This window comes from Salvelinus namaycush, chromosome 14, assembly GCF_016432855.1.
Source record: "Salvelinus namaycush isolate Seneca chromosome 14, SaNama_1.0, whole genome shotgun sequence".
Taxonomy (NCBI): domain Eukaryota; kingdom Metazoa; phylum Chordata; class Actinopteri; order Salmoniformes; family Salmonidae; genus Salvelinus; species Salvelinus namaycush.
This window is the reverse complement of record NC_052320.1, coordinates 34,606,706-34,750,884: the sequence shown is the minus strand read 5'-3', so window position 1 is coordinate 34,750,884 and position 144,179 is coordinate 34,606,706. Positions and strand designations below refer to the sequence as shown.

The 144,179-nt window shown below is 44.1% G+C and overlaps 3 protein-coding genes and 2 long non-coding RNA genes across 6 annotated transcripts; 3 read left to right on the top strand and 2 right to left on the bottom strand.

The window, feature by feature from the left end:
• The first annotated feature begins 26,573 nt into the window (after window positions 1–26,573).
• Window positions 26,574–78,406, top strand: LOC120058970 (nucleolar protein 4-like). The gene is made up of 7 exons (XM_039007725.1): window positions 26,574–26,712; window positions 71,010–71,368; window positions 72,386–72,568; window positions 72,744–72,932; window positions 75,131–75,250; window positions 75,440–75,644; window positions 75,978–78,406. Exons 1-7 carry the CDS (start codon window positions 26,598–26,600, stop codon window positions 76,199–76,201), a joined length of 1,395 nt encoding a protein of 464 aa, XP_038863653.1. The 5' UTR covers window positions 26,574–26,597; the 3' UTR covers window positions 76,202–78,406.
• A 3,631-nt stretch (window positions 78,407–82,037) lies between these two features.
• On the top strand, window positions 82,038–103,128 carry LOC120058968 (tyrosine-protein kinase SRK3-like). The gene is made up of 9 exons (XM_039007724.1): window positions 82,038–82,841; window positions 91,137–91,258; window positions 96,734–96,900; window positions 99,853–100,000; window positions 100,372–100,530; window positions 100,823–101,004; window positions 101,265–101,421; window positions 101,721–101,940; window positions 102,837–103,128. Exons 1-8 carry the CDS (start codon window positions 82,495–82,497, stop codon window positions 101,918–101,920), a joined length of 1,482 nt encoding a protein of 493 aa, XP_038863652.1. The 5' UTR covers window positions 82,038–82,494; the 3' UTR covers window positions 101,921–101,940; window positions 102,837–103,128.
• A 9,256-nt stretch (window positions 103,129–112,384) lies between these two features.
• LOC120059434 (intermediate filament family orphan 2-like) lies at window positions 112,385–142,647 on the top strand. 2 transcript variants are annotated; one of them, XM_039008478.1, is made up of 9 exons: window positions 112,385–113,355; window positions 126,067–126,127; window positions 127,741–127,839; window positions 138,800–138,985; window positions 139,151–139,314; window positions 139,763–139,919; window positions 141,336–141,434; window positions 141,691–141,827; window positions 141,994–142,647. In XM_039008478.1, exons 1-9 carry the CDS (start codon window positions 112,820–112,822, stop codon window positions 142,097–142,099), a joined length of 1,545 nt encoding a protein of 514 aa, XP_038864406.1. In that variant the 5' UTR covers window positions 112,385–112,819; the 3' UTR covers window positions 142,100–142,647. The 2 variants fall into 2 exon arrangements, with proteins under 2 accessions (XP_038864406.1, XP_038864405.1); XM_039008477.1 differs by having other exon boundaries at window positions 139,730–139,919.
• On the bottom strand, window positions 132,202–133,209 carry LOC120059435. Its single transcript, XR_005478145.1, has 3 exons — window positions 132,679–133,209; window positions 132,481–132,529; window positions 132,202–132,364 (listed from the first exon to the last, which is right to left on the bottom strand). It is a non-coding gene; the product is annotated as an uncharacterized LOC120059435 (long non-coding RNA).
• On the bottom strand, window positions 134,621–137,205 carry LOC120059436. Its single transcript, XR_005478146.1, has 4 exons — window positions 135,971–137,205; window positions 135,607–135,671; window positions 135,082–135,169; window positions 134,621–134,959 (listed from the first exon to the last, which is right to left on the bottom strand). It is a non-coding gene; the product is annotated as an uncharacterized LOC120059436 (long non-coding RNA).
• Window positions 142,648–144,179: the final 1,532 nt, after the last annotated feature.

The following is a 144,179-nucleotide window of genomic DNA, read 5'->3' as shown; positions in this document are numbered from 1 at the left end:
AACAGCAGACGGTATCAATGCGCCATCTGCTGCTTGTTACGACGTTGTTAATACCTTGGTCTCTACCTCTCCGCTACACCCTCATTAGCCAAAATGTCGTTATCCAAACGGAGAAAAGTAGATAAGGAGTGTAGAATTTTCAAAGAAAAATGGACCACGTCCTATTTATTTACAGAGATGCACGGAAAACCTTCGTGCTTGGTGTGTTTGCAACAAGTTTCGGTATTGAAGGAATATAATATTCGACGCCACTACGAGACTCATCACAGCGAAAAATATGACGGCTTGCAAGGACAACTGAGAAGAGATAAGATTAACGAATTGCTGGCGGGTCTGAGGAAACAGCAGTCAACTTTCATCCAGAGCCGAGAAGTCAGTGAAGCAGCGGTAAAAGCCAGCTACCTAATTTAATTATTTATAGCAGAGTATGGTATAATTTTAATGGTCCGGCCCACTTGACATCTCCCTAGGCCGTATGTGGCCCACGATGCGAAATGAGTTTGACACCCCTGGGTTAGACTGTAAACTCTCCTTCCAGACTCACATCAAACATCTCCAATCCAAAGTTAAATCTAGAATTGGCTTCCTATTCCGCAACAAAGCATCCTTTACTCATGCTGCCAAACATACCCTTGTAAAACTGACCATCCTACCAATCCTCGACTTCGGTGATGTCATTTACAAAATAGCCTCCAATACCCTACTCAATAAATTGGATGCAGTCTATCACAGTGCCATCCGTTTTGTCACCAAAGCCCCTTACACTACCCACCACTGCGACCTGTACACTCTCGTTGGCTGGCCCTCGCTTCATACTCGTCGCCAAACCCACTGGCTCCAGGTCATCTACAAGACCCTGCTAGGTAAAGTCCCCCCTTATCTCAGCTCGCTGGTCACCATAGCAGCACCTACCTGTAGCACGCGCTCCAGCAGGTATATCTCTCTGGTCACCCCCAAAACCAATTCTTCCTTTGGCCGCCTCTCATTCCAGTTCTCTGCTGCCAATGACTGGAACGAACTACAAAAATCTCTGAAATTGGAAACACTTATCTCCCTCACTAGCTTTAAGCACCAGCTGTCAGAGCAGCTCATAGATTACTGCACCTGTACATAGCCTATCTATAATTTAGCCCAAACAACTACCTCTTTACCTACTGTATTCATTTATTTATTTTTGCTCCTTTGCACCCCATTATTTCTATCTCTACTTTGCACTTTCTTCCACTGCAAACCAACCATTCCAGTGTTTTTTTTTACTTGCTATATTGTATTTACTTCGCCACCATGGCCTTTTTATATTTTTATTTATTTTTATATATATTTTGTTTGCCTTCACCTCCCTTATCTCACCTCACTTGCTCACATTGTATATAGACTTCTTTTTTCACTGTATTATTGACTGTATGTTTGTTCTACTCCATGTGTAACTATGTGTTGTTGTATGTATCGAACTGCTTTGCTTTATCTTGGCCAGGTCGCAATTGTAAATGAGAACGTGTTCTCAATTTGCCTACCTGGTTAAATAAAGGTGAAATAAATAAAAATAAATAAAATGTGTAGGGTGTCCAATCAAAAACCAATGGTTCAAATAAAGAAAATTGTACAGCATCGCGTCAGTCTGGCTGGATGCTGTGCGAGAATTAACTACCTGACGGGTTTAGGGATGATTCTGTTGGGACTGGCTTCGGAGAGCATGTCTGCAATATGAGTGTTAGCCATATTCCCTTATGTGATACATTAAAAAAAGCGAATTTAAAAGAGAGCTCAAGCTTATTTTTTCGTAACCCTGGTCCGCAAGAGCCACTCTCAGAGGACGGGAGAGTTGCGTCTCACCTCATTCGCCACTCGACCTGTTTGTCTCCGACAGACATTGTGTTGTGATTGGTTCTTCGTAGTGATCGTGCCTCCATCGAGTCCCCATATGTGATACGTCTCACTCATATTATCAGAGAACCAGGGTTATGAAAGTAATGTTGAGTTATGGGAGATTGAGAGTCATAATACATTGTGTGTGTTTAATCTTCACAGAGAATGACAGACCGACATCACTGGTGCCGGATCTCATCGACTACAACATGCCGCTCACCACGACCTATCTGAAGCAGATGAAGCTTCAGTACATGAGTACAAATGAGCAGGTAAGAGCCTGTACATTATGTTGTCCAGAATAGGTGAGGGTTGGATGGAAGTGGCCGTCTTCACAGTCCTTTCTATCAGGCTCTCTGTGTGCCACACACACACACACAACCCCCCTCCCTCGACAGCCCCCTATCTTCCATCCCCAATGCCAGGTTGGCTATCTGTACAAGAGCATAGACATAATCATTCAGGACTGCCAATTAGGCACACATAGGAAAGTGTGTGTGTATGTGTGTGTGCGTGCTTGCGAAAATATGTGTGTGCACCGATGAAAGTGTGTGCATGAATGTAAGTGTGTGTAAGTGCACGTGTATGTGTGTGTGTGTGTGTGTCTGGTATGATAACCAAGGAGGGAATGGGGTTCAGCTCATTCCAATTAACAAAGCCTCTAAGCGGCAGTCTAATTAACTGAGGTGTGAGAAAAGTTTATTGTCATGAATCTTGTCCTGGAGGCACAACTAAGCAATTTCCATTTGATGGGCCAGCTGAAAAGTCAAAATTGTCAATATCGTTAGGGTTAGACATTAGGGTTAGCAGTGTGGTTAAGGTTAGGGTTAGGCCTGTGCCAACTAGTGACCACTCTGCAGAGCTGCCGTGGCTTTTAGCTGGAGATTTTCAGCAGGCCCTGAATTGAGGAACAATGACTCATCTTTGAAAAAAGGGTGCACGGGGCAGGTAGGGCTTGGATTTGGTGGTTGAGGGGTGGACGCAGGAGAGAGCAGGAGCGAAAGAGAGAGAGCGAGCAAGAGAGAGAGCGAGCGAGAGCGAGAGAGATGGAGGGGGTACTACCCCATCAGGACACGCATGTCCAGCCCAATTCAATAAAGAAGGAAATTACCAAGCATCCTTCCTGTAGTCTGTAGACACTGGGCGGTGGCTCTGCCCGCACCATGATGGGAGGGGAAGAGAGGAGGGGGAGGTGTGACAATGGGGAGAGAATTAAAGAGGGATGGTTCATTATCTATTATGGACCCTTTTCCCATTTATTCTGTCTTCTCTTGAGAAAACTCATTTATTTCTTTGGGGTGGGAGGTGGCAGGGGAGACATAGAGGTGGGGGTAGGTAGGCTATAATTACTAGAGGGCTAGAGAAAGACACCACATAAGATACCAGTTAAAGTAAAGACTAGTTTATAGTTTTATGATGCAGACAATTACACTGATGGAAGTGACAAACTATCCGCAATATTAAAGATGATCCACCCCCTAAAAAAATGTTTTATAAAAAAAAAGACTAGTTTATAAAATGAGGAGTAACACGATAATGATGATGAATAAAAAGCAGTCCATTTATAAGATCAAACAGGTGTCATTTGCATATTGAAGAAGACAGGCTGTGGGCTAATATAGATCTTCTCTTTCTAACCTATATGAGTTTTATAGAGGGGAGAACGCAGCTTAGAATCAATGTATTGTCTTGGTCACTATAACAACAGGGATTGGAGATGCTGACCTTTTTTATTTATCCTGTATTTAACTAGGCAAGTCAGTTAAGAACAAATTCTTACTTACAATGACGGCCTAGGAACAGTGGATTAACTGCCTGGTTCAGGGGCAGAACGACAGATCTTTACCTTGGGGATTCGATCTAGCAACCTTTCGGCTACTGGCCCAACGCTCTAACCACTAGGCTACCTGCCGACCTGCTCTAATATATAGTGGTATGGACCATTTCAAAGGACTACACTCATCAATATTTAATGTTTGTGTTACTGGTTCATGTATTATAACAGAACCACATTGGATCCAGACAAATCTCTTGTTCTTCGTGGTGAAATGGTGTTTTGTTTAGACATACACTTTCCAAGTTTCGCCTGTAGGTGGCAGAAGTTCCCTATAAATCTGTCTCAGAGGGGGTAAATCCAGTTTATTGACACACAAAGCATCTGTTGACTCCCTGTAAACGGACTCACGTGGATAGGGTATAAATCTTTTTAAAAGTTAGACTTTTTTTAGACCTTTTTACTCCATTACTAAAAAATCCTTTAGAATGAAAGATTACTATTGTGTGGTCAAACCTTGAGGCATAGACATTAATTTAATAAATGCCTCCTTTGTGTCGTGATCGCTCACTTATTTGTATACAGATTTTGTTATTTTGATATATCAATTACATATTTATGTGGTAATGCTTCATTCAAAAGCAAGTTAAATCATCAAGCCTATTTATTATAACCCTGTATCAGTATATAGAGATTGAGAGAAGATTTCCAAAGATTTAACCAGTTATTCCATTTATTATAGTTTTTTATATACTGCCCAAAGGCTGCCGGACTAACAGGCCTACTCTTTGGCTACGTAAATTATTAATCCACGTTTACATTTTAATTTTACTTTCCTGTCAATGAAAAAGTGAGAGTGAAAAGATAGCATAACAAGTCAGGTATGGGCATTTGTAGAGAAATAAAGCAATGTTCTGGGAATTAACAAAGGGAAGAGGGGAGATGGGAAAGGCAGAGGGACGGTAGTAAAGCCTGTCTAAAGAAGCCAATGACAATTTAAATGGATTTAGTGAACCCACTGTATAGCAGTCCATCTTTTGCACGAGGTGTGACGTCAGTTATCGCCGCCACGCCTCCGTCTTTGGGGCTGGTTGCCAGTGCGAGTCTCGGAGGGTCCTGTACTTGCTCCCATAGCAGGACATTGTCTTTAGAATTAAAAGCGAATAAAGAGACCGGCAAGGGGGAGGCAATTATAGAGGGGTTTGACATTCACACTTGAAAATTCACCATCAGAAGTGAAGGTAAGCATTTCTTTCACATGATATGGTTGTGTTGTTATTTTCATCTGCTGAGCTGTGCGCTATGTAGAAGCTATTTTCGCCTGCTGTGGGAAACAATGTTGTGGCAATTACACCTCCACTTTTCTCTTTATTCTTACGCAAATAGATAATAATTTCAAAACAATTAATAGCTGGAAAAAAAATGCTTTATACATTTAGTTTTCTATAATACCCCTAGGCCTTATAGCCTTTCGATAAGCCCTAGGCTATATTTTCTATCAATGCATTTATTATAGCGAATAGTGTGCTGTAGAAGTGAACAATCTATTCGATTCTCTCACAACTTAACATGTAGTATAATAGCCTACCATTCCAATATAATATAAATATCAAACATTTATTCCAAGAAGGTACTGCACCTGACATCTAACATCGCACATAAATGTGTTATTATCCATCCTTATTATCCAATTAAACAATATGCGCTGATTTATTTGATTAATTAACATAATAGCGTTTTATAAATTGACCTAGTGATAATTCAGCATGTTCTTTAGATGTTCGCTATGCAGCAACAGCACACTGTTAAAGTGCATATTTACGTATAGTGTGTATCTCGCAGGCCATTCTGTATGTCACATTGTTCTCTGTGGGATGCAGAATGACCAAGCACAGTACAATCCCGCACCGCACAGTACAATCGCGTGTCCATCTGCATTAATACAGTAATCACTTCAGAATAATACTGTACAGCAATTTGCTTTGTATATTATATCTTCCTAGTTACCTGGCCGACGAGAAATTTGCAAGCCTGGGCAGGATACATTGTAGCTATTAGAATTTCATCCTGAGAGGTTTGAAATAATGTGACATATAGAAGTTCAATTTCGAGGTTCAATGTTACTATGGTAACACTTTCCCTGGACGGTTCCCCCTGATGGCCAGCGAGCCGTTACCCCAAAAGATCTAGCTAGCTACTTTAAAAAAGGCTAAACATTCAAACGTTAATACCTGTCAGCTTTTGTATTTATATCTGGGGTACGTTTGCAAGCTCTGTCAACATTATTATTGCTTCAAAGTAGCCGAGCCACGGTATTTACGGTAAGTGAATGGAGGTAGGTAGGAGGAGCGTTAGCTTGCCAACAATTAACAGTTAGCCCAACGTTTGCATCTCTGGTAAATTAGCTTGCTGGATAGCTAAATAGATAGCTAGCTATCTGGCTGTCTTATAAGAGGATACTTTGAGATACTGATGAAACGGCATGTTCCCTCAGCACTAATATGTTCCCTCAGCACTATGTTCCCTTAGTCCTACAGTCCCTCAACGCTATGTTCCCTCAGCCCTCTAAGTACTTGTTCACTGAACCAATTTCATTCAAGAATCAGAATCACCTTTATTTGCCAAATAGATTTGCATACAGGAATTGACTTTGTGAAATGGTGCTTCTACAATAAACAGAATATATAGTCAGACAATAAACAGAAAATAATGACAAAATATATGGAAGCAGAATTTACACAATCCAAATACAGTAATGTATAGTATGTACGCTATGAACACAAGCTAAAAACTACGCAATGTGCAGCTCTATTTGGCACAAATGCTTATTATAAGGCAGAAAAGGCTGATTATTTCAGCATTTTCCATATGATTATGTAAGTAATATATGGGACCTACTGAATTATGTTCAATCACTATGAGCTTGAACTTTTGTCAATATACCAATGACCCGAATAGCATTTTCTGAGAAAATAAATAGTATCTCAGCACCTACTATATATACACACTAACACTCACACAAAACCCACACCCCTTCACATGCACTACGTAAGCACACACATAACACACATATGCATACCAACAACACAAACACACATACACACACCAACACAACACAAACACACGCACGCACTTTTACACTAATTGTATGCTGCTGTTACTCTGTTCTTTACTCTTATTATTATATATCCTGATGTTTAGTCACTTTACCCGGCTTTCATGTACATATCTACCTCAAATACCTCCTACCCCTGCACATTGATCTGGTACTGGTACTCCCTGTGTATACAGTGCCTTCGGAAAGTATTCAGACCCCTTGACTTTATCCACATTTTGTTACGTTACATACAGCCTTATTCTAAAATGTATTAAATACAAATAAAAAACTCAGCAATCTACACACAATACCCCATAAAGACAAAGCGTAAACAGGTTTTTAGAAATGTTTGCAAATTTATACAAATTTAAAAATCAAAATACCTTAAGTATTCAGACCCTTTGCGATGAGACTTGAAATTGAGCTTAGGTGTATCCTGTTTCCATTGATCATCCTTGATGTTCTACAACTTGATTGGAGTCCACCTGTGGTAAATTCAATTGATTGGACATGATTTGGAAAGGCACACACCTGTCTATATAAGGTCCCACAGTTGACGGTGCATGTCAGAGCAAAAACCAAGCCATGAGGTCGAAGGAATTGTCCGTAGAGCTCCGAGACAGGATTGTGTCGAGGCACAGATCTGGGGAAGGATACCAAAAAATGTCTGCAGCTTTGAAGGTCCCCAAGAACACAGTGGCTCCATAACCTTCCAGAAGGACAACCATCTCTGCAGTACTCTACCAATCAGGCCTTTATGGTGGAGTGGCCAGACGGAAGCCACTCCTCAGTAAAAAGCACATGGCAGCCCACTCTGAGTTTGCCAAAAGGCATCCAAAGAATCTCAGACCATGAGAAACAAGATTCTCTGCTCTGATGAAACCTAGATTGAACTCTTTGGCCTGAATGGCCAATCGTCACGTTTGGAAGAAGCCTGGAACCATCCCTAGGGTGAAGCATGGTGGTGGCAGCATCATGCTGTGGGGATGTTTTTCAGCGGCAGGGACTGGGAGGCTAGTCAGGATTGAGGCAAAGATGAACAGAGCAAAGTACAGAGAGATTCTTGATGAAAACCTGCTCCAGAGCACTCAGAACCTCAGACTGGGGTGAAGGTTTTTTATTTAATTTATTTCACCTTTATTTAACCAGGTAAGCTAGTTGAGAACAAGTTCTCATTTGCAACTGCGACCTGGCAGTTGCAAACCTGGCAGACCTGGCAGAGAAAGCATAGCAGTTCAACACATACAACAACACAGAGTTACACATGAAATAAACAAAACAGAGTCAATAATACAGTAGAAAAGAATACAGTAGAAAAATAAGAAAAAAAGTCTATATACAGTGAGTGCAAATGAGGTAAGACAAGGGAGTTAAGGCAATAAATAGGCCATGGTGGCAAAGTAACTACAATATAGCAATTAAACACTGGAATGGTAGATGTGCAGAAGATGAATGTGCAAGTAGAGATACTGAGGTGCAAAGGAGCAAGATAAATAAATAAATAAATACAGTATGGGGAAGAGGGTAGTTGGATGGGCTGTTTACAGATGGGCTATGTACAGGTGCAGTGATCTGTGAGCTGCTCTGACAGCTGGTGCTTAAAGCTAGTGAGGGAGATATGAGTCTCCAGCTTCAGTGTTTTTTGCAGTTCGTTCCAGTCATTGGCAGCAGAGAACTGGAAGGAAAGGCGGCCAAAGGATGAATTGGCTTTGGGGATGACCAGTGAGATATACCTGCTGGAGCGTGTGCTACGAGTGGTGCTGCTATGGTGACCAGTGAGCTGAGATAAGGCAGGGCTTTACCTAGCAGAGACTTGTAGATGACCTGGAGCCAGTGGGTTTGGCGACGAGAGTGAAGCGAGGGCCAGCCAACGAGAGCGTACAGGTCGCAGTGGTGGGTAGTATATGGGGCATTGGTGACAAAACGGATGGCACTGTGATAGAATGCATCCAATTTGTTGAGTAGAGTGTTGGAGGCTATTTTATAAATGACATCGCCGAAGTCAAGGATCGGCAGGATGGTCAGTTTTAAGAGGGTATGTTTGGCAGCATGAGTGAAGGATCCTTTGTTGCGAAATAGGAAGCCGATTCTTGATGTAATTTTGGATTGGAGATGCTTAAAACTGCTTATGGCTGCAATCCCGGTAACGGGATCGATATGACAACAGCCAGTGAAAGTGCAGGGCGCCAAATTCAAAAAACAGAAATCTCATAATTAAAATTGCTCAGACATACATGTGTCTTATACCATTTTAAAGATAATCTTGTTGTTAATCCCACCAAAGTGTCTGATTTCAAATATGCTTTTCAGCGAAAGCACCACAAACGATTGTTAGGTCACACCAAACCACAATAAGCACAGCCATTTTTTCCAGCCATTTTTCCAAAGATAGGAGTCACAAAAAGCACAAATAGAGATAAAATGAATCCCTAACCTTTTGATGATCTTCATCAGATGACACTCATAGGACTTCATGTTACACAATACATGTATGTTTTGTTTGATAAAGTTCATATTTATATAAAAAAATCTGAGTTTACATTGGCGCGTTACATTCACTAGTTCCAAAAACATCCAGTGATTTTGCATAGCCACATCGTTTCAACAGAAATACTCATCATAAATGTAGATGATAATACAAGTTATACACATGGAATTATAGATATACCTCTCCTTAATGCAACCGCTGTGTCAGATTTCAAAAAAACTTTACGGAAAAGCAAACCATGCAATAATCTGAGACGGCGCTCAAAACAATAGTCAAATTAGCCGCCATGTTGGAGTCAACAGAAACCAGAAATTACATGATAAATATTCCCTTACCTTTGATGATCTTCATCAGAATGCACTCCCAGGAATCCCAGGTCCACAATAAATGCTTGATTTGTTCGATAATGTACGTTATTTATGTCCAATTAGCTACTTTGGTTAGCGCGTTTGGTAAACAATTCCAAAGTCACGAAGCGCGTTCACTAAAACCTGACGAAATGTCCAAAAGTTCCGTAACAGTCAGTAGAAACATGTCAAACGATGTATTGAATCAATCTTTAGAATGTTGTTAACATAAATCTTGAATAACGTTCCAACCGGAGAATTACATTGACTTCAGATGAGCGATGGAACGGAGCTCCCTCTCATGTGAACACGCATGGTCAAAGAATGGTCACCTCATGGCAGTGGTGACTAATTCTCCTCTCATTCGCCCCCCCTTCACAGTAGAGTCATCAGACAAAGTTCTACAGACTGTTGACATCTAGTGGAAGCCGTAGGAAGTGAATACTCATTCATATCTCGCTGTGATTTCAATGGGATCTTGGTTGAAACTCGACCAGCCTCAGAATTTCCACTTCCTGTTTGGATTTTCTCTCAGGTTTTTGCCTGCCATATGAGTTCTGTTATACTCAGACATAATTCAAACAGTTTTAGAAACTTCAGTGCTTTCTATCCAATACTAATAATAATATGCATATATTAGCAACTATGACTGAGGAGCAGGCCGTTTACTCTGGGCACCTCTGTGCACCTTTCATCCAAGCTACTCAATACTGCCCCTGCAGCCATAAGAAGTTAATGTGAGTCTGGAAGGAGAGTTTACAGTCTAGCCAGACACCTAGGTATTTTTAGTTATCCACATATTCTAAGTCAGAGCCGTCCAGAGTAGTGATGCTGGACGGGCGGGCAGGTGCGGGCAGTGATCGGTTGAAGAGCATGCATTTAGTTTTACTTGCATTTAAGAGCAGTTGGAGGCCACGGAAGGAGAGTTGTATGGCATTGAAGCTCGTCTGGAGGTTAGTTAACACAGTGTCCAACGAAAGGCCAGAAGTATACAGAATGGTGTCATCTGCGTAGAGGTGGATCAGAGAATCACCAGCAGCAAGAGCGACATCATTGATGTATACAGAGAAGAGAGTCGGCCAGAGAATTGAACCCTGTGGCACCCCCATAGAGACTGCTAGAGGTCCGGACAACAGGCCCTCCGATTTGACACACTGAACTCTATCAGAGAAGTAGTTGGTAAACCAGGCGAGGCAATCATTTGAGAAACCAAGGCTGTTGAGTCTGCCAATAAGAATGTGGTGATTGACAGAGTCGAAAGCCTTGGCCAGGTCGATGAACACGGCTGCACAGTAATGTCTCTTATCGATGGCGGTTATGATATCATTTAGGACCTTGAGCGTGGCTGAGGTGCACCCATGACCAGCTCTGAAACCAGATTGCATAGCGGAGAAGGTACGGTGGGATTCGAAATGGTCGGTAATCTGTTTGTTAACTTGGCATTCGAAGACCTTAGAAAGGCAGGGTAGGATAGATATAGGTCTGGCAGTTTGGGTCTAGAGTGTCTCCCCCTTTGAAGAGGGGCTTTCCAATCTTTGGGAATCTCAGACGATACGAAAGAGAGGTTGAACAGGCTAGTTGCAACAATTTCGGCAATTTCGGCAGATCATTTTATAAAGAGAGGTTCCAGATTGTCTAGCCCGGCTGATTTGTAGGGGTCCAGATTTTGCAGCTCTTTCAGAACATCAGCTATCTGGATTTGGGTGAAGGAGACATTTGGGAGGCTTGGGCGAGTTGCTGTGGGGAGTGCAGGGCTGTTGACCGGGGTAGGGGTAGCCAGGTGGAAAGCATGGCCAGCCGTAGAAAAATGCTTATTGAAATTCTCAATTATAGTGGACTTATCGGTGGTGACAGTGTTTCCTAGCCTCAGTGCAGTGGGCAGCTGGGAGGAGGTGCTCTTATTTTCCATGGACTTTACAGTGTCCCAGAACTTTTTTGAGTTTGTGCTACAGGACGCAAATTTCTGCTTGAAAAAGCTAGCCTTAGCTTTCCTAACTGCCTGTGTATATTGGTTCCTAACTTCCCTGAAAAGTTGGTTCACCTTCCAACAGGACAACGACCCTAAGCACACAGCCAAGACAACGCAGGAGTGGCTTTGGGACAAGTCTCTGAATGTCCTTGAGTGGCCCAGCCAGAGCCCGGACTTGAATCCGATCGAGCATCTCTGGAGAGACCTGAAAATAGCTGTGCAGCGAAGCTCCCCATCCAACTTGACAGAGCTTAACTTCTCTAGGGTATGTGGGACACTAGCGTCTCACCTCGTCAACAGCCAGTGAAACTGCAGGGCGCCAAATTCAAAACAACAGAAATCCCATAATTTAAATTCAACAAACATACAAGTATTTTACACCATTTTAAAGATACACTTGTTGTAAATCCAGCCACAGTGTCCGATTTCATAAAGGTTTTACGACGAAAGCACACCAAACGATTATGTTAGGTCAGAGCCAAGTCACAGAAAAAGCCATTTTTCCAGCCAAAGAGAGGAGTAACAAAATCATAAATAGAGATAAAATGAATCACTAACCTTTGATGTTAGTTTGTGAAACGTGACTACAAAGTATCTCAAAGGTTATCTGTAAACTTTGCCAAAACATTTCAAACTACTTTTGTAATACAACTCTAGGTATTTTTTAACGTAAATAATCGATAAAATTGAAGACGGGAGGATCTGTGTTCAATACAGGATTAAAACAAACTGTAGCTAGCTTTCTGGTCATGCACCTCTAACAAACAGGACACTTCGAGTGACCCTCGTTCAAGATGGCCATACTTCTTCATTACACAAAGGAATAACCTCAACCAATTTCTAAAGACTGTTGACATCCAGTGGAAGCGGTAGGAACTGCAAGAAGGTCCCTTAGAAATCTGGATTCCCAATGAAAATCCATTGAAAAGAGAGTGACCTCAAAAAAAAAAATCTGAATGGTTTGTCTTCGGGGTTTCGCCTGCTAAATAAGTTCTGTTATACTCACAGACATGATTCAAACAGTTTTAGAAACTTCAGAGTGTTTTCTATCCAAATCTACTAATGATATGCATATCTTATCTTCTGGGGATGAGTAGCTGGCAGTTTAATTTGGGCATGCTTTTCATCCAAAATCCCGAATGCTGCCCCCTACCCTAGAGAAGTTAAGATTAGGAGAAACTCCCCAAATACAGGTGTGCCAAGTTTGTAGCGTCATACCCAAGAAAACTTTATGCTCTAATCGCTGCCAAAGGTGCTTCAACAAAGTACTCAGTAAAATATCTGAATACTTATGTAAATGTAATATTTTATTTTATTTTTTATTTGATAAATTAGCAAAAATGTCTAACACTTTTTTTGCTTTGTCATCTTGGGGTATTGTGGGTAGGTTGATGAGGGAAAAAAACAATTTCATAAATTTTTGAATAAGGCTGTAACATAACAAAATGTGGAAAAGTTCAAGGGGTCTGAATACTTTCCCAAAGGCACTGTAGCTCCATTCTTGTGTATTTTATTCATTTTGTGTTAATATTTTAACTCTACATCTTTGGGAAGAGCTCGTAAGCAAGCATTTCATGGTAAAGTATACACCCGTTGTATTCGGTGCTGACAAATAATATCGGATTTGATTTGATCTACTCAAGTAATTTGTATAATTGGCTCAAATATGTACAATTATAATGCCTAGGACACACTGAAGTATTGAATCATTGGTGACAGGTGACCGGGGCTGAGGGAACATGGGGCTGAGGGAACATGGGGCTGAGGGAACTGAGGGAACATAGGGTTGAGGGAACATACTGTAGGGCTGAGGGAACATACACATAGTCCCAACAGCAGAAGTTAACTTTAGTTAGTTGGAAACCCACAACTGCAAGTGCTTGTGAAGATGCTCACTGAAGTTGTTTAAATTGTGTTAAAGGCTGTAACTTCACAATACTCCTGTGCACATTATATTTTCGACTCCCTTATGCCCATGCCAATGAATATTATAATGCATTTAATATCTTTGGCCCAGACACGCCACCAACTTGTTGAAGGCACGCCTTGTCATCCCACTTCTAACACCAAGTAGCCCAAGGGTCACACAAATCTGTGAAGTTTTTGCTTCCCAATTACTACACCAAAATGTTGATAAGTCTACAAGTCGAAGGCTTTGGTTGCTACTGTACTGTCAAATAATATGCACAACAGTTGTATCTTACCACTACAGTCGGCAGTCCACTGCTTTCCCAATCAGAACCATGGCAACAGAGTATTTTCTGCTGTCAAATGGTGTTTCTGTGGATGGAGTTGGCAGAAAACATTTGAGGGAAGACAACATAACCTTGCTGGCTGAATCCTAAAGGGACTGTAGCTGGTTTCCAGTAGACTAAGGGTTAAGGGCTTTAAAACCGCCTTTAGCATCCCCTGCCTTCGGCCAGCGCCTCACAAGGATAAAGCCTAGCAACAAAAAACAAAAAAATCTTGACCCCTGTAAGTCAGTAAGTCAGCCAGTTGGAGGGGTAGACTGCCTGCGTCGTCCTTCCCTTGAGTCAAGCTCCAGAACTGTGGCAGTGGGTGTTTCCCTCTCTCCCCACTCCTCCGTTGCCTCTCCCTAATATTTCTCCATTTCATCTGTCGCTTACCTCTCTGTTGTGATGGTATAGCCTATTGTTTTGTGCTTCCCCAAGAGTACCTCTATGAAAGTAGGACATGCTCATTTGGAATGATGTTCTTTTTGGGAAGATGATAATGATGAAAAACGGAGACGTCTGCAGTGTTTATGTACACCTGGCTGACTATGGAGGATGGAGGAAGCACTGTGTTTTGGTACCACATCATAGGCCCCACTGTAGTATCCTGATGTATCCCAGTTTGTTTCCTCTCAGGGCAGACAGTGCAGTGTGTGCAGTTCTCGAGAGGAAGATGTGAGGTGACAGAGGATCGAACCCCAGGCTCCCTGTTGCCCCTGGCTCCCCACAGCTGCTCTCTCTGTGCTCAACCAGTGCTGCCTGCCCTGTCTGCCGTGGGATGTGTGTAAGGCTTCGCTAACGGTGCTGCTGGTGCAAGGCTCTGCTTTACTTACCATTTTACTAAATCACTAACATGCACCTCACTCAGTTTGGCTCAGTTATAGGCTACATCCTTGGTAGTAGGCTATAGCCTAGCCTAACCAGAAGCAAGCACAGTCTGCTTTTCACCTGGAGTGATATACTCCTGCCTCTTTTCGCAGGATTGGTTCCAGAAGGGAAAGGGGTTAATCCTCATACCCGTGGTAGATTTGTGCCTGACTGGATTAAACAGGAATAGGAGTGTTGGACAATACAGTAATCTCTCCAGGTATTTGTTAGAAATCGGGGTCCTCATCACATGGGTTTTTATCACAGCTGTAGATCAACATATGACTCAGGGTTTTCTGAATCATCTGTACAAAACTATACAAGGACACAATGCTCAAATAGCCTTTGTGGTTTAAAATCACCCATGTTGGTTTTGTTTGCCATTGTTAACTATAGTGACCGGTCTTCGTTCTCCTGTCAGTTGAAGCCGACATTTACAAAATAAATAGGTTAACTCATCCTAAACTAGTCCTCACATTGAAATGATTGGAAACCAGACTACCATAGGGCTCACCAGCTTGTAGTCCTAAAACCTGCAAATAAGTTAACTCTGGTTCGTTCAGCCATTCCTTTGGGGAAAATGAATAGGGAAAGAATCTGGTTTTGGGATAAACTTAGAAAATAAGGTCTGAGGTTGACACAGGCTTAGGAGATCTTATACATTTTATTCTATGGGATAATATCAGTCAGTTAACATGCCCTTAATGAATTATGAAACCTTTATTGTGCTTTATGTGCTTTTTTGAATTACATAAATGCCTCAAAATTCACAAAAAGTGACGTTAGCTGATGAAGATGATCTCATAGAACAAAACGTGTCAGATCTCCTGAGCCTGTGTTTACCACAGACCTTATTTCTGGCGTTTAACGAAAAACTCTACCAAAACTCCATTAATTTGCCCATAGGCTTTGTCCAACGAATCATGGCGTAGTTAGTGCCTACAAAAAGACGCCATTACTATTGCTCTCTATTGACAGGTGGATTAAGATAACGCACATGGGGTTGTAGAGGTCATTGAAAGTGTGACTTTTCTCCACTTCTCATGTGAAATCTCTAAAGCTGCTTCTCCCTCTCTGATCCGTCCTCTGGAGGGGTGGTCAGATAGGCTTAGTATATTGACTGAGGTCACCAAGGGCACTGCTTAATTAAATTGGAATGTGCATTCCCTTGGTCTGCACTGCAGTGTACATGTACTCTGTAGAATAGGACAGGGGTTCTCAAACTTTTTGGTGCCGCGGTACCCTTTTGTGATAGCAAATTCAGAACACAACTCAAGTAAAAAAAAATTAAATACATTTAGAAAAAGCATGCAGTAAGTTTTATTATGACTTTGGCAGTCCATGGCTTGACAAACCAAGTCGCAGGCCCTCGGTAGGAACATTTTAAGAGCCTGCCTTTTGGCATTGGAGAGAAAATGTGCATATTTCAAGCTAATTTCCTGCAATTCTACAGATTTCGTCATGGGGCAGAGAATTTTTTTTGATGCAGCTATAAAGCTAATATCCTGCAATTCTTCACATTTTGCCATGAGGCAGAGAGAAAACTTAGCTGTTTTAAAGTTTAAATTATAGTGCATTTATGTTTTTTTTTTTAACTATACAAGAAGTATTGAGTTGAAAAATGTATAATTGGTGGAGGACTGCAGTGGATACCAATCCCTGTGACCAGGCCTATGATGTTGATTCATAATATTACATTGTATTGTATTACACCCTCTAAATTTATTCCACGGATCCCTTGTCCAAAATTAGCTTATTCTGTTGTTAGTAATATTAATTTAAAAAAAAATGTTTTAAATAAAAATACTTTGAGAACCCCTTGAATAGGCGACTTGGCTAATCATGCCATGGCATGGTAATGTCATGTTGGTTTAAGCATGTTCTTTTTTAATTTTTTTATCTTGATTTACTGTTGACAATGTTGACTGGTAACTAAGGCACTTAAACTAATTCAGAGAGTACTCGCTGAGAGAGAAGAGTAGTTGTCACACTTTCCTTTGCGGAAGAGTGTGTTCATATCTCTGTGTTTGAGAGGATGTCAGGTTCCTGAAAGCATCCACCACAACCGAACCCATCACATTCAGTAAACCTTGGTTTGTGGAAGGAGATCAGGGGATTTCCTCCGCTGTAATGAAGTCGCGCATTCATGTATTTGAGAAGGCAAAGTATAAATATGTATGACTGTGATTGTCACTCTGAGAAACATATCTGAATTCACTACATCGGCCGTCTGTTCCTATCAGCATCAAATGAAGCCAGTCGGCTTCTCCGAGGTAGAGCTGAAGCCTTGTTGTGGGGACTGTCAGCTAGTCAGACGGTGCTCATCAAGAGGAACTGTTGACGTGGTGTGTTGCTTTTAACTCCTTCAACCGGAACACTTACTGAATGACAAACTAGCTCTGTGTGGGAAATCTCTAGGACTTGGCTATTTGTTTCTCATTGTGGGTTATTGAAAAGACTTGTGGCTGTCTTGTCTGTCAGTTATGTTTAGCACTATATTAATAGCAAAGACTTTTGCCTCTGTTTATTGTTGTTCAGACATGGCTAACTGAAGGACCTGCCAATCTGAAGTCAGTCAGGAACAGGGACCAACTTGGCTTTTGTCACAGTACTAGGGCTGGCACAATTACTGTATAACCGTGTATCCCCGGGGTCCCCAAAATTTTTCACGCAGGTCCCCCTTCCAGCTTTGAGAAACATCCCGCCCCAATTTCCTGCAATTCTACACATTTTGTCATAGGGTGCAGAGAAAATGTTGCAGTTTTAAAGCACATTTTATTGCAATTCTATACATTTTACAATGCCTAATGTGTATTCATGTGATATTTGATTGACTCAAAAAAATCTATGGGCTAAAAAACCTAGCTACATTTTTTTTGCTAGGTTATCTGGAAATTTGATGATGCATTACCCAATTACAAAATTGCACCTTATGCATTCTACTATTACAACTTTCAAGAGTTGAAAGCCGGACTGAGTTCCTTTTAAAAAAGTTTGGGAACCACTGGTGTAACCGACAGTTATGGATGGAGACTGTCATGAAAATAAAATAACCATATTTTTGGGCGAACTAACACCTGACTGAAGACGGGACAGCCAGGCATTCATGCAGTTGAGTCCATTTCTGCTGTACTTTTGTATACTTTTTAGCCAGTAGTTCTGAAAGTAGCGCTCCTGAGCCAAAAGTGGTCCCCGAAAATTGCGTACTACGTCACATATGTGCCGATATGTGCACCACGTCTCGCTCTGCTGTGTGTGCATCTTGCTAGCTGTCACTCAAATGGCGAGGGGCTGAAGCTCATTGGCTAGAACTCAAATTGCCAGGGGCTGGCCCACGTGGGGGAAAATGTAGGAAAAATGGCACAGCACAGGTTCCAGAAAAAAAACACAGTAATTCTGCTCATAGATTATGCATGTATGAACTACACAGTGACACATCCAGCCCAAAGTGGGAGGTTTCAAAAATACTTAGTAGTCGCCAAAGTTCCGGAGCATGTCTTTAACAACGTGATACATCTTTGTTACCCTTTGCTGAAACAAGCAAGGTGTTGTAGCATATAATGAATAGAATGGACTTGGATCTCTAACCCTGGCAATTTGACTGGAAAACTCATGCGTGCACTCACAATGGCTGCCTGGTATTGTGATGAAATAATTTCCATGGTAATGTAGAATGTTCATTCAAATGATGTTAACTGATGTTGCTCATGCAATGGAATGTATTTTTTGTAATGTCAGTTGAGTTGAATCAACAAATCACAGCGCATATTGATGGGTACACTTCCTGCTTTTACTTCCTGCTTTGCTCCTATGTGTACACTCGCAATGGCCGCCAGTCCACCAATTATGCCGTCATTGACTTGAATGGGGGACGCCCGTCCTATTCATTCTATTTCTATGGCAGCACATGCGGACAGGAGTGGAGGAAAGGAGAAAATGTCAGTCAAAAAACGCTATTCCAATGATTATGATGGAGACTGCTGTCTTTGGCTGGCCAATTACCGTCATTTACAATTCCCTGACCATCACAGCCCTATTGGGTACACCAATGCTTTGAGCTAGCAAGAGGGAGCCTGACCAAGCACAAGGTTACAGGTTGTGTTCACTATGATTCAGGAAGTCCCCCGCACACAAGCTCAGTCTCTTGATGGGGATGGCATTTTTGGTTGGCATTTCATCAGGAGTATGGTCTGGTGTCTCAGAGAACTAAATTAGCTCTGTAGTGAGCTCCTCGTAGCTTATAACCAGACACGAACAGTCATGCGGAGCTCCTACAGCAAAGCAGAGAGGAGATGGACAACTAGCCCAAGACCCTATCTCCATCCATGGTTAATTTAGGAAAGGCCACCGGAGGACAACAACACAACGGGATGCATGAATTTTCTTTCGATGCGATGTGATTGCAGGAAAGCCAAATCTGGCTTCCCTTGACACTTTTCTTTCGTTACGCAAGGACCATTCACACTTGAGCTAACTCAGTTTAGCTCAACGCTGATGGGCTATTATTACATTTTTATTTTTTATCAAGGGAGACCAAATGCTCGCTGGCTTCCCTTGGATTCAATGCTACGGGCGGCAACAATGTCATACTCTTTTGAACCAGACAGCATCAGATAGGCGGCCTACACAACGCTGTTTCAGTCGCTCGGATGCTTTCTCCGGTGAGATACATTCAGCCTCTTGCGAATTGACGGAAAATTATAAAACACAGACAGACAAAAGAGACATTATTTTTAATGTTTATATGGTACATTTTTAGGTGAACCCTGACTTCCCGTGGCATCCATGCATACACGCCACTGGTTCAGGCAGATACTAATTGGAGCGCTCACTGTTAGTAAACGTTTCTAGTATATTTTGTAGTATCTTTGTCTTGTTATAGCACATGATGCACTTCATGTAGGCCTGAGTTAGGGACCAAAGAAAACATGTTTCTGGGTATAAGCCTATCACCCGAAACATGGTTTCTTTGGTCCGTAGCTGCATCATTTTCCTTCTCTATTTAGCATCAGGGGCTCGGGCACCATATCAGCAATGTACTGTAATTAATAGGCTCGGAGGCATGACATTTATGGATTTGCTTTCCTCTTGGTCATCTTGTTTCTTGCTGGCATCTTATTTCTTGCAATCTGCTTTATATACCCATGTGTCTGTCTGTCTCTGTTTGTCTGTCTGTCGCTGGCTGTACATTGTGCAACTAGAGGAGCATCCTGTCTGTCTATGGCCTTGCGGTCAGAAATTATGGGACACCGTTCCAACGTCAGATTCCGCTGAGATTCTGAAACACAAGTCGCGGATCGTTCCGATGCCCTGTAGTCTGTTGCCTTTTTTACCCCTCACGTTCTCTGTTGTCAGACAGCACTGGATAGAGTAACATGCAGGGGCGGTGTAATTGACTGCGGAGATATAGTTTCAGAAGCAGTTTCCCCCCTCCTCAGGCCCAGCCCAATCTCACGGTGTGACTACCAGCCCTGCTCAGTTAGCTTCTCACCAGGCTCGGTGGCTGATCAATTAAGGTCCGTTTGAATCACTGATTATTGTCCATCCTGTCTTCATAGTAATAGAATACTTTTTATTTGCCCTTTGGCGGACAGGCCTAGTGGTTTAATATCGAGCAACAGACATTGATATTCATCTGTCTGTGTGTCCATTACCTTGGCTATCCCAATCCTCATCCACTTTTTTAGCTATCTTCAGTTTGCATCATTTTTGTCTTTCTGCCCCTGTTACACTGTAGGTGCATACAAACGTCTGCTATCTGTGTGTAGTGAATGGGTGTGTGCGTTTCTGAGTGTGTGCACGTGTCAGTGGTGGTATTTTCCTCTCCTCGCGGCTGGTTTTCCGTGCGATCAATACTCTGCAGTGGAGGCTTGTAGTCTGCACTTTGTTAATCCTCCCAGGTCTGCCTGGGACTGCGAGGTGTGTGTGTGTGTGTGTGTGTGTGTGTGTGTGTGTGTGTGTGTGTGTGTGTGTGTGTGTGTGTGTGTGTGTGTGTGTGTATTTACATTGCGCCCCAGCCAACAAACGCCACACACTTATCAATATCCTCACCTCTGTTCAGAAATGATACACTCTTCCTGCTGCTCCCCCAACGTCCTCATTGATGTCTAAGAAAAAGGGGGTTGCCTGTTAAGTTAGCTAACATTCTCTCTTTTGTTAAAAATAGGTCCGTGACGGTTCTAGAATTTTGGATGATGGTATTGGCCAGCCAAATGAAAATGAGGGTGGTCACTGCTCATTTTCTCCCCTCCTCCGCTCCTGACCGCATGTGCCGCCATAGAAATAAAACGGGTGTCCCCATTCAAGTCAATTATAGTATAATGGATGGAGTGTACCCATAGGAGCAAAGCAGGAAGTTAAAGCAGGAAGTGTACCCATCAATATGTGTTGTGATTTGTTGATTCATCTCAACTGACATTACAAAAAATACATTCCATTGCATGAGCCACATCAGTTAACATCATTTGAATGAACATTCTACATTCCAACAAGGAGCAACAAAGTTCCATCACGTTATGAGTCCATGTTACCGCAGAAACGGACTCAACCGCACAAATGTCCTGTCTTCAGTCAGCTGTTCGTTGATGGTTATGACAGTTATTTTATTTACATGACGGTCTTCATCCATAACCGTCGTTTACACGATTATACGGTAATTGTGCCAGCCCTAGTTAAATTTTTTTTATTTATTTTGGAACTTTATTGAATTTATTGCTGTTGACATGAATGTGTAGCTCCATGTTCATTAGGAGACGTTAGAAAGAAAACACCACAATTTGCACGGAAGTCTGTTATGTCAGATTCAGTCTTGTCACATGGCCCCAGGCCTCTCTAATTTGGTCAATCACATCAGTTGGTTAAACTGGGATTTATCCTACTGAACATGTCTGCATTACATTGCCTGGAGTCTGAATCCTCCTTGTATTTTAGCCTTCATCTTCAGCAGTCGTACTGTGCGTAATTTCTCTCCTCTTCAAATTGCTCAGAACAAGAATTGTTCAGAATCAACTTCATTTCCAAGGCTACTGTTCCTGATCAGTTTCCATGGCAGCCAATAAACATGCTCTCCCTTCCTCCCTATTTATAGAGAGAATGCATTGCTGCTACTGCTCCTGTTGAAATACCAGCATCCATGCAGCATGCATCCATGTGATTGGAAGAGGAGGTGGAGGAAAAGTGCAGGATAGGGAGGGGGCAGGTGGAAGAACGCCAATTTCATTAGGGAGGGTTTGTTGCTCACCTGCCTGCTCCACACTTTAACAAAGAGAACAATAGACAGAGTCTAGAGAGCTAGCTGGATATGAGAGCAGAGCAGACACGTCCGCTTGCTAACTGCATTAGCTTGAAAAGTACTTTCTCAGTTCCGGCCTCTGTGATAAAAGCACTTCAAATGGGGTAATTCTGCGTCGTCTGCTTTCTTTACATTGGAGTGTGGTGGGGCTAGGACTAATTGTCTTGGTAAATACATACTGTTTTCTACTGTTGAATTAGAAATAAATGGGATGGAATTTAAAACCTTATACAAGCCTGTGCTTTAGAATATGTTTTTTGTTTGTGTGAATAACGTTCCTTAGGTAGAGTGACAGTATGAAAAGCATAGCCTTTCGACTTTTGTTTGACGGCACATCAATCATTGAACTTACTGCATACGGTCCCATATTTAATGTGGCGCTTAGCAAGATGCCATATCAAAGCAGTGTTTTCATAGAGCTGGCCCTCCTCCATTCTGCTGTGCTTGACACAACTTCATCTCCGCAGTCCACTTTACCTGTGATATGGAAGAATGCACATTGGAAGCTTTTTACTCTTCCACCGTGTTAAAAATAGAAATGGAAGCACTCCCAGTTAATTAATCATTTTTTTTAAATACTTTTTTCTCCTATCTACCTGCACTGTCATTGTAAACTCATTTTGATAGGCGCTTCGGTGGAGGCAGTGGCAAACTGTACCACGATTTAGAAGAAATTCAGAGAGCACCACGGCCAATGGTAGCCTACATGATTTGGTAGTTCATTCAGCTCCTTCAGCTTTGCGACAACTTGCTGATGTAAAACGGGCTTTATAAAATAAATCAGGTTTATTGATTGATTGATTGATTGAAACAGAATGTGCTTGGAGCCAAGTAAGATGGATCTCCATCTCAACGCCCCAGTCGTTTACGAAGCCGGTAAACCGAGTCACTCGTTCACACAATGTGAAGTATTAGGTTGGATCTTAATTAGCCTAGGCTTAGATCTTTAAACATAGGCTATTTGATGTTGTGCAGGAAAGGGAGCGGTGCTGTTGTATTTCATTCAAGCCCAAAGAGATCACACCCGGGCTGTGATTTATCAGGGAGGGATATCTCTCTTCTCTCATCTGCATGTAGATAAGATGAGAGCGTTAGCGAGGGATCATTGATAAAAAAAATCTAAATGAATAAAAGGAAGGGCAGCAGCCAGGATTGAGCCGTGGGGATAAAATGAATGCAGACAGATGGAGTAATACTGTAGGTAAATAGAAAATAAACCGTAGTTATGCACTGGATTCTCTCCCCGACCGACACACAATGACGGACCAGTTCGTGTGGTTTTATATGATTGTAATTGAAATGGCGTTAAGATGCAGATTTAATGAAGGTCGTTTAGGATCCCTCACTTAAAGTTAATTCATGTGCTAACGATATTGGCCAATGTGTTATAGATGTTATACTTAGATCTTCAAGTCTATTTTCTCGTCAAGGCCTGTACTGACTGCCAACCAGTTTATCCACAACGAAGACTAGCCTAGCTTTATGTGCTCGTAAGCCATCAGCGTATTCCCTCAGGATGTCAGGATTGTTGAGCTCAGACGTGTGTGTAAACCTAACTCATTGTAACTGTGGAAGAAGAAGAAGACAAGCCTATAGTGAGACCGTGATGATGTCAGCTAACAAATACTTGCAGCCTCCAGTGTGAGCTATAGGTAGCTGAGAATCCAGCTGGCAGCATCAGAATGCTGATTATGTCCTCCTCTGATCTGCTTGACCTCAATAGGACATACTGCCCCTGACCCCTCCCACTCTCAGTGACTGATGACCCAGTGACCCCTCTATCTCCTCTCCACTGCCTAAGGACATTTGTTCTTTAGGTCCAGTGTGACAGCAGTCACAATCTAATGACAATCTTCCTCTACAGTTTCTTCATATGGCCACCGGTTCTGTACTTAGATCCTGTCCCTTGTCTTGATGCCTTCAACTGTGCCATGCTGTAGTTCTGCACTTGAGTTGACTTAACAGCGGACCCGTCAGTTAGGTAGCCTGTATCTCTCCGTGCACAGCAACGCATCAATAGGTCAATAGGTCAATTTGCAAGTGAAGTAAGTTAACCAATAACGGAGGTGCATAAAGATGGCGGCACCCATGCACTAATCACAATTTCCATTTCGGCGTGTTGTACATTGCTCTTCGTTACTATTTTGTTTGGTATGGGCATTAGCACAGTATATTTGATCCCAAATGTAGCATCAAGACGGCTGCAATTTTGAAAAAACAAAAAAGTAGATTGTGCTGAATTATTGACGTATAGAAACATGTCGCGCGCCGTAGTTTAAAAACTCTGGATAGTGCTAAAACAATGATGTCATATCTGAATTCTGCCATCTTTATGCACGTTTGCCATTGAAGTGCGTGCTGGGGACAGATGGTGACTGACAGGTTCTGTGGGCTATGCATGCAGAGAGGGGGGGGGGGGGGGCTCAAAACCAGCGGGGGACACACAGGCCAAACATTGTCTGAAAAAACTGTTTCATCACTGCCCTTCTTCCAAAGTCAGTACAGGATAGTTTTAGTCTGTTTCACCTTTAGTCCTTTCCCCTAACGTTGCTCAATCAGAAAAAAAAGAATCTGATTAGGCTAGAAGTGATAGTAGGCTAAATGACGTGTGCGGATGTGTGTGTGATATAGTCCTATGACGTGTGTGTGTGAGACTGTAAGCCAGGGTTCCCCAACTGGCGGCCCGTGGGTGGTTTTATTTGCCCCCCCCCCCAGTTTTCAGAAGAAAAAAATGTAAACAAGGTTAGAAATTATGTTTTAGTCAAATGTTATATCTATCTGAGGTTCTTGCCATCAATTTGCAGTTTACAAATGATTTGTAATTATGTTCTGGCCCCCTGACTATCCTGCTGTAGGCTAAGTGCATGTGTGCGCTCATAAGTGTGTGGAACCAAGGGGGTTAGCAAGTGATAAAGAGCAGTGCAATGGATGGGTCTGAGGTTTGAGCTAAAGGCTGTGTCTTGTCAGTCTAGCTGTTGTGTTGCCTGAAAGGCAGCTAGCTTGCTGCAGCACTCTGGACCTCATTACTGGGAGTGGCGGCTCTCAGATCCTCCTCGCTCTTTGCTGCAGCCGGTGGAGCCACACTGACACAAGCAGACATGAAATGAACACCCACCAAATACGGGTAGATTTATGTATTGGCGGGTAATAATGTCTATTTCACCAGCCACGTTGGTGGGTGGTCAATTTGCAGGGCTCTACAGTGCAAGCATTACATTTGCTAATAAAGTCAAGTATGAGCACATGTTAGGGTTAGAAAAATGCTGCAGTAGCTGTTTTCAAAGTATTTCTGATGTTTTATTTCATAGCTGCTAATTGCACAAAGAAATACGAATCCTATACAATATCCAGCCTTGCGCAGCAACACTGCCTGGCAGGAGAGCTGTGTGCAATGAAGTTAAGTGCTGATATAGATTCATTTTTGGAGGCGCTGCGCACAGGCCTAAAAGTTGGTCTAATTTACTCGAAAGTCTACAAAGTCAGACTTTGTCCTTGTGTTTCTTGGCTATTTAAATTGTATTGTTCATAAGCTCGGTTGTTTTTCCACGTTAGTTTAAGTCTGCTGCTTCGATTTTAGAAACATTACAAAGCATGGTCATCTGTTTTTGTGTGTTTTTTATTTAATAATGGTGAAAAAAATCTGAGTGGCGGGTAGATTTTTTAAATCTATTGTACCTGCCACAGTGGCTGGTGGACCAAAAAGTTGTACACAAGTCAAACAAACACCAGTGGAATGAATGTAGAATGAATGTAGAATCAGCTCCGAAATGAAAATGAAGACAGGGGCCTCCATCCTTATGGGGTCATTAGGATGGTTGGTTCTGGGCCTGGGTTTGGTCAGGCAGGGTCATTGTGCCTCAGCTGATCTGCTAATGCTTAAAGACTCTTAATGCTTCTAGACTCTTAATGCTTCTTATGCCTGGTATGGGTATGCTGATAAAGGTTCCTGCTAAATCAAGTTCTTAATGTGTTTCGTATGTAGTCCTAGGGACTTCACAAATTTCAGACAGTTGACAAATCACATTTCACATGTGGTTTTGAAGGCCCAATGATGCTCTGCAGCTCCTTGCTCAATGTGGTGAGTAAAAAGGGAGACATATTGAAATGACTGATGCATCCCACTGGGCACATACCTCAATTCAACATCTATTTCACGTTGGTTCAACATCATTTCATTGAAATGAGGTGAAAACCGCATTTATTCAACCAGTGTGTGCCCAGTGGGATATCACTTTGCTATATTGAAAATGTGCAACGACAGGCTGCCTTTGAGTTTCTTCCATTTTCGCACACTTTCATCATAGTGAATTGTTGCCAGTTATGTCATTTTTATCTATAACAAATAGGCCTAACACTTTGTAGTCCAGACACGCGCCAAGTGTCTAACTGCAAAATGTAATCCCCATTTAGGTCTCCCTGCTGTCACAAACAAGGTAGCCTCCCTCTGCCTCTTTTGGCAACCTCTCTGATGTCGGAGATCTGGTCAGTCATACGTTACGTCTGATATCTTCCCATCTCTTTATTTTCTTCCTCTTCCACCTGTCTAAGCTGTCCACGGAATGACATGACTGACTCTCCATTTCTCTTTCTCTCCCTCTCTCTCTCTCTCCCTCCCTGTCTTTCTCCGACAGGATGAGAGTTCAGTGAGCAGTGAGGACTTTGATATGACCGACCCCACATGGATATCAGCTGATCACGGCCCTGCTTCCGACCTGAGTCCCCCGAACCACGGAGAGAGAATGCACAGCCCTCAGAACTCGCACATTAAGGAGGAGGACGGTAAGAAAGAGCTACTACTGCTGCTTTCTCTCTCTCTTCTCCTCTGATCTCCCTTCTCTCTCCCCTCTCTCTTTGATTGAAATGAAATTCCTCATTGGTATGGTTTGTGGGGGAAACGGGGAGCATTTCCAATGTCACTTCCCACACTCACACTCACACAGTCAGTCAATGTGTAAGTTAGGCTGGGAGAGAGCAGGCTTTTTGGACTGTGATGTGAATGGAGTGGAAGGCCAGGGTGAGGCGAGAGAAGATGTTGGAATACATTTAGATCAAGCGAGCCTCACCCTGCTGCCCTGCTCTCTCTCGCTGCTTCCGGTGTGGGGGAAGGGCTACTGTTCCCACACCAGGGAGGAAGGGTGTGAACGGAGGGGGTTGGATATTATGGATAGAGCTGGGGAAAGAGGGGCAGGGAGCCTGGTCAGGTCCTCTAGACCAGCTAGAGAAGGCCTCAGGAGATGGGGAAAGCCACCACCACCACCTGAATGGTGTTACCCTTGAACTCTGTGTAGAGTCATGACAAAGGGTCGACGTATTCTAATACACACTCTGTAGCATCCAAGTATGAGTGGTACTGAGCAGAGAAACATTTTCCCCTTAATACGAGTACGAGTGTGTTTTACTATGCACCATAATGCCTTTCCATGGCTCCATTTGTCAGTGGGCTGTAGAGATGCTTGGCTGTCGTGGGTGACAAAGCGTTGCCTGCTGCAGCTGCAGCTGCAAGGTAAATGTGCAAAGGTAATCTTCCCGGAGAGAGCCATCATTACATGTCCGCTCGTGGCAAGCAGCAGCAGATGGGCCCTGGGAGCAGCATCGCACCCGGCGGGTGGATGCACCGACGAAAATAAGCTAATAAATCAAATAGTTAACAGAGGAGAACACTGCCAGCCGTGCTCTCTCCTTCTCTAACTCTTTAGCAGACAAATATTGTCGAAATCCTATCGGCTATTCTTATATGCAAAGTCGAAACGTCTATACAGAACTGGTTTGTTGTTATCTAGACATTTGTGTTGTAGCCTATTCGTTTTGTCAGTGCATCAAGCGAAACGTTTTATGGCTGGAGATATGAAGTGTTAACAGACAATCTTGACTTGCTAACAATGTGACTGGGAATGATTTACCGGAGGGAGTAAACCTTGCTCCTCAGCCACACTAGCTGCTTATTTGAATGGACTGGCTCCTCCCTCCATCCATCCCATTTGTCTGCTCTCCGAGGTGGGATTCATGTCTGGGGTGGGGAGGGGAGGGGAGGGTGGACGGGGGGGTCACAATTTGACTCGGAGAGCTGTGCCTTGTTCCAAGAGGTTCCCCAAGAGGTTCTCAGGCCCTGTGGTTAAGCGTGGCTATGATTTCACTGGGGCTCCAAAGGGAAGCAAGAGGGGCTGACTTCCTGAGCCTGAGAAGCTCCTCAGGCAGCTGGCTGAGCTGTGGACTGGCCACTTGAGGCGCTTTTACTGGAGATGTGACTGGAAGGGTCATTGGGCGATTGTCTGTGACAACAATATTTACTACTCTGTAGTACCTTAGGCACTAGGCACTCCGTCCCTCACCAGGGATCATTCATAGTAAAAATGCTTTTCTCCTCCAAGTACTCCCATGGTTCCGCTGCTGCAGAACCAAGAACGTCCATTACAAGTGATTTAGGAAGTTGTCCGTTTGTTTCTGTGTGTGTTTCCTGCTTTAGATTCAGCGCTAAAATAACAGAGCACTACTGTACTTGTTTAGGTAGCTACTGTGATTTCCCACACTGAAGTACAGCACTGTGCCGTATAGGGATTGTGGTGGGAAACACTATGCTATATGAGCACAGGCAACCAGGACTACATGGTCCATGTCTTGTGTGTAGTACTAGGGCTAGCTTTGAGCACACACACATACACACACAATACGAGGCTAAACTGGCTGTAGGAACCATCAGACTGGCTGAGTCATTTCCCTACATTTCTCATGACCGTACAGTGTTTACGTCCCTGCTTCCCCGCCTGGACAAGAGGCAGAGAGAGAGCAGAGCAGAGTACTACCACTACCACTACAATGCTGCAGCCTCTAGGCCAGTGGCACACACGATAACCTAATGTGTTTGAAGTCATGGAAAGTAGGCCAGTTGAAAATGACAAGAGGATTTTGATCCTCCTCCCCCCTGGAGCTAAGCGATCGAGGTCAACTGTTCCAACAAAACACATAGATGAGAATAGCAATGCTGGATTATCTAATAGTCAGCGTAATGAACTGAGGAGGCCCGGTGGCAAAATATTCTTGATGTATGGACGGCTGGAATATGGATAGTGTTGTTAGGTAATGAACCCCCGCTGCGCCAAAACACTCTTAATAGGACAATACCTAATAAGTCCTAGCCAATACTTGTTATAAGCACCACAGACTCCTTTCATCAGTATCGGATAGTGTACCAGAACAACAGTTATCACTGAGAAAATGACATGAGAACATATGTACTGTACTGTGCCAACCAGAGAAATTCCTTGGACAAATTAGCACATTTTGATTGATTGATGAGGTTTTCAAGGTAATGGCTTAATGTTATGTGTAATGAACAGGGATTTGAACTCAAGTATATTGATCTTTTTTGAAAATATAACCCATGGGGGGGGGGAAACTGCCACAGCTGACCTTCAATAACAGAGAAAAACAAAGTGTTAGGCTACAGGCACAATTGGGATTAAAGATGGCCGACCCATTGGAAACGTCAGTGTGTTTTGAGTGACCGCGCCATGAGAAGCCTCATTAGTGTCAGCCGTGTCAGGTCCATTTACGTGGTTTCTCCAAGCCAGGGATTCCTTGAGTACTGTCTGTCCCTGACCGTAGTGTTGTGTTTAAGATGCAAGCTAGGAGGCCATCTGAATAAACCTGCCTCTGTTGAGAAGAAAAGTGGTTACATTCCAACAGGCGCCCTATTCCCTATACAGTGCACAACTTTTGACCAGGGTCATTAGGGTGCCATTTGGGCTCGGGTCAACAGTACTGCATTATATAGGGTGCAATTTGGTACGAAACCAGTATTTCTACTACTGCAAAACGCATACAAGGGGAGGTGATACAAAATCGTGCCGATAATCATGTGATAACCTAATGGAAATACTCTGAAATATTCAGCGCCGTTAACATATGATATGTCACAGTGTGTTCTATTTGATTATGAGTGGGTTTGCCAAGTTCATCTCTGGGAGTTGGGGCTCGAGCAACCGCACGAGCACGAGAGAGAGGCTGCAGAGTGAAGATAAAATCTAAAGGCGTCTTCAGATGAATTATGGGAAAGGAACAGGATAGGAGGACTAGGCTGCTCTTTTGTCCAGCTAAAATATACCCCCACCTACCCCCAATTCCACAGGCTTCTGAGAGATGCCAACTACCCAAAATGTATGCACGCTAGCATACGTGCTGGCGTGTGGTGTGGGAGGATGTCTACCACTAGTTGTGTCCTCATTTGTGCAGGGGAAGGATGCTTTCCACTGAGATAGGGCCAGAAGCCTGTTAATTATTAACTGCACCCCCCTCCACGACACACACAAAAAAATAATAAGGCAAGTAAATTAATTATTACAAGCAAAAGCTCACTCGCAGGGAGAGAGACGGGTAACAATTTGTTTTGTTTACAGGAATGAACACCAGCTGTGATTGAACGTCTGCCTTCCTGTTGGCGTATTTATAATCAGTGTGTGTTTCTCGGGGAAATTGCAATTAGATGCCTGACTTTTAGCAGGAACAGTGTCTCCAACCTGGTCTTAATGAGGCAGTAGCAGCTTTGAGTGACTGGCTGGATGCTGCCTCAGAATGTTGGGACTCTCCCTCCTGGCTGGCTGCCATAGAGGATAGAGAGGTTTAGTGACCTCCATCTGCTTTCTTCCCCCTGCTAGCTAACTGGTAAGCTCTTCCCGGTCTCATTCCCTGGCTGAGTACAAGGTGTGTGCGTGTGCGTGTGCGTGTGCGTGTGCGTGTGTGTGTGTGTGTGCGTGCGTGTATTTTTAAGACCTTGGGATCACTCCCCACCCATGTCTCATATTGTTTTATGGGAGGGTAGAAGGGTGCATTTCAGAGAACCGGCGTAAAGGTTGCCCCATAAATCTCAAAAATCTGGAAGTTTGTACCCGTCCGTATCAGTCACTCTCCTGGTTCACCCCACTCTCAACACCCAATTGGACACCTCAGATAAGATAAGTTGCGACGACGGAGTGTCTGTTTGTCTTTCTAAATTTGAACGTTGGTTCCTCAGCAGCAGCCAGTGACCTGAGGTATTGTGACAGCTCAGCAATATCAACAGAAGGGTTCAGAGCAGTTAAGCAGCACCCTTTCGTTGCTTCACTCTGTTAGTGTGAAATAGCTGCCTGTTTCACACGACTAAGCTTGCTACGTATGCATAGAGTCAGCATGTTAGGCTGCTACCTACATACAGTGGAGTAGAGTGCAGTGTAGTACAGTAAAGTACATTACAATAGTACTGTACAATATAGTGCGGTGCAGTGAGTGACTAGATCTCCCTGCCTAGACTAATGGAAATATTCAGTTCAGTCGAGTACATGCTTAACTGAATGAACGACAAAGACGGAATGCAATATGACATTTTATTAAATAGTTTGGGGAATGGCCTCGGAGCCAGATGATGTGATGGCATGTAGCCCTATGCGGTGCTGCTGGCATGGAAACCCCCCGCTGGGGGAAAGGAGTTCCAATGATGGGCCTTAAGGTTATTATAGCTGGTAGTGGTGGGGAGGTGGATGGCTGTCAAAAACTGTTGCTGGAAAACAGCAACGACGGTAAATTGACATATAAATACGTCCCAAGATTTACGCCCATTGGTTGAGAGAGAGGAAGGTGATAATTGCAGGAGTGAGCCCATAGGCTAAACAGCAAATATGAGGAGTGTCCATTATTGTGCTTATAGACTATAAGGTAAATAGGTGAATGACATTCCACACATGTCTAGTAAGAAAGAGGAGAAGAAATAAGACGCTATGATAATATGTTTGTATTCATTCCCACAATGCCTGTAGAAGAGGAAACAAAGTGAATGATGTTATGCTTACTGGATGACGTTAAGCGAGCATTCAGACCAGCCTTCCTGATTTGAACTTTTGTGAACTAGATCTGTGTTTGTCAGTCTTAACACAGCCCGGTGACGGTGTATGTCCCATCCCTCCACAGTGGGGAATGGGGGCAGAGTAGTTCCAGAGCTTACAAGACGAGAGAGGGATTTGAGATCACCCAGGAACCCAGCTGCCGGATTAAGCCTACTACACCGCCTACTGACGTGGATAGGGCTGTGGCGGTCATGACATTTTGTCAGTCGGTGAAGCAAATAAGCAAATAACTGCCGGTTGCACAGTAATTAACCGTTAATTAACATAAACACTTAACATCTCCAGGCTTCCACACATAGCCTACAAGCCACTGATGCAGACCTTTGGAACATCTACATTTAAACAAGTCGAATAGCCTACACCATCACAATAAATCCATTCTTTATTTTAGACAGGTCTAAAGAAACATGATATGAAGAAAATGTAGTCGATTTCAGAAGAACAGAATAGCATACTCCGAGTTGTCCTTATGTTAGGCCCTGATCTGGCTATGCCATATAGCTGTGGGCTACACTAGTTAATTTAGCAGACAACATTTGTTTAGAATCGCATGTCATTAATTGATATTATTTTATAGTATGAAGAATACAACTGATCAAAGCTGAATAAAATAGAGAGGATGTTTTCTCCAAACGATTTGAGGGAGTGCGCACATGCGGCTATCCTGTGTTGAGCGTTAACAAAGAAACAGGTCCTCCTATATTCTTAATTTAGAGTTATTTATGTAACTTTAGTTTTGATACAAATGTTGGGTTATTTGTTTTGATTTTTAATACATTCTAAGGCTGCATGATGCGACTCTAATGATGATTTTTTTAAAGTCTCATGAAAGGCATGAACTTGTTTTTTTGCACAGGCTGTACACACTTCATTAGTCTCTCATTCACAATTTGACAAGGACTTGATAATGCCTTGAATTTCCTGGCTGCATCCCCTTTGTGTGGCCGTAATGCCCCCTAAAAATGCCTTTTGTGGCCAGTAGCCTTTCGGCCCTTGGGCTGAATATAATAATTATAATTCCCTTTTCCCGGCTGCATCCCGAAGCACCTCTCATCTCACTCACATGGCTCTCAGTCACATGATCGGGTCTTACTCACAGCCTGCAAGTGAAAACAGACACATCGGGGACGCAACTGCGTGCGTCCTTATCCAATTCCAAGGCGCATATTGAAGATATTGGAAGAATTGTCCACATTTACTTTTCGTCAGCCAACAAGATGACTAGGCCTAACGAACAGCAAAAGCACTAGCATATGTCAGTCTACTATCCCCCATAGTACAAAAGTTGACCTATTCTGTGTGAGAAATAAATATTCCAAACATAGTCTGGGACAGTTGTGGGATGCGATAGATCCCAAATTAATACAACCACTAGCATCAAAAAACCTGTTTTAAGCAATGAGCCTGACGCAACAGATGAGAACGTTTAGCTTAAAACGTTGATAAACTATTAGGCTATTTTTTCACATTATAAGCGCAGCAATGCGCATGTGGCAGTATGGCTATATGTGCAAATGTTCCATTAGTGGGAAAACATTATTATCAAAAGTGACCACAAATGCGATTATGCATGTAACGCTTTTATTATGAAGGTACATTCTTATGGTGAAAATGATCTTCCTCAAACTTGTAATGGCTGTCAATGTCGTTCTCCTCCTCAGACGAGGAGGAGCATGGATCGGACCAAGATGCGGAGTAGTAGGAATTCATGTTTTAATGGCAAACCAACAAACACTACAATTTAACAAAACAACAAACGTGACTAACCTGCAACAGTCCTGTGTGGCCCAAACGCTGACACAGGAACAAACACCCACAAACCACCAGTGAAACCCTGGCTGCCTTAGTATGACTCTCAATCAGAGACAAACGATACACACCTGTCTCTGATTGAGAATCATACCAGGCCGAACACAAAACCCCACATAGAAATAGAAACCTAGACCAACCCACCCAATTCACGCCCTGACCAACTAAAACAAATACATAACAAAGGAAAACAGGTCAGGAACGTGACAGAACCCCCCCCTTAAGGTGCGAACTCCGGGCGCACCAGCACAAAGTCTAGGGGAGGGTCTGGGTGGGCGTCTGTCCACGGTGGCGGCTCTGGCGCTGGTCGTGGTCCCCACCCCACCATAGTCAACCCCCGCTTCCGTGGCCTCCTCCCAATATTCACCCTCCATGTCAATCCCGCTATTCCAAAAGGCAGTAACAGACTGAGGGGTAGCAGTTGACTGAGGGGCAGCACCAGGATAAGGGGCAGCACCAGGATAAGGGGCAGCACCAGGATAAGGGGCAGCACCAGGATAAGGGGCAGCACCAGGATAAGGGGCAGCACCAGGATAAGGGGCAGCTCCGGACTGGAGGGCAGCTCATGACTGGAGGGCAGCTCATGACTGGAGGGCAGCTCATGACTGGAGGGCAGCTCATGACTGGAGGGCAGCTCATGACTGGAGGGCAGCTCATGACTGGAGGGCAGCTCATGACTGGAGGGCAGCTCATGACTGAAGGGCAGCTCATGACTGAAGGGCGGATCTGGCAGCTCCTGACTGGCTGGCGTCTCTGGCGGCTCCTGACTGGCTGGCGTCTCTGGCGGCTCCTGACTGGCTGGCGTCTCTGGCGGCTCCTGACTGGCTGGCGTCTCTGGCGGCTCCTGACTGGCTGGCGTCTCTGGCGGCTCCTGACTGGCTGGCGTCTCTGGCGGCTCCTGACTGGCTGGCGTCTCTGGCGGCTCCTGACTGGCTGGCGTCTCTGGCGGCTCCTGACTGGCTGGCGTCTCTGGCGGCTCCTGACTGGCTGGCGTCTCTGGCGGCTCCTGACTGACGGACGGCTCTGGCGGCTCCTGACTGACGGACGGCTCTAATGGCTCGGGACAGACGGGCGGCTCTGAAGGCTCGTGGCAGACGGACGGCTCAGACGGCGCTGGGCAGACGGATGGCTCAGACGGCGCTGGGCAGACGGATGGCTCAGACGGCGCTGGGCAGACGGATGGCTCAGACGGCGCTGGGCAGACGGATGGCTCAGACGGCGCTGGGCAGACGGATGGCTCAGACGGCGCTGGGCAGACGGATGGCTCAGACGGCGCTGGGCAGACGGATGGCTCAGACGGCGCTGGGCAGACGGATGGCTCAGACGGCGCTGGGCAGACGGATGGCTCAGACGGCGCTGGGCAGACGGATGGCTCAGACGGCGCTGGGCAGACGGATGGCTCAGATGGTGCTGGGCAGGCAGGCAGTTCAGACGGCGCTGGACAGACGAGCAGTGCAGGCGGCGTTGGGCAGACGGCCGACTCTGACCTGCTGAGGCGCACAGTAGGCCTGGTGCGTGGTACCGGAACTGGAGGCACTGAGCTGGAGACACGCACCATAGGGAGAGTGCGTGGAGGAGGAACAGGGCTCTGGAAACGCACCGGAAGCCTGGTGCGTGGAGTAGGCACTGGTGGTACTGAGCTGGGGCGGGAAGGTGGCGCCGGATATGCCGGACCGTGAAGGAGGACACGCGCTCTTGAGCACCAAGCCTCCCCAACCTTACCAGGTTGAGTGGTCCCCGTAGCCCTGCCAGTGCGGCGAGGTGGAATAACCCGCACTGGGCTATGCAGGCGAACCGGGGACACCACCTGTAAGGCTGGTGCCATGTACGCCGGCCCGAGGAGACGTACTGGAGGCCAGATACGTTGGGCCGGCTTCATGGCATCCGGCTCGATGCCCAACCTAGCCCTACCAGTGCGGCAAGGTGGAATAGCCCGCACTGGGCTAAGCACGCGTACTGGGGACACCGTGCGCTTTACCGCATAACACGGTGTCTGACCAGTACGACGCCCTCTCACTCTACGGTAAGCCCGGGGAGTTGGCTCAGGTAACCAACCCGGCTTCGCCACACTCCCCTTTTGCCCCCCCCCCAAGAAATTTTTGGGTGAGCCTCTCGGGCTTCCAGCCTCTCTTACGTGCTGCCTCCTCATACCAGCGCTCCTGGGCTGTGGCTGCCTCCTTCTCCTCCCGAGAGCGGCAATTCTCTCCCACCTTAGCCCAGGGTCCTTCTCCGTTGAATATTTGCTCCCATGTCCATTCCTCTTCTCTCCATTGCTTTTGTTCCTGCCGTCCTTCTCCAATCCGCTTGGTCCTGGTTTGGTGGGTGTTTCTGTAATGGCTGTCAATGTCATTCTCCTCCTCAGACGAGGAGGAGCATGGATCGGACCAAGATGCGGAGTAGTAGGAATTCATGTTTTAATGGCAAACCAACAAACACTACAATTTAACAAAACAACAAACGTGACTAACCTGCAACAGTCCTGTGTGGCCCAAACGCTGACACAGGAACAAACACCCACAAACCACCAGTGAAACCCTGGCTGCCTTAGTATGACTCTCAATCAGAGACAAACGATACACACCTGTCTCTGATTGAGAATCATACCAGGCCGAACACAAAACCCCACATAGAAATAGAAACCTAGACCAACCCACCCAATTCACGCCCTGACCAACTAAAACAAATACATAACAAAGGAAAACAGGTCAGGAACGTGACAAAACTTGAAACTCACACGCTGCGTATATATGCCAGTTAGGGTCTACACCCATTGTTGAGTGGATTAATGTGCTTTATTTTAAGAAGTTATTTGGCCACTTTAGTTGTGATACAAACCATATCAAAACATATAGGCCTATGGGCTAGGCTACATGATGTGTGCGACTATGATTTTAAAAAGTTGCACATAACAAAAGCATGCGCAATGTTTGCCTTAAGGTGGGCATCATTCACAAGTGATAATATATCATTAGGGTGGGAGGAGCTCTGGGCCACAACACTGACAAACCCTCCATAGTCTCGAAGGTGAAGATTAGCATGCTCTCGTAGCCATATTTACACTTTGCATACAGTAGGATCTTCATTTGTTCACTTTTTTGTTTGCTGCGGATGTTCCTGCAGGAAATGCGAACTTGTAGTGTGTTTAAGGGTTAAAGGTAGCCTCAGCGAAATGACGTTGCCACGACCAGAACTGCAGATATTGAGATGAGCGAGATGCATGACTTTGCTCTCGCACAGTCACACACTGTTCACAGCGTGGTAGCCAGAGCACCAAAACAGTGGAGAATAGAACAGCCCATCAGTTAGAATAGAACAGCCCATCAGTTAGAATAGAACAGCCCATCAGTTAGAATAGAACAGCCCATCAGTTAGAATAGAACAGCGCATCAGTTAGAATAGAACAGCCCATCAGTTAGAATAGAACAGCCCATCAGTTAGAATAGAACAGCCCATCAGTTAGAATAGAACAGCGCATCAGTTAGAATAGAACAGCCCATCAGTTAGAATAGAACAGCGCATCAGTTAGAATAGAACAGCGCTTCAGTTAGAATAGAACAGCCCATCAGTTAGAATAGAACAGCGCATCAGTTAGAATAGAACAGCGCATCAGTTAGAATAGAACAGCGCATCAGTTAGAATAGAACAGCGCTTCAGTTAGAATAGAACAGCGCTTCAGTTAGAATAGAACAGCACATCAGTTAGAATAGAACAGCCCATCAGTTAGAATAGAACAGCCCATCAGTTAGAATAGAACAGCCCATCAGTTAGAATAGAACAGCCCATCAGTTAGAATAGAACAGCCCATCAGTTAGAATAGAACAGCGCATCAGTTAGAATAGAACAGAGCATCAGTTAGAATAGAACAGCCCATCAGTTAGAATAGAACAGCGCTTCAGTTAGAATAGAACAGCGCATCAGTTAGAATAGAACAGCGCTTCAGTTAGAATAGAACAGCGCTTCAGTTAGAATAGAACAGCCCATCAGTTAGAATAGAACAGCCCATCAGTTAGAATAGAACAGCGCATCAGTTAGAATAGAACAGCGCTTCAGTTAGAATAGAACAGCCCATCAGTTAGAATAGAACAGCCCATCAGTTAGAATAGAACAGCCCATCAGTTAGAATAGAACAGCGCATCAGTTTGAATAGAACAGCGCTTCAGTTTGAATAGAACAGCGCTTCAGTTAGAATAGAACAGCCCATCAGTTAGAATAGAACAGCGCATCAGTTAGAATAGAACAGCGCTCCAGTTAGAATAGAACAGCGCATCAGTTAGAATAGAACAGCGCATCAGTTAGAATAGAACAGCGCTTCAGTTAGAATAGAACAGCGCATCAGTTAGAATAGAACAGCGCATCAGTTAGAATAGAACAGCGCATCAGTTAGAATAGAACAGCGCATCAGTTAGAATAGAACAGCCCCATCAGTTAGAATAGAACAGCGCATCAGTTAGAATAGAACAGCCCCATCAGTTAGAATAGAACAGCCCCATCAGTTAGAATAGAACAGCCCCATCAGTTAGAATAGAACAGCCCATCAGTTAGAATAGAACAGCCCATCAGTTAGAATAGAACAGCCCATCAGTTAGAATAGAACAGCCCATCAGTTAGAATAGAACAGCGCATCAGTTAGAATAGAACAGCGCATCAGTTAGAATAGAACAGCGCATCAGTTAGAATAGAACAGCGTATCAGTTAGAATAGAACAGCCCATCAGTTAGAATAGAACAGCCCATCAGTTAGAATAGAACAGCCCATCAGTTAGAATAGAACAGCCCATCAGTTAGAATAGAACAGCCCATCAGTTAGAATAGAACAGCCCATCAGTTAGAATAGAACAGCGCTTCAGTTAGAATAGAACAGCCCATCAGTTAGAATAGAACAGCACATCAGTTAGAATAGAACAGCACATCAGTTAGAATAGAACAGCACATCATTTAGAATAGAACAGCAGTTCAGTTAGAATAGAACAGCGCTTCAGTTAGAATAGAACAGCGCTTCAGTTAGAATAGAACAGCCCATCAGTTAGAATAGAACAGCACATCAGTTAGAATATTAGTGTTAGGAATCCTTTCATCTATACAATTTTGTAACTAACAGACCAATTATTTTTGCTTTCCCCAATAACATGTAGAGCAGAACAATGCTCACTACATGTAGCGGTTTATCCTATCTTCTTTTCTCTCTTCCCTTTCCCTGTTTGTCTCTTTTAAGGAGCTCTAGTCTGCATATATCCCCTGCCCTCCCGAACCCACCCTTCCCTGTACTCTCCCTCACAGTGCTGCTACTGCCTGCTGCACCCTGTGAGCAGTCTGATTCCCTGCCTTCTGCCTTCCCCCGTGGGGATTGTGTTTTTGCTAGAGGGAAATGAGATCAGATAAAGCTCCCTCCGGCTCTGACTCTTCCCTGGCCCCACAGTATCCTACACTCCAGTCACTCACACAGCCACAGCCTGATACTGCTGTGCTGCACTTGCTGGCCATGGAGGGAGACAAGGCAGACAGGACAGGACACGGCATGGCTGGGCCTGAGGTGGGACTGGGACTGGGCTCTGCTGAGGAGATGCTGCCACATGAATACTTAGTCAACGTCATGCTTACTAGCTAAGCTAACGTCCACGGCCATCAGAAATACGGTATCATTCATATCAGGCACAATATATAAGATAAACAGTGTTATTCTTGTGGCCCATGTTACTCTTATACAGCACATTTCCAAATCCTTTTCTTTTCCCAAGATACTCCCAACATGGCCACTTCCACTTGGCTATTTGTGCATGAGATGGATTAAGGCCAGAAGAGGAAGTGGAAAGTGTTACCTATCTGGGACTTCTAGCTCCCATTCTGAGCAACCCTGAGGTCATCATTTACACTGTACACAGTTTTCTGTTTCTGTACACAGTTTAAATGTTTACATTCACGGGTCAATTTTCTCATTCTCCTAACCTTCAACCCCACTCTTTTATGTCCCTGCTAGCCATGAGGATATTGCCTGGCTGTGTTGTTCTGGCTGATGGAGGAAGGGGGAGTCAGGGCTAGGGGCTTGTGCCGGGGCTGCTGGGGAGTAGGTGAGCTTTAGAGTCTGCCTGCTCCAGGGACAGGCACTCCCTGATGATGAATGGAATTGGCTATGTACAGTACACTATGTACTGCGCTAGGCTAACCCCAGACACTGAGACACAGTCAGACTAGCTATACAGTCTGTATAGCAGTCTGGCTGCACAAACATGGTCCCCTCCCTTTCCTGCTCCGGTCAGACACTTTCTAGGCTAAGTGTTGCTTGTCTCCTGTTATTCCCCTCGTGTAGAGCTCAGTCATAGACATACGGTAGGTCTAACTAAAGTTAGTGGGCAGCGCAATATCAGTATTCTATGTGTGATTTTTGTTTGCTTTTCTATTGTCAATGAAACGACTTTGTAAAGACGTACCCAAGATGATGCCAAACTGACATCCATAGGTAGAGAGAAATGTTCATGGATAATGCAGAGAAAAGTCAAGTATGCCTTGGAAACGTGCATAATGGGCGAGTGTCTGACTGGCACGATGTCAATGTGTCGTGTGAATGGCCAAAAAAAGTAGAATCAGCTCACCTGCTTTTACACTATGATTTGAGTGTTAGATGTGCAATGTTTCTTTTGAATAAAACATATGTACACCTTCCTAATATTGAGTTGCACCCCCCCCCCCCCCCCTCTTTTGCCTCAATTCGTCGAGGCATGGACTCTACAAGGTGTCCAAAGCGTTCCACAGGGATGCTGGCCCATGTTTGGGGTTAACTCCAATGCTTTCCACAGTTGTGGCAAATTGGCTGGATTACCTTTGGGTGGTGGACCATTCTTGATACACATGGGAGACTGTTGAGTGTGAAAAACTCAGCAGCTTTGAAGTTCTTGACAAAAACCAGTGCACATGGCACCTACTACCATACCCTGTTCAAAGGCACTTAAAACTTTTGTCTTTCTCATTCACCCTATGAATGGCACACATACACAACCCATGTCTCATTTGTATCAATATTTAGCCATCCTTCTTTAACCTGTCTCCTCCCCTTCATCTACACTGATTGAAGTGGATTTAAGTGACATCAATAAAGGATCTTTCACCTGGATTCACCAGGTCTGTCCATGTCATGGAAAGAGCTGGTGTTTTTAATGTTTTGTACACTCAGTGTAGTTTCACCATATTAAAAATGAAAGTTCAGTCCACATAACAGGGTTGACCTTAAAAAATAAATATTTTAATTTTTCTTAAAATGTATCACATAATAATAATCTTCAGAGATGTCTTTGTCAAAGCAATAAAATAGCTAGGGCTTTACAATGATGGTGAAAACTTGGGAGAAATGTTGAAATGAAGTGGGTTAAAATCTTAGAAGTCACAGAGAATGCACAGAGGGACATGTCAAAATGCAATATTTGTGCACAATTTCTACTTAAAATATCAAAGGTACGCAAAAAGCACTCATTTCGTGGAATGACCCTCCTCTGCTTATTGTTCAAAAATATTTTGGAGTGTTATTTGTACTGAAAACAAAGCGGCAGAAAAATGAGACAATGCTGGTGGTTGGCTTTGAACTCGGGAGGAGGGGAGTTAGTTGGATGTGGGGTGGGGGAAGATGACGTGTGTTTGTGCACTTGTGTGTGTGCGCGAAATTGTGCATATGTGAGTGTGCATATAGGCTATAGCATTTGTGTGCTGGCTAGTGAGTTTGGGAGGGGGAGGCACAGTCAGAGAGTGCCAGCGCTTAGCTCCAGTGGCTGGTACTGCCTCCATCTTGTGCAAGAGAGCATAAAGTTCAATGAGAACAAAGGTCACACACAGACAGAAACACACAGAAAAAGTTATCTTTGGTGCTGTATGTTCCCATTGTCATCCTCCATGAAACAACACACACAGACAAAAATACACAAACGACACAAGCTACTTTTCTTCTGAATTGAGTGTGCATTAGGACTTTAGCCAGACAGGATCAACATCTTGATTGCAGTTGTGCAGTTTTACAGCAGGCCATAAAGTGTTAATAATCTTTGGTACAGGGACTCGGGGAGGAAGGTACTGGGTGTAAGGCTGTGAAGGTGCTGTCAGAGTGGGCTGCTGTTAATGGACCGTTGAGGCCCAAAATAATGGGCACGACACAGCACCCTGTGGCCACCCCTGTATAACACACGCTGGCTCACACCTCTTTCAAGGGTGAACCCTCGGACATGGGATAATCACACTCACCGATATGCGCTTCACTCTTCGCTTTTATTTAGTAGCCTACATCAGTGCGCTTAAGCAAGGTAGGAAAGGTTTTGTCGGAACAAAATAGGTTATGTTTTTTGTTGTGTTAATTTACTAAAATAAGCTTCAGACACAGAAGTTCTCTGGTTGTCATCCCTTCTGTGGAAAGCAGTGGAGGTTGCTGAGGGGAGGACGGCTAAAAGTATTGTCTGGAATGGAGTAAATGGAATGGTATATAACACGTGTTTAATACTATTCCATTCACTCCATTCCAGCCATTAAACTCCATTCCAGCCATTATTATGAGCCGTCCTACCACCAGCAGCCTCCACTGGTGGAAAGGGCTCTACATGGAACCAAAAGGGTTCTATCTGAAACCTAAAAGGATTATCATATGGGGACAGCCGAAGAGCACTTTTAGGTTCTAGATAACACATTTTCTTCTAAGAATGTAATCATACTTTGTTTCCAGCAGTGTGCATGTATCAGTGCTACCTACCTCTTCCCCCTTCCCATCATCGTTATTCATTAGGCTAGAAAACCCCCATTGGCTATTAGCCAAGAGAAAGTGAGAAGTGTAGAGTCTTTGTGCAGCGCTTCCCGGACAAATAAAAGGCAGCTGCTGACTCCTCCTCCTCCTGCGCCAGTATCGATAACCAGCGGCCCCCCAATCAGCACCTACTCCCCGCATCCAGCAGACAGCCAGCCCAGCCACCCACCCTGCCTCTGCCTGCCCCAGTCTCCCAGAATACAAGTGACAATGCCACAGAGCGCTCAGTCCCATCACCATCCCCACCACAGGCCCACACAACTGGGGCAGCCTCTCCTCTTTTGTCTCTCTCCATCCCCTTTCTGTCCCCTTTTCTTTGTGGCAGGCCTTCAGTTGAACGATTGCATTCTCCAAAATATGATAGAGTAAGCCTACAGTAGGCCCTATGTGTAGGCTACTATGTGTGGATTGTAGCCTAGTGTCAATGTTATTAGTAGGAGATTCGTCCAGTTGTACGAATCATGAGCATCAGGCTTCTTCTCAGAATATGCCTCCTGTTATTGAGGAAGGCTGTTAACACCAGAGATGTGTTCTGTCCTGTTCTGTCCCTTCCTCTAATGTTAGTCGTGGGGGTTGGAGTGAGTGGGAGATGAGGCACTCTTCTGCTCGCTCTATCTCTCCCTACCCCCTATTTAGTACTGCATGAGGGATGCCTGTCATGGTCACCTCCTCTCCTCACCTCCACTATCTATTCCTGGTTGGGTTGAGACTAAGCCTGCTCCTCCTCAGTACCTGCACGCCTGTCGTATTGTACAAGCATGTCATTCTGTGGACACCTCATTTTGTGAATGTGTCACTCCTTGACATAGCTGTCCTGTATCTGAGCCTCCTGTCACTCCCCATCATCACCGGGAGATATGTGAGCACTGAGCGGCAGACAGCCACACGCGCATGCGCGGGCTCACACACACACACACACACACTTTCTCTCTACTTAACGATGAGAGCACTCTCCCAATACTGTTTCCTGGCCCTCCATCCTATGTAGGATGCAAAAATGCCTGAGCTGCCTTCTCTCTCCACCGCTCCCCGAGCTGCCAGACGGAAATGTTTATCCCCTTGTCTTCCTCTGGCTGTGAGGTCAGGTTGGACTACTGATGGTATGTGTGGACTAGGTGGTACGTGTGTTGGTATTGTGTATGCCGGGCTTGGAGGCAGTGGTAGGAGCGGGGCCAGGTGGGGCTCCACAGTCTGGCCCTCTGTGTGGCTGCTGTGTGGGAGGGAGAGCAGGAAGGAGGGGGCTTTCTCTCTCTCTCCTCTCTCTCTCGCTCTCTCTCTGTCCCTGTCTCTCTCTCCTCTCTCTCTCTGTCCCTGTCTCTCTCTCTCCTCTCTCTCTGTTCCTGTCTCTCTCTTCTCCTCAGCACTGTATTTTGCCTCTTAAGGCCAGAGACAACACATGCTGCGGGCAGCACCTCAGACAGTCCGTGCAGCGCCGTGGGAGAGACATGGAGAGGGGGAGGACTGTGCCACTGACAGAGGGAGGAGGGGGGAGACAGTGGGTGAGAGAAAGGGAGGGAGGACTGAAATGATACAGAGAAGGAAGAGGAAGGGGGAGGACGTTAAGGATACAGAGAAGGAAGAGGAAGGGGGAGGACTTTAAGGATACAGAGAAGGAAGAGGAAGGGGGAGGACGTTAATGATACAGAGAAGGAAGAGGAAGGGGGGTGACGTTAATGATACAGAGAAGGAAGAGGAAGGGGGGTGACGTTAATGATACAGAGAAGGAAGAGGAAGGGGGAGGACGTTAATGATACAGAGAAGGAAGAGGAAGGGGGAGGACGTTAATGATACAGAGAAGGAAGAGGAAGGGGGGTGACGTTAAGGATACAGAGAAGGAAGAGGAAGGGGGAGGACGTTAAGGATACAGAGAAGGAAGAGGAAGGGGGGTGACGTTAATGATACAGAGAAGGAAGAGGAAGGGGGGACGTTAAGGATACAGAGAAGGAAGAGGAAGGGGGGGACGTTAATGATACAGAGAAGGAAGAGGAAGGGGAGGACGTTAAGGATACAGAGAAGGAAGAGGAAGGGGGGTGACGTTAAGGATACAGAGAAGGAAGAGGAATGGGGGGGACGTTAAAGATACAGAGAAGGAAGAGGAAGGGGGGTGACGTTAAGGATACAGAGAAGGAAGAGGAATGGGGGGGACGTTAAAGATACAGAGAAGGAAGAGGAAGGGGGGTGACGTTAAGGATACAGAGAAGGAAGAGGAAGGGGGGGACGTTAATGATACAGAGAAGGAAGAGGAAGGGGAGGACGTTAATGATACAGAGAAGGAAGAGGAAGGGGGTGACGTTAAGGATACAGAGAAGGAAGAGGAAGGGGGGGACGTTAAGGATACAGAGAAGGAAGAGGAAGGGGGAGGACTTTAAGGATACAGAGAAGGAAGAGGAAGGGGGGGACGTTAAGGATACAGAGAAGGAAGAGGAAGGGGGGGACGTTAAGGATACAGAGAAGGAAGAGGAAGGGGGGTGACGTTAAGGATACAGAGAAGGAAGAGGAAGGGGGGGGCGTTAAGGATACAGAGAAGGAAGAGGAAGGGGGGGACGTTGAGGAGGAAGGGGGAGGACGTTAAGGATACAGAGGAGGAAGAGGAAGGGGGAGGACGTTAAGGATACAGAGAAGGAAGAGGAAGGGGGGGACGTTGAGGAGGAAGGGGGAGGACGTTAAGGATACAGAGGAGGAAGGGGGGGATGTTAAGGATACAGAGAAGGAAGAGGAAGGGGGAGGACGTTAAGGATACAGAGGAGGAAGGGGAAGGACGTTAAGGATACAGAGAAGGAAGAGGAAGGGGGGGGACGTTAAGGATACAGAGAAGGAAGAGGAAGGGGGGGGACGTTAAGGATACAGAGAAGGAAGAGGAAGGGGGGGGGGGCGTTAAGGATACAGAGAAGGAAGGGGGAGGACTTTAAGGATACACTGAGCGAGGGAGGAGAGAGTATGGGACGACTAAAAGAAGACAGGGCCTAAATGTTAGAAGGGGATGAGCTAGAGGGAGGACTGAAAAGATACTGATACCAAACATAGAAGAGTGTATGTAGGCCTACACTTTTCTATTGGGTTAAGAATGTAAACGAGTGTGTTTGACAACTGCGACTACAGTCTTCTCTTCAATACATGTTTGTATGAAAGGAACTGAAAAGATTGACATTTTTGACATGCACTGTCAATCACTCCATGAACCGTAATAGCTGTGTGTTACACTATGGGCATTATTGAGGAAGAGATTAGGGTCCTGAGGCCTAAAAATCCCTAACTGTCTATCCAGTCAAAAACATTAGCCCAGACCCTAGGTAATAGCCTACCCTAACCCTACATCTCTACTAGCTGTGAAAAGATTTCCTGTTTTGCCTCAAATAAATAATACTACTAATAATAAAGTCAAAAATGGAAATATGTTGCATCGATAGTATGGGAAGTTTTGTTTTCTACGTCTCGTGGTTCTTTGTTAGCCTCCCTGAAGAAACACCCTACGCCTGCTCCCTTCTACACCTCGAATGTACATTTCATCCCCAGGTGTATATGCCTACGCCTAACTGCTGCAACCGGCCCCCAGTGGCTAGCTGTAAATGACTATAGCCCACAGTGATACAGTGGCTGGTATGCCTAGACACTCTTTCTCCAGGCGAGCCCAAGGGTGCAATTTCACACTTCCTGTCGTGGATTGAAAAGTATTAGATTGGTGTGTTAGTATTGCCTGAAGAGGGAGTTTCTACCATTGTTAAATCTTTGACAGTAAGTTTACAAGGGCACACCTCAGGCCAAAAAACATGATTCCCCCTTCCCCTATCTTAGAAAAGACAGTGTGTGGGGGGGGGGGGGGGGGGATATCATGGAGCAAGGGTGTTTTGTGGATTGTAGATTTGATTAAATATTCTGTCGAAATTATTCATCCGATTTGAATCTCAAAATTGTTATTCGAAGACAGCCCTTTATTGAATAGGGTGCCGTTTCAGACACAGCCTGTGTCTTTTGGCCTATCTATTAAAGACAGCCAGGGATCATGGAGGAAGAGCAGAGTGGCTATCTGTAGTATGGATGAAATGAGGCAGACACCTTGGTGTGATGGTGATTAATGGACTCTACAGTATGTAACAGAATATCTGCTGCTGCACTCTGTAATGAGATCATTGTATTAAAGAAACCGCAGTGAACTGAGAGAATAGGACTTTTCCCCCTTGGAATTGGAGCTGAATTCAGCATTTAAGCCCCTAAGTCATTTGATATGGTGTTTCTGGATGCATTGTGTGTGTTCCACTTTGGGACGATGCTTGGTGATTCCAGTAAAGAACCAGTGAATAACCGTAGAGCATTTTGCGGATATCTGTAAGTCTGCAAATTGTCTGACTAGCTAGCCTGCAGTTGTTGTGTACTTTTATTAATTTGTGCGTTTTGTGCAAAGAAAGCCTAAACATCATTCTGTGTGTATAGTAGGTCTCGCCAGTCTTGCCAAAGGTGATGATTGAAAGCTGTAATGAGTTGAGTCATGTATTCTATGGAAATAGCTGGCAGTTCTTTTCACTGAGGATTGTGAGAGAGTGTGTGGTCTCGAGTTTAATGAGAAGGGGTTTGTGGTTACAGCATCACCACTTCCTCCCCTAGCAGACTTCTTTCCCCTGAAGGAAGTCAGTCAGTCAGGGAGAGATGGAGAGATGGAGACACAGTGAGCAGCAGCACTCCTCTTGATAGACAGAGAGAGACAGAGAGAGACAGAGAGAGACAGAGAGAGCGCGAAAGATGAAAAATAGAAGACCTAATTAGTCCAGAAGAGGGATGTGTCTTATGCAGTCCCCCCCCCCCCCCCCAAAAAAACAAAAAAACGCAGAGTGAGTGCAGCAACGGCGAGGCTTAGTGCTAAATCCCACTGCAGGCACGGTGTGCACTGGCCCACCAAGCGTAATGAGCATGAGAGGCTGCATATTAAACATTCTCAAAATCCTAATGACATGCCTTCGAGGAGAGTGACCACGCTATATTTCAGTGACCCAGATTGAGATCATCTTTCTGCTGAATATTTTATGCGGAACTAAAAATGTTAACAAATTCTATTTACCATAGCCAAGAGATGTGTGGTAACGCAATGGGGTCTGTGTGGGTGCGTGCGTGTGTGTGTGTGTGTGGGAGGGTGAGTAGGTGAGGTAGAGATTTGGAGTGTCACAGGGAGAGGATACGATCTCTCGCCGATATGATTTTCACGTTGTCTCTTGGGAATTGTGTCCATGTTAGGTTGACAAGTTGACAAAATTCTGGTCTAGGGAACCCCCCCCCCCCCATACAGCATATTCTGATATGGAAATCCTGCCTATATCAACAAGTGCCTCTACCTTCTCTCATTTTTTCCCCCTGAATCCAATCTGTATCAATATGCAGTGGGAGAGAAAAGCGATATGGACACTCGGCGGTCTGTTCCCAGAAGGCATTGGAGCAGGAAAATATTTACTTTATGCACACAATTAAAGCAGCGGTAAGCGTCTGGGGAATTAGTCTCCGTGCTTTCTGCATTAGGTGTCACTAAGAGTGAGAATCCACCTTTCTGCGTCACAGACTGTGTGATAACACACGTGCACATAGCAGGATAAACAACCGTCTATCAGTGTAGATGTTTAACTACCCCAGCATTCTCCTCAATGGATAGCAGTCAGTAGCTAGGCTTCCATCCGATTGGCGACCAGATTTTCATGCGAATGTTCGAATATGCATGAATAAAATATGCGCGTTTTTCCTACCAGTGTGACTTGTTGCGGATGAAAGAAAAGAACAGCGCGAGATGACGTGGTGCACATCAAATGTACTTTCCCCCTGAAGTTTTCATTTAAAGTGTGTTTCCATCGCATTTTCAACTCTACTGATAGTTTTGTCACATGAACTGTTGAGTTAAATCGCCAACGTGCCCACTCTGGTCTTGACAGATGTGCTCTAGTCAACAGCTGACAGATACAGTGCGGGTATGGCTGTACGAGTAGGCGAGTCTACATGATGAGATTATTATGGATGAGAGCGAGAATATTTGTATTTGTCAAACGCCAGTCATTCATTGATCGTCATGTCACCAGAATAAAACCCTCTGTATTTATTGGAAAGTAGCATCAAGATCACTGTACAATTTCACCACCCTGTGAAGTTCAGAAGTCATTTCACCTGCAGCCTAATTAACTGCATGGTTTCCCAAGTTGTAGTGGGAGGACCACACACCATATCATCACGTGACTCCCAAGTTTACTTTGATATAATGGTTATTATACCAATATTTGCACATAAAGGTGTTTCCACTGCCATTTCTCACATAATACGTTTTACTGACACAAAAAGATCCCGCCATGTTGAACGAACAAATTATCTGGCGGTTTTTATAAAATTGTACCAAAACTTCCTGTTTCCATCACAACTTTCGTCAAAAAATAAATATACGGTATGAATTACTCGCATATAAACTGTAACAGACTACATTTTTGTTTTCCGTTGCAAACCGTTTTGCTACAGTGTGCCCTAATGAACAAGACCCAGAGTGAGGTCCTGAGCAGCAGCAGAAGAAGAGGATAGTCTCTGGAGCTAACGGGATTTTTCTCTCCGTCCTGTCTTACTGTTCAGCCCCTCCTCTCTCTAAAGGGGCGGAGCCCTCTCTCTTCTCATCTCCCCTCCCGGGAAACCACAACAAGTCATCCTCGCAAATAGGTCAGTCAAGTCCTCTGCTTGGCTGGGGCAGACAGCAAATGGCCACGGACAGTCAGGAAGAGCTTCCCTACCTCAGGCTCTTAATAGTAGATCAGTCAGTGCAGTCACAAACAGTCACACAAGTCGGCCCGACAGGGCGTCACCGTTGAAGTCCCAGATCAGCCCCGAGGGATCATCTATCCTTGGACACGCCAGGGCGAGGTTAGGGCTAGGTGCTCTCCAGGGCAGCCAGGGCTTTAGTGAAAAGCCCAGAGGTCGTTGATAAGTGCAGTTTAAAGTAACGCTAGGCTAAGCGGCTTTGAGATCGAGGAATCACCGTCGGAGGATGTTGTCCCCGTAGAGCAGTGTTGAGCGCCAGAACCACACCCACCAGTCCCCCTGCAACCATTTTACTCACATATGCGCATAAATATTTTTGCTGTGCGACCTAGAATTGTAATTTAGGAGCACCAGTGCGCCTAGGGAAAAAATCACCCAGATGATAATTGTTGCAATGATTACTTCACTGTGCCACAGCCCCTGAGTGCCATGGAGAATATACCGAGCGCAGATTTAAAAGCGTCATGCTTGCGCCATTACTACAAAGAAAACGGCTTGTTACCTCCGCCTTTTCTTTGTGTGCTCCTACATTTTTCAACTGTATAAAAGGTCAGCGTGGAGCCCTGCTTTTGTGCCGTCTCACCCTTGCTGCGGTACTTGTGTCTTCTCAGAGAAGTTTATGGAAGTTGTTTTCGAAGGCCTTCCCCGTGGTTCAAATGCATGGTGAAATACCCTACATGCACCAGTGAGCGAGCAGGTACTGCAGTGGAGGTCAACGCTGTACTGACTGAGTCCTCTATCATTCCTAATGATCTTGTCTAGGAGTCTTTAACATGTTTAACCCGTCATTGCAAAACCGCCATGGCTCTGAAAGCAAATGCTTTGCTTCCGTAGCGCTGCAGTAGTGCTCTAGACCTTTGGGAGGAAGCAGACAGCAGAGAGGTGGAAGACTGGGTAGGTGGACAATTCTAATTTAGATATGACTCATCACACGCACACACCTCATTGTGAGGAGGGGGCGGGAATGTGGGCTCTTTAAATAGAGCCACGTTGAGTCATGCGGTAATTGGCCTGGTGGACACTACAGGTTGGTATGTGTGTGTGCACGTGCATGCGCGTGTGTGTGCACGTGCATGCGTGTGTGTGTGTGTGTTATTTTTTTCTGTGTGCATGCTTGTGTGTGTATGATCAGCTCTTTCAGCACAGGCATAGAGAATGTGAAATACTCTGTAGCAGAAATACTCTGTAGCAGAAATACTCTGTAGCAGAAAATACTCTGTAGCAGTATTGAAGGAGTATGTTTACTGTACTCAGGCTCTGTTGTCCAAGGCACTGTTCTCTGTGGAGGTCTCAAGCATTCAAGTGTTCAGTCTCTCTCTCATCCTGACTGCTGTTGACTGAGAAGTCCACATTCCCTCTAGGGTTCTCCTTCCTTCAATAATCCATTCTGTTGAAGGTTTGTGAGGGGAGGGGTGAAATAAGCAAGGGGAAACCCATCGTCAAGCCCATGAACGCTCTAGCGATAATTCTGTCCATCGTATAGTTCAATTGGAGCTTTATCCCCAAACTGAACATTGACTGAGGGGAAGGCCTCGAAGTGCAGTAGGATTTTCTATTTTTCTCAGTTTTGCTGTATTCGAAGTATTCCTCGTTTTACAATACAGTACACCAGTACCAGGCCAGTCAAATCTATTCTGTGTGTGTGTATTCTTTAGCACAGAGATGAGGACGAAAGAGAGGCCTCTTGGGTTCAGGTTGTGAGATAAAAAAATATGGCACTCTGGTATTGAATCTCCTGCATGTGAGTGAATGCTTTTAGCTGGGAAATATTTGGTATCTGCAGGCAGAAAAGGCATTTGCTTGGTTCCCCCAACCCCCTCTCTCTCTCCTTCCCTCCCCCTTCTGCTTGCAATTTGTCTCTCCTCCTTTGTCCAGCCTCTACTCTCTCTCCATCTCCATCTCCCTACCCTCTTTCCCACACTCTTTCCCTTTCTCACTCACTCTCTTCTCCCCATTTGCAAAAGGAAGATGGTTCCTTTAACACCACACATGTTCCTCTCAGGCCCTTCCCCCAGCCCTCTGAGTCCACCCCCATCCTCTGCCTTTCCCTCTCTCTCTCTGCTTTTTTGCTCTCCCTCTCTTTCCCTCTCCTCTGCTTTGAAGCTGCAGTTTTAGTCCAAAAGGAGCGGCCCGTTGTTGCCACCCCACCCTCTCCTGATCTCCTCTCCTCCCTGTGGCCATTCTGTTCTGTTCTGGCCAGATGCCACTCTTCCAGGGCGTGTGCGTCTCGACAAGACGCACACTCTTGTCGAGACTGATACACTTAAGAACACTAACTAGACTGGCTGTCAGCCTCCTACACCCTTTGTGTCCAGTCTTAGTTCGGTCTTGGGCTGCTTCTGACACACTAATGGGTGACCTAACACACTACAGGGAAATGCCTTTATCATGGTGCCTCCCGCCCATTCCTCCTCAGAAAGCTATTTCCTTCCAGATTGTCCCCCTCCATGAATATTGGAAATCATTCAGTCTGGGAAAGATGACAACCAAATGCACCAAATGAATGGCTGTGTGGCTCTAAAGAGAGGGGGGCCTGGGGTACTATTGTAACCTATCTGTGTGTGTGGATTCTTCTCCCCGCTCTCCTTTTTTCAGGCGCATACATGATGCAATATTCATTTGCTTTGGATCAGAGGAAAGAAAGATGTAAAGCACGGTAGCGACTAGTTAGTGTGTTAGATAGTTATGGGCAATCTAGTATTCTTTCTCTTCCTTGCTTCTCTTCTCCTCCCCTCGTCTTCCCTTGGGGAGAGCAACACTACAGATGCAACAGTAGATCAGTGGGCCTGAGTGACGGGAGAGAAGCAGGAGAATGGCTGATGAGTCATTAAACATTGGGGGTTTTCTGTAGATCAGCAGATATCCAGCAGGTTCTTTATAGATAAACTATAGGTGGCTCCCATTTGGTTTAGAAAACCAGCATGTCAATATAAGACACTATAATATACTTGGGGACTCAAACACTACAACAGTTTTTACAGTGGACGTGGTATTTTGCTAGAATAGGCCCAATTGCATAAGCTAATTACTACATCCCTATTTGTCCCATACCCTATACCTCAGAATAGAATATTTAATGTTTCTTATTTTTGTTTGATACATTTTTGCAGATTAGCGTTGATATGGCACTTGGTTTATTAATATGTTTACTTCATCGGCCTGCTCCAGCCCATGTTATTCAACACACTACAATATGAGTAAAGAGATACAGACGTAAACTGTATTGAGCTGAATAAGCTCTCTCTCTTTATCTCTCTCTCTCTCGCCCTCTCTCAGTGAGCGAAGGGAGGGAGGCATGGGACTGCAGAGCGTGTGATTTGTCATCCGCTCCTCCTCTCCCTCCTCTCTTCCTCTGCATTGGCGTCCATTCCTCCTTTCACAAGGCCATTAAATGGGCTTTTTGTCTCTCCCCTTTTAAAGCGTACAATCATATCTATTCAGTAGGGAGACCTAGTCTAGCCTATCCCCCTGTTCTCTTCTGTTTGCTGCTGCCTGCCTGCTCCCCATCCAGGCCCCAACCTAGGCCTGGGACTCTGGTAGCTATCGAGCCTGCCGGCCGTGCTTCCACGCTATTCCCACTGGGGCAGGATCCAGAGAGAGAGAGAGAGAGAGAGAAACACACAGAGAGAGAGAGAGACAAAGAGAGAGACCCAAAGAGAGAGACAGAGAGACCCATAGAGACACAGACAGAGAGAGGCATAGAGACAGAGCGAAAGAGAACAAGAGATACACACAGAGAGAGAGAGACACAGAAAAGGAGAGACAGAGAGAGTGAGACAGAGAGTGAGACAGAGACACAGAGAGAGAGAGAGAGAGAGAGAGAGAGAGAGACAGACAGAGAGACAGACCGAGAGAGAGAGAGACAGACAGAGAGAGACACAGAGAGAGACACAGATTGATGGAAAGCGGTGTTGGGGGAAGGCATATGACATTATAAAATCAAGGAACACAAACCACAAGTGTGCAGTTAAAATTGGCAATAAACACACAGATGTCTTTCCTTGGGGCTATGGGGTGAGGCAGGGATGCAGCTTGAGCCGCACCCTCTTTAACATATATATCAATGAAATGGCGAGGGCACTAGAACAGACTCAGAAATCAAATGTCTACTGTTTGCAGATGGTCTCATGCTTCTGTCCCCAACTGGGGAGGGCCTACAGCAGCACCTAGATCTTCTGCACAGATTCTGTCTGACTTGGGCCCGACAGACTCTGCATGCAGAATTATGCAAAAATATACTTTGTGTACAATTCAAAACCCCAAACAATGCATGCAGAGCAGAATTAAGTCTATAGTTATCAAAGTCCTGAAAAGAGCTGTTAAACTCTACAACCACCTAAAAGGAAGCGATGCCCACACATTCCACCACAAAGCCCTCGCCTACAGAGAGATGAACCTAGAGAAGATTCCCCTCAGCCAGATGGGTCTGGGGCTCAGTTCACAAACAGACCCCACAGACCCACAGGACAGAAACACATTTAGACCCAACATATTGACAAAGCAAAAAGAGAACTATTTGGCACTGGACAGAATCAACCAACTAACAGAGCAAACTAGAATGCTATCTGAGACACATATTTCCCACAGATCACACAAACCCACAAAGAATTTGAAACAAATCAAACATTGATAAACTCCCATATCTGTCAGGCGAAATAACGCAGTGTGCAATCACAGCAGCACGATCTGTGGCCCGTTGCCATGAGAAAAGGGCAACCAGTGGAGCACAAACAACATTGTAAATACAACCTAGATTCATCTGTTTATTTATCTTCCCTTTCTTACTTCAATTATTTGCACATTGTTACAACACTGGACTAAGCCAATAATATAACGTTTGAAATGTCTATATTCTTTTGAAACTTTTGTGAGTGTAATGTTTACTGTTTATTTCCCTTTTGTTTATTGTCTATTCCATTTGCTTTGACAATGTAAACATACGTTTCCCATGCCAATGAAGCCCTTTTGAATTGAATTGAGACACAGAGAGAGACTTAGAGAGAGAAAGAGAGACCTTAACTGGATGAGAAAAATGAAAGTTATTATTAAGAGGAGAAAAGGCCAGCAGAGAGAGTACCCTGCAGTCACTCAGTCAGTCAATTCTCCCTACTGTTTCAGCCTCCCTCCATGCTGCTGGCATCATTGTTTACTACTCAGCGCTCGTCATCGTATCCTATTATGAGTTGACTGGCTGCCCAGATTCCGCATTTGCAGTATTTTGCAAGCAGCTCAACTGTGTAATGCCGTGCAGTGTTTTATGGTATTATTGTCCGGAATCCTAATAATTGTTGTGACTGTAGTGATTATTTCTATCTTTTGTGGTTTCCTGAATAGCCATTGTTGTCCCTTTTTGTCCCTAAGAAGTCATGTTGAGCGTACGTGTGCTGTTGGTGTGGGTGATACTGTAACACTAAAAGGTTGACACTTGGATGTGTCGTGTTCTAAGGCAACCGGGCAGACGGACACACTGTCCTCCCCTGTGGCTTTGTGCCTCTCCGTGATCCGTCCTCCCTCAAAACATGACCCGGCCAATGCTGCCACTGTCTGTGTGTCACCCAGAACAATGAGAGGCTTTCTCCCGACCCGGTCCCTCCGAGGCTCGTTTCACTGACACCCAAAGAACGGGCCATCCACCGCCTGCCAGACCTCCAGGAGAAGAGAGAGGCTGGGCTTTTGTTCTCTCTTTCGAGGAGACTGTTGTTCCCCCCTGCTGAACTGTATTGTAGGTATAGCTCCTGCTAAGTCATGTTCCCTATCGTGGTGGAGGCAGAGCTGAGGCTGAGGCCCCTAGCTGTGGTGGTCCTGAGAGTGAGGTATTAAGGCTATAGGGAGAGGGCTCCACGGTAGAGCTGCACAAGGGGCCCTACTGAGTCTGGAGGGAAAGGGCTTCACAGTGGAGCTGCGCAACGGGACCTACCCCCTGTACTGCAGGATGCCAATTAGGAAGACCCAAGGAGGAGGAAAACTGCGGAGCTTTGCAAGCCCCATTCTTCAAAGACAAGACGCCTCAGTGGTGTGAAGGAGAAGTGAGGAGAAGGGTGTGTGTGTGAGGACTTTCCCTTTATTAAAGATGCTGTTGGGAGATGATGATGAAGAGCCTTCCTCTAATTATGTGTCTCTGTGGCTTTTAACTCCAAACTGATGATGGGCCCTTTAACTTTCAATCAATCTGATTACACTCCCTGTGATCACATTCAGCGGCAAATAGTTAAATAGAATGAACTGTAGTGTTGGTTGTGCTATGATATGGTGGTGTGGTGTGTCCAGCATGTTTGCCTGCATGTGTGTGACTGCGTGCCCGCATGCTTAAGTGTGTGTGTGTGTGTAACATGTGCCGTATCATGTACATGTTAGTGTCCGGTGTGTCTGTGCACACATGGGTCTCTCAGCGCAGTGCGGCTCCTGTTCCCCAGGTGTTACAAGTGAAGATTATTGGCCGTGTCAGGGGGCTGCTGAGACAGTAGAGGACAAACCCTCCTGGTCTGCTCGCCACTCTTCCCCCCTCTTTTCCTCTTTCACTCTTACACTTTCTACCTTACTCCATGTTGTCATCTCTCCCTCTCTCCCTCTTTTCTTTTTTTGTAAGAATATACACTGCTCAAAAAAATAAAGGGAACACTAAAATAACACATCCTAGATCTGAATGAATGAAATATTCTTATTAAATACTTTTTTCTTTACATAGTTGAATGTGCTGACAACAAAATCACACAAAAATGATCAATGGAAATCAAATTTATCAACCCCATGGAGGTCTGGATTTGGAGTCACACTCAAAATTAAAGTGGAAAACCACACTACAGGCTGATCCAACTTTGATGTAATGTCCTTAAAACAAGTCAAAATGAGGCTCAGCAGTGTCTGTGGCCTCCATGTGCCTGTATGACCTCCCTACAACGCCTGGGCATGCTCCTGATGAGGTGGCGGATGGTCTCCTGAGGGATCTCCTCCCAGACCTGGACTAAAGCATCCGCCAACTCCTGGACAGTCTGTGGTGCAACGTGGCGTTGGTGGATGGAGCGAGACATGATGTCCCAGATGTACTCAATTGGATTCAGGTCTGGGGAACGGGCGGGCCAGTCCATACCATCAATGCCTTCCTCTTGCAGGAACTGCTGACACACTCCAGCCACATGAGGTCTAGCATTGTCTTGCATTAGGAGGAACCCAGGGCCAACCGCACCAGCATATGGTCTCACAAGGGGTCTGAGGATCTCATCTCGGTACCTAATGGCAGTCAGGCTACCTCTGGCGAGCACATGGAGGGCTGTGCGGCCCCCCAAAGAAATGCCACCCCACACCATGACTGACCCACCGCCAAACCGGTCATGCTGGAGGATGTTGCAGGCAGCAGAACGTTCTCCACGGCGTCTCCAGACTCTGTCACGTCTGTCACATGTGCTCAGTGTGAACCTGCTTTCATCTGTGAAGAGCACAGGGCGCCAGTGGCGAATTTGCCAATCTTGGTGTTCTCTGGCAAATGCCAAACGCCTGTACGGTGTTGGGCTGTAAGCACAACCCCCACCTGTGGACGTCGGGCCCTCATACCACCCTCATGGAGTCTGTTTCTGACCGTTTGAGCAGACACATGCACATTTGTGGCCTGCTGGAGGTCATTTTGCAGGGCTCTGGCAGTGCTCCTCCTGCTCCTCCTTGCACAAAGGCGGAGGTAGCGGTCCTGCTGCTGGGTTGTTGCCCTCCTACGGCCTCCTCCACGTCTCCTGATGTACTGGCCTGTCTCCTGGTAGCGCCTCCATGCTCTGGACACTACGCTGACAGACACAGCAAACCTTCTTGCCACAGCTCGCATTGATGTGCCATCCTGGATGAGCTGCACTACCTGAGCCACTTGTGTGGGTTGTAGACTCCGTCTCATGCTACCACTAGAGTGAAAGCACCGCCAGCATTCAAAAGTGACCAAAACATCAGCCAGGAAGCATAGGAACTGAGAAATGGTCTGTGGTCACCACCTGCAGAACCACTCCTTTATTGGGGGTGTCTTGCTAATTGCCTATAATTTCCAGCTGTTGTCTATTCCATTTGCACAACAGCATGTGAAATTTATTGTCAATCAGTGTTGCTTCCTAAGTGGACAGTTTGATTTCATAGAAGTGTGATTGACTTGGAGTTACATTGTGTTGTTTAAGTGTTCCCTTTATTTTTTTGAGCAGTGTATAAATAGATATATATATTTTTTTTACAATACAAAACATACACATATAAACGACAAGAAACAGACGCTCACAAACATCTACAACATCACCCCTGCCCAGACCGCCTTGCTCACCCCCCCATCTCTAGCGCCCGCACCACCCTCCGTGACGTGGCCTCAAACGTCACCATTTTGTTTCTCTCCGTCACCCACGCACTTTCAACGTCTAGATAGTAAAGCGTTTGACTTTTCCATTGAGTAAACGATGGCGGATTGGTTGATTTCCCAGTTTCTAAGTAGACGTTTTTTTTCAAGATGATTGACGAGAAAAGTATCGTCCGACTCATATGCCACGTCTTGTAATATGCAGACAGACGGATTCAAAGTACATTTATATTCTAATACTTCTGACAGCCAACTTTCTAACTCCATAACTTTTGGACTTTATAGCGTTCCCAGAAGGCATGGATTATTGAGTCATTGTTAGTTTTACACTTAAGACATGACTCTGCCGTTGTGCTGTAGAATTTGTGAATTTTGTCTCGTGTGTAATAAATTGTATACATTAGTTTATACTGGATGAAGCGTACATTTTCATTAAAGGGACATTTTACGAATATAAACTATTGGAACGAAGACTTAAAAAGAACTGATATTGGCACAAGATGGAGGGAATGTTGGAACATAATTAATTCATTTACAGTTAAAGGGAAATATGAAGTTTAAAAAATGGTGACATTTCCCTTTAACTGTAATTTCGTTAATTATGTTCCAATATTAATATTAATTATGTCATGAAAATACATGTATTTCCTATTACCAAGTCATTTACAGTTTCGAAACCTTTAGTTTTCCATGTGGACCAATTTATCGGTGAATTCTGAAAAGGTATCCAAGGATTGTTCCATGGGGTTGTGTTTTTAGAGAGTGATATTGGTTAATGTAGAAAACATTTCATTTTCTTCCATAATGTTATAGTGTTCTTAACTATGAAGTTGTTATTGTTAGCTTTATCCTTTGAAAATATACACACGTAAAAATGTCCATCTTCAGTCTTCGTCTTTAGTGCATTTCAGATATATGTCACAAGTAAAAGCCCTGGGTGGCGAGTTGATACAATTCCAAGTCTGGAAGGCTAAAACCACCCTCAGAATGTCTTCAGTGGGGTAATTGGTATTACTGAGAATAAATATGAAAACTTTGGGAGCCATGCCATTCTGCAGCGGTTTATTCTGCCTGTAAGATTCATGGGAAGATTGTTCAATTAAATTACTGTAGATCTGCTTACATATTGTTAAGTAATGGGATAAAGTTTTCTCTCTTTCATTCTCTCCCTCCCTTTCTCTCTCTCACACACGTCCTTCTGGTCTTTCTCCCTGGACTCCCTAGTCTCCCTAGTCAGCGTCCCCCTACCTTGTCCTTCTCCCTGTATCGGTGCTCCTTTGTGATGTCCCTCTCCCGCTCTCGCCCCCCTGCTCCCTGCTCCCTGCTCCACACCCTGGGTGGGCCGGGCTTTCAGAGGGGGACAGCTGTCACTGCTGCAGCAAAAGGGGGAGGGGGGCAGAAAAGAGGAGACGATTGCCTGCGCAGGGGAGGGGAAGAGAGATGAGGGGAGGTGGATGGAGGGGGGAGGTGGCAGCAGGGAATGGCTTGTTGCTATGGGGATGCCAGGGCCTTGCGCAAGCATGGGGAGCAGCTCGTGCCACTTCTTAGTGGGATAATCCATTGTAATCCCGCAGAGGGGAGTCAGCGCGCCCCCCTCACCCTCTCTCATCCACCATTCCCCACACCCGCCTCGGGGAGATTGGAGAAGTGGGAGTGAAGGAATTAGCATCTGTTAATGCTCGTGCTCAGGTCAGCTCCGCTGAGGGGAGAGGGAAAAAAAGCCTCAAGCTGTCAGAACGTACTGGAGCCACTAATGAAAAACGACAGGCCGCCCCATTAGAGCACCCACCCTCCTACCTCTCTCTCCCACCCCTCCCCTGCTCCTCTCCATCCAGCACCCACCTCCACACTGGGCCCTCCCATCGGCCACCACCGCACCTGTCTAATCAACACCTCAGCTCTGCTAATGACAGAGAAAATCGATTCGTCCGTATTAAAAACCAAGGGGAAAATTGTATAACAGTAATAGGACGAACTGCGGCAAGTGATATTATTTGTCCGGCCGGGTCACATGTCATTAGCAGTGTCTGAAGGAGAGAAGCAAGTCAGCTGAGGTTTGGCTATGGGATGTTCTTTGGTGTTGTAAACACACAGGCTTGACCTGGCACGGGTACAGATGGCACAGGAACCACAGGAGTTACCACTGCCTGGGTTCCAGCCTCTCCCTCTCTTTGCTGTAGCCGGCCCCTGGGGGCCTGTTGTACACACAGGGGTATATTTTTAACACGCACAAGCATGCATGCACACACATATACACAAACACACACACACACACACACACACAAACAAACAAACACACTGGTTGTATCACTAACTGGTATGGCAACTGCTCGGCATCCGACCGTAAGGCACTACAGAGGGTAGTGCGTACGGCCCAGTACGCACTACATCCGCCACGCTGATCCTCAACACAGGGGCCCCTCAGGGGTGCGTGCTCAGCCCCCTCCTGTACTCCCTGTTCACTCATGACTGCACGGCCAGGCACGACTCCAACACCATCATTAAATTTGCCAATGACACAACAGTGGTAGGCCTGATCACCGACAACGATGAGACAGCCTATAGGGAGGAGGTCAGAGACCTGGCCGTGTGGTGCCAGGACAACAACCTCTCCCTCAACCTGATCAAGACAAAGGAGAGGATTGTGGACAACAGGAAAAAGAGGACCGAGCACACCCCCATTCTCATCAACGGGGCTGCAGTGGAGCAGGTTGAGAGCTTCAAGTTCCTTGGTGTCCACATCACCAACAAACTAACATGGTCCAAGCACACCATGACAGTCATGAAGCGGGCATGACAAAACCTATTCCCCCTCAGGAGACTAAAAAGATTTGGCATGGGTCCTCAGATCCTCAAAAGGTTCTACAGCTGTACCATCGAGAGCATCCTGACTGGTTGCATCACTGCCTGGTATGGCAACTGCTCGGCCTCCGACCGCAAGGCACTACAGAGGGTAGTGCGAACGGCCCTGTACATCGGTGGGCCAAGCTTTCTGCCATCCAGGACCTCTATACCAGGCGGTGTAAGAGGAAGGCCCTAGAAATTGTCAAAGACTCCAGCCACCCTAGCCATGGACTGTTCTCTCTGCTATCACGCGGCAAGCAGTACCGGAGCGCCAAGTCTAGGTCTAAGAGGCTTCTAAACAGCTTCTACCCCCAAGCCGTAAGACACTTGAACATCTAGTCAAATGGCTACCCAGACCCCTCTTTTACGCTGCTGCTACTCTCTGTTTATAATCTATGCATAGTCACTTTAACTACTTTAACTTTACCTACATGTACATATTACCTCAACTAACCTATTTTTTACTTAACACTTATTACAAAAAAACGAATGTTAACTTCTTAAAGCATTGTTGGTTAAAGGCTTGTAAGTAAGCATTTCACTGTAAGGTCTCTACACCTGTTGTATTCGGCGCATGTGACAAATGAAATTAGATTTTATTTTATTTTGATTTGAAAACATATAAGTGTGTACAGTGCATTCGGAAATTATTCAGGCCCTTTGACTTTTTCCACATTTTGTTATGTTACAGACTTTTTTTTTAATGTATTAAATAAATAAAAAATCCTCAACATTCTACACACAATACCCTATAATGACACAGCGAAAAAAGGTTTTAGTCATTTTTGCTAATTTATAAAAGAAAAAACTGAAATACCTTATTTACGTAAGTATTCAGACCCTTTGCTATGAGACTCGATATTGAGCTCAGGTGCATCCTGTTTCCATTGATCATCTTTGAGATGTTTCTTAAACTTGATTGGAGTCCACCTGTGGTAAATTCAATTGATTGGACATGATTTCGAAATGCACACACCTGTGTATTTAAGGTCCCACAGTTGACAGTGCATGTCAGAGCAAAAACCAAGCCACGAGGTCGAAGGAATTGTCTGTAAAGCTCCGAGAGAGGCTTGTGTTGAGGCACAGATCTGGGGAAGGGTACCAAAGAATTTCTGAAGCATTGAAGGTCCCCAAGAACACAGTGGCCTCCATTCTTAAATGGAAGAATTTTGGAACCACCAAGACTGGCCAAACTGAGCAATCGGGGGAGTAGGGTCTAGGTCAGGGAGGTGACCAAGAACCCGATGGTCACTGACAGAGCTCTATAGTTCCTCTTTGGAGATGGGAGAACCTTCCAGAAGAAAAACAGCACTCCACCAATCAGGCCTTTATGGTATAGTGACCAGGCCACTATTGACCAAGCCACTCCTCAGTATAAGGCACATGACAGCACGCTTGGAGTTTGCCAAAAGGCACCTGAAGACTCTCAGACCATGAGAAACAAGATTCTCTGGTCTGTTGAAACCAAGATTGAACACTTTGGCCTGAATGCCAAGCGTCACATCTGGAGGAAACCTGGCACCATCCCTACGGTGAAGCATGGTGGTGGCAGGATCATGTTGTTGGGATGTTTTTCAGCAGCAGGGACTGTGAGACTAGTCAGGATCAAGGCAAAGATGAACAGAGCAAAGTACAGAGAGATCTTTAATGAAAACCTGCTCCAGAGCGCTCAGGACCTCAGATTTGGGCAAAGGTTCAGCTTTCAACAGTACAACGACCCTAAGCACAGAGCCATGACAACACAAGGAGTGGCTTCGGGACAAGTCTCTGAATATCCTTGAGTGGCCCAGTCAGAGCCCGGACTTGATCCCGATCTAACATCTCTGGAGAGACCTGAAAATAGCTGTGCAGCAACGCTCCCCATCCAACCTGACAGAGCTTGAGAGGATCTGCAGAGAAGAACGGGAGAAACTCCTCAAATACAGGTGTACCAAGCTTGTAGCGTCATACCCAAGAAGACTCGATGCTGTAATCGCTGCCAAAGGTGCTTCAACAAAGTACTGCGTAAAGGGTCTGAATACTTCTGTAAATGTGATATTTCAGCTTTTAATTTTTTATAAATTAGCAAAAACTTCTAAAAACCTGTTTTTGCTTTGTCATTATGGAGTATTGTGTGTAGATTGATGACGAAATGTTTTTTTTTAATCAATTTTAGAATAAAGCCATAACCTAACAAAATTTGGAAGAATTCAAGGGGTCTGAATAATTTCTGAAGACACTGTATACATCAAAAACCCAAACTGTCTGCTCGGAGAAGTACCACACGCACACACACAACACAACACATGCATACAAGCTGAAACACACAATGTAGCCCATAGATACATATGTGTGCTTTCCCTGGCCCTGGCTGAATGAAGGCGTTTGTGCGATTGGTCGTGCTTTTGTCACAGGGCTCTACCATGTGACCATCCTCAACCACTGAAGTCACATGGTCCCTTAGGGGCCAGGCAGACCGCTGCTGTGATCCCTGTGCAATAGATTGACCTGACCTTCCTCTTCAGTGACCCCTCCTGCACACGTCTCTACTCTCCTCTCTACACTCTCGTCTCTCTCAATTCAATTCAATTCAAGGGGCTTTATTGGCATGGGAAACGTGTTAACATTGCCAAAGCAAGTGAGGTAGATAATATACAAAAGTGAAATAAACAGTAAAAATTAACAGTAAACATTACACATACAGAAGTTTCAAAACAATAAAGACATTACAAATGTCATATTATATATATATATATATATATACAGTGTTGTAACACTGTACAAATGGTTAAAGTACACAAGGGAAAATAAATAAGCATAAATATGGGTTGTATTTACAATGGTGTTTGTTCTTCACTGGTTGCCCTTTTCTTGTTGCAACAGGTCACAAATCTTGCTGCTGTGATGGCACACTGTGGAATTTCACCCAGTAGATATGGGAGTTTATCAAAATTGGATTTGTTTTCGAATTCTTTGTGGATCTGTGTAATCTGAGGGAAATATGTCTCTCTAATATGGTCATACATTGGGCAGGAGGTTAGGAAGTGCAGCTCAGTTTCCACCTCATTTTGTGGGCAATGAGCACATAGCCTGTCTTCTCTTGAGAGCCATGTCTGCCTACGGCGGCCTTTCTCAATAACAAGGCTATGCTCACTGAGTCTGTACATAGTCAAAGCTTTCCTTAAGTTTGTGTCAGTCACAGTGGTCAGGTATTCTGCCAATGTGTACTCTCTGTTTAGGGCCAAATAGCATTCTAGTTTGCTCTGTTTTTTTTGTTGATTCTTTCCAATGTGTCAAGTAATTATCTTTTTGTTTTCTCATGATTTGGTTGGGTCTAATTGTGCTGTTGTCCTGGGGCTCTGTGGAGTGTGTTTGTGAACAGAGCCCCAGGACCAGCTTGCATAGGGGACTCTTCTCCAGGTTCATCTCTCTGTAGGTGATGGCTTTGTTATGGAAGGTTTGGGAATTGCTTCCTTTTAGGTGGTTGTAGAATTTAACGGCTCTTTTCTGGATTTTGATAATTAGTAGGTATCGGCCTAATTCTGCTCTGCATGCATTATTTGGTGTTCTACGTTGTACACGGAGGATATTTTTGCAGAATTCTGCATGCAGAGTCTCAATTTGGTGTTTGTCCCATTTTGTGAAGTCTTGGTTGGTGAGCGGACCCCAGACCTCACAACCATAAAGGGCAATGGGCTCTATGACTGATTCAAGTATTTTTAGCCAGATCCTAATTGGTATGTTGAAATTTATGTTCCTTTTGATGGCATAGAATGCCCTTCTTGCCTTGTCTCTCAGATCGTTCACAGCTTTGTGGAAGTTACCTGTGGCGCTGATGTTTAGGCCAAGGTATGTTTAGTTTTTTGTGTGCTCTAGGGCAACAGTGTCTAGATGGAATTTGTGGTCTCTCTCTCTCTCTCTCTCTCTCTCTGTACTCAACTATCTGCACTCTCCTTTCTTTCTCTCTCCCTCCCTTTCTTTCACTTCTTCTCTATCTTTCTCCCTCTCTCACTCTCAATTACTCCCTCTCTCTTTCTCTCCACTAGCCTTTACTCTGTGCTCAAACACTTTCTTCTGATGAATCTCTCATAGCTACACAATACCCTGTTCCCACGCTCTCCCTCTGCCTTTATGACAGGCGGCTTAGCCTTTTAACAAATGTCAAACGTTAGGATGCCTTTTTACAAGGGTCTTATCACTGCAGGGCTCTGCGATGCGACCATTTTACTCGCATTTGCACCTAAATATTTTGTTGTGCAACCCGGGATTTTAATTTAGGAGCACTAGTGCGCCTAGAAAACTTAAGGATTCTAGCTTTATTTCCTCAAATATTTTTTGTTGTGCTCCTAAATTTCTTTGTGAGCGACTATGTTAACCTTGTAAAAAAAAAAAAAGGTTAGCATACAGCCCTGCACCGTCTGTGTGAGAATAAAGGGTGTGTAGCGTTGGTTATTATGTAGGCTAGGACTGTGGTGTCGTTGCCATGTCATGCTTCCATCTGTTCATCTCTGAATGTCTTTGCACTTGTACGCCAGCAAATGAATGTGCTTTTGTGTGAGCGCGTTTGTGTCAGTGGCTCGGGACGCTACTCGCCGCCAGTCTGTGTGCTTGTACGTGCACTTTACTGTATGGTTACTGGTTTGTGTGTGTGTGCGCACGCCCATGCGTATGTATGTGTGGATTCTCCTACATGTCTGTTCGTTCGTAGTGTGTGTGCTCTCCCTCATGGTTGAGCAGTATTTCTTTCTCCCTGTAGCTTCATGCTTTAGTTGCGCTGATGCAGTCGAGCTGATTGAATCGTGGACAGACAGTGTTTTTTGAGGCAGCAACGCGGTGAGTGTCTCTCTCCCTCTCTCTGCACAGTGTGGACCGGAGAGCCGCCGCTGCCTGTTTTGTTTCATTTATCACCACATTAAATAAATAATCCCCTTAATTAATGCCAGGTTTTAATCCGCCCGGTTTATTTAAATCAATGTACAAGAGGCCAACTACAATAGAAACATTGATTTACGCACACGGTCCGGGAAAATATAGAATTGTCGCAACAGATTAAATCATATTGATTAAAATGTTTGTCATTTCTGACCAGGTGGGGTTGTGATATATTGCTAACTTTTTGAATAAACAAGTTGTTTCTCTCAGCTCTACCCGCTGTAGGAATGGCGGCATATATCTTCTGTTCAATTAGAAATTGGTAGATTATTGGCAATGAACATTGACCTGATTTAAAAGGCTCACACTGGGATTGTTTGAAGGTGTCCACCTGTCTGAAATGATCAACGCTGCTATAATACTCTCTGGTGTGTGAGAACAGTTGGAGATGAATGTTGTCAGGATGGCTGATGTAGCGTCCTCCTCCTCTTCTCTTCCTGTGTCTGTCTGTCTGTCTGCTGTAGAGCCGCCGTGACTGCCTGCCTCCCAGAGAGGAGCATGGGTAAAACGTTGATTGACTGTCTCACCCCCACCCTCTCCTGCCCCTGCCTTGGTCCCCTGAGCCTGCCTCTGCCCTGGCGGCTTGAAGGCGCAAAGGCTTTTTAAGCGTGTGTGTGTGTGTGTGCAAGCCTGTGCGTGTGTGTGCCAAGCGCTCGGAGACCTTTTCTGCTAGAAGGCGCAAAGCGCTTTTTAGGTGTGTGTGCTCGTGTGTGAGCGAGCACCTGTCCTTGCATGTACGCGGATGAGACCTTGGCGCTCAGAGACCTTTCCTCTCTTAAACACAAACAGTCTCCTTTGTGCCCCTTGGCCTGCTAAACACTCCCATGTATCAAAGTGACATTCAGAATTCACAGGGGCCTGCTGCGCGCCACTGTCACTCCTCAGGAAAGGGAGAGCTGAGGAAAGGGAGAGCTGAGGAAAGGGAGAGCTGAGGAAAGGGAGAGCTGAGCATGGAGGGAAGCAGGGATGGATTTATATTTTTCCAAGCGAGAGAAGCAATGCGATTTTTCATCCCTGCTTTTATCTTCCATTCATATAGAATAGAAACAGATCGATCCCCTAGCCAAAATATGCTGTTCTGATCATATCCCAGAGAGAGAGAGAAATGTAGATATTTCTGAGAAGAGGAAAGACACAGGTAGAGTAGAAGAGCAGTGTTCAAAGCAGGGAGGCATGAGAAAATCAGCCCAGTCTCAATGAAGACACTGGTTCATCAAAGAGTATTGCTGCGGTTGACACTGTTCTCTCCACTATGTACTCTGTCACCCCCCCCCTCTCTCTCTCCCCCTCCCTATCTCTTTCTCTCTCTCACCCTCTCCTTCTCTCTCTAGCTCTCTCGCAAACTTTCAAGGAAATTACCGTAACTTGTTGCTCTGCTGTCCTCTGCTTTTAAAGCCACTTTAGCCTCTGGTGGACAGAAAAGTCAGTGTGTGTTGATACCTAATGGATGGTTAGATTGGAGCGAAACACTATGTGTGTCCCAAATGGAAACCTTTTCCCTACATAGTGCACTACTTTTGACCAAGGTCTGTATGGAATAGTGTACGGTGCCCTTTGGGACGCAACCCAATACCCATATCTTATCTGTTGTCTTTTGCCCAGATACCGTGTGTCCTCTTATAGCCTGCTGAAGCTTCCCATGTTATTTCAAGGGCACTCACCGCACTTGCTGTGTCCAGTGTTTGTGGTCCTAGCTGCCTGGTAGTACAGCACATCGATGTACTGCAGCATTGTGTGGAGACTGGAGAGGTGATCATATGTACCGTGCTGTACCTTCAAACAGTGTACATTTTGCCCATGCTGAAGAAAAAAACAGCATAGACTAACACTGGCTTGTCATGCTGGTGACCAGCCTTCGCTGTGTTTTTGCTGGTGACCAGCCTTCGCTGTGTTTTTGCTGGTGACCAGCCTTCGCTGTGTTTTTGCTGGTGACCAGCCTTCGCTGTGTTTTTGCTGGTGATCAGCCTTCGCTGTGGTTTTTGCTGGTGATCAGCCTTCGCTGTGGTTTTTGCTGGTGATCAGCCTTCGCTGTGGTTTTTGCTGGTGATCAGCCTTCGCTGTGGTTTTTGCTGGTGATCAGCCTTCGCTGTGGTTTTGCTGGTAATCAGCCTTCGCTGTGTTTTTGCTGGTGATCAGCCTTCGCTGTGTTTTTGCTGGTGATCAGCCTTCGCTGTGTTTTTGCTGGTGATCAGCCTTTGCTGTGTTTTGGACCAGCATGGACTAGCTTGGTCACAAGCATACCAGCATCCCCAGCATACGCTGGTCACCAGCATACATGCATTACCAGAATCCCCAGCATACGCTGGTCACCACCATACATGCATTACCAGCATCCCCAGCATAAACTGGTCACCAACATACCAGCATGAGCTTGTCACCAGCCTAACCAGCTAGACCAGGGATGGGCAACACGGCCCGGATCCAGCCCGCGAGCACATTCAATCGGTTCTGGGGAAGTTTGAGTAAAAATACATATATATTATGTTTTGTGTTAAGAAAACACTCCAGGCCACTCTTGAACGTCTAAAACTAGATAGAAAGTAAGTAGGAATTATAATACATTTTCAAATAAATGCCCTTTTTCTGACCCGCAAATTGCTTTTGACGAACAAATCGGGCTGGAAAAAATCTGTGTGGTCTGTGAAGTCCTGATGTGGCCCTCGAGACTAAATTATTGCCCACCCCTGACCATGCTGGTCAGACTAGCTTGATCAGCATAGACCAGAATGGACCGGCTTGAAATTTAGGCTGGTTTACGCTGTATTTCTTTCTGCAGGAACTGGCTAGGCTATATGGTTCAAAATTGCATCCAATTCCCAATATAGTGCACTACTTTTGACCAGGGTCCATATGGCTCTAGTCAAAAGTAGTGCACTATGTAGGGAATTGGGTGCCACGAGACTCAGCCTATGTCATTCGTAGACATTAAAGCTGTGGGTGGGAAAAAGCAGTCCACCCTCTGTCAGTGTCCGCTCAACTTTACTTTAGCTGTCTGTCTGTCTGTCTGTCTGTCTGTCTGTCTGTCTGTCTGTCTGTCTGTCTGCCTGCCTGCCTGCCTGCCTGCATCCGTGGACAACTAATAGCCTCGGCCTAGTGGTAGTCTGCCATAAAGTGGGGAATGAAACAAAACCTGCTGTGTGTTTTCATCTGTAAGCCTATGCGTGTTACTCTGTCCTGTCTGCCCGTCTCAGCAGCTAGATCTTCTGTAGTGCTATAGTAAACTAGCCTACGCGCTTTCCAGTTTGCCATATTTTCACGTATGGTTTCTTTTAATAGGGACAGGTCGCCTACAAATTCATTGACACGTTGAATAAACAGTCATCCGATGTGTTGCGCCTCTAGATCGTTGCTGCTGACAGAACAGTAGAGTAGTAGAGTCCAGTACAGGAAGGACACCGAGGTGTCGTGTGCCTTTAAGAGCAGTAGAGTAGTAGAGTACAGTACAGGGAGGACACCGAGGTGTCGTGTGCCTTTAAGAGCAGTAGAGGAGAGTGGCTCCCTCAGCAGGCGACCACACAGTCTTGATGAGGGGGATTTGTGTTGAGCTGGCAGGAATTAGGCCTTACTCTTCATGCATGAATACTTTTTATACTCTAGTAAATGCACACCGCCTGCCTCCTTTTCTACGCTGCCGAAACCCACCACCACATCCTCTCCACCGCTCTCCCGTTCTCCTCTTCTATCCTCCCTTTCCTGCATTTTTGCTTTCCCCCTTCCTTCTTCTCCCCTCTCTCTCTCCCTCCCCTGTCTTGCCTGTCCGTTTCTCTCAATCTCTCTTCATCCCTCTCAGCCCCTGACTCACGTACCCTCCTCCCACTCTATCCCCCTCCTCCTGCTCTCCCTTGCGTCATCCTCCCTCCTCCTCTTTTGCTCTCTCCCTCTCCCTGACCTGCTCTCTACCCCCCACCCCCCTTTGACCGCTCATCTCCCCCTCTCTATCCCCACACACTGGTCTCTACTCTCTACCCTTACCACCCTCAACCATGGACTAACCCACTCTCTCTCATCCCTCTCTCTCTCTCTTTCTAAATCTCTACCTCTTCGCTCTCCCTGCCCTTGCTTCTGGCCCGCTCTAGCCCCACCTCCCCTCTCCCGCTCTCCTCTCCCTCCCCCCTCATTCACGGTCATTGACCTGCTCTATGGCTCAGGCTCTCCCCCCTTCCCCCTCCCCTCCCTCAGTGGAGGCTTTGGAAAGCTGACCCCAATACTGCCCTTACTGCACACACGCTCTCCACGCGGCACGCAGGCTTTAAGTCCAAATTTACACACACACATGCACTGGGAGAGGCACATCAACCCCTCTCGGTCCCACTCAGAGGGTTATGCATACAGGCCAGGCAGTGTGTCTGTGAGAATGGGGGTCTGTGTGATGAGCACAGGCTCTCCCCACCCCACCACAGCACTGCTCTCAGCTGCACAAGAGACACTACAGTCCCAACTCTTCCTAGTCATAATGGGGCTGTGTGTGTTGTCTTTCGTGTGCCGTGTGTGTGTGTCTAGTGTGTGTGTGTGTGTTTGTCTGCGCGTGTGTGTTTCTGACAGAGACGGGAACGAGGAGGACTGTGGGGGGAAAACAGGCCATCCATCAGCATGTCTCAGTGGCAGAGCCGTGCACTAAACAATCCCTTATTTACTAGCTGCCTCTGGTTGAGTTGAGGATGGGGAGGGGACAACTTTCCCTGGTGTGGAGAGAGGAGAGTGTGTGTGTGTGTGTGTGTGTGTGTGTGTGTGTGTGTGTGTGTGTGTGTGTGTGTGTGTGTGTGTGTGTGTGTGTGTGTGTGTGTGTGTGTGTGTGTGTGTGTGTGTGTGTGTGTGTGTGTGTGTAGAAACAAGTCTACATGCTCGGCTCATGGATGGTCAGACTTGGTATTAGTTTACCCTGGTACTATGATGTGCACCGTTGTACAGTGTAGCTTACAGTGTGTGACTGGGGTACAGGGGAGGTGGAGTGCCATGCTCTCATGAATAAGTATCACTGGCTGCCTACCTGGCCCCAGTCCAGCTCGGATGGCTTTAATTAACTAACAGAGCACAGCACCACATGTCCCTCTCTGCCTCTTTGCCTGCCTGCCTCTTTGCCTGTCTGCCTCTCTGCCTGTCTGCTTCTCTGCCTACCGCTCGGCCTGCCTGCCTCTCTGGCTGTCTGCCTCTCTGCCTGTCTGCCTCTCTGCCTGTCTGCCTGTCTGCCTCTTTGCCTGCCTGCCTGTCCGTGTCTCTGCCTGTCTGCCTCTCTGCCTCTCTGGCTGTCTGCCTCTCTGTCTGTCTGTCTGCCTCTCTGCCTGTCTGCCTCTTTGCCTGCCTGCCTGTCCGTGTCTCTGCCTGTCTGCCTCTCGGCCTCTCTGCCTGTCTGCTTCTTTGCCTACCGCTCGGCCTGCCTGCCTCTCTGCCTGTCTGCCTCTCTCTGTCTCTCTGCCTGTCTGCCTTTCTGGCTGCCTGCCTCTCTGCCTGTCTGCCTCTGCCTGTCTGCCTCACCATGGCTGTAACACTCTGCTGACTGCGAGTGCAAATAGAGCCACACCACACCAACACACTGAGTGTTCCATGTGTATTCTTACTGACTACAACAGCTCGCTCTACTGCTAATCAATGGTACTGACACACTGAGGCCTTGGCTGGGTTGAGAGTGGGATTCACACTCAAGGTGTGATGTAGGCTTCACTTTTGATTTCCCCAACCTCTCATTGACTGAAATATGTGGTTTTACATCTCGAAATACCATCTCTATGTGTTGTGTGTGATGTGATTCTACCAGTCTAACTGGTGTTCCTCCGTATGTGTTTCCACAGACGACTCATCCTCAGAGAGCGGCAGCGGGAACGGCATGCACACCATGACACCTCCGTCTGCGGGTGGGGTGGCCCCGGGGTCGGAGGGGGGAGCGGGCGGACCCCCTTACAGGGAGGTGGTAAACGGCAATGGGCCCCCGGCCCCGCTGGACTTCAGCACCACCTCCTCGTCCTCATCGTCCGAGGACCAACAGGCGCCGGTCAACCTGAGTGAGACCAGGCTGCCCGGGACTGCCCTGATGGGCCCCTTCCAGCCCGACCCCCCAGATGAGCTGCGCAGGAAGTACCCTGTCAAGCCCCTCCCCCATGCCGCTGAGCTGCGCCTGGACAGAGACTCGATCAGGGACTACGGCAACAAGGTGAGGCCTTCTGCTCATACCTGGGTTTGAAATGATTGCAAATACTTTAGCTGAGATTTGATTGAGCTTATACAATACAATACAACTTTCCTGGTACAGTGAACCAATAGAATAGTCACAAAACTGCAAGCGCTGCCCACCTGGCACTCCAGGCAGACTGAAGTAAACACTAAAAGTAGGTCTGACGGTAATATATTACACACAGTGCTGAGCAGTGAGCCCACCAGGACTGTGAATAATAGTCTGAAAGCTCAGCGTGACCATTGTTATAGATGACCACTGTCTTGCTATGAACTATGCACGGTGAGGTATATGCGCAAGAAGGTGAGGTTCATTGGCAGGCCATTGGACAAAGCTGAGAGAGGTTTCCATTGAGATCCTGCCACACTGCAATTACCTGTTCATTCTCGGCTCGGGAATCCAAGACGTTATTCTTGACATGAAACCAGAAAGAGAATGTGCATGAGAGCAGCGAGAGTGGCTGTGCCACGGGAAGTAGTGTGTTGCTGTGCTTGTGATGAGCTGTGGTGAACGTCCGTACAGGAGTCAGTGGAGGACAGTGCCATTGGGCCTGTACGAAAGGAGACTAGGGATAGTCATTCCTTTCTGCTCTCTGGCTATTGAATGGGACACACACTTCACCATGCTCTGACAATGCAGCCTTGTCCTTGAAGGCATCTTCTTTGCCGCATTGTCACAGACGAGCGCCATTGGAAGGATCTGACAAGTAGAAAAGTTTGAGCACAAAAACAGCGAGCAGTTTTTTGTCTCACTGTAATCAGTGTTCCTCACGATTGAGATTTTGCCGGCTGCTTTCAATGTGAAGGGAGCATACAGACGGAATGAAAAGCTTACCCCGCTTTGTATCTCTTCCTTCTATTTATGTGCCTGTTCTCTCTCTCTGTGTGTGTGTGTGTGTGTGTGTGTGTGTTTATGCATGCACCTGTGTATGTACGTGCGCTTCATATGTGTGTTCGTATGCACACATGCACCTATGTATGTGTGTGTGTGTGACAGTCTCCTCAGTACAGCTCAGGAAGCTACGACTCATTGAAGATGGAGACGTGTGCCGAGGACCTGACCGTGACCAGAGGTGCGGCGGCGGCCGAGGACGATGACGATGACCATGAAGATCACGACGACAGTGACAAGATCAACGACACGGAGGGCGTGGACCCCGAGAGATTAAAGGCCTTTAACGTAAGAGCTGCTCTCACCTCAGCTAGACATGACCGGACACACACACACACACACACACACACACTGTACACTACACATATTAGAGCTCCTCTCACCTTTTCATGACCTTCACCTCAGGAACACAGGAAACAGCAAATAGCTAGCAGAGCAGACACACAAAGATTCTTCTTTTCAGATGTTTGTGCGTCTGTTTGTGGATGAGAACCTGGACCGTATGGTGCCCATCTCCAAGCAGCCAAAGGAGAAGATCCAGGCCATCATTGAGTCGTGCAGCCGCCAGTTCCCCGAGTTCCAGGAGCGCGCTCGCAAACGCATCCGCACCTACCTCAAATCCTGCCGCCGCATGAAGAAGAGCGGCATGGAGGTACCTCCCATACCTCATCCTTCTCTTATTCCTACTCTCTTTCATATTCCACCCCTGTCTTTCTTATTCCTCTCTCATTCAGTGTGTCCAGACGTACCACACCTACCGTACTCCCTCTCCTCTCGCTCTCTCATCCCTTTCTCTTTCACCCCTCTCGCATTCATAACCCCTCTATCAAATCAAATTCTATTGGTCGCATACACATATTTAGCAGACGTTATCGCGGGTGTAGCGAAATGCTTGTATTCCTAGCTCCAACAGTGCAGTAATATACAACATTACACAACAACACACATAAATCTAAAAGTTAAAGAATGGATTTAAGAAATATATGTCCGGAGTATAAGTATACTGAACAAAAATATAATCGCAACATGGAACAATTTCAAATATTTTATTTTAGTTACAGTTCATATAAGGAAGTCAATCAATTGAAAAAAAATCATTATGCCCTAATCTATAGATTTCACATGACGGGAATACAGATATGCATGTTGGTCACAGATACACTATATATACAAAAGTATGTGGACACCTCTTCAAATTAGTGGATTCGGCTATTTCAGCCACACTCGTTGCTGACAGGTGTACAAAATCGAGCACAGAGCCATGCAATCTCCATAGACAAACACTGGCAGTAGAATGGCTTTACTGAAGAGCTCAGTGACTTTCAACATGGCACCGTCATAGGATGCCACCTTTCCAACAAGTAAGTTCGTCAAATGTCTGCCCTGCTAGAGCTGCCCCGGTTAACTGTAAGTGCCGTTATTGTGAAGTGAAAACATAGAGGAGCAACAACGGCTCAGCCGCAAAAGTGGTAGGCCACAAAAGCTCACAGAACTGGACCACCGAGTGCTGAAGCGCGTAGTGCATAAAGAAATCATCTGTCCTCGGTTGCAACACTCACTACCGAGTTCAAAACTGCCTCTGAAAGCAATGTCAGCACAAGAACTGTTCGTCGGAAACTTCATGAAATGGGTTTCCATGGCCGAGCAGCCGCACATAAACCTTAAGACGACCATGCGCAATGCCAAAGCGTCTGCTAGAGTGGTGTAAAGTTCCCCGCTATTGGACTCTGAAGCAGTGGAAACTAGTTTTCTGGAGTGATGAATCACACTTCACCATCTGGCAGTCCGACGGACGAATCTGGGTTTGGCGGATGCCAGGAGAACGCTACCTGCCCCAATGCATAGTGCCAACTGTAAAGTTTGGTGGAGGAGGAATAATGGACTGGGGCTGTTTTTCATGGTTCAGGCTAGGCCCCTTAGTTCCAGTGATGGGAAATATTAACACTACAGCATACAATGACATTCTAGACAATTCTGTGCTTCCGGCTTTGTGGCAACAGTTTGGGGAAGACCCGTTCCTGTTTCAGCATGACAATGCCCCCATGCACAAAGCGAGATCCAGACAGAAATGGTTTGTCAAGATCAATGTGGAAGAACTTGAATGTCCTGCACAGAGCCCTGACCTCAACCCCATCAAACACCTTTGGGATGAATTGGAATCTTCACCTCCTTCCTGTAGGCCGTCTAGTCGTTATTGGTAATCAGGCCTACCACTGTTATGTCTTCTGCAAACTTGATGATTGAGTTGGAGGCGTTCGTGGCCACAGAGTCATTGGCAACCATTGCGAGTGTACCCATAGCAGAGACAGAGGCATCCCACTCACATTTTCTTTCTGGTTCATATAAGGTCAATGAACTAAGTAGATCAGGCTCAGGTGCTAATACATTGTGAGAGCCACCCCCTTAAGCAGATAGGAACTGACCATCTTTTATTTTGGGGGGGTAAAAGGACATTTTCATTCATGCACCATTTGCCCATAGGAGAAAAGCAGGAAGTAAAAGCAGGAATTAACTCAACGGACATCACAAAAAATACATTCCATTGTGTGAGCCATAGAAATGTTGTATCACCATTGTTTATTAGATCAGGATATTATACTTTCATTTTGTTCCTTACCTGGTGAAATATTCTGTTGAAAATGTAGTGCTGTTCAGTGCTCATGTATCTGGTTAGGAATGATACTATCTGAAATAGAGGAGTTGGAATAACTTTGTGTAATGAGTAGGTGCAACTGAACATATTATTAGTGAAATATCTTCTGTATTATTAATGTTGAATATGCCCCCTGTGGTCAATGTGGGTACTCTGGCGTGGGGATGAATTTGTGCTGATTGTCTCTCCCCTGCTAGACACGACCCACACCACCTCACCTCACCTCAGCCATGGCTGAGAACATCCTGGCAGCCGCCTGCGAGAGCGAGACACGCAAGGCTGCCAAGAGGATGCGCCTGGATGTCTACCAGGCACATGTGAGTGCTCTGATGGTGTGTGTGTGTGTCTGTGTGCACATCGGGGTGTGTGTGTGTACAGGTGTGTATCTTTTCAGGTGGGTGGATGTACTGTGTATGTGTTCTAATAGCCAATGGCAAAGTCTGTTCTTAACCTTGAGTATATTATATACATGGAAGTGGGACTGAAATCTCTCGTCTCCACCTCAGGAGGAGCAGATAGCACTTGACAAGCCCAGTTCTCGCGAGCCGGCCTCCCTGGCCCACTCTGCCTACTCCCTGGCCGCCTCGGCCTACTCCCAGGACCAGCTCTACACCAACGGTGGGCTCAACAATAGTTACCGTGGTTACGGGGGTCTGGGAGCTAGCATGCAACACCCAGTCTCCCTGACAACCGCCACTGCTCAGAGCAACGGTGAGAGAGCATGCTTCGCCTCTTTATTTGGCCAGAGCATGGCAGCTTAGAGTAGCAGCATACCTTAGCTTACCTGAAGCATGTTGCTCGTACTGTAGCAGCATCACTGGGCGAGTTTAGAACAGACGGACACTTATTGAAACGTATCGAGAAATCCAATTCTTGCCCATATTTGGACGTAGAAAACATTTTTTTTTAAATACAGGTGGAACTCATCTAAAATATATTTCCTACAGTGGATAAGAATGCATATTTATGATTTTTCAATAGTTACAATTATAGTAAAATGTCCCCAGTATGTGTCTTCATTTTAGTGTGTTGTCTTTCCTCCAGGCCCTACTGACCTCAGCATGAAGTCCCTGGGGTCAAACTCTTCATCGGCAAGCTCAAACAGTCACGGGCGGAGTGCTGGTGTCATAGGTGGCGGGGCCTCGGCACAGCTCAGCCCAACAGAGATCACGGCCGTGCGGCAGCTCATCGCCGGCTACCGCGAGTCGGCCGCCTTCTTGCTCCGCTCGGCCGACGAGCTGGAGACCCTGATCCTGCAGCAAAACTGAGCCGGAAACTCCTCCTCCCCGTCTCCCTCCTTCTCCCTCTTTCTCTCTGACTCTCCCACACGACCCCTAACCAACTACTCTCCCACTCACCAGATACATCTGTCTGTGTTTCGTCCTCCACTGACCTGTATATTCTCCCCGTCTCCAGGAGGGAGGCATGCAACAGTACTACCTTCCTCTAGTCTAATATTCTAACCCCCCCCTTGATCGTTTTAACATCAGTGCGTGGAGAGAAAGAGCACTGTCTGCTACGACTTGGGAACAGCGTTTCTCCCCCTCTTGAACCACCTGTAAAGGAACATGCTCCCTCCCAATCATAACAGCTCTCCCTCACTTCCACAGCTCTGTGGAAAGAAGAGGGGTGACAGGGAGAGAGCCGGAAATTAGTCTACCTAGTGATGTGGGGGGGAGTGGTGGGGCTGGAGCACTGGAGAACACTGCAGGGTTATGCTGTGATGAGGAGAGAACAGCGCCCCCTTGTATGAGGAAGAGAAGTGTATCCTTTCGGTGTGCCAGTAAACTCAACGTGTTATAGTACACAGATCACAGATCACCTCAACAAGCTCGCCTTCCCCAATAACAATGAAAGCGAGACTCTCTGAACAGTAGTAACAAAATGTTTGTTAATGACAAATATGTTTGATTTGAGATCTGAATTTGTTTGTTTGACTATAAGAAGACATTTTGAACCACTTTTTGGATGAACAGAGGCTGAAGAAGGCTGGAAAGAAAGAGACAACATGTTGCGCTCGGTGTAAATAAACTCTGTGTCCTAAAGCACTTTCCCATGATTCAGACCTCACCTCCCCATTGAGTAATAAAGAACTCGATGTGCACGGGAGCAACACTTTAACTTATGCATTATGGAGATGCCATCTATTCCACATGGAAATACCTCAGATCTATCAACCAACCGTTCTAGTACTTCATTCCTACTGGGTGGCGACGTCACACAACGCTCATCACACAACACTCACCAGTTACTACCTGATGTGTTCAGTGTTTTCATAGACCTGCAGGAAGCAAAGTCTTAACCATTTCAAGATGTTTCCAGAGTAAATATTGTAACTATAGTTCGAATTTTAAAAAAGTATTGTTTGTCCTGTTATTTGTGTACTGTAAATACTCAGTCCATATTTGATTCTAGAAACACCATGAAGAGAACATGAAAAAGCATCAGTAAAGTAAAGGACTGGGGGCAAGGTAGTATTTTCCGTGGGAGACTGAACCTCTCCGACGATAGCTGGTAGTTTTTTTTTTTTTTTTTTAAGTCCCCCATTTTTTCCAACCCTCTTGTGGCTCATTGCTCTCCCATCAATTCCAGGTTTTGGTTTGTCCCGACTCATCACTCGATGATACCCTGTCTTTTTCTGTGTCCGGTTCTGCATTCCTCTCTCGAACCTATCCCCCTCCTCTGGACCTATACATCCCCCACACCCTTCTCCTCCCTGACCTGAGCCCAGTCCAGCTCGGTTCTGGGAGGGATAACGTATGTGTTTGTCTATTGACTCTTTGAGATGGCCATTAATCCACGCTGCTGCTATATGTACCGGACTTTTGCCACAGACCTGTAACCTCAAGTCAGGACGCCATCCTCCTGCACAACCAGAGCACCTCAAGACAACAACAAAAACGACAAGAAGCTAAAACTACTCAAAACCGATAACAGAGACTAAAATCTAACTTTTAAAAACGACATGCCATCCCAGTCAGTTGTTTCTCTCTGCTACTAGGCACTCTGGTTGATCTTTTTGTTCTTTCATAGGGCTGTGTTGTTTGTACAGTGACCTTTTTCCTTTCTTCATGACTTTGAATCTCTGGAGGCAAATAGGGATCAACTTGCTCCTCTTGCAGCCACTCACAAGGGTGCTCTGGGCATATCTATCTTACTGTGCAATGTGCAGTCAAAGTCTGGGAGGTTTGTACCTTTTAGAATGAGTGTGAGAGAAAAAAAAATGCAAAATGTTTCTTCAAGTGGCAGGCCTGAAGGGGCTGACTGTTGTGTCACTGCAATTTGCTCCCTTTTGCACACTGAAGCAACTGAAATCTGTGACGGAGGCCCTGCTTGTTCAGGGCTCCATCTTGCACTGGCGAGGTGTGTCCTACTAAAGGAAAGAGGAAGAGTATTTGCAATGCAGTTGATAATCATCCTGGCCCTTGACAGCATAGTGTTAACGGGAAAAAAACAGTGTGGGTGCTACGACGTATCACAACCACGACTATTCGGTGGGGTGGGGGGGGGGGGGGGACCTTGTGTAAATGAAAGCCATTGATGTAGATGTGCTAGATCCATGGCCTGAGATTGAACGGAGCACTGTGCTCACTGGTGACACACTCTGAACCACAGAACAACACCTTGATAAAGCCACCCAGCATACATGTGCAATGTCAAATCCAATCTCCATAATGAGTACACATTGATGTACAAATATTTAATTTATGGAAATATTATGGCTAGATAGAAAGTAGAAAATGGACTCCCAAGACGTTCTATTTATCTCTAAGCAAGCTCATGATTAGATCTGCGTGGTGGGTAAAAACGACACAAACACAAGAGAAATATGCAAAATGACCAGTCAAGAGGAAACCCCTCACTGTGTTCTCTCACAACGTGGCTGTGAGGGCTTCAAAATGTGTTTTCTTATTGGTATCACCCTCATTTCTGCGGATCCATCCCTCACTCTGCTCCTGCCCTGAGGTCTTAGGCTACAATGACCCCAGCACATACAACCACAGCAGTGTATCAGTACAGTAACATAGTAGAGGAATTACTGTATCACGGGGGTTTTTTTTAGTGTGGGAGCTAACTTAGTAGGGGGATCTGTCTTATTCACTTCCATCTTAACACTGCCTTTTTTGCCACTGAGTTTTCAAATGATTGCCAGACACGCAGTGCTCTGGCCAAACTGTACATAGGGCTGTAAGTGTTTATGATCTTACAGAGCGGACGCTAGAGCCAGTGTTGTCGTCCTATGTATTTCCCTATTACCCCGGGTCAACACAGAGTGATGGATTGATGGATCGAGCCTCTTTAGAAATGACTGCTGGATATTGTAATGTCACATGCCACAAAACATCTGCTATATGGTTTTGTGAAGAAGAAGATTGTGACAGTTATGCATTTCTAATATAGACAAGGGACAGTTAAATGTATCTGTACAAAGGGAGTACGAGATGAGATGATATAGTAGAGAGGCTCTTGCGAAATACTACTCCCTCCTCTGTTTGAACCCTTTGGGGTTTGCTCTGTAGTTTCTCATAGACAGCTACATACGTTAAGAAAACATACTGTAAAAATAGGCAAAGACAATCTTGGAAAGGTGCAACTTGCTCACGGTTTGATTTCCATTCCTTTTCTGTGTGCAGCTATTGTATACAGTGCGTCTTGGAGATGACGAGTATTTTAGCCATAATCAGAGGATTCTTACTCAAACTTCTGACTCCTCAAGAGCGGTGGAGCACTCATAGTGGCCCACTGTCGATACACATTCTTATCTGATTTCTATTTTTATTATTCATTTTGTTATTATTTTATATATATTTTGTAGTGCAAGTAAGTGGTCTTTTCAAATAATATTTTGTACAAAAACCAACATCTCAAGTCAAGTTACTCTGTATGCCTATACTGTACATTCCAAACAAGGATGTCAACACGTTTAGCAACCGACCTGACCAGCATCACGTTTAGTGATGTGACCTCAGATCAGAGGGAGTGCCCTCTGTTAAGATTAGCATTGTTGACCTTGTGAATAGCGTCAAACATGTTGTTGATTGGAGCCATGATTATTTTCCTGCTTAGGGCCAACAAGACTTTACATGCCAGAGAATGTGCCAACCAAGCACAGACCAAGTCTACACCCTTAACCATGCCCTTCATGAAACTCCAACTCCCAGACTACTGTATGCATCTCTACCCCCGTGAATGCTATGCGGTAGTGTCAGCACTTCAGTGGAGGAGAAGTGTTTTGAGTGACGAGCAGGGGTATTTTGCTGTGGGAAAGGTGTGATTCCCTTTAGCATACCGTTTTTAGCTCCAGCTGACATTGGATTACATTGGAACTCATTGACTTTACAAATGACGCCCCCAACAGAGACGGTTCCACTCGGACAGGTGTGGTGCTGGTCAGGGTACCGTGAATGAATACACACTTTAAAAAAATATATCTGCTTTGGTCAGATGAATAGCTCGACACAAAAAAAACAATAGGGGGAGAAAAAAAAAACATTTATTTTTCTATCAGGGCAGTGTACAGCTACAGTCAAATCAAAATGGTTTTTCCAACCATAGTCTGTTTTATTTAATCATTTGGTGGTGCTTTAGATTCCTTGGTTCTGTTTTAGGTTTTCCTCTTTACCTACTGTACCAGAAGCTGATTGTCTTTTTCTCAGTTTCGATTTGTACCTAATACCAATGTGAAACTGTATTTTCCTCTTGAGTTTGGACTCGGTGGAAGTGTGATGTTTACATGTACAGATTTTTTTTGTCATTTTATTTAATTTGGTCATTTCTCTCCTCCTCCCCACTCTGTTAATCTAATACCTTGTACATTGATGGGAAATGGGACCGTGTCGAAATAAGGTTAATGTCACACATTTAGAAACTGGTTGTTGGGAGAGCTGTGTGCTTGGCTTAAGGAATGCCCTCTCCTTAGCTGACCTGGTACACAAAAACCAGGGGTCACAGTGAACTGACGCTCTGGTGTGATTACTTTACCAATATATGAGAATTTGTTCCACAGTGAATGATAAGCCATTGACATACCCTTTGCAGGGTTTTCTATACTATTAGTATATTTAGCGAGGAAAAAACTAAACTGCAGACAAAAACCTCAGGAAAAGGACATCACTTTTTTAACATGTCTTACTGAAGGGCCCATTTCCCTCTTTGATACCATATAAATTATATAAAAAATAAGTATTCTTTTTTTATATTTATTGTGTTAAATATATAACAGTGGATACCTTTTTTCCAGTACATGTGGCTAAATATTTGAATTCTTTAGAAAAGTGTTGATAATATATATGTAAAGCAACTTAAAGATTGAAAAAAAACGGAGAAAAAAAACCGATTTCTGTTTGTTTAATGCGAAACAGCATGGGTGGTTATTTTACCTAACATATCACTTTGATTAATGAAAAACCAATGATTTCAAATTAAGCTTTCTTCGGTGTGATGTCACTGCTAAGGTAAAATGTTTTCAAATTTAAAAATTAGACTTTTTTTCTCCCAAGCTGTATGTCACAAGTCTAAATATACTAATAAAACAGTGTGCTATCAAACAGAAACCGATGTATTTTGTAATGGTTGTAATAAAGGAAAGGTTGTTCTTGTTCTTACAAAATATATATTATCGGTAAATACCTTTAATGGGTATTTTGTTATTGCATAGTATATGTTTACATTAATAATATTGTGTTAATTGTACATGATGCAATAGATCTAAACCAATGAGGAATTGGTGTAAGCAACACCGATACCATATTTCTATACTATAGCCTACTTCTACATAATACACTGCGATGACCAGCAATATATTATAATTATGTTACCAGCAGCTTTTTTTAAACTATAGCAAAAAAAACATTAATAGTCAATTCATTTGCTAAGGGAAATTATGCATAATTAGATAGGGAATTTAAAACGCTGTTTTGCTTATACGTACTGAGTAGATCCCTTGCACCAGAGTCAAGGGCGTATATATATATATATGGACATATAGGCCTACCCTCTGTGGTGGTGTTGTTGATTTAACCGCCAAGCACGAGCAGTGGGCAGACAGGTTCACGGATGTAGGGACAGCGGGCGCTGTCGAGTGTTCCAAACCAAAACCCTGGGACTGTAAGCATGTCGTGGTCCTGGCTCAGCAAATGCAGTTCAGGTGTTGACCGTATTCCAGAGAGATGCGGTATTTGGTTATCATTCGTTGGAGGTCAAGTATAGATAGGGTATTTCGTTTTTTTTTTTAGGCGTACTTTAAATGAATCAAGGATCAATGTGGGCATGGATATCGTCTCCTCTCCCGACAATATATCGTTTCCGCATTCCCGCAGCCATCGGTATTGTGTCCCTGATTCATCGCAGCACAAAACCGGTTTATCCTGATTGTCAGCCTAACTATCGCTGATGCTGCACTATGTTTGTTGTGAAGGGAGAAAAGGGAGATCGAAGACGTCTCGAAACTGTAGGCTAATAGGCCTCTGGCGTTCCTAAATAGGCACATTTATTTTCGCGTCGTATTTGTCGCGGTTCCCTTCAAAAACCTGGGATACCTCGGCGTTGCTATTGGTTTGGGATGGAAGGTTGTTGTCGTTGTTGCATGCCATGTTGTAGTCGGCTGTGGAACTGGATATGGCCCGAATTCCATTACCCAAATATCACCCGACCAGCCGAAATCCCCACTATTTCAGGTGATATCCGTGCTCCGTCCCCCAAGAAGAAACCGACTCAGCTCTATGCGGCTCTGTTCGATTTCGAAGCCCGGAGCGAGGAGGAGCTGACTATCAAGGAAGGGGACAAGCTGTCGGTAATAGAAAAGAGGGGGGATTATGTGCTTGCCAAGAAACTTACCGGTTCGATGGAGTCCGGACTGGTCCCGGCTACTTATGTGGCCATTTTACAGGACGAGTTTGCTAATCACAAGTGAGTGGCGCTTCTGTGAGCGGGAGCAACCTCAATATTGTTTCATTCATAATATGCTTTTGAGATTTCACCATGTCCAATATATTGTGTAGGACCATGTTTATCAACTATGTCTACCAGGTTTATCAAGAAGGTAGGCTATCTTCAACATAATGTTAATTGAGCCTGCATAAACACGATTTGGCCTTATGATCATTCATTCAAATAGGCCTTGTTCAGATTTAATAAGGACAGTGTTAACAGAAAAGTGGCAATGCAGCACCCATCCCTCCCTTCCTATTCACTACTGCACAGTGCACAACATTGTAGTGTATAACAATCACACTGTATTACGTTTCTGTAGGCCTATCTGGCTATACAAATAGTTCCTGCTTTTGTGGTCAGATTGGTGCAAGTGCAGCCAAGTTGTAGCTTTAAGAACTACACTAGGTACAGCAGACGATACACAACTAGGGTAAGCTTTCCACTCAGCTCACACCCACACCTGACAGTTTCAGGTGAAACCTGACCATGGAAATGTGCATGGCGTTTGCTGAACAGCACAGGCGCACCCATTCTTGATAATAAGTGTGAATAGCCTTCCTTACTATTTGGCTGCAGTCTAGCCTATAAACCACACCTACTTTTCCACTCAAAGCAGCTAGAAGGGTGTTTTCACACACAGACCGCTTTAAAGTGAACTCTGGGGTAAAACAAAAAAGAAGCTAAATAACTCTGTATTCTTTGTGTTCACACTGTCTTTGAATGAGGACTCAACTCTTTTGCCAGTTCATGTCACCTATTTTGTGGTCTGAATCCTCTTTGCATTCACATTGAGAAACTAACCGATATCTTTTTCCAACGTTCACTCAATGCACTCTGGGTTTTTTCAAATCAAATTTCATTGGACGGACACATATTTAGCAGATGTTATTGCGGTTGTAGCGAAATGCTTGTGTTCCTAGCTCCAACAGTGCAGTAATACCTAACAATAAACAACAATACACATCGAAAAAGTAAAATTATGGAATTAAGAAATAGAAATATTAGGACGAGCAATGTTGGAGTCCGGAGTATAAATAAATATTATATACAGGACCAGTCAAAAGTTTGGACACACCTACTCATTCAAGTGTTTTTCTTTATTTTTAATATGTTCTACATTGTAGAATAATATTTGGGTTTGACGGATGCCAGGAGAACGCTACCTGCCTGAATGCATAGTACCAACTGTAAAGTTTGGTGGAGGAGGAATAGTGGACTGGGGCTGTTTTTCATGGTTCAGGCTAGGCCTCTTAGTTCCAGTGATGGGAAATATTAACGCTACAGCATACTATTCCATTCTAGACGATTCTGTGCTTCCAGCTTTGTGGCAATAGTTTGGGGAAGGCCCTTTCCTGTTTCAGCATGACAATGCCCGTGCACAAAGTGAGGTCCATACAGAAATAGTTTGTTGAGATTAGTGTGGAATAACTTGACTGGACTGCACAGAGCCCCTCTCCCAACCCCATTGAACACCTTTGGGATGAATTGGAACGCCAACTGCGAGCCAGACCTAATCGCCCAACATCAGTGCCCGAACTCACTAATGCTCTTGTGGCTGAATGGAAACAATTGCCCGCAGCATCTAGTGAAAATCCTGCCTCCACCATGCTTCACCGTAGGGATGGTGCCAGGCTTCCTCCAGATGTGACGCTTGGCATTCAGGCCAAAGAGTTCAATCTTGGTTTAATCAGACCAGAGAATCTTGTTTCTCATGGCCTGAGAGTCTTTAGGTGCCTTTTGGCAAACTCCGAGTGGGCTGTCATGTGCCTTTAACTGAGGCATGGCTTCCGTCTGGTCCCTCTACCTGGATGGTGGCGTGATTGGTGGAGTGCTGCAGAGATGGTTGTCCTTCTGGAACTCTAGAGCTCTATCAGAGTGACCATCGGGTTCTTTGTCACTTCCCTGACCAAGGCCCTTCTCCCCCGATTGCTCAGTTTGTTCAGGCGGCCAGCTCTAGGTAGTCTTGGTGGTTCCAAACTTCTTCCATTTAAGAATGATGGAGGCCACTGTGTTCTTGGGGACCTTCAATGCTGCAGAAATGTTTTGGTACCCTTCCCCAGATCTGTGCCTTGACACAATCCTGTCTTGGAGCTCTACGGACAATTCCTTCAACCTCATTGCTTGGTTTTTGCTCTGACGTACTGTCAACTGTGGGACCTTATCTAGACCAGTGTGTGCCTTTCCAAATCATGCCCAATCAATTGAATTTACCACAGGTGGATTCCAATCAAGTTGTAGATACATCTCAAAGATGATCAATGGAAACAGGATTAACCTGAGCTCAATTTCGAGTCTCATAGCAAAGGGTCTGAATATTTATGTAAATAAGGTATTCCTGTTTTTAATACATTTCCCCCAAAAATCTAAACTGTTTGCCTTTTTTTTTATGGGCTATTGTGTAGATTCCTGAATTTTATTTCAGCCATTTTAGAATAAGGCTGTAACATAACAAAATGTGAAAAGTCAAGGGGTCTGAATACTTTCCGACGGCACTGTGTATTTATGGTACCACTCAAAAGTTTGAACACCGACTCATTCAAGGGTTTTTCTTTATTTTTACTATTTTCTACATTGTAGAATAATAGTGAAGACATCAAAACTATGAAATAACACACATGGAATCATGTAGTAACCAAAAAAGTGTTAAATGAATCAAAATATATTTTAGATTCTTCAAAGTAACCAACCATTTCCTTGATGACAGCTTTTCACACTCTTGGCATTCTCTCAACCAGCTTCATGAAGTAGTCACCTGGAATGCATTTCAATTAACAGGTGTGCCTTAAGTTTAAGAAGAAATTACACAAAATGATGTGTTTGAGCCAATCAGTTGTGTTGTGACAAGGTAGGGGTGGTATACAGACGATGGCCCTATTTGGTAAAAGACCAAGTCCATATTATGGCAAGAACAGTTAAAATGAGCAAAGAGAAATGACAGTCCATCATTACTTGAAGACATGAAGTTCAGTCAATCTGGAAAATTTTAAGATTTTTGATAGTTTATTCAAGTGCAGTCACAAACAGCAACAAGCGCTATGATGAAACTGGCTCTCGTGAGGATCGCCACAGGAAAGGAAGACCCAGAGTTACCTCTGCTGCAGAGGATAAGTTAATCCCAGAACAACAGCAAAAGACTTTGTGAAGATGCTGGAGGAAACCGGTACAAAAGTATCTATATCCACAGTAAAACGAGTCCTATATCGACATAACCTGAACGGCCGCTGAGCAAGGAAGAAGCCACTGCTCCAAAACCGCCATAAAAAAGCCAGACTGCGGTTTGCAACTGCATATGGGGACAAAGATCGTACTTTTTAGAGAAATGTCCTCGGTTCTATTTTTGTTTCATCAGACCAGTTTGGCCATAATGATCATCGTCATGTTTGGAGGAAAAAGGGGGAGGCTTGCAAGCCAAAGAACACCATCCCAACCGTGAAGCACGGGGGTGGCAGCATCATGTTGTGGGGGTGCTTTGCTGCAGGAGGGACTGGTGCACTTCACAAAATAGATGGCATCATGAGGGAGGAAAATTGTGGATATTTTTTTTTTTTTTTTTTTATTTTATCCCATTTTTCTCCCCAATTTTCGTGGTATCCAATCGCTAGTAATTACTATCTTGTCTCATCGCTACAACTCCCGTACGGGCTCGGGAGAGACGAAGGTCGAAAGCCATGCGTCCTCCGAAGCACAACCCAACCAAGCCGCACTGCTTCTTAACACAGCGCGCCTCCAACCCGGAAGCCAGCCGCACCAATGTGTCGGAGGAAACACCGTGTACCTGGCCCCCTTGGTTAGCTCGCACTGCGCCCGGCCCGCCACAGGAGTCGCTGGAGCGCGATGAGACAAGGATATCCCTACCGGCCAAACCCTCCCTAACCCGGACGACGCTATGCCAATTGTGCGTCGCCCCACGGACCTCCCGGTCGCGGCCGGCTGCGACAGAGCCTGGGCGCGAACCCAGAGACTCTGGTGGCGCAGTTAGCACTGCGATGCAGTGCCCTAGACCACTGCGCCACCCGGGAGGCTTTATGTGGATATTTTGAAGCAACATCTCAAGACATCAGTCAGGAAGTTAAAGCTTGGTTGCAAATGGGTCTTCCAAATGGACAATGACCCCAAGCATACTTCCCAAGTTGTGGCAAAATGGCTTAAGGACAACAAAGTCAAGGTATTGGAGTGGCCATCACAAAGCCCTGACCTCAATCCTATAGAAAATCTGTTGGCAGAACTGAAAAAGCGTGTTCAAGCAAGGAGGTCTACAAACCTGACTGTTACACCAGCTCTGTCAGGAGGAATGGGCCTAAATTCACCCAACTTATTGTGGGAAGCTTGTGGAACGCTACCCAAAACGTTTGACCCAAGTTAAACAATTTTCAAAGGCAATGCTACCAAATACTAATTGAGTGTTTGTAAACTTCTGACCCACTGGGTGTGTGACGAAAGAAACAAAAGCTGAAATAAATCCTTCTCTCTACTATTATTCTGACATTTCACATTCTTAAAATAAAGTGGTGATCCTAACTGACCTAAGACAGGGAATTTTTACTAGGATTAAATGTCAGGAATTGTGAAAAACGGAGTTTAAATGTATTTGGCTGAGGTGTATGTAAACTTCCGACTTCAACTGTAAGTGGGTAAAACGGTATGTAAACATTATTTAAAGTGACCAAAGTACCATTATTAAAGTGACCACTGTTCCATGACTATGTACATAGAGGCTGCTGCCCTAAGGTGCATGGGAGAGTAACTGGGTGGTAGCCGTCTAGTGACTAAAGTTCAGTGCAGGGTACTGGGGGGCAGCTAGTGGTGACTATTTAACAGTCTGATGGCTTTGCAATAGAAACCCCAAAGTGCAGGACAAGCCATTCCATCAGAATGTGTTATTGGAATGCTACAGTAGATATACCTACTTACATTTTGGACGCTAATAGATTGCATTTAGTTAAAAGATGAGACATAATATTTGTAATCAGAAGATCCAGTACTATTAACATGTAAATATTATTGGTAACAGAATAAATAGCAGAATAATAACTCCAGATTAAATAACGCTGTAATTGAAAATTGTACACACAATTTAGGCTATTGCCCCTTTACGAGCTAGAATTGATTTTGTACTTTTGATTGAAATTCTCACCAAACATCTTAAACTATCCAAACCCCACAATTGAATAAGAAGCTTTCTTAGCCTATAGATGACATATTGCAAACAAATAATCTGAACTAAAAACTCCTTGACAATCGCTAATCAATATCCCAAAAACGGCTCAGGTTTCTTTTCTCCGAACCGTCACATCATCCTCCTCTTTTGTGGCATTAATGTGAGGGGTTATGGCAGGGGAAACGGTGTTGCTCTTTTTGAGGGGTCGGAGTTCATTTGGAGTGTTCACACTGCACAAAAAAATAAGTCCCCATGAATGACAGAACACTGAGCCAATTACGGCACAACGCTCCATATTTTCTGCTGGCTTGCCCCACCACAGAAAGCACTGAGCTAGGCTGAAACACCTGCATTTTGGAGCTGCCTTACTCCAGAAAACAAAAAAGAGACAATGTTTGTATGTGGCTTTATTAACTCAATCAATTGTTTGCAAACTGATGTGACACGTATTAGTTTTTTTACATTGCTAACATGCATTGGTCAAAACTCTTCACACAGTCAGCGAAACAGAAGTGTATGTGAACCAAACTGTGAATCATTTTTCATTGCATTCACACAAAATGCATTCAATGACCACATTCTCCGATATCCATGAACTCAAAACCATATTTGCAGCACGTTTTCAAATGATGACACACTGTTTCCAAAACTGTTAAAAACACATTCAAAACAGAATGATGGCAAATGTCGTACATTTCTGCAGTAACCAGATTGAAACGGAGAATCTCACGAGAATATTTAAACATTCCAAACACAGCTGATTGCAATTTCAGCTGAAAGCCTACCCAAGTGTCCTGTTTTTAGTCTCGTTACCAAACAGACAAAGGAGGACGGCTTCGGAATGACTTAGTTTGGAAACATGGATCAAGGAAGACCGGTTGGTGGAGAAAGAAGTGGCAGGGAGAGGGAGACTGCGTGGCGGACCAAGGAGAGGAAGACCAAGAGCGGTGGTCTCTGAGATAAGGGCAACAATTATTGACCATGGTCTCTCTTTGAGAGAGGCCAGTTTAAGGGTGCAACCAAATCTGCAGCGTTCAACAGTTGCAGCAATGGTACGAATTTTCCGGCAAAACAACAGGTGACGTGCGTCCTTCAATGATAATTGAACTACATATTACAGTACAATACAGTATGTTCACATTTTTACATGTACTGACATTTTGAAATATATTGCCTTGTTTTGTATGTTTCAGTATGATCCAAAGGTTGCCTCCCACAGGAGGGAGAGGCAGAATATTATTATATGAGCAGGAAATTGCCATTGTTGACATGGTAGTTGGTAAACCAATGTAATAAAACTGTGGGAAATTTGGGACAGAGTGCTGGCAGACAATATCACTTTTGGGAATGTGAATACGGTCAGCACAACGACAGTTGCCAGAGTCCTAGAGAAACCTCAAATAAGGATGAAGCAGTCCATGTAAGACGTCTGTTCAATAACCAAACAGGGTACATGCACAGCTATGCATACTGTAAAGTACTGTAAAACTGTATTTTAGAGAGTAATGGAGATGGAAGCCAGGCAAACTGCACATTCATCTTTGTGGATGAAGCTGGATTCAACCTGGCAAAAACACGCCGCAGGGGAAGAAATGTGATTGGACAGAGAGCAACCGTACATGTCCCAGGCCAAAGAGGAGCTAACATCACAATGTGTGCAGCACTGTCCAATGATGGTTTGCTGTTACACAAACCACCCCATAGAAAGGCTCATTTTTATTTTCTGGATGACCTGCATAATCGACTTGTGCCAGCGGAGGAGAGGGGCAAGAAACTCCCCTACCTTCGTTGTTGTGTGGGATAATGTGGCATTCCACCACTCTGCTGCAGTCAGACTGGTTTGCTGCACATCCCAGGATGTCAGTCCTATTCCTGCCTCCATACTCCCCATTCCTAAACTCCTCTATGGGGTTTTTCTCTGCATGGAGGTGGAAGGTTTATGACCACCATCCAGATGTCCTTACTGGATGCGATGGATGTGGGGTGTGGAGACACTTCTCCTGAAGACTGCCAGGTTGTGGAGACACATCTCCTGAAGACTGCCAGGGTTGGATTAGACATTCCAGAAGATACTTTCCAGAGAAGACATCAGATGTGATGTTGATGAGAACTTGTGGCCAAATGCAGCAGAGAGCGAGAACTAGATCTATCACAGTACTGTATAGTATGAGTGATTTATACTATACATGTTGATGTAATTATTATTGCAGCCCTGGAATTTTAGGAATTTGCTTTTTGTTTCAAACTCTTTATTTTTCACAAGTAAATTACTATATGCAAAGATATAGAACAAATAAAGGCTATTGAAGCAAATTGATGCATTTCTGATTCATTCATTCTTGTTACATATACTTCAGTACAGTCAAAGTGAAAAGGTGTTATTCTTATTTTATAATGAAATACTGATTTATGTGAAAAATCATTCAAACTTCAAAGAAAAAAGTTAATTTATGTAATGCTCCCTATTAGTGTTTTGAGGTCAGTGTTTTTATGAGTGACAATGTATGCTTTCTGAGTGAGAACTGTTGCCAGTGTGAACGAGCTTATTTTGAGACATGTATGAAGTGGTTTGAGTGAGTTTTGGAGGTGAGATTAACTGTTTGGCCAAGATGCATGTTGGTAACGGAGACTGTGTGAAGAGTTTTGAAAAAGTGGCTTCAGTATTGACCGAAGCTTGTTAGCAATTGCATGCCAAAATAACATGTAAAACAGACAAGCTAAAAATGTAGGGCTCAAAACAGGTGGTGCTCTGCCCCAACTGCCCTGAATGACAGTTCGCCACAAGACTTGAGGCTGTAATTCCTTAGTAAAGGGTCTGAATACTTATGTAAATGTGAAATGTATTATTTATTTAATTAAAAAAATAATAATAAACAACTTCGTGAACTGCACCGAGTTCACGCACATTGTCTGAAAGGGACCAAGTGTGAGAACACCTTAGCCTACCTCATCATGTTCATCCAATCTCACCAGCGTGTCGTGTGTTTGTGTGTTGCTGTCGGGGGGTGTGTGCTCTTGTCTGCTTGTGTGCAATTGTGCATGTCTCTTTTTTTTCCTGTGACTGACTGTCTGCCTCTTTCCCTGTCTGTTCATCCATCTGTCTGTCTGTTGAGGTGGTACTATGGGAACATTAACCGGGTGAAGGCTGAGAAACTGCTCCTGGCCTCTCAGAATAAGGATGGCTCGTTCCTGGTGCGGATCAGCGAGAGCCACAGCGATGAATACACCATCTCAGGTAAGCCAATATTGCATGGCAACGTTATAATTACTTTATGTTAACCTATTAAGTACATTGTTAATGAATTCCAAAGAAACTAACAAGTGCCATAGGTTCCATATGGTAGCCTACCCACTCTGTTGAATTCATTGTAGTAAATACCAGAAAGAGCCCATTGTTACCCATAGAGATCCTATTCCATTGATAATGCCCTAGAAGCCGGTGTTTGTTGAATATATTGGCACGGGTGTTCCGGCCACTATATCCAACACCGGCTTTGAGGGCATTATCACTTTTATACAACGGGTTACCAGCATATTCAAATAATGATCAACATATTTTCATTAAACGTTATTTTGATTTCATTTATTCGTACTATTTCATCCTTCCACAAGATATAGTCCCGACACAAATCTAGGGTTGCTAGAGACGCGACCCAGTCGTTCGTTCTGTTTGTTCTGTATCTATGGACGCAACCCAGTCGTTCGTTCTGTTTGTTCTGTATCTATGGACGCGACCCGGTCGTTCGTTCTGTTTGTTCTGTATCTATGGACGCGACCCGGTCGTTCGTTCTGTTTGTTCTGTATCTATGGACGCGACCCGGTCGTTCGTTCTGTTTGTTCTGTATCTATGGACGCGACCCGGTCGTTCGTTCTGTTTGTTCTGTATCTATGGACGCGACCCGGTCGTTCGTTCTTTTTGTTCTGTATCTATGGACGCGACCCAGTCGTTCGTTCTTTTTGTTCTGTATCTATGGGCGCGACCCAGTCGTTCGTTCTGTTTGTTCTGTATCTATGGACGCGACCCAGTCGTTCGTTCTTTTTGTTCTGTATCTATGGGCGCGACCCAGTCGTTCGTTCTTTTTGTTCTGTATCTATGGGCGCGACCCAGTCGTTCGTTCTTTTTGTTCTGTATCTATGGACGCGACCCAGTCGTTCGTTCTTTTTGTTCTGTATCTATGGACGCGACCCAGTCGTTCGTTCTGTTTGTTCTGTATCTATGGACGCGACCCAGTCGTTCGTTCTGTTTGTTCTGTATCTATGGACGCGACCCAGTCGTTCGTTCTGTTTGTTCTGTATCTATGGACGCGACCCAGTCGTTCGTTCTGTTTGTTCTGTATCTATGGACGCGACCCAGTCGTTCGTTCTGTTTGTTCTGTATCTATGGACGCGACCCAGTCGTTCGTTCTGTTTGTTCTGTATCTATGGACGCGACCCAGTCGTTCGCTCTGTTTGTTCTGTATCTATGGACGCGACCCAGTCGTTCGCTCTGTTTGTTCTGTATCTATGGACGCGACCCAGTCGTTCGCTCTGTTTGTTCTGTATCTATGGACGCGACCCAGTCGTTCGTTCTGTTTGTTCTGTATCTATGGACGCGACCCAGTCGTTCGTTCTTTTTGTTCTGTATCTACGGACGCGACCCAGTCGTTAGTTCTTTTTGTTCTGTATCTACGGACGCGACCCAGTCGTTAGTTCTTTTTGTTCTGTATCTACGGACGCGACCCAGTCGTTCGTTCTTTTTGTTCTGTATCTATGGACGCGACCCAGTCGTTCGTTCTTTTTGTTCTGTATCTATGGACGCGACCCAGTCGTTCGTTCTTTTTGTTCTGTATCTATGGACGCGACCCAGTCGTTCGTTCTTTTTGTTCTGTATCTACGGACGCGACCCAGTCGTTAGTTCTTTTTGTTCTGTATCTACGGACGCGACCCAGTCGTTAGTTCTTTTTGTTCTGTATCTACGGACGCGACCCAGTCGTTCGTTCTTTTTGTTCTGTATCTATGGACGCGACCCAGTCGTTCGTTCTGTTTGTTCTGTATCTATGGACGCGACCCAGTCGTTCGTTCTGTTTGTTCTGTATCTATGGACGCGACCCAGTCGTTCGTTCTGTTTGTTCTGTATCTATGGACGCGACCCAGTCGTTCGTTCTGTTTGTTCTGTATCTATGGACGCGACCCAGTCGTTCGTTCTAAATGTTCCATTGCCATACTGACTGGCAACGTTCTTATCCCTGGCTTGCTTTTACAGTCACGTCAAAAAGTGTAGCCAGAATAAAAGCAAAGTAGCTGCATTTGCATTTGTTGAAGCTGTTTTCTAGTTAAGATTTACTTGGATACATCCATAACAAGGAACTTATGATGCGTGACTTTGCCTGGCAGGAACAAAATTGCTCTCTTGTCAAGACACTAGTCAGACAAAAGAAAGACAATCCATGACATTCATTTGAGCTGATTTTAATAAATTAAACATTCTCTTTGTTATCCACCACAGCTGACATAGCTACTTATTGTATGTCACATTTATCTGTCGGAGTCTGCTACTACTTCTGCTGACTTGCTTCAGCCTTTTAGGTGTTGATGGTGCTACAGTGTTCTCTTTGTTTTCGGCCAGGATGTTGCCCCAGCGTTTTCTGTCAGTATTTTATTTTTTATTTAACCTTTATTTAACCAGGTAGGCTAGTTGAGAACAAGTTCTCATTTACAACTGCGACCTGGCCAAGATAAAGCATAGCAATTCAACACATACAACAACACAGAGTTACACATGGAATAAACAAAACATACATTCAATAATACAGTAGAAAAATAAGTCTATATACAATGTGAGCAAATGAGGTGAGATAAGGGCAAAAAAGGCCATGGTGGCGAGGTAAATACAATATAGCAAGTAAAACACTGGAATGGTAGATTTGCAGTGGAAGAATGTGCAAAGTAGAAATAGAAATAATGGGGTGCAAAGGAGCTAAATAAATACAGTAGTGGAAGCTTCAGAGATTTTTGCAGTTCGTTCCAGTCATTGGCAGCAGAGAACTGGAAGGAAAGACGACCAAAGTAGGAATTGGCTTTGGGGGTGACCAGTGAGATATACCTGCTGGAGCGCGTGCTACGAGTGGGTGCTGCTATGGTGACCAGTAAGCTGAGATAAGGCGGGGCTTTACCTAGCAGAGACTTGTAGATAACCTGTAGCCAGTGGGTTTGGTGACGAGTATGAAGCGAGGGCCAACCAACGAGAGCGGACGCCAGTAGCTATGGAGCGAACCTTCGCACGATGCCCACTGACTGACAATCTCCCTCGCTTCTAAACCAGCATTGGCCAGTTTCTGGACTGTCGTGGTCCTGATGCTGTGATTTGTGTATGTAGTTGTTTCCGCTGCCCTGCAGATCTTGGGTAGAAGTGCTGCCAGATAGTTCACGCCCATCGGCTCTGACGTGTACCAGATCGAGTCCCGGATACACTCTCCTCTCCTTGGATGGAGATAAAAATGCAAGGGCGTTCTCCGGGCATTTCGATCGATATTTCCCCAGTGATGACACCGGACATAGTGGGTTCCCTGGCTGCTCGAACATGAATCCCCTCTTGGACTCCCTGCCCCTCTCCCTTGGGTCCAGATTCTTTGTGTGGCCTTGTTATATGCGAGAGTGGCTTATCTGAGAGAATGTGTTATATTGTTTTCCAGTAGCCTAATTACGAGTGCAACTTAGAAATAACACAAACAGGCTATGAACAACATACCTTAGACCGTTCTCGTCTTGTTTTTACGAGGAATGAGTTGGGCTTTTGTCTGTTCCCCTCTTTTCCTCTTCGACCCAGATGTAACTGGAGGTCGAGCCACACTTTCTGGACCAGACCCCTTGGTGTACCGGTATTCACACTTTCTGGACCAGACCCCTTGGTGTACCGGGATTCACACTTTCTGGACCAGACCCCTTGGTGTACCGGGATTCACACTTTCTGGACCAGACCCCTTGGTGTACCGGGATTCACACTTTCTGGACCAGACCCCTTGGTGTACCGGGATTCACACTTTCTGGACCAGACCCCTTGGTGTACCGGGATTCACACTTTCTGAACCAGACCCCTTGGTGTACCGGGATTCACACTTTCTGGACCAGACCCCTTGGTGTACCGGGATTCACACTTTCTGGACCAGACCCCTTGGTGTACCGGGATTCACACTTTCTGAATCAGACCCCTTGGTGTACCGGGATTCACACTTTCTGGACCAGACCCCTTGGTGTACCGGGATTCACACTTTCTGGACCAGACCCCTTGGTGTACCGGGATTCACACTTTCTGGACCAGACCCCTTGGTGTACCGGGATTCACACTTTCTGAACCAGACCCCTTGGTGTACCGGGATTCACACTTTCTGGACCAGACCCCTTGGTGTACCGGGATTCACACTTTCTGGACCAGTCCCCTTGGTGTACCGGGATTCAGAGCCTGGGAGTTTTGGAGCTGGGCCATGTCTTTATCAGTGATGGGAGGGTGGCTGATGGATATAAATTCCTTGCCTTCTTAGCTGTTTGATGTTGCCCAGAAATACATGATTGGAGGTGGTAAATTCAGTGTCCTTCATAAGGCACAAGTTGCGACCGATGGGTGGGTCATTTAGAAACTGGTTGAGCCCACTACGGAGTGCCAGGTAACTACTTATGCTGTACGGCTCTCCTTCCCATGTCATACATTTCCATAAAACTGTCGGAGGATGTTCAACTCTTCCTTAGTGACAGTTTTGAAGTCAACTTTTTTTTAATTGTCTGCTATCCAGCCATCGAAGCAACACACAGCCCATTTTGTATTCTTAACTGTGTTTTTTCCGTTCCGGCTTTTCTCTCGGACATTCAATGCAGTATCCTCCAAATCTGCATGCCTGGGTATTATTGCCATCTAATTTTCCCATTTATCCATAGTCACGCCGCCGAAAAGATCAAAAGAAATGTTCTGCAGTTTTCGCAAAGTATCGATTTAGGCAGTCAACTGAAAAGTTTTGTATGCTGCTATGACAACCAGCTCAATTTGCTGTCAGTGTCGTTCGGACACATTCACTTTATATGGGACGGTGGAGATCGCAATTCAATATTGAAAAGGTCGGAGAGACAGAGCAAGGTTTACCAAATGCCAGTCTAAAAGAAATGGGAGGAGATGTCTAGATGCTTTTTATAGTGGAGATCAAGTCCATACATTTCCTGGCAGGGTTGATGAGACCGTGGATTGCGCAGTCAGATGGAACAGAGTAAATAGGCATTTCAACTTCATAGATTTAGCCGGTGGTAACTTGTGAAATAGACACCGGTTGGAATGCGGTTTTAACCAATCAGCATTCAGGATTAGACCCACCCGTTGTATAATACATTACATTAAACAGAGTTCTAATATGTAATTCTATGCTGTTATCCCACCATTCCTTATTAAATAATCTGAAAATACCAGTGGAAACAATGGTGTAAAAGGACGTGCTACCGTTCATTCACCAGTGGGTGGCAATGAAATACTTCTTTAGTTGCAAACCTCCTACATCTCATCACCCACTGTACTGTAAACCGAGAGAGCAATCTCTAAGTCAATGCTTGTATGTCAAGTTGTGATTCATTTGGTCAAGTGTGTGTGAGACATGTACAATTTAAAAAATAAATGCTTTTGGAGTTTGTCACCACTGTCTTTGAAATGTTTTTTTTTTTTTTAAAGGTCTAATCATGTTTGCCTTGTCCATAGGCAGAAACAGTGGGAAAGTCTTCCATTTCCGAATCCAGCGTTCATTGATTGGGGCATACTTTGTGTCGGACAAGATTTCCTTTGCCACTCTGGAGGAGTTGATCCGATACTACCAGAACAACTCCAGGAGTCTAGGAGTGCCTCTGGATGAGCCATGTGCACAGCAGGTGTGTGTGTACCAACCAACTCTCTCACACACACACTTACACTTTGTGGATACCATTCACAATCCAGTTATTTTAATTTTATTTTGGATGGTGAATATGTTAGTTTTTGGGCCACATATTCCCTCGAAATCAAATCATATTTGTTAGAAATATGTGTTTTACTTTGACATCATTAGGGAATCAAGAAAATGTAGTGTAGAGGCAGGGATCAGGCTGTTTTTACTGGAGGCCTCTCCGTGATTCCAGTCTCTTCTCTCTTCCTTTCGAGTGGAGACGATGAGACTGAATCCGAGGCCAAGGAAAGCCACACAGACACACACGCTTGCCCTTCACTCCAGGCCCGTTTTAGTTCACCATTTTGTTATTTCAAAATGTTCTACTTTTCAATTAATTAATTTAAATTTTTATAGTGTTAGCATTTATCTTTCTTAGCTGTTAGACTGATACTGTTGCCATTTCATACACAATTTGATTGTAGATGTAGTTTTATTGTATCCAAAATCATTTCTGTCCTACATGTTCAATTTGACCAACTCGGTGGCCTTGTGGTTAGTGTCCGCCCTGAGATTGGAAGGTTGAGAGTTCGATCCCCGTCCGATTCATACCAAAGACTCTAAATAATCTCTGCTTAGCACTCCGCATTAAGGAGATAGATTGGAGGTAAGGCCCTGCATTAGACTAGCATCCTGTCCAAAGGGTGTACTTGTACATGAAGCTGCCCCACGCTACAGAAACAGGAGATGGGCTCCTGCTCCTATGAGCTGTTCTGGCTTGCACAAGCCAAGGCTCGTGCAAGGCTACTTTTTATTTTTATGTTCAATTTGACTAAAGAGAAGAGTACATGAGAAGCTCATACCAAGACTGTTTGACCTCTTCATGAGATTGAAATTAGCTTTTTTTTTCAATTCTATTTGTCTTTTCTTCATTTAATTGTGTTGTGTAGTTAGATTTTCCAAGACCATCACAATGTTAATTCCACAATAATTAAAGTATATAAAGATCAGGGATCATCAACGAGATTCAGCCGTAGGACGTTTTTTCTTCTCCTGAGTGGATGGTCGGGCGGCCCCGCAAGAAGCCCAAACTAAATAATATTTGACTAAAACATAATATTTTCAAACCTTGCTTACATTTGTATATGATCACTATTATGTGTGAGAATAGTTTGGAACAGATTTCCAAAATTACAATCCCTTGCACCTGATTTTTTTGGTGTTACAGTATTTTATGTACAACAAGGAAAACGCAAAAAAATATATACAGTACCAGTCAAAAGTTTGGACCCACCATTCAAGGGTTTTTATTTATTTTTACTATTTTCTACATTGTAGAATAGTAGTGAAGACATAAACTATGAAATAACACATGGAATCATGTAGTAACTAAAAGTGTTAAACAAATCTAAATATATTTTAGATTCTTCAAAGTAGCCACCCTTTGTCTTGATGACAGCTTTGCACACTCTTGGCATTCTCTCAACAAGATTCACCTGTAATGCTTTTCCAACATTCTTGAAGGAGTTCCCACATATGCTGAGCACTTGTTGGCTGCTTTTCCTTCACTCTGCGGTCCAACTCATCCCAAACCATCTCAATTGGGTTGAGGTCGGGTGATTGTGGAGGCCAGGTCATCTGATGCAGCACTCTGTCACACTCCTTTTTGGTCAAATAGCCCTTACACAGCCTGGAGGTGTGTTGGGTCATTGTCCTGTTGAAAAACAAATGATGATCCCACTAAGCGCAAACCAGATGGGATGGTGTATCGCTGCTTAATGCTGTGGTAGCCATACTGGTTAAGTGTGCCTTGAATTCTAAATAAATCACTGACAGTGTTACCAGCAAAGCACCCCCACATCATCACACTTCCTCCTCCATGCTTCACGTTGGGAACCACACACGGAGATCATCCGTTCACCTACTCTGCGTCCCACAAAGACACGTCTGGTTGGAACCAAAAATCTCAAATTTGGACTCATCAGACCAAAGGACAGATTTCCACTGGTCTAATGTCCATTGCTTGTGTTTCTTGGCCCAAGCAAGTATTTTCTTCTTATTGGTGTCCTTTTAGTAGTGGTTTCTTTGCAGCAATTCGACCATGAAATCCTGATTTCATACAGTCTCCTCTGAACAGTTGATGTTGAGATGTCTGTTACTTGAACTCAAAGCATTTATTTGGGCTGCAATTTCTGAAGCTGGTAACTCTAATGAACTTATCCGCTGCAACTTTCAAAGTTTTTGAAATTTTCCAGATTGACTGACCTTCATGTCTTAAAGTAATGATGGGACTGTTGTTTCTCTTTGCTTATTTGAGCTGTTCTTGCCATAATATGGACTTGGTCTTTTACCAAATATAGCTATCTTCTGTATACCACCCCTACCTTGTCACAACACAACTGATTTGGCACAAACGTATTAAGAAGGAAAGGATTTTTTTAAACTTTTATTTGGTTACTACATGATTTCATAGTTTTGATGCCTTCACTATTATTCTACATTGTGGAAAATAGTAAAAATAAAGAAAACCCCGTAAATGAGTTGGTGTCAACTTTTGACTGGTACTGTATCTTTTTTTGTTCTGAAAATAAAACCACCCTGCCACCAGTTGGGGAACCCTGATGTAGATTATTTATTGATCATTTCTTGATTGACACATTTCTTTTGTAGCAGTTAATGATCAATGATAAATGTGTATTTTTAAAAGAGCCTGTGTTAGGGATATCTTTGAATGTACTAAAGCTATCTGAGCATCACACATGCTTAATTAAGCTTGGAGTTTGCAATTTCGGGACTACTTAATTGGTTCCATTGTATTGGGCAAACAAAATGCAGCGCAGCTCAAGTATTTGAAAGTATTCGCCATACTCGGTAGCTGTGAGTTCTGTGTGGCTGTAACAGTGTTGTGGTGTCCATTTGTATGATGCTGGTTGTAACAATGGTGTTGTGGTGTCCTCAGAGAGAGCTGTTTGACATGGAGCCTTGGGAGTGTCCTCGGGAGGAGTTTAAACTGCACGTGAAGCTGGGGGAGGGCCACTTTGGAGAGGTGTGGGAGGCCCTGTGGACCAGCCAGAAAAAAAGGGTGGCCATCAAGATGCTTAAACAAGGTAAGCATGCTAGCTCTCTACTATCATATTAACTACAGTGTTATACATTATTCCGCACACTACAAGCAGAATGTTGGCGTAGTCTTTCTGGGCATGATCACTGATCAAATTCAACTTGACGAGTTGATGAGGGAATTATTTTCAACAACATACTGCAGATGGGCAAATGCTGCAATGGTAAAACGTTATTGCAGGCCAACACAATTACACACTCGCTCACCAAGTCAGTCCATTCAGGTCAGGGCCCTCGCCTTGTTCATAAAGTGATTTATAATGCATCATATGGTCAGTCCTAAGCTCCTTATCTCACACACTCCAACCTGAAGAGCACTGTTCTCAGCCTCACTCTGTCTTTAATGTCTCTCCTGCAGAGGACACTAAGCTGGATGAGTTCGTGAAGGAGATCCAGGCCCTGAAGAACCTCCACCACCCCAAGCTCATCCAGCTGTTGGCCCTGTGTTCCAGAGGAGAGCCTGTCTACATAGTCACTGAGCTCATGACCAAGGGCAGCCTCAAGTCCTATCTGGGCAGTGAGTCACACACCCACATGTTCGGCTGCATGCAGTGTATGTTATTGATCAACATAATCATCTGTGAACACATAATACTTGTAGTCAACACACACACAACTTTTCATAGGGTGATAAGATGGAGAAAAAAATAATGTATAGAGCTCAGGGCTTGATTGCTCCAACAGTGACCGAACCAAGATAATTTTGGTATCGAAAACCAGTAAAGGTATGTGTTGGTGCAATTGAGTAACTATTCAGACCCTACAATGCTTGATCGATCCTAACCAGTCTGCTCCCTGTGCTGTTCCAGCGCCGGAGGGTCAGGTGCTAACCTCTGCCCACCTCATCTACATGGGCAGCCAGGTTGGTGAGGGCATGGCCTACCTGGAGGACCGACACATTGTGCACCGGGACCTGGCGGCCAGGAACATCCTGGTGGGAGATGACCTGGTCTGTAAGGTGGCTGACTTTGGCCTGGCACGGATCATTAAGGTAAGGATGGAATGGATGTGAAATGGATGTGAAATGTATGGGGAAATGAAGAGCGAGAACAGCCAATAAGTAAAGTTTTTAAAAATGCTGTAGAGAAATATACTGTATGTTGGGCTGACCTATCTGGGTAAAGGAAAAAATGTTCACTCAGATGAAGCAAGGAAAGTTCTTGCTTAAAAAGCAATTTTTTTCTGGACATTTCCAGAAAAGGGAATATGGGAAAAAATGATATGTAAACACGTGTGTGTGTGTGTGTGTAGGACAGTGTGTACACGGCCAGTAGAACCACTAAGATCCCAGTGAGATGGACAGCCCCTGAGGCTGCTCTCTATCAGCGCTTCTCCGTCAAGTCTGACGTCTGGTCCTTCGGTGTGCTGCTCTACGAGATGATGTCACGAGGAAAGATGCCATACGACGGTGTGTCAAACCTTTTCAGGACCATATTCTCTGGACTCTATTTTTTTTTTTTACAATTATACACCACGTTATCACAAGAGGAACCGTCAATCCTCATGACAGTTAATCTATTACCTCTATCTGTAAAAATGCTTTTCAAGATTTCCCTCTGAAGGATATTTCTTCCTCTGATTAATATTTTTCTTCTCCCTCTTTCTTTCTTTCTTTCTCTCTCTTCTCACACACACACACACACACACACACACACACACACACACACACACACACACACACACACACACACACACACACACACACAGGGAAGAGCAATACGGAGGTGCTGGAGCTCCTGTCGACAGGCTACAGGTTGCCCTCTCCCAGTAGGTGTCCCCCCAACATCTATCGCATCATGTTGGATTGCTGGAATGCCGAGGCCTCCAAGCGGCCCTCCTTCCACGCCCTGCACAGCCAGCTAGACACCATCTACACCCGCATCTACTTCAAGACCATTGAGGTCTAGAGCTGAAGGAGGAGGCCAAGGTGTGACTGCACTGACATAGACACTACAAAGCAGAGGGGACTGCAAGACATTGTCTGAAATGGTGATCCTTTTTTTAACAGGCTGTAGTCTATTTTGCTGGTTCTCTTGGTGGTTTTTAAATCAAGGTTATGTGCAATATAAAGCTCTTCCTGGAGGAGGGCAGGAGAAGTGGGGCCACTGTTAAAGCCCACGGATGCCCTATGCTACAGTATGCCCCACTGCACACAGGCCAAACGACCAGTCCTACAGAGAGTGCCTATACACTGACTATACAAAACATTAGGAACTCCAGCTCTTTCCATGACATCGACTGACCAGGTGAAAGCTATGATCCCTGATATCACCTGTTTAAAGCTACTTCAATCAGTGTAGATAAAGGGGAGGACACAGTTTTAAGAATGTTTTTTACGCCTTGAGACAATTGAGACATGGATTGTGTATGTGGGATTAAGGCAGCCCTTCGCTCCTTTCTGATTTAGGGAGGTTGGGTTAAATGCGGAAGACACATTTCATTTGAATGCATTCATTTGTACAACTGACTAGGTATCCCCCTTTCCCAATCAGAGGATGAATGGGCAAGACAAAATATTTTAAGTGCCTTTGAACGGGATAGGGTAGTAGGGGCCAGGCACACTGGTTTGTGTGTCAAGAACTGCAATGCTGCTGGGTTTTTCACCCTCAACAGTTTCCTGGGTGTATCAAGAATGGTCCACCACCCAAAGGACATTCAGCCAAGCTGACACAACAGTGGGAAGCATTCCAATGGAACGCTTTCTACACCTTGTAGTACATGCACTGACGAATTGAGGCTGTTCTGAGGGGAAAAGGGGGTGCAACTCAATATTAGGAAGATGTTCCTAATGTTTAGTACACTCTGTGTATGTTTACACTACAGAGACATGGCTCATAGAGACTTCGCTCACACAGTACACAGTGATGGAGGACATGGCCATTGAGACTGGAGAGTGATGAGCCATAGAGGACATCTTCTGGAATTTACTGCTCTACCAATGGAAGACAACTTTTTGAACTGTCAACGCATGATATTTAGAGATGTACTAATACAGTTTTGGAAATATGAGCCATAAATGTCATTTATTCTTCCTTGATTTGAGTTTCTTCCATATTTGAGAAGGTGTCCTCTCGATTATGCCATTGGGTATTTAACAGAAATGATGATAATAAAATATTTTTGGGATAACTGCCCTGTTTCATTGTGTGTGACCAACCAATATATTTTTCAATCCTCCATACGATAAGGGGAAAGCCACACCAAACTTAGCTGTCCATTGTTGCTGACCTCATATGAATAGGCCTATACGGTTAATCTTTTAGTGATAAGCTACTTGCTGAAACCAGCTGTATAAACTAACAATAATTAACAGTTTACAATTTAGGCTACCTATACGCCTGTATGAATATTTTATGGTAAAATTCCCATAATTGTATGCACAAATGTGGTTATTACATACTGTAGGTAAGATTAATGATTTATACATACACTAGATGACTACCAGTGGGTGCTGTTTTGAAGCCACTGGGCTTTCATCTTGGCACTCCCCCACCATTGTAAAAACATTTTGGAACTATAGAAATACATGTAATATCTACATTTATTTTTGCCACGTTTATTCTATTACAGACACCTTAAAGTTGAAATATGCATAAATCTTTCCGCCATTTCCTGGTTGCTAAAATTGTAATAGTTTGCCTAATTTCAGTTTGCGACAAAACAAACAGTGTAGAGAATCATTGTATCATCTAAACCGCTGTGAAATATCTTAAATCTTAAACATAAAAATGAATACATATATATTTTATTTCACCTTTATTTAACCAGGTAGGCTAGTTGAGAAAAAGTTCTGCGACCTGGCCAAGATAAAGCAAAGCAGTGCGACACAAACAACAACACAGAGTTACACATGGAATAAACAAACATACCGTCAATAACACAATAGAAAAAGTCTATATACAGTGTGTGCAAATGAGGTAAGATAAAGGAGGTAAGGCAAAACATAGGCCATAGTGGCGAAATAATTACAATTTAGCAATTAAACACTGGAGTGATAGATGTGCAGAATATGAATGTGCAAGTAGAGATACTGGGGTGCAAAGGAGCAAAAATAAATAACAGTATGGGCATGAGGTAATTGGATGGGCTATGTGCTGGTGCTTAAAGTTAGTGAGGGAGATATGAGTCTCCAGCGTCAGTGATTTTTGCCATTCGTTCCAGTCATTGGCAGCAGAGAACTGGAAGAAAGGCGGCCAAAGGAAGAATTGGCTTTGGGGGTGACCAGTGAAATATACCTGCTGGAGCGCATACTACGGGTGGGTGCTGCTATGATGACCAGTGAGCTGAGATAAGATGGGGCTTTACCTAGCAAAGACTTATAGATGACCTGGAGCCAGTGGGTTTGGCGATGAATATGAAGCGAGGGCCAGCCAACGAGAGCATACAGGTCGCAGTGGTAGGTAGTATATGGGGCTTTGGTGACAAAACGTATGGCACTGTGATAGACTGCATCCAATTTGCTGAGTAGCGTGTTAAAGGCTATTTTGTAAATGACTTCGCCGAAGTCAAGGATTGGCAGGATAGTCAGTTTTACGAGGGTATGTTAGGCAGCATTAGTGAAGGATGCTTTGTTACGAAATAGGAAGCCGATTCTAGATACTATTTTGCATTGGAGATGCTTAATGTGAGTCTGGGAAAAGAAAATATATATAAAAAGTATCCTTAAAGTATAATGTTTTGAAAGTTCTGAAGTTATTGTCCACACTGCAACAAAAAAAAACTTAAATACATGTCATTTTGTCCTTGAAACATTTAATTGAGCACCACAGTGGAAATGTCATAATACTCTTAAAACCGAGTGGTCAAACATGGAAATGCTTCCAATCATTTGTCCACTATTCATTTTACCCATAGGGGATTTTAGAAACACTTCAAATGAAGTATGTGTTTGGTGTAGGCTTACCTTGGCATGAAGTTTGGATAACTGCGTAATTCTCTCTCGGACAAAGTGAATTTTATCAATATATTCGCCTCAATTTACTCTCAAAAATTCTAAGATGCTAAATAGCAACAGAGAAGACCTCATGCAAAACTACAAATTCCTGTAAGAAGCTCCTGCACATCATCTCTAGCTGACACTGTCAGCTACAGTTCACCAGCACAATCAGAAACCTTCTGCGTCCAGTCCATGCTGAATCCATGTACTGTATTGAGATGAATTGAATAAAGTGTTGGACTTCTTCTGTCCCCTTTCTCTCTGTCTTAGTTAGCCACTGACTACACTTTAGCTAGCTCATTAGCAGAGCAGTAGATCGGTAGGCTAGATTAAAAAAATATATATATATATGTTTTACTTAGCCTAGATAATTGTTTGTACAGTATGTCCACGTTGATGTCTATTTCAGACCTTATGGCATTTTTCAAGGATGAGCACTAAAAGGGGAGAATACCACTATGTCTGGTCATGTGGAGAAGACCACTAGAAGTCTGGTCATGTGGAGAAGACCACTAGAAGTCTGGGCATGTGGAGAAGACCACTAGAAGTCTGGTCATGTGGAGAAGACCACTAGAAGTCTGGCCATGTGGAGAAGACCACTAGAAGTCTGGTCATGTGGAGAAGACCACTAGAAGTCTGGCCATGTGGAGAAGACCACTATGTCTGGTCATGTGGAGAAGACCACTAGAAGTCTGGTCATGTGGAGAAGACCACTAGAAGTCTGGTCATGTGGAGAAGACCACTAGAAGTCTGGCCATGTGGAGAAGACCACTAGAAGTCTGGTCATGTGGAGAAGACCACTAGAAGTCTGGCCATGTGGAGATGACCACTAGAAGTCTGGCCATGTGGAGAAGACCACTAGAAGTCTGGCCATGTGGAGAAGACCACTAGAAGTCTGGCCATGTGGAGAAGACCACTAGAAGTCTGGCCATGTGGAGAAGACCACTATGTCTGGTCATGTGGAGAAGACCACTAGAAGTCTGGTCATGTGGAGAAGACCACTAGAAGTCTGGTCATGTGGAGAAGACCACTAGAGGTCTGGCCATGTGGAGAAGACCACTAGAAGTCTGGTCATGTGGAGAAGACCACTAGAAGTCTGGCCATGTGGAGATGACCACTAGAAGTCTGGCCATGTGGAGAAGACCACTAGAAGTCTGGCCATGTGGAGAAGACCACTAGAATTCTGACCATGTGGAGAAGACCACTAGAAGTCTGGCCATGTGGAGAAGACCACCAGAAGTCTGACCATGTGGAGAAGACCACTAGAAGTCTGGCCATGTGGAGAAGACCACTAGAAGTCTGGCAATGTGGAGAAGATCACTAGAAGTCTGGCCATGTGGAGATGACCACTAGAAGTCTGGCCATGTGGAGAAGACCACTAGAAGTCTGGCCATGTGGAGAAGACCACTAGAAGTCTGGCCATGTGGAGAAGACCACTAGAAGTCTGGTCATGTGGAGAAGACCACTAGAAGTCTGGCCACGTGGAGAAGACCACTAGAAGTCTGGCCATGTGGAGAAGACCACTAGAAGTCTGACCATGTGGAGAAGACCACTAGAAGTCTGGCCATGTGGAGAAGACCACCAGAAGTCTGACCATGTGGAGAAGACCACTAGAAGTCTGGCCATGTGGAGAAGACCACTAGAAGTCTGGCAATGTGGAGAAGATCACTAGAAGTCTGGCCATGTGGAGATGACCACTAGAAGTCTGGCCATGTGGAGAAGACCACTAGAAGTCTGGCCATGTGGAGAAGACCACTAGAAGTCTGGCCATGTGGAGAAGTGCACCTATAGTGAGGGGCAATTTCCTGGTTGGTCAGGGCCAGCATTAGGGATAATCCTGTGTTGGTGTGTACATTCTCACTCAAAATCAACATTTATTTGGCATATTCACAAGATACAGTGGGGTGTATAAGGGAATATGACATTGCATTGTACTGTGTACTATTTAAGTAACAAATTGTTTTATGCTTTCCCACAGTGCCAACAACCCCCACAGAGCCCTCGTGTCCCACTACCAACCAAGCAATAGTTTTTACAGGAACATCAGTGCAAAGGGCTTGGTAGGAAACTTTTGTTCATATAGAATGGCAGACATTACGCTCGTTACGAGTATTTTGAGTATACTTGAGAAATGAATATACAATTACATTGAGTTCGAATATTTACCTACCTCCTCTCTCTCAGGTGAGACCATGGCCAGTATGTTACCAAGCATCAATTCATTGATGGTTAAATTCATAAATGGTACGTACATTCTCACTATAATTGACTCATATTCCATCAATATTATGTTATCTAAAATCAAAATCTAGGTTTATTTGGCAAATTCACAGGATACACTGGTGTGTGTATACTGGAATATGACATTGCATTGTTCCATGTACTACGGAAGTAACAATTTGTTTTATGTTTTCACACAGTGCCAACAACCCCCAAAGACTCAGACTCGTCCCTCCTGTCCCACTACCAACCAAGCAAGCGTTTCTCCAGGAACACCAGCGCAAAGGACTTTTGTTCATACAGAATGGCAGATATGCTCGTTACAAGTATTTTACCTTTTCCTGATGAAACTTGAAAAATTAATATAAAAGTTCATTGACATTTGCGCAAATAAGTGAGTTCAATACATTTCAGTGATATGATTTTTTTTCTCCCAACAGCTTCCAAACCGCTGTGAAATATATTTTCCTTAACTAAACATATTGTATTTCAGCTGTTTGAAGCTGGTGTACAAAACCCAAAAGTAAAAGAAGCAAAAACTAAACTTAAGAACGGGAAGCATATTGCAGCTTTAACCGAGGCAGTATTGTTCAGTACTATTTGGTGACGGATTCGGCCATAACTAGCTAGTTCCACTACAAGCTAAGTTTAGCTAGCAAGTTGTGTTTGCTATACCTAAAATGTACTGTAGTCTAACATTATAGCAAGCTATCTAACTAGCCTCAGTGCCTTTCATTAGGTGCAAAACTGTAGAAATGTTTTGACAATAATGGCGGAGAGTAAAGTAAAGACTTTGGCTTGATGACTCGTATTAGTCTTGGAGTAACTATATCTGTATGCTGTAGCTAGCTAGCTAGCTAACATGTGTCTGTGAGATGTCACATATTCTACACTATGCCACTACAGTAGGAATACAGAGAACACCACTTGTGGCAAAGGTTTTCTTAAGAATGCTGAGCTGAAGAAAAGAAATCACTATGTGGATGGGACATTTCTGCTGGGATGGAGTGAGAACATTCTATAACTGTCTGTGCCATGCTGAGAGAGAGAGAGACAGAGACAGCCCTCCCTCGGCCTAAACATCAGCACCACAGGTAACCTCCACAAAGTTGTGAACGATCTGAGAGACAATGCCTTCTATGCCATCAAAAGGAACATAAAATTCGACATACCAATTATGTCGAATCAGTTATAGAAACCATTGCCCTTCATGGTTGTGAGGTATGGTGTCCGCTCACCAACCAAGAATTCACAAAATGGGAAAAACACCAAATTGAGACTGCATGCAGAATTCTGCAAAAATATTCTCGGTGTATAACGTAAAACACCAAATAATGCATGCAGAGCAGAATTAGGCCGATACCGGCTAATTATCAAAATCCAGAATAGAGCTGTTAAATTCTACAACCACCTAAAAGGAAGCGATTCCAAAACCTTCTATAACAATGCCATCACCTACAGAGAGATGAACCTGGAGAAGAGTCCCCTAAGCAAGCTGGTCCTGGGGCTCTGTTCACAAACACAAACAGACCCCATAGAGCCCCAGGACAGCAACACAATAAGACCCAACTAAATCATGAGAAAACAAAAAGATAATTACTTGACACATTGGAAAGAATTAACAAAAAAACAGAGCAAACTAGAAAGCTATTTTTGGCCCTAAACAGAGTGTACACAATGGTACACCTGACCACTTTAACTTAAGGAAAGCTTTGACTATGTACAGACTCAGTGAGCATAGCCTTGCTATTGAGAAAGGCCACCGTAGGCAGACCTGGCTCAAGATAAGACAGGCTATGTGCACACTGCCCACAGAATTAGGTGGAAACAGCTGCACTTCCTAACCTCCTGCCAAATGTATGACCATATTAGAGACGCATTTTCCTCAGATTTCAGACCCACAAATAATTTGAAAAGAATCCCAATTTTGATAAACTCCACAAGAAAAGGGCAACCAGTGAACAAACACCATTGCAAATACAACTCATATGTATTGGTTGTATTTTCCCTTTTTTACTTTAACTATTTGCACTTTGTTACAACACTGTATATAGACATAATACGACATTTGAAATTTCTTTTTTATTTTTGAACTTTTGTGAGTGTAATGTTTACTGTTCATTTATTGTTTATTCCACTTTTGTTAATTATCTATTTCACTTGCTTTGGCAATGTAAACGTATGTTTCCCATGCCAATAAAGCCCCTTGAATTGAATTAAGAGAGAGCATCTAAGGATGGGAGAGCCATCACTTCTGACAGATCTCCTTGCTGATGGTGGCGTTAAACATCATGCAGCCATTGCTTTTCCTTTACTTTTTCCTTTACCTTTTAAATATTGGAAGTTAGTAATTCCACTAAAACTGTTTGGCTAGCTAGCTGACAAACAAACTGCAGATATATCTTCAAATTCATTGTTGTAAACTATTGTATCATATTTGATGGGTTACTGACCTGTCCGTCCTCAGGCTCGATCTGCTGTAGTCTCTACAACTGGACGGTCACCCTCGGATCACACTGGCACAGGATGTCCATGCACCGGATGGCCTGAGGGATGCACTCCTGTTGGACTGGAAAACAAAGAGACATTTGGTCAGTGGTTGTTTTTTTCAATGCTTTATAACCATCTTTATCTGTACAGGAAATGCATTGTTTATCATAACACAAACACACCTTGGACAATGAGACAAGTGGTCCCTCAACACCCAATCCTCGTGTCTCATTGTTTGTTCTTGTTTTCCCAATCAACAGCTACTTCACTGATGAGTGGGTCTTGGAGGTTTACAAGTCTGCACCAGCACATTACTATAACGACGCAGATAAGGTGCGATGAATCTCATGATTTTGAAATCTTTTCGTCGAGCATTTGCCATCTCAACATGGATCCTGTTTCTCTATATGTCTTTTGTGAGATGTATCTCACTCTATGTTAACATGCCAGGGTTCAGAAATGGAGGAATGTTCATAGTGACTCCTGCAGGCATTAAGCTCTGGATCAAGAAACCTTTGTATGCCAAAATCATGTCTCCAGATGTGAAGATCTTCTCAAACCCTGACTTCTGAACAATGGCTTTGTCCGACACTGGTCCTGAATACAGATCGCTGCAGTATGTTATCACCGAATTAGGTGCAACTCCCAGGAGTAGCTTGAAGGAGTGCATTGAACGGTACACAGAGTAGGTTTGCATCTGCACGTCCATATGACCTGGAGTAGCAACTTCTATGTCAGTACAGTCAATGACCATCCTCCAGTTTTTGCTGGACCGCTGAAAAGAAGCAGACAAGTACGTTTGGTTCTTCTCCTGACTTGTAACAGTCGTCATGATGCTAATGAAAAAAAGTATTGTGGATCACATGAATAAAAGTGATGGTAACATTGCTGACTGCTTGCACTTCAACAGAATAGTTGAGCCAGGTACAAGTTGGTGTAGCTGTGACCCAACTTCATAAACTCCATGAACACTTACTCCTCAAATGACAGCACCTCAACCCTCCACTTGGCAAAGTAGACGACACAGTCCTTGTAATGTTCCAAGTAGTCAACAAATATTTCTCAGATGCCGGAGCTTGTGAATTTAAATAGACTTTATTACAAAAAGTAACAAAGTCGAGCAATTCCATGGAAGAATTGACTCTCTATTCTTAGTACTTTGCTTTTATACAGTCTTACCCTTACATTCGCTAGCAAAAAAACGTTATCTTGGCCAGGTCGCAGTTGTAAATGAGAACTTGTTCTCAACTAGCCTACCTGGTTAAATAAAGGTGAAATAAATAATAAATAAAACATAACATTGTCACCTCACTTTCATGTAAATTATTGATACCTTCTAGCCTTGGCCACGCTAATCTTGCTGCCTTTCTTATTAGGGCATAAATTATATTGGTGGCATGACACACAGACATGCACACTCCTACTGCAGGTCTAATAGTGCCTATAACTGATTAGCTAATGTTCCTGTCCAAAGGTCTTCACAAGTTCAGGCCGATGTTGCCTTCACACGACCAGATATGGCCCAGACCAGTCACATCTTGTTGGTCTACCTTGCCTCATCCACATGGATTCTGCTTATGTTTGGTTTTTTACATGTCTAATATTTAAACTTATATCGATTCTTCTTTCTACTTCAAAGAGAACAGTATAGGTACTGAAAATCACCAGATGACTGGAAATTCTCTAACAGCGGCAAGTAACTACAGTTGGTGGTTACCTAGCTAATTTTCATAAGCACCTAGCTAGCTAACCACAGATATTTTACCCACCCAAAATAGCTTGTTAGCAGCTAGAAAACAGGACTTACCTTATTACACGACTCCAGTGATGTCTCTCGCTTACAGAGGTCGGGAAATTATAAAATACACGTGTGCTTATTAGAATAGTGGTTACAATCCGGTACATAGCACTGAACCATACCTGCTTCTGATCGACGGAGATGCCTAAGGTTAACTAGTTAGCTACAAAGGCCAGGGTCATGCAAAAAGTTATAGTAATTAAAAAATGCTAAGATAGGTAATTTGAAAAATGCTAAACGAGAAATAAACAATATAAATTATTTAAATGAGAAACTACAAAAACGCTATAATATCTACTAGTTATTCTACTTGCTAGGTTACTTTCTACTTGTCGATGAGAGTTTTCATGGAGAAATGTGGACTTTTTTCCTAGTTATGATGTCAAAGCTTGCAGAGGATGTGTAGTTCTGTATGATAGCCACATTAGCGGCTAATTATCATTTCATTTCGGAGGTAAATACAGGCAAATATATTGATAAAAGTGAGAGATTTACACTGTTCTCAAAACATCACGTCAGGGTAAGCCTACATGAAAGACAGACCTTATTTGAAGTGGTTTTAAAATCCCCTATGGGAAAAATGAATGGTGGAAAAACAATTGGAAACATTTCCGTGTTTGACTGCTAGCCTAGGTTTTATGTGTATTATGACTCATACTGTGGTACTCTACTGAAATACTGTAGAATTCCATTCATTCTTATGGAGGACTGCACTTTTTGGGAAGTGCCAATATGGCCGACTGGTGGCTTCAGAGCCTCTCACTTACCAATACATCAGCAATCCAGGATGTATCAGGGGAGATTGTAGAAGAGAGTGTGGGGCGTAGCGGCGGAGAGGGTGTTTTCGTTTGGCTGTAACATGATACCAGTAACGGGAACACAGCTATGGGACAGTAGACATATCCTTGATTTCATGCATTTCGGCGGTAACGCTATCTGGCTCACTGCTAGGACGACTATCAAAAAAGGATGGGTGGCGCAGAATAAATGAATGAAGGCGAATGATTTTGGAAAAACTAGCAGCAGCAATTGACAGAGAAGTTGCGCAGGCTACATAGCCCAGGGCTATCATAATAGCCTCGTAAACCGTTTTGCATGGAGATGCATTCACGTCAACAGCATCATGAAGAAGGTGACATATGGCGTTTGTGTTGTGTCTACGTTCCTACATTGTCTTAGATAACACAGTGACACGGCGTTCACAGCAAGATTTGTAGCCGCATAAGATCATTTCAAAGAATCACTTCATCGCGGATCTCAGTTTGGAGGATTGGCCTATTTTTACGGTAGGGCGGGGGTGAAAAATCCAGTAGTACGCTAGTTGAAGTGACCCGTCAGAATACCGGGAACATTTTCAGTTGAATGTATCGCCCATTTAACTCAAACAAAATGATGAATTCGATGGTCTTTGCTGAGGCTTTGTCATCTTCGGGTGCCGCTAGGTTCCCAGTAGGAGCGCCAGCCTCTGGTGCTAGGGTGTCTAGTGCCCTACGGAACGATTTGGGTTCCAACATTCATGCCTTGAAAACCCTTAACCTGCGATTTCGATGTTTCCTAGCTAAAGTTCATGAATTGGAGCGTAGAAACAAGTTGTTAGAAAATCAACTACAGGACGCTTTAGAGCAATCCCGCTACAGAGCCTACTTTAGCCGAGAACAAGCCACCCAAACGGGACATTTGGACTTTTTTCTGGCTCGGCCACGGGTACCCGGTACGATATGGAGCTTTACCCAAACAAGGAGGTTTGGGGACCGAATCGAGACTTTCCACAGCCCCGGGGTGTCATGGATGCAGCCGGATGGTGTTGGAGTTCAAGTCGACACCGTCACCCCTGAACTGCGAGCCCTTTACAATGTGTTGGCTAAAGTCAAACGAGATAGAGATGAGTACAGAAAAAAGTAAGTGATGTCACTTTCTTTTAGCACTTTAAATTGTTAAATTGTCATTCAAGCCATTGTCCACGTGTCTGATATGTTGTTTTTACTTAGACTATTTCACAGGTTGTTGAGAAACTTGTTGAACTTGGTTACAAGTTGTTGACAAGGTGTCGCTTACGTTATTACATGTACATAGCAATAGACCTTCGGTTCAGAGGTTTGAGCTTCTTGGTGTAATGCCTTAGTCTTTGGCTGATGGTCCCAGGTTCAACTGTTTTTGAATAGATTATTTTTTTAACCTTTATTTAACTAGGCAAGTCAGTTAAGAACAAATTCTGGTTGGACTACTCCCTGATATGCTACATTAGTGTCAGAAGTGGGATGGCAATGTTGGGAGGCCAATGTAAGCATGCCTCATTGTTATGAGGCGAAAGGGTTTTTTGTAATAGTGAAGCGCAGGATGTGCTCTCAGAAATTTGACTGGTAGTTAAACGTACAACACGGCGAACTTCGTTAAGAGGTTTGAGCCCCGTGGTATACTGGCTGCGGTGTTGGTCTGACAGTTAGGACACAATCCCTAAACCCTGAATTCACTATGTGCACCAAATAATAGCATTCCTATTGTTTACCCCACTACTATGCAATTACAATGCAATTACACAATTACTATGGTACATGTTAACACAATGTCTTAACTAGTGTAATTACAATGTTATTACACAAGTCTGAATGTCAGTTAGTACCTCAAAAGGTTGACTCTGTATCTTCTACCCATGCCATATTTTGTGTATTGTTTTTTTTTTTAAACATCAGCAAGTGTACAAAATGTTTGTCATAAAGAAAGACTGAAAAATATTGTAATTAGGTAAGAAAGTGTGTGTGTGTGGGGGGGGGGGGGGGGGGTACCCAAATATACACTGTTCTAGAGGAACTATAGTGTGCCTTATCAGTTTTCACAGTTAATCCTAAGGAAATTTAACAGCGAACATTCTCATCTCTGAGGAATTCCGTCCTCATTGTGAGAGGTACCTCCCATTATAATCAGAGGATGTGAGTCATGCTATTTTTACGCTTGAAAAGTTGAGGAATGCTTCTTTAACAGTATGAGGCAGTTTGCCTTGAGGATGTTACCCATTTGTTCTTGTCTGAATTGGGAATGAAAAGGCAGCATGCCATCAGACACTCCTCAGCTCAAAAACTCACCCGACCACCCACCCAAAACTCTCTCTCTCTCTCTCTCGTGCTCCCTCTCTCGTGCTCCCTCTCTCAAGGGATTTGTGGGTTCGATTACAGGCTCAAAATACCCAGAAACAAAGAACTTTCTTCTGAAACTCGTCAGTCTATTCTTGTTTGGAGAAATTAAGGTTATTCCATGCGAGAAATTGCCAACAAACGGAAGATATCGTACAACGCTGTGTACTACTCCCTTCACAGAACAGCGCAAACTGGCTCTAACCAGAATAGAAAGAGGAGTGGGAGACCCCGGTGCACAACTTACATAATGCAAAAACACATTGTTGGAGAAGAACGTAAAAGTGCAATATGTGCCATGTAAAGAAGCTAACGTTTAAGTTCCTTGCTCAGAACATGAGAACATATGAAAGCTGGTGGTTCCTTTTAACATGAGTCTTCAATATTCCCAGTTAAGAAGTTTTAGGTTGTAGTTATTATCAGAATTATAGGAGTATTTCTCTCTATACCATTTGTATTTCATATACCTTTGACTATTGGATGTTCTTATAGGCTCTATAGTATTGCCAGCCTAATCTCGGGAGTTGATAGGCTTGAAGTCATAAACAGTGCTGTGCTTCAAGCATTGTGAAGAGCTGCTGGCAAACGCAGGAAAGTGCTGTTTGAATGAATGCTTACGAGCCTGCTGCTGCCTACCATCGCTCAGTCAGACTGCTCTATCAAATATCAAATCATAGACTTAATTATAATATAATAAACACACAGAAATACGAGCCTTAGGTCATTAATATGGTCAAGTCCGGAAACTATCCTTTCGGAAACAAAACTTTTATTCTTTCAGTGAAATACGGAACCGTTCCGTACTTTATCGAACGGGTGGCATCCATAAGTCTAAGTATTGCTGTTACATTGCACAACCTTCAATGTTATGTGATAATTATGTAAAATTCTGGCAAATTAATTACTGTCTTTGTTTGGAAGAAATGGTCTTCACACCGTTCGCAACGAGCCAGGCGGCCCAAACTGCTGCATATACCCTGACGCGAATGCGCTTCTGTTAAATCATCACCCGTTTGGCGAAGTAGGCTGTGATTCGATGATAAATTAGCAGGCACCGCATTGATTATATGCAACGTGGGACAAGCTAGTTAAACTAGTAATATCATCAACCATGTGTAGTTAACTAGTGATTATGTAAAGATTGATTGTTTTTTATAAGATAAGTTTAATGCTAGCTAGCAACTTACCTTGGCTCCTTGCTGCACTCGCGTAACAGGTGGTCAGCCTGCCACGCAGTCTCCTCGTGGATTGCAATGTAATCGGCCATAATCGGCGTCCAAAAATGCAGATTACCGATTGTTATGAAAACTTGAAATCGGCCCCAATTAATCGGCCATGCCGGTCGACCTCTAATGTCGTTCGACCTCTGTCTACGCTGTATTTCTGATCAATTTGATGTTATTTTAAATGACATTTCTAAGTGACCCCAAACTTTTGAACGGGAGTGTAGGTTCAGATCTGCCAGTGTTTAGTTCATTCTAATGTCGTGATTACAGGTCTTTGTCTTTCACTCTCATACAGGTTTAGTCGCAGGTCATTTCACTCCACACTGACCGATGCTTCCTCTGATAGGTCTGGAATAATACAGTAGGTCAGAGGAGTAGAAGTATCTCATTGCCTCTCTGCTGGGCTCAAGTGCTCCTTGCCCTGTCATTCTCCAGTGGAATGCATTCTCAGTGTTATTTATCCCTGGGTCGGAATTCCAGTGCCAATGTCATTCACATGTTTTTATTCATAATAGAGGCCATTTATTAAAGCATTAAGGACACACACACATAAACACACTGAGGTGTATTAATCAGATATAATGAAAGAGGGGTCTCTTGTTTTCCCTCTCTGTGCCGCTGATGACTCAAAGCTAATTGACCAATGGGTGTTCATGGTCGATTTCTCTCAAAGTGCCCGTCAATAGGAATAACCAGGATACAGGTCCTATTTATAAACCTGGATTGTGGAATACTAGCTGTTATGCAATTCATGGGCATTCATCAATGTAGTTTCTGACGTAACTGTATGGGCTAACAAACCATTGGCATATGACGTGCCAAACTGAACATGGCGGTGTGGCTCAGTTGGTAGAGCATGGTGTTTGCAATGCCAGGTTCACGGTTTCAATTCCTATTGGACTCAACAATACAAAAATGTATGCACACACTACTGTAAGGTGATTTGGATAAAAATATCTGCTAAATGGCCTATATTTGGGCTTAATTTGTGTTTGAAGGTTTGGAGCCATATGTACTTCAGAGTTGTGGTGTGTTCCACTCATTAACTTTGAGAAGCTTTAACAGGGGCCCATTGTTTCAACAAACAGAGAAGCCTGTGTTTTAAAAATACAGAGTGCTGAGAGAATGAGCTGACTTGGATGACAAAGTGTTATTGTGAGTGCAACCAATTAGGTTTATTTGACAAAGAGGGCATTGGAGTGGCATTGTTGACCTGTGGACAGTGAATTTCAGGTTCAAAGTGCAAACACGATTTTGTTTGGACACTTGATGTTGTACCCTTGAAATGTTTTTGTTGTTGTTTGAAGCCTGTTGATATTCATTAGGATTAAAATGGGCTCGATACTTTCAGGCAACTGAATTGTAATGTTCAGGTAGTACCGCCCACCATGATAGTGGTGCGAGGGTGAGCTGTTTGTTCACCTGCACCCGCCTGCAATTGCTAATAACCAATCCATAACCACCCAACTATATGGATAAAGTGAAAACCTGACCCTAACCCGCTAATATACAACATGCGCTGTAGGCTACAGTCAGAGACGGCAGAATGATTTTTGGACAGGGTGTGCAGGATTTTTTTGTTGCCTAATTTAGATTTTTTTCTGTTTATAATTTCTGACATTTTGGTAGGGCATTTTTTATTCAACGTGTCTATAATTAGACACAGTTGAAGTCGGAAATTTACATACACTTAGGTTGGAGTCATTAAAACTCGTTTTCAACCACTCCACACATTTCTTGTTAACAAACTATAGTTTTGGCAAGTTGGTTAGGACATCTACTTTGTGCTTGACACAAGTCATTTTTCCAACAATTGTTTTCAGACAGATTATTTCACTTATAATTCACTGTATCACAATTCCAGTGGGTCAGAAGTATACATACACTAAGTTGACTGTGCCTTTAAACAGCTTGGAAAATTCCAGAAAATGTCATGGCTTTAGAAGCTTCTGATGGGCTAATTGACATAATTTGAGTAAATTGGATGTGTACCTGTGGATGTATTTCAAGGCCTACCTTCAAACTCAGTGCCTCTTTGCTTGACATCATGAGAAAATCAAAAGAAATTAGCCAAGACCCCAGAAAAACAAATTGTAGACCTCCACAAGTCTGGTTCACCCTTGGGAGCAATTTCCAAAGGCCTGAAGGTACCACGTTCATCTGTACAAACAATAGTACGCAAGTATAAACACCATGGCACCACGCAGCCGTCATACCGCTCAGGAAGGAGACGCGTTCTTTCTCCTAGAGATGAAGGACCCTGTGAAGATGCTGGAGGAAACAGGTACAAAAGTATCTATATCCACAGTAAAACGAGTCCTATATCGACATAATCTGAAAGGCCGCTCAGCAAGGAAGAAGACACTGCTCCAAAACCACCATAAAAAAGCCAGACTACGGTTTGCAACTGCAAATGGGGACAAAGATCATACTTTTTGGAGAAATGTCCTCTGGTCTGATGAAACAAAAACAGAACTGTTTGGCCATAATGACCATCGTTATGTTTGGAAGAAAAAGGGGGAGGCTTGCAAGCAGAAGAACACCATCCCAAACGTGAAGCACGGGGGTGGCAGCATCATGTTGTGTGGGTGCTTTGCTGCAGCAGGGACTGGTGCACTTCACAAAATAGATGGCTTAATGAGGCAGGAAAATGATGTGGATATATTGAAGCAACATCTCAAGACATCAGTCAGGAAGTTAAAGCTTGGTCGCAAATGGGTCTTCCAAATGGACAATGACCCCAAGCATACTTACAAAGTGGTGAGTCAAAATGGCTTAAGGACAACAAAGTCAAGGTATTGGAGTGGCCATCACAAAGCCCTGACCTCAATCCTATAGAAAATTTGTTGGCAGAACTGAAAAAGCGTGTGCGAGCAAGGAGGTCTACAAACCTGACTCAGTTACACCAGCTCTGTCAGGAGGAATGGGCCAAAATTCACCCAACTTATTGTGGGAAGCTTGTGGAAGGCTACCTGAAACATTTGACCCAAGTTAAACAATTTAAAGGCAACGCTACCAAATTCTAATTGAGTGTAAACTGACCCACTGGGAATGTGATGAAAGAAATAAAAGCTTAAATAAATCCCTCTACTATTATTCTGACATTTCACATTCTAAAAATAAAGTGGTGATCCTAACTGACCTAAAACAGGGAATTTTTACTAGGATTAAATGTCAAGAATTGTGGAAAAAAATGTATTTGGCTAAGGTGTATGTAAACTTCCGACTTCAACTGTACATGCAGCTTCTCTTCTGTCATTATATGTTGCCCTAGATGACTAAATAAACCCTTACTCACCAGAATAACGTCACAAATCGATAGAATGAATGCTTAAATCTACAGTAGTTGACATCTGTAGTTTTTTTCTGTAATCTCTGCTTCTTTCGAGGATTATAGACGTTTTAGGGACCAGGGATTAAATGTAACAGTACAAAAGCGGGAAAGATTTTCTTTGCAAAATTCCCATATTACATCAGTTTGACCACTTGTAAGGAAATAGAAAGCTATGAAAACGACACTTGTTTCTGATAAGATTTCAGTTCAGTTTGGATGCATGTTTTATGTGGTTAAAATACTATCAGCTTTTATTATGCTGATAAAGAAAGCACCTCTATAGATGGTATCTAATTGCACATTGGCATTCTCTCGAGATGCTGAGATAAATAAATCCTACTTCTCCAATCCTGTTCCTGAGTCAACATTTTGCCTACATTTGGTGTATCATTTTACCTCAAGAAATTCTTAATTATTAAGGAGTACATATTAAGGCTATGCGAGAGGTTATAGACCTGCAGTCAGTGTCCAGATTTAAGTTTCCATTTAACCCATCCAAACACTAGGTTACAGTCCCGTTGACGTGTCATTTGCTTATTTGAAGTCCCCGTCTTGCAACTGTCAAATTTGTAAAGCGCCTCACAATCATCACACATAACATAACACTGCTATCATCTTCATTTACCACTTCACCAAATCTTTCGCAAACTTTACTTTTCTGGCCCTCCCTTCTCTTTATTTTAAACTCTCCATTTCACAGCTTTACTCTTATTGAATTAAACACCGACATTGACTTTTTTGTCTCCGTGGGTTGACGTTAACTTTTTCTGCCTGTTCCCAAATGCATTTTGCGATTGGCGTGTAGGCTATTTAGTTAGGTCCTAAAGTTTAGCCTAAAATAATGGGGGTAAAAACTCTATGTAGCCTATAGATATAAATTGCACCAGAATTAGACATTTATCAATTTGTTTTAAGGTATTGTTTTCTCTTTATTCAACGCGCCCTTCATCCACCGCGGATATAATCAAATATGACCTTGTGGACATCGACACCACTCTGATCTGACCATGCCTCGCGTATGCCAGTGTGTTGCTGATGGGCTGCACAAAGAAGCAGCAAGCCACACTGGATAGGGTACAGAAAAGCAAGATAATAACAAAAAACTGAGACATCCCATTGACCCTTCCACCACCACAGGCACAGCAGTAAGATTGGTCACTGACATGCACCAACCTGACCACCCTCTCTCTACATGATCTCCTACCACAGACAAGGGGAGACAGCGCTGGCAGAGTCCTCCGCAACCAGAACCAACTGTCCAGCATCAAAGCAAGAACAAATAGACTGAAAAATTCGTCCATAGCCACTGACAGACTTTTTAATAACCAAATGGACTTTTCAACTGTAATTGGTTAGGACCTTTTCAATTGAATGTAGTATCCTGTGTATTTTAAGCATTTAACTAAATGTAACTGCATTCTGCATAATTCAGTCTCGTTGACTGCAAGTATGAATGAAATAAATCAAAATCAGGGTTATGAGTCAACCCGCGCATCACTAGAACACAACCCTGATCAAGGACCACATAACTAAAGTAAAAAATAATAAAAAGTAACACAATACAATAACAATAACGAGGCTATATACAGGGGGTACCGGTACTGAGTCATTGTGTGTGGGTACAGGTTTGTCAAGTTAATTTGTACATGTAGGTAGGGGTGAAGTGACTATGCATAGATAATAAACAGTGAGTGGCAGCAGTGTACAAAACAAATGGGGGGGGGGGGGGGGGGGGGGGTCAATGTAAATAGTCCGGTGGCCATTTGATTCATTGTTCAGCAGTCTTATGACTTTGGGGTAGAAGTGGTTAAGGAGCCTTTTGGTCCAAGACTTAGAGCTCCGGTACCACTTGCCGTGCAGTAGCAGAGAAAACAGTCTATGACTTGGGTGACTGGAGTCTCTGACAATTTTTGGGGATTTCCTTTGACACCGCCTAGTATATAGGTCCTGGATGACAGGAAGCTTGGCCCCAGTGATGTACTGGGCCATACGCACTACCCTCTGTAGCGCCTCACGGTCAGATGCCAAGCAGTTGCCATACCAGGCGGTGATGCAACCGGTCAGGATGCCCTCGATGGTGCAGCTGTAGAACTTTTAGAGGATATGGGGACCCATGCCAAATCTTTTCAGTCTCCTGAGGGGGAAAATGTGTTGTCGTGCCCTCTTCACGACTGTCTTGGTGTGTTTGGCAGCTGGCGTCTGGGTTTCCCTTTGTAGTCCGTAATAGTTTTCAAGCCCTGCCACATGCAACAAGTGTCAGAGCCGTTGTAGTAGGATTCAATCTTAATCCTGTATTGACACTTTGCTTGTTTGATGGTTTGTCTGAGGGCATAGCGGGATTTCTTAAAAGCGTCCGGATTACTGTCCCGCTCCTTGAAAGCGGCAGCTTTAGCCTTTAGCTCAATGCGGATGTTTCCTTTAATCTATGGCTTCTGGTTGGGATATGTACGTACGGTCACTGTGTGGGGACGACGTCGTCAATGCACTTATTGATGAAGCAGAGGACTGAGGTGGTATACTCCTCAATGCCATTGGATGAATCCCGGAACATATTCCAGTCTGTGCTAGCAAAACAGTCCTGTAGCGTAGCATCCGCGTCATCTGACCACTTCCGTATTGAGCAAGTCACTGGTACTTCCTGCTATAGTTTTTGATTGTAAGCAGGAATCAGGAGGATATATTTATGGTCAGATTTGCCAAATGGAGGGCGAGGGAGAGCTTTGTATGCGTCTCTGTGTGTGGAGTAAATGTGGTCTAGAGTTTTCTTCCCTCTGGTTGCACATGTGACATGCTGGTAGAAATTAGGTTAAATGGATTTAAGTTTGCCTGCATTAAAATCCCTGGCCACTAGGAGCGCTGCTTCTGGATGAGCCTTATAGAGTTGGTTGAGTGCGGTCTTACTGGCAGCATCGGTTTGTGGTGGTAAATAGACGGCAACAAATAATATAGATGAGAACTTTCTTGGTAGATAGTGTGGTCTACAGCTTATCATAAGCTACTCTACCTCAGGTGAGCAATACCTCGAGACTTCTTTAATATTAGACATCGTGTACCAGCTGTTATTGACAAATAGACACACACCCCCACCCCTCGTCTTACCAGATTCTCTGTCCTGCCGGTGCATGGAAAATCCCGCCAGGTCTATATTATCCGTGTCGTTGTTCAGCCACAAATCAGGGAAACATAAGATATTACAGTGCAAACTATCTGATGACTGCCTCCTCTAAATACATCCCATATTCTTCCAAAAAGGCGTAGCCTATATTTTATTTGTTGAAATTGTCAGAGTGGCTCGAAATATTACAGATTGTTCTTAAGAGTGACCAATATTCTAACCCTCAGCACATGCCCCATCCTCATCCAGTGGATGGTGATATTAGGGATGGATGTGTTGTTTTGTTAATGTTACGGGAGTCTAGCCAGCACTGCGTCCTGGCTCCCGGCACAAGGACCTGCCTCCTAATGGGATTGGTGTCTGTCTGTGTAACCACCCCGCTCCCCTCCCCACCCCAGGCCATCCTGCAGAGCGAGATGGAGGCTGCACTTCTTAATTCAACCCCCATCCTATTTTGGAGTCTTTGTGAGTCATCAAATATAGATGTGTCAGGAATTTACCATCTGTGGAATGCTTGATATCACGTTCCATGTACTTTGAAAATGAATGTTTCCGATTGTCATATACTGTATATCAGCTAAGCTTATGCAGGCCCTTTAAACTTTATGAACTACAGTTTTGACCTAGCTAGTTTACTGAGTGGGTGGCAGTAGTTAAACAATATGATAGCACACATTCAAAAAAGTCCCCTACACCAAAGGCAACGTTGCAGATAAAAAATAAGACGATATGCTTAATTTTGTGGTTTCAGTAACATTTTTCTTTGAAGATTATTCACTACCTGATCAACAACATTGAAGATCTCATTCCAAAATGATGGACATTAATATGGAGTTGGTTTGCTTTGCTGCTATAACAGCCTCCACTCTTCTGGGAAGATTTTCCACTAGATGTTGGAACATTGCTGTGGGGACTTGCTTCCATTCAGCCACAAGAGCAATAGTGAGGTCGGGCAATTAGACCTGGTTCACTGTCGGCGTTCCAATTCATTCCAAAGGTGTTTGATGGAGTTGAGGTCAGGGCTCTATGCAAGTAAAAGTTATTCCACACCGATCTCGACAAACCATCTTTGTATAGACCTCGCTTTTTGCACGGGAGCATTGTCATGCCACAAAGTTGGAAGCACAGAATCGTCTAGAATGTCATTATATGCTGTAGCGTTAAGATTTCCCTTCACTGGAACAAAGGGGCCTAGCCCGAACCATGAAACACGGCCCCAGACCATTATTCCTTCTCCACCAAACTTTACAGTTGGCACTATGCGTTCGGGCAGGTAGTGTTCTCCTGGCATCCGCCAAACCCAGATTCTTCCGTCGGACTGCCAGAGGGTGAAGTGTGATTTACCACTCCAGCCGACGCTTAGCATTGCGCAAGGTGATTTTAGGCTTGTGTGCGGCTGCTCGACCATGGAAACCCATTTCATAATGCTCCCGACGAACAGTTCTTGTGAAGACGTTGCTTCCAGAGGCAGTTTGGAACTCGGTAGGGAGTGTTCAGCACTCGGTGGTCCTGTTCTGTGAGCTTGTGTGGCCTACCACTTCGCGGCTGAGCCGTTGTTGCTCGTAGATGTTTCCGCTTCACAATAACAGCACTTACAGTTGACCGGGGCAGCTCTGGCAGGGAAGAAATTTGACAAACTGACTTGTTGGAAAGGTGGACAAGTTGAAAGTCACTGAGCTCTTCTATAAAGCCATTCTATTGCCAATGTTTTTGTTTATGGAGATTGCATGACTGTGTGCTCGATTTTATACACCTGTCAGCAACAGGTGTGACTGAAATATCCAAATCCAATAAGTTGAAGGGGGGTCCACATAATCTTGTATATATAGTGTATATAAAACGGTACCATTGAAGTCAAATGGCCTTTGTTAAATAAACTAGCGTGGTGGCCGTGTAGCTCAGGCGGTAGGGCATGGAGCTTGCAACGCCAGGGTGGGTTTGATTCCTGCTAGGGCCACCAGACATAAAATGTATGCACGCATGACTGTAAGCTTTGGAAAAAAGTGTGTGCATATAAGTAGTATAAGCAAGCAGATCCATGTTGACACGTTAAAAACAGCCTTGGTGTTTTTGGATGAGCTACAGAATATCCTACACATTTTGCCTCAAGGTTTTTTCATTTTGTTCACAAGCATGGGGAACCACAGAGGTGAATCTCAGTCACAGTTTGACTGTTTATTTACAGAGTCAACAGCTTTCTCTCCACGGATCTGCTCTCCAGAAGAACAAGGACTTCTTCAACTGATAAAAGTCTGTGTACAAAGGAGACAAGCCTACTGATCTAGAATTATGGCTTGGCCATAGAGTAGCCTAACGGTGTAAATGGCAGAAAAAGAGAGAGAGAGAGACAATCTGAAATGCATGTTAGGCCAAAACAATGCACTCATGTAACTGAATCAAGTGGCGATTCTTGGCTATCCCTGAGTCGTTAGCATATGTGGCAGTGGCAGCCTATGTTAGTCATATCTCAGCTATCTTTTCACGCATCGCTCACCTACCACACACAGGCACACGAATCAATGTTTTCTCTTAAATTACCCCGTCTCCTGATTCTTCAAAGTGATAGGGGGCCACTGAGTGCATAGTGTTGACAGTGAGATCATGCTCTTATTCCTTGTCCACTTTGTAGCGTTCCCCGAAAGAGAGCTGCCGTTTCCTGTTTGTCCGAGTACACAAGGATAATTGTCTCTGTGACAACCCTATGAAGGCGTTACGTTGAAATACTTGACACACTTCAATGACGCGCTAAAGAAGGATGACGGCAAGTGACGTCTATGACAACCATATTGACAATAGGCCTTTTGATGATACAGTGAAATAAAGTGTTTGAGAACATTGAGCGGTTGACGTTGTAACTGAGCAAAATAAAGTACGGCTATCTTGTCTTACAACCCGCCCCTTTGGACTTTTATTCTCCCCGTCGCTGTAAGTAATGTTTGCCTACAGGATGGTAAAAAGTCATAGCAAAGAGAACAGTCCAATGTTATTTGCTTAGTAATCTTCCAGTGTGATCTCTCTCTCTCTCTTAGTCTACATAGGCTGCTGTCATTGCTGTCCGTACAAGGCTTATTGCACTGTTTTTAAAAGCAGATGTACATAACAAACCAGAGCCGACATCAACATCACAAGCGCGCATGGCTTTGGGAAAGCGGAAGCTCAACCGAGACAAGTTACCTCATTGGTACCTTTTGATGTATGCCTGATACAGTGTAATAATTCATAATGACTTGAGCATTTGTCTAAAGTTGGTCACATTGTTTCCGTGACTCGGTGAGAAGAAGGTCAAAGGTACAGTAGGCGTCAACCACGCCTGTGTGAACGAGGAACCTTGCCAGAGACCTGAAACTCCCAGAGCTAATGCCTAGGTTTTAGCTCATCAAGCTAACACGGTCTTGTGTTGCGCTGGAGACCTGAGTTTGAACCCAGTCATTACACATGGTCGGTTGAGCCTCAGCCAAGGCGACTCTCCATTGAACAGCAAGACTAGACAGAGGAAAGCACAGTGTTTACTACATAGCAACAAAGCTGTGGACAGTTACAGACTTCGCTGACATTGTATCACTGTCCTCCATGCATTTAGTGGACAACAGAGAACAAAGGAAATGGCTGAATGAGTAGGAAAGACTTTCTGGCTTCCAGGTTGATGATTTCACATGGTTAGTTGATTGCTTGCGCTACTAAGGTGATTGTGAGTAAACAGGCTACAGGGGTGTCTGCTCAAGTGATCTGTGTTAGGATTTATACAGGGCTGACCCTGGGACTGCACTGACCAAACCCTGTGTGTGTGTGTGTGTGATGTGTTCCAGATGGGAGGAGGAGCTGTCTAAGCGCCAGCAGCTGGAGGCCGTGGTGGAGACACTACAGGAGGTGAGAGCTCGCCATTTTAAATCATCACACCTGTACTGTACTCCCTCTTCTAGCTCACCGCATCCCAACACTCCTCCTGAAGTATCCAGGCATGGGCAAGAGGGAGTTTTCAACATATTTCTTTGAACGGTCATTTTCCTTTTAAATCCAAAGTTCAAATGTCATTGGCCATTAAAGCTAGAATCCTTAGTTGCTATTAGTATACACAGGGTACAAAACATTAAGAACACCTTCCTAATATTGAGTTGCACCCCCCTTTGGCCTCAGAAGAGCCTCAATTCGTCGGGGCATGGACTCTGCAAAGCGTTCCATACTTTCTTTGTCTTTCCAATTCACCCTCTGAATGGCATACATTATTATAATCTATTTCTCAATTGTCTCAAGGCTTAAAGATCCTTATTTAACCTGTCTCCTCTCCTTCATCTACACTGATTGAATTGGATTTAACAAGTGACATCAATAAGGGATCATAGCTTTAACCTGGATTCACCTGGTCAGTCTATGTCATGGGAAGAGCAGGTGTTCTTAATGTTTGGTACACTCAGTGTATCCTCATTGATTCTTGAGGAATATAACTTATAAATGCCTCATGAGCCTAGATCGTACCCCATCAGAACCCCAAATATAAGCTTGTTTTACTCTGTTGTAAACAATAGAAATATAAACAAAGACTGTATAGCCTCAAAACATAACATCTGTCATTTTGATTTCGTGGGTGGTCAGTTCTTACATCCATAGCTCTATGTATGAATGGTCTCTAGCTATGAGTGGTTATATTTCTCTAGGCCCATCCCTCAGCTTTTTACCAAAACAGAGGCAGGGTGACCGCTTTGGTATTGTTTTAATAAAGGATTCTAGCTTTAATTAAGGGACAATCCATGAAGGCAAGTAAATAAGTGCACACTTCAGGAGAAAAATACAGATTCTTGGGATGCAGGCTCAGCCTCTGTGTCATGTTTGTGTGTATTTTGCATGATTGCCAGTAAGCTCCCTATTCAGCAGTTGTGATAACATATCTCCGGATGCCTCTGACGTACTGTAATGTGCTCTGTGTCTGTATTCTACAGAACAGAATGGCAAAGTTCATGATAGAAAACAGATATGGGTGGGGACTTCACATGCTTTAGTCCCCCTGTGTATATGTTAGTCAGTGGGAACAGTGGTGTGTTAATGTGTTTTAAAACCCCCCCAAAGACCGAGATCACATTACCCCCCAAAAAACTGCCAAGAGCACTGACTCTCCCCGACTAGCTATGCCTCAACTGTTTCCTGCTAGCTGCATTCCAGATTACTTTTATTGGAGCTCTTGGCCCAAAACCCAAGACTCAATCCACTTTGGAATGTTGTTGTTGTGATGCATCAAATGAGTGGATTGTAGAGTAATTAAATGACTTTTCGAACATGTAATGCAGACAGACTTTTTCTTCAGAAAAACTCTAATAATAGGAGTTGAACTCACGTTTTTTGTAAGGTGTTTTAGGACACATTTTCAAAACACATCCCTTCCTCATGGTTATTCGTAAATGTGCGTAAATTGTATTTAGCCGTGGTATGTCAATAGATTAGTTGTAGAGTGTGATGTGGCTGTCTGTTCCACGGTCTGCCCTCTCCAGAGTGCCCAGGAGTCTGAAGTGGTTCAGGTGGAGCTCACTGAGAAGGTGGAGAGACTGAAGACAGAGCTGGTGGTCTTCAAGAGCCTCATGACTGACAATGTAAGTATGACACTCAGGCTTTCTTCAACAGTTCCTTATTCTCCCGGTATTTACACAGAAATGTCATGGTGAAAGGTTAAGTAAATAGTAATCACTTAGTAGTTTTGTGTGCTCCATTTAAACTAGAAACACCCAACCAACTTTCAATTGTGCGGACTGGTTCAACTTACTGTAAGTTGCAAAGCTTTTTGACACTATTTATACTTTGTTTTTAAAATCACACCCATTTATTACCACCCGCCCAACGTAAATCTATTCATCCATCCACCCACCTCTTCTGCAACTGATGCATGCTACCACTCTCTCCTGTCGGTGATATGTACAGCCTGGCAGTCAGAATGCTCACCACACATTTTTGTCATACCACACATGGACACTCTCCCTTGAACCCTGAGGCTAAGACATTCCTTTGGAATTGGTTAGAGCCAAGTTAGCTGCACAGGCAGGCAGACGAACGGATGGGCGGCCGGGCGTGACAGATAGACAGGCAGAGTAGCAGTGAGATGAGAAACCCCTATGGCTCGCCTCACACAGCCTCCGCCTGTTCTTTGAGGCCCTGTGGTTTTGGCCTGCTTTCTAATGAACTCCAGCTGGGCTCCGGACTCGCCCAGTCTGTGGTCTGGAGTAGCTACGTTCACAGATTAGCCAAAACCCGGCCCGACTACTGTTTCACACGCAACCACACTTTGCCCTTCCCAGCCACTTTTGAACCCTTTCAAGTTAATTTGTTCTTTGTTAAAAAATGGCACTGTCTGTTAAAGGGGAAGTTTACCTTAAATCCAACATTACCTATGTGATTCCATACATTGAAACTATACTGAACAAAAATATAAACGCAACATGTAAAGTGAAAAAAGATAAAAGATTTCCTTAGCACAAAAAGCTTATTTATCTCCAATTTTGTGCACAAATTTGTTTACATCTCTGTTAGTGAGCACTTCTCCTTTGCCAAGATAATCCATCCACCTGACAGATGTGGCATATCAAGAAGCTGATTAAACAGCACGATCATTACACAGGTGTACCTTGTGCTGGGGACAATAAAAGGCCACTCTTTTTGCAGTTTTGTCACACAACACAATGCCACAGATGTCTCAAGTTTTGAGGGCGTGTTGAATTGCCAGAGAATTTAATGATAATTTCTCTACCATAAGCCGCCTCCAACGTTGTTTTCGAAAATTTGCAGTACGTCCAACCGGCCTCACAACCGCAGACCACATGTAACCACGACAAACCAGGACCTCCACATCCGGCTTCATCACCTGCGGGATCGTCTGAGACCAGCCACCCGAACAGCTGATGAAATTGTGGGTTTGCACAACCGAATATTTTCTGCACAAACTGTCAGAAACCGTCTCAGGGAAGCTCATCTGCGTGCTCATCATCCTAAGCAGGGTCTTGACCTGACGGCAGTTCGGCATCGTAACCGAGGTCTGTGGGTAAATGCTCACCTTCGATGGCCACGGGCAGGCTAGATAATCCAGGTTTCAACTGTACCGGGCAGATGGCAGACAGCATGTGTGGTGTTGTGTGGGCGAGTGGTTTGTTGATGTCAACGTTGTGAACAAAGTGCCCCCTGGTGGTGGGGGGGGGGGGGGGGGGGGGGGTTTATGGTATGGGCACGCATAAGCTATGGACAACAAACACAATAGCATTTTATCGATTACAATCTTAATGCACAGAGATACCATGACGAGACCATGAGGCCCGTTGTCGTGCCATTCATCCGCCACCATCACCTCATGTTTCAGCATGATAATGCACAGCCCCGTGTTGCATGGATCTGTACACAATTCCTGGAAGCTGAAAATGTCCCAGTTCTTCCATGGCCTGCATACTCACCAGACATGTCACCCATTGAGCTTGTTTGGGATGCTCTGGATCGACGTGGACGACAGCGTGTTCCAGTTCCCACCAATATCCAGCAACTTTGCAAAGCCATTGAAGAGGAGTGGGACAACATTCCACAGCCAAAATCAACAGCCTGATTAACCCTATGCAAAGGAGATATGTCACGCTGCATGAGGCAAATGGTGTCAACACCAGATACTGACTGGTTTTCTGATCCATGCCCCTACCTTTTTTTTAAGATATCTGTGACCAACAGATGCATATCTGTATTCCCAGTCATGTGAAATCCATATATTAGGACCTAATGAATTTGTTTCAAATTTACTTATATGAACTGTAACTCAGTAAAACCTTTGAAATTGTTGCATGTTGTGTTTATATTTTTGTTCGTGTAGTTAGCCTTCTCCCCTTCTCTCTCCCTGCAGTCTAGAACTGGAAAGTTGCAAAAACGGGTCAGGTGACTTGTCTTTGTACTGCTAGCTCTACTCCGTTGTCAGTGGACACATTCTTTGTTGTATTGAAAGCTTACGTCCTAATGAGACATTTTTTTAATCAAAAGTACTATCGGTCAGGAAATGTGTACTTCTCCAACTAAAACAATTTGGATGATTTTATATAATTATTTTATGTGGCCGACTGCAACACCAGAGATAGGTAACAACTGTGCATGTGCGCTCTTGTGAGGAAATACCTTTACATAAAAACAGATTAGGTATGCGAAAGTAAACAACAACCTACAAACATGTCTGACGACGTAATACTCGCGAGTAATTAATACAACTACTGGGGGGGCGTTGATGGTGTCGTCGAACCTGATTTATTTGAGCCTGAGTATTAAGAATTGAGGCAAATTGAGCTTCACATGGCCGCTGTCGTTCTTGCCACCGAGGCCGCAGAAGCAGGACCACAGCCCCAGCCTTTCCCAGGATGAACGCAGATTGGTGGTGCAGCTGTGGTAACTGTGCTTCAATGTTGAAGAATGCTTATGCTGCAGAGAATTTGATGATGAGGAGCAGTTAGTTTGCTTTCGCAACCACAGGGATTTTGCTGTCCACTTCAACTCTGGTGCCTGGAAACATTTTTCAGTATCCTAAAAAGAAATTGGAGACGCAACCCCGTTCCGGCTGGGCCAAATGGACAGTTATCCAACAAGTAAGTAGCTGTTCTTTACTTTATTGAATGATCGCTTATCATAAAGCTCAATGAGCTGGACCGTTGTGGGTTTATGTTTTTACATTAGCCCAAACACTGTCTTGATATGTTTTCACATTATCACAATGCTATTTGAGTAAGATATAGGAAATATAGGCCTACATATTGAACTTGAAATAACAGCAACAACTACGAACAGAAAATAAGAACCTGTTTTCATATTGTCAAAAAAAATTATGTTGTAAGTACAGTGGGGCAAAAAAGTATTTAGTCAGCCACCAATTGTGCAAGTTCTCCCACTTAAAAAGATGAGAGAGGCCTGTAATTTCCATCATAGGTACACTTCAACTATGACAGACAAAATGAGAAAAAAAAATCCAGAAAATCACATTGTAGGATTTTTAATGAATTTATTTGCAAATAATGGTGGAAAATAAGTATTTGGTCACCTACAAACAAGCAAGATTTCTGGCTCTCACAGACCTGTAACTTCTTCTTTAAGAGGCTCCTCTATCCTCCACTCGTTACCTGTATTAATGGCACCTGTTTGAACTTGTTATCAGTATAAAAGACACCTGTCCACAACCTCAAACAGTCACACTCCAAACTCCACTATGGCCAAGACCAAAGAGCTGTCAAAGGACACCAGAAACAAAATTGAACACCATCCCAACAACTTCCTTCACAAAAGCTCTGTGCTGCTCCGCGAGGCACAAGAAGTATGAATGCCCTGACTTCTGCAGAGGCCATGTCACCGTAAATGCTGCACAGCCAATGCAGACGTCGGATTGACCATGTAGAGCATTTTAGCACTTTGTTGCCCTTCTTTGACTCTGCCAGAAGTTTCTTTGTCAAGCCTATTACAGGAAATGTCAACATTTTACCTAAACATCAAAAAACGCAAACATGACAGTGAAGGACATCTCTGCTGTTGGTGGAATAGTTATAAACTTACCCTTTGAAACATGCCAGCAATCCAGCTCATGTTGGGTGTTCTTCTCGCATTCTTTTTCTTATTGATGGTGAAAGGTAGGCTGTGACGATTATGGAATTTTGGGTAACGATTAATTGCCATGCAGATGGCCACGGTTATTGTCATAATTGTCATCTTTGTTGAAAAATGTTTTGAGCTTGTAATGCATCTCTGAAAAATAGCTATGACAAACTTAATGAATACAACACAGCTTCTCCTCCCAACGATGCAGTTCTAACCGTAAAATGAGTACCAATTTTACCCACTTCATGTTAAAATTGAAAACCGCTATTGGGTAAACTATATCTACTTGAATATGAAGTTGAATCCCCCTTCTCCTAAAATTAATATGTATTAAGACGATCTTATTTTTAAGTTCACGTTTATTGTCCATAATTGTCTGTTACACGATTATACGATAATTGTGCCAGCCCTGGTGAACAAGAGTAGTTATAAACGATACAGGTACACCCTCTGTCAGTATGCTGTTCAGTCCTCTCCCCGAAATCCAACTGATTCAATTGAAATTGAGCTGGTGGCTTCAGTGACCTGTTTTGGAAAATACAAAAAATAAGAGGTATACAAAAACAGATTTGAAATAACATGAACATTTGACCATTCACATTGACTATACTGGAAGCAATAACTGCAATGAATGGACCTACCGAAATCACATTAGCTTGAATGACTTTCTTGGTCTTGTCATCCATGAAGCTGTATAAATGAAGGAATGAATGATTTTCATGTCAAGTAGAGAACCCATTGTTTCATACGTATGCTATGCAGAACTAAAATGTCCCTTAAAAAAATATTGATTATGATATGAATATGATTTATTATGATCTGGTTATAATTTAATTTACCTATATGTCATAAATTTAGCGGAGTAGCCAGCCAGGGCTGTCATTACTTCCGTCACCACAGATGTGGACAGCCTTCACTTCATTTCCATCCTGAACCATAGTGGAAATGATCTTTTCCTGCTTCCGTCTCTGTAATCCTGGGTTGTGACGGGTAGGAAATAAGAGGACTGAAAAGTATGTTGAAAATTATGTTGTTTGTGAAGGGAACTGTATTTGACATAGTTCAGCCTAGTAATTTATGTCTGTGAAAGTGTTACCAGTGAACAGCACTGAAGACGGTGCAACTACATTCGCCTGTAACATCCTTCTAACATTCGGGCAAGATTCCCAACTTCCCATACATCCTTTAATGCGCTCTACCAGTTGATCTTGATTTGGCTTCCTTTTAATATTTTGCTGGTGTTGATTATGGCAGACCCACACTTTTGGATAAGCTTGATGAGATGCATGATCTTGGACTCCATGCACAATCCACTTCGTGGCCAAAAGTTTTGAGAATGACACAAATATTAATTTTCACAAAGTCTGCTGCCTCAGTTTGTATGATGGCAATTTGTATATACTCCAGAATGTTATGAAGAGTGATCAGATCAATTGCAATTAATTGCAAAGTCCCTCTTTGCCATGCAAATGAACTGAATCGCCAAAAAACATTTCCACTGCATTTCAGCCCTGCCACAAAAGGACCAGCTGACATCATGTCAGTGATTCTCTCGTTAACACAGGTGTGAGTGTTGACGAGGACAAGGCTGGAGACCACTCTGTCATGCTGATTGAGTTCGAATAACAGACTGGAAGCTTCAAAAGGAGGGTGGTGCTTGGAATCATTGTTCTTCCTCTGTCAATCATGGTTACCTGCAAGGAAACACGTGCCATCATCATTGCTTTGCGCAAAAAGGGTTTCACAGGCAAGGATATTGCTGCCAGTAAGATTGCACCTAAATCAACCATTTATCAGATCATCAAGAACTTCAAGGAGAGCGGTTCAATTGTTGTGAAGAAGGCTTCAGGGCGCCCAAGAAAGTCCAGCAAGTGCCAGGACCGTCTCCTAAAGTTGATTCAGCTGCAGGATCGGGCACCACCAGTAGCTTGCTCAGGAATGGCAGCAGGCAGGTGTGAGTGCATCTGCACGCACAGTGAGGCGAAGACTTTTGGAGGATGGCCTGGTGTCAAGAAGGGCAGCAAAGAAGCCACTTCTCTCCAGGAAAAACGTCAGGGACAGACTGATATTTTGCAAAAGGTACAGGGATTGGACTGCTGAGGACTGGGGTAAAGTAATTTTCTCTGATTGTTTGGGGCATCCGGAAAAAAGCTTGTCCGGAGAAGACAAGGTGAGCGCTAACATCAGTCCTGTGTCATGCCAACAGTAAAGCATCCTGAGACCATTCATGTGTGGGGTTGCTTCTCAGCCAAGAGAGTGGGCTCACTCACAATTTTGCCTAAGAACACAGCCATGAATAAAGAATGGTACCAACACATCCTCCGAGAGCAACTTCTCCCAACCATCCAGGAACAGTTTGGTGACGAACAATGGAACAAGGGAACAAAACATCGATATTTTGGGTCCATGGCCAGGAAACTCCCCAGACCTTAATCCCATTGAGAACTTGTGGTCAATCCTTAAGAGGCGGGTGGAGAAACAAAACCCCACAAATTATGACAAACTCCAAGCATTGATGAATGAAGAATGGGCTGCCATCAGTCAGGATGTGGCCCAGAAGTTAATTGACAGCATGCCAGGGCAGATTGCAGAGGTCTTGAAAAAGAAGGGTCAACACTGCAAATATTGACTCTTTGCATCAACTTCATGTAATTTTCAATAAAAGCCTTTGACACTTGCTTGTAATTATAATTCAGTATTCCATAGTAACATCTGACAAAAATATCTAAAGACACTGAAGCAGCAAACTTTGTGGAAATTAATATTTGTGTCATTCTCAAAACTTTTGGCCACGACTGTAGTCAGAGCCCTGGTCCTGGTAATCAGGGGAGCTAAAGCTGGTGTCCAGCTGGGAAGGTGGAGATCGGGAAGGTGGAGATCAGGACGAGGTGGAGGAGGCTGCTGTAGCTGGATGTATTTCCCTGATCCTCCTTAGAAAGACAATACTCAAAAATTGCCTTAGAGTTCAGAAATTATAACAGCGCATACTGAATAAGACTTTGCTATATGGAATCATAGAAAATATGTCAATTGTCCTAGGATACTTACCGACGACTCGTGGATCCTTTCTGGTGAATCTGAAGCTCTGGACACAGTTGCAAAGCCCATGGACTTAAGTTGCTGAGAGAAGATTGACCGCATAATGACAAATTTAAAGCCGCTTTACTGTCACCCGTTTGAATCAAACGTGAAAAACATGTTTTCATAATGCAATGCCAAGTGCCAATTACAGAGCTGGTTACCTCCTGCCTGGTCTTCTTAGTGGTAGGGGGTAAGGACATCAGGCCCCGGCTGGGTGGAAGGCCCGGAGCTTTGACTTGTTGATGCAGTCTTTCATAAAACAAATGTAATGCAACATTAGCATTCTGTCAGTGCATACAGTATTTATATACAAAAGGAAATGTGACAGGGATTAACAGTTGATATAGTATGGGTTATATGCCAAATTATTATTGTTATGTGTATTGACAAAGAAAAATGTCCACCCTAACACACAAGTGATAGCATGTTTACTAACCTGTTTACTAACCTTACTAACATATGGCCATAGTGCTGAAAGTAATTATACCCATAGGGAGGTGGGGCTTACAAATACACAATAGACAGACTATGGGCAATCATATACCACAGGTGGTTCCTTGGGCCAGGTATTCCACGTAAGGCTATACAGTTGCCTGAAAGTTTGTCACGCAGATAAGCCATAGCTAGCCAACACATCAGACATTGGGGAAAAGTGTGAACAGTTGCAGTAGACAACATCAACTCACATGGGTGCCAGAGGAGCTTGCAGTTCTTTGGGGTCCTTTGAAGACCAATCTATTGAGCCCAGAACCTGCGAGTGAGTTGGGGAAATTGACCTCACAGTTATTTGTGACACAATGGGAGTTCATGATACATACAATTCTAAACGTGAAAGCAATTGACAGTTGATATCATATGGGTTATATTCTAAAGTACTATTGTTATGTGTATTGACAAAGAAAAACTTCCATCCTAACTGTTGGATTCTAATTTCTGGTACAAAAATCCCGACGGACTCCCAAGAAAAACTCCAGCTCGATTTATTCACCACACTGGGTGTTGCAGCTGCAAAACCACCCCTACAGGTCACACAAGCACATATATTCATACCTTCCGATTAGGCCGAGTGACCTTCTTGTATTTCTATGTTAAACAATCCATCTCTGTTGCTGGGCAAGAACTGAGTCTGTTCCTCCCGTTGGTGTTATCGTGTTCCAGCCTAAATCCAGAGCTTTCGTATTCCTCCGTGCCTTTCACGGGTCTTCTTGTCAGTCAGGAGAGGCCTTGAGTTATTGGAAGTACACATTCCTACAGTACACTGCAGACCACTAGATAATTACACTTCTCATACACAAAGAGCTTCAACCTAACGCTAATTTCAATCTCTAAGAATATATAAAAAGGGTATATTCACACCAAGAGTATATAAAGATATAAGAAAGTGTTATAGATGAGTAATTATGATCTGTCAGCGCTAACTCCAGACACATGACTGCTATTCAACCCTCGTGGAATCATTCTTGGCCTCAAGAGACAGGCCAAGACAGGCCCTTTCCCTCTGCCCGAATACAATGCGCATAGATCATTCCATCTAACCCATAACACAATAATTACTACCGCTACAAATACAATGAACATAGATCATTCCATCTAAACCATAACATGATAATTACTACTGCTAGGCTAATTATACAATTATAAATAGATTAACACAGGATCAAGTCAGATAGTCTTTTAACAGTAACACACAAGTATAATGTGATACCACATTTATAATCTGTAATACATTTTTTTGTGGCCATGGGGCTAAAAGTAATTAAATTGTTATGATACTCATGGCCACTATCGACAGGGGGTGGTGGGGGTTACAAATACACAATAGACCAGACTACATGCAACCAAATAGGCCTACCCTAGGTGGTTCCTGGGGGTAGGCCTACACAATTAATATTTATTACAATGTAAGATGACACAATTACTGTCTATAATCTCCTCAACCCCATTGTCATAAAGACAAGGCACATATGCTAACCGGTAGAGCGCCTAGGCTATGGTTAAATAAAGGTTACATTTAAAAAAAAATGTCTACATGATATGGTGCAATGGTTACAACACAATAAGATCAACTCGGACTGCATTGATTAGACTACATACCTCCGCACATTTCTTATTATTCTGTATGTAAATCCGAGACACCCCATTTAGTATATGTTACGTTTTGTATGGTATGTATTAATTTGTGGATGTCCATCAACCATTTCATATATGTTACAAATTACAAGTCATATGATATGTTAGGAATACAATTCGTACAATAGTTTACGAATTTGCAAAAAAGTACAGTATGTTACGAATTTGCTAAACTTATATGTTACGAATTCCAATTTGTTGTGGCTAACGTTAGCTAGGTGGCTAACGTTAGGGTTAAGGTTAGAGTTAGGGGTAGGGTTACCTAAAAGGGTTAAGGTTAGGGTTAGCTAAAAGTGTTTGGGGAAGGGTTAGCTAACATGCTACGTAGTTGCAAAGTAGTAAGTAGCTGAAAAGTTGCTAATAAACTAAAATGCTAAAATTGTCCGTGATGAGATTAAAACACATAACCTTTATGTTGCTAGACGTTCGCATCATACACCTACACATCCACCCCGATCAACCACCCTCCTTTTATTTTTGCCTTAAGTAACCCCTCTATCTTATATAACCATATCAAACATAACTACGGTATATCATACTAATTTGAGTGTCCCGGATTTACGTTTACTGTTACGTCTAGTCTATGAGACCAGTCTGCTCTGCACGCTCGCTTTGATGCTTTCCCTTCTCAAACGCTCTTCTGTTTTCTGGCATGACACGAGATCCATTCCATGGGTATACAGAATGAACAGCTGTGTCTTTGAGTTTTCTTTGGTGTTTTGTTCCGATTGTATATCTCTTTTGTAGTCATTGTCAATTAAGTGCTTACTACAGATACGTAAATTAGCAAGATGGGCTGTCGGAGTGTTTACATATTATTTACTTGTTTTTATCGCTACTTCTGCATCTGTCAACGGAAAACAGTGATATTTATTATATGTATTATATAAAGTGCAGCCAGGGACCGAACACCAGCTTGCTCTTGCTGTCATCTCTTCGGATTTTCACTTTTCAGAACTAACTTTAGGCTATCGTTGATAAGTCTTTCAACTTTTGCGGCAGCTCCTTCTCCCCCATTTGCTGCAATAAGGGCACCGAGTTTGAGCCACAATAGCGCACGTGCAGATTTGACCCATCTTCACTGTTGTTGCAGTCGGTCAGGTTGTTTAGGCTGTTTTAACTTTTCCCGCAAAAAAAAATATTCATCTGTGATTGTGAATAAGGGCCGTAGATTCAGTTTTTAAGCACGAGATAGTTACCCATATCTGCCGTGTTTGCAGTCTTCACATAAAATAATCCCAATCGTTTTATGTTGAAAAGTATACATTTCCTGACCCAAAATCGATAGTACTTTTGATTTTCTTTAAATGTCTCATTCGGCCGTAGGCTTTCAGTAAAACAAAAACAGATGTCCACAATTCGCGGATTTCTCAATCACTTGTTGACTGACAACAGAGCAGAGCTAGAAGTGCGCAAAAACACGTCACGTGACCCGTTTTTGCAGCTTTCCATTAGTAGATTGCAGGGAGAAAGAAAAACTCCGCCTAACTAGTTTCAATGTATGGAATCACAAAAAATATAAATATTCTTAAACTTCCCCTTTAAGTGAGTTTATTACCTTTAAACTGCAAGTCATTGCCTTGAGATACTATGAGATTAACTAAAAGATGGGATGACGATGCGAGGTTGAGGTCCTGCCTCAGAAAACTGTACACTCTTACTTGCAGTATTGGGCAAATAGTAGACGGTGACACAGCTCATGGGTATAATATTCTCTGATCATCATAACCAATGAAATATTTATTGTAGGAAATGTCAGACTTGGACACTGCGATCCAGAAGAAGGCCATGAAGGTGGACATGGACATCTGCAGACGCATTGACATCACGGCCAAGCTTTGTGACGTGGCTCAGCAACGCAACTCAGAAGACATGAGCAAGATGTTCAACATGAGCCCACACATGAGCCCCTCCAGAGCACCCCCAGAGAGCAAAGTAACTGGATAGCTTTTCATATGTACCCCTTGTGTAAAGGGCTCATTCCATGTAGAAAATAGGACACAAATGTCCATTAAATGTTTTTTACACACACACACACACACACACATTTTCACTCTCCTTCACACACAGCTGACTAGTGTGTGGTGTGTGGTTTCACAGGGGGCTGCATCTTGCAGGAGGAAAGAGCGTAAGGCTGTCTACGAGGAGAGGAGTCCTGAGATTGAAACTGAGTCTGGTGGTGGAGAGGAGGATGAAGAGGAGAAGGAGCAGGTCATAGAGTCACTCAACATCACAGACGAGATGAAACGCATGCTCAATCAGTTGTGAGTGGCCGAACCTTTGACCTGTGTTAAAAAAAGCTAATGAGTGCTAGCTGAACGACTAGGGTCGATATGTTATCCAACTAACTGTGTTGTTTGAGCCATATGATCTCGTTCTGTGAATTAAATCCCCACTGTAGTCTGTCGCGTTAGATAGCGTCTCATAGTCAGTTTCGTGTGTGCTTTATGACTTTGTCATGTTTTCATCTGTCAGTCACTGTCTCTGTTGTTTTCTCTCTTCCCTGTCCTCTTCATTTGCGAACCCTTTTAAAATGTGCATGCCTTTCCGTTTGGTTTTGGCTTTCCTCCTTTCTTTTTTGTCTTCTCTCTTTTCTCCCCTCCCTTTCCACCTCCATGCCTCCTCTCTTTTTCTCTGTCCCTCCCTCTCCCCTCTTCTCCCTCCCTTTCTTCTATGCAGAACTTGCTCAGATGATAATTCCTTTGTCACCAGGAGAGAGACGTTTGACTTTGATGACGACTGTGACAGCCTAACTTGGGAGGAGAATGAGGAGACACTGCTCCTCTGGGAGGACTTTGCCAACTACAACACCCCCTGTGCTGCAGCCAGTGCTGCTGCAGCAGAAGGACAGGGGGAGGGCCCTGGGCAGGTTAGTGCTGCCCCCTACTGCTCATCCAAAAGCAGTGTCTGGGAACTTTTCAAATATGTCAGATACAGGTAACTGCCAAAATAAAGGAAACACCAACAAAAAGTGTTTTAATAGGGCGTTGGGCCACCAAGAGCTGCCAGAACAGATTCAATGCGCCTTGGCATAGATTCTACAACTGTCTTCCACAAGAAATTCCATAATTTTGTGTTTTGTTGGTGGTCTCAGGTGCTGCTCCAGAATCTCCCGTAAGATGTTTAATTGGGTTGAGATCTGTTGACTGACACACACACACACACACACACACACACACACACACACACACACACACACACACACACACACACACACACACACACACACACACACACACAGATAGCATTTAAACCCCTTATGCTTCTTTGAGACCCTCTTTCAAAGTCACTGAGCTCTCTTCTTCTAAGTCATGGTAGCCAAAATAATGGACAACTGGGCATTTGTATACATGACCCTAAGCATGATGGGATTTTAATTGCTTAATTAACTGTGTGAACCACCTGACTCATTTACTCAAGTGTTTGCTTTATTTTGTCAGTTACCTGTATGTCTCTGTCAAGGATTTTTTTAGGCCTTCCTATTTCCTCATTTTTTAAAAACCTTTATTTAACTAGGCAAGTCAGTTAAGAACAAATTCTTATTTACAGTGACGGCCTAGGAACAGTGGGTTAACTGCCTGGAACAGTGGGTTTAAAACGACATATTTTTACATTGTCAGCTCGGGGTTTCGATCTAGCAACCTTTTGGTTACTGGCCCAACGCTCTAACCACTAGGCAACCTGCCTCATGCCCTTGTTGCTGTAAGACATTTAATCTGAGTGGCCTCAGAAACTGTTAAGGAATATATGTAAAAATACAATTGTGTCGTTATTTATTTGAATTGATTGTTTGTCTAATTGTGTGTTGGCGTGTGTATTGCTAAATTGTGTGCTCGACCGATCCCACTGGGCAAAACTGATTGAGTCAACGTTGTTTCCACGTCATTTCAAACAAAAAACTCAATGTGATGGTGTTGAATCAACGTGGGAAACTGATTGGATTTGAAAAAAAGTCATCAACGTAAAGGGCATTTTGTCTTTTTTTTAACCCAACTTCAACCTAAATCCAATGAGATGGTGAAATGTTTTGCTGATTTCACGTTGAATTAATGTTAGTTGACAACTCAACCAAATGTAAATCGAAACTAGACGTTGAACTGACGTCTGTGCCCAGTGGGATATTTATCTACCTTATCTATCCTTTTTACGACTGTACGAATGTAAACTGTATGAAAGTGTTTATTGTCGATAACGGTGTCTCCAAGCTGCAAAGTAAAGTCTACTACTGCACTTTGAACGTTGCTACAGTACACATAGTTTAAATGGGTCTGTTGGGGATTATTAGGCCTCTCAGGATGGCAGTTTGGGCAGCCTGATCGACGAGACCGAGATGCTCTTCCAGAACCGAGAGAAGGAGTACCAGGAGACCATGGGTCAAATAGAGGTAAGAGACCAAGAGAAGAGAGGTCAAGGTTCATGTGTGCAACTCACTCTCCTGTGTGTTAGTCATCAATTATTACTGCAGAGCGTCTTTGCCCCTCAATCTCTGCGCCACTTTCTCTTTTCAATCTCCCTCTCTGACTCACCCTCTCACATCTCCTCCCACTCTTTTGCTCTTACTCTCTTACATCGTTCACCTATCTTACTCTCCTTTTGACTCCTCCTCTCTCCCACATCTTGGATTCTCGCTCTCTCCTCAGTATGAGTTGGCTACAGCTAAGAGTGATATGAACCGTCACCTACAAGAGTACATGGAGATGTGTTCTATGAAGAGAGGCCTGGATGTGCAGATGGAGACCTGCAGGAGACTCATCAAGGGCTCAGGGGGCACCGGCAGGTCAGAAACACCTCTTTCTCCACACATGGAAAACAATGGCATTTCAATGCAATGGTGCATTGTTCCATTGAGACGTGTCTTGAGAAAGGCCTTGCTACACAGTAGGCATAATCACACAGATATCAATGACTGACATCTGTCCTTGTTTCCCCTCTCTCTGGTGCAGGAACTCTCCATCGTTCAGCTCGGTAGCGAGCAGCGACTCAGGGAACAGTGATGAGATCCAGGAGGAGCTGGAGAAGGACGGAGAGGCAGTAGGAGGGGTCAGCTGATAACTGACCCTTGACCCTCCGGCCCCTGGCTACCCCACCACCTGACCCAGAGAAGATGATGGAGGAAATGCCTTTGTTCCTCAATGCTGTGGTCCCCCTTTTCTTCAGCAGGTTTCCAGTTGATCTAAGAGGAGCCCTGTGGAATCTATTGGTGCTTCACCGGTTTACCCACATAAGGATGAACTTGTATTCCACAATAAGGTGCAGTGTTGGTTCCTCCTCACTGCTCCTCATTGGCCTACCACTGATCAGAGGGGTCACCCCTACTAAACACAAGTATCTCCACACACACTCAACTTACTGTACACCTATGGTCATTTTACTGTGTATTCACCCCAGTATTCATCCTAACCATGTTAAGATAAAGGAAACCGGACATATTCAGCCATTAGTGATCTAGCAAAGCATTCAGTGGTCCATATGATATATTTAAGCAATAAGGCCCGAGGGGATGTGGAGTATGGCCAATTTATTACGGTTAAGGGCTGTTCTTAAGCACGACACAACGTGGAGTTCCTGGATACAGCCCTTAGCCGTGGTATATTGGCCATATACCACAAACCCCCGAGGTGCCTTATTGCTATTATAAACTGGTTACCAATGTAATTAGAAGAGTCAAAATAAATGTTTTGTCATACCCGTGGTATACGAGCTGATATACCACGACTTTCAGACAATCAGCATTCAGGGCTCGACCCCACCCAGTTTATAATTCAAAATAAGGGCTAGGTTCTATTAGATCCACGCTAGCCGACATCTGCAGAGCAGTTGTTTTGGTGGTGCCTGAGGTGGAACTGCATTAGAACTGTCAAATCCACAAGCGCCTCCGAGCATTATACCTAAAGCAGACATCGCCGTTAGCTGCAGAGAGTCGCATTAACAGAAATCCCATGCAGCGTTGTTTACAAGTTGGAACACTGAACCGTGAGATGTAATCTACACCTGGATTAGGCTGATAGAAATCCTCATTCAGTTTAATGATTTTCAATTTGAGCATCATTATTTCTACATACAGTTGAAGTCGGAAGTTTACATACACTTAGGTTGGAGTCATTAAAACTCGTTTTTCAACCACTCCACAAATTTCTTGTTAACAAACTATAGTTTTGGCAAGTCGGTTATGACATCTACTTTGTGCATGACACAAGTCATTTTCCCAACAATTGTTTACAGATTATTTCACTTATCACAATTCCAGTGGGTCAGAAGTTTACATACACTAAATTGACTGTGCCTTTAAACAACTTGGAAAATTCTAGAAAATGATGTAATGGCTTTAGAAGCTTCTGATGGGCTAATTGACATGAGAAAGGAAAATTATGTGGATATATTGAAGCAACATCTCAAGATATCAGTCAGGAAGTTAAAGCTTGGTCGCAAATGGGTCTTCCAAATGGACAATGACCCCAAGCATACTTCCAAAGTTGTGGCAAAATGGCTTAAGGACAGCAAAGTCAAGGTATTGGAGTGGCCATCACAAAGCCCTGACCTCAATCCCATAGAAAATGTGTGGGCAGAACTGAATAAGCGTGTGCAAGCAAGGAGGCCTACAAACCTGACTCAGTTACACCAGCTCTGTCAGGAGGAATGGGCCAAAATTCACCCAAGTTATTGTGGGAAGCTTGTGGAAGGCTACCCGAAACATTTGACCCAAGTTAAACAATTTAAAGGCAATGCTACCAAATACTAGGATTAAATGTCAGGAATTGTGAAAAACTGAGTTTAAATGTATTTGGCTAAGGTGTATGTAAACTTCCGACTTCAACTGTAACCTACATTTTTTCATTCAGAACTCTGGCTTAGTGGCAATGATCACAAGAGCAGCTGCTCCCCTATTTGACAGCGTCAACGCAGTTACACCTCCGACACCGGCAAAATATCAGCTATGTGGGTGTTGGCTATCGCCGTTTAAAGCTTGATTGAATCTAGGCCTACGCGTTGGCAGGGGAAATTAATTTCACGTACTGGACACGAGGTCAATCTTCACTCACTGAAGTCAGATTTAGATTCATTCGGAGATTGCCTTAATGTAGATGCCATTGCTTATGCGCATACAAAGAAGGCCCAGAGTGCCTTTGCA

What these genes read in the sequence shown, in the direction of transcription:
- LOC120058968 (XM_039007724.1), top strand. Translation starts at nt 82,495, where the DNA reads ATGGAAGGTTGTTGTCGTTGTTGCATGCCATGTTGTAGTCGGCTGTGG. An exon ending in CATCAAGATGCTTAAACAAG is followed by an intron (nt 100,001 to 100,371) that starts GTAAGCATGCTA and finishes TCTCTCCTGCAG; the next exon opens with AGGACACTAAGCTGGATGAG. An exon ending in CCTCAAGTCCTATCTGGGCA is followed by an intron (nt 100,531 to 100,822) that starts GTGAGTCACACA and finishes GTGCTGTTCCAG; the next exon opens with CGCCGGAGGGTCAGGTGCTA.
- LOC120058970 (XM_039007725.1), top strand. Translation starts at nt 26,598, where the DNA reads ATGACCGACCCCACATGGATATCAGCTGATCACGGCCCTGCTTCCGAC. An exon ending in GCACATTAAGGAGGAGGACG is followed by an intron (nt 26,713 to 71,009) that starts GTAAGAAAGAGC and finishes GTGTTTCCACAG; the next exon opens with ACGACTCATCCTCAGAGAGC. An exon ending in TGAAGAAGAGCGGCATGGAG is followed by an intron (nt 72,933 to 75,130) that starts GTACCTCCCATA and finishes CTCCCCTGCTAG; the next exon opens with ACACGACCCACACCACCTCA.
- LOC120059434 (XM_039008477.1), top strand. Translation starts at nt 112,820, where the DNA reads ATGTATCGCCCATTTAACTCAAACAAAATGATGAATTCGATGGTCTTT. An exon ending in AGAGATGAGTACAGAAAAAA is followed by an intron (nt 113,356 to 126,066) that starts GTAAGTGATGTC and finishes GATGTGTTCCAG; the next exon opens with ATGGGAGGAGGAGCTGTCTA. An exon ending in AGAGCCTCATGACTGACAAT is followed by an intron (nt 127,840 to 138,799) that starts GTAAGTATGACA and finishes TATTTATTGTAG; the next exon opens with GAAATGTCAGACTTGGACAC.